The following is a 114,305-nucleotide window of genomic DNA, read 5'->3' on the forward strand; positions in this document are numbered from 1 at the left end:
CAGCCATACATTTGGCCACATCCCAATTCTGCAATGTGGGCGGGGCTCACAGGGCTGGTGTATCATCTCTGTTCCATGTGGCATATGCTGTGGTCATCATAAGCTGGGAGCTTAGATGGACTGTGAATCCTCTCTCCTTCTCCAGGGTCTCTCTCCCTGTGGCTTCTCATCACCCAGCGGTGTAATCTGAGCTTCTAACATGAGAGTTGTGGGACTTCCCTGGTGGTCCAATAGCTAAGACTTTGAGCTCCCAGTTCAGGCAGCCTTGGTTTAATCCCTGGTCAGGGAACTAGATCCCACATGCTGCAGCTAAGAGTTTGCTCATGCTACAGCTAAAGACCCCACATGCCACAACAAAGATCGAAGATCCTGTGTGTGCAACAACTAAAACCCAGTGCAGCCAAATAAATTAAAACACAAAACGAGCAAAAAACAGATGGCCGTTAGACGCAAAAATGTAAAGGAAGGAGCTACCTAGACCTGGAATGGACACACTCCCATCAATTCCACCACCCATTCTACTGGTCAGAGCAGGGTGCAAGGCCAGCCCAGATTTAAGGAGAGGGCAATAAATACCACTTTTAACTGGAGGAGCTGCAGGAGCCTATAAAGAAGGGAAGAGTTGCTGACAGTTACATTTAGAGATTATCTTCCACACAAGGTTGTAAAAACTGTGGTGCATTTTAAATGCCTACATTTAACACATCAACACTTTTCACATAACCATATACAGTTGACTATATAATTAACCTCCTTTGAGTATAATAACAATATTTTAAATTTAAGGTGGGGGCCCAAAGAGTCCTTCTTGTTTCCTGACTCAGAGTCTGTTGTTCTGGAGCCTGTCTTACACTCTTTGCAGGAAGTTCTTTTTCCTTCTGAGTCCTGAGTGATTGTGTAATTTGCAGCAGGCACTAATAATCATTCATCCACAAGGGCACTTGTTTTCAAGTTCTTGTTCTTCTGATTTTAGGTATATAGGGGTCTCTGGGAAAATTTCTATCTCCCTAACAGAGCATCAGTCTCCCTAGTCAACCAGTTGCAGCAGTAACCCTCCTCCGCCGTCTGACCCTCCAGAGCGTGGAAGCAGCTTAATAGTCTGTGTACCTGCCATGCAGCACCCACTCCTTGTAAGCAGAGATGGAGGCTCATCTGGAGGGGAAGATGATTTAACAGCTCAAAAAAAAATAATGAGATCAGTGAACAGAGAAGGTGACCCATCCTACAGATCAGAAATGAAGAGGATCTCCCAAGGGGTTTTGGAAGCTTGTATGAGAATTTGGGAGGCTGTGGGCAAAGTCTCCATCAGTAGTTACCATGCGATGGAGAAGAGGAAACAGAACAGAAAGACAGTTGGGCTAGGAGCTCAGAAGTCCTCAGCTGTTTATGATAGGAAAGAAATTGCTGTGGGATCACAGATGGCTATTCTGGGAATATGAGTTCTTTTTTTTTTTAAGCTGTTTATGTTTTCTGTAATTTAGGTCCTTTTTGTTCTCTCTTAGTGTTTAGTACATTTTTAAAATGCTAGTCTGGTCAGCTGTGCTAAGAGGAATCAAGAAAGAGGTTTTTGTCCAGTTTGGACCAGAGTTTTAAAGGGGAAGCGGCTTACCAGCCACCTGACAAGGTGGAATGCTTGTCCAGTAAGAGCACCTCAAAGGGAAGGTGAACTGAGAGTAACTGAGTTGGAAACCCTGGTTCAGACACTTCCCTCATCCCAAGATGTGTTTATCAAATGGAGCCATCTCTCCATCCCCACTGTCTGTTACTCCCCTAGTGGCCCAGACAAGGGGCAAGAAGGGACCTCAGTGAACAATGAGAAGGATTTGTGCCCTGAGGTTGGTGGCTCAGGGATGAGTAGGTGGGTAACTATGGCATTTGCCTAGTTAACGGAACCTGCAAACAGAAAACTGGTCTTAGTCTGACCAGAGGAAGGGGATTTAACGTGAACTTGGACCACTCGGTGCCGAATACTCAAGCAAGCAGGTTATTGAAACTTTTTTCTAGTTAATACAGGAGAGGACACACACAGGCTGCTGAGGAAGGGATAAGTGAGGGCTACTAGGCTGGCACAGCCCCCGAAGCAAACTGGGGCACAGGACAGAGCCCAGGTATATAGCTAGAATCCAAAGCAGAGAAGAGGAAAGAACAGGCTGTTAGCATGGCAGGACTGGAGGTAGGGAAAGGCTGCTGGTGGTGTCAGGATGACTGGGGACCACCCAGACATCCTGGCTGTGAGGTTTGGAGGAGCTGAATCATTCCAGACCCCACCCAGGCCTGGTTCTCTAGGCCAGCTGCTGCTGACCTTTGGTAGCTATAGATGGGTAGACCTGGGAACGGGGGCGGCCACTGTCATTGCCCTAGTCCAGGCTCAGACCTGCCCTCACAATCTGCTCCAGTTATCTAAAACCCAGTAACATGCCAAAACCTAGTGGCTTCAAACAGTGGTTTATTTTGCATTTCAGGCAGGGCATCACCCCATGGTCTTTCCCCTGTTCACTCCAGCTTGGAGGCCTCAGGGTAGCTGGGCTTAGTGGCGGCTCAAGGCACCAAGAGCTATTTCCAGAGGCCCAAGAAGAAACTGCAAGTGTTTATGATCTTTCTTCAGAAGTTCTAGGACATGGTGATTTAGTGCTTCCCATCCCTAAATCCAGCCCAAGTTCAAGGCAAACCGTATAGACCCCTCCTCTCAATAGTGCTGTGTGTGCTGCCCTAAGTTGCTTCAGTCATGTGCAACTCTTTGCAACCCCACGGATTGTAGCCTGCTAGGCTCCTCTGTCCATGGGATTCTCCAGGAAAGAATACTCAATAGAAGGAGTATCAAAGTTTTTGCCACCATTTTTAATGCATCATAGCATCTCACCAAGTGGTCAGCAAAGTCTCCTAACTGAACCTCCAGGTCCCGGATTCTCATTGATGGCAGCTGGGAGGCAGCAATGCACAGGGTAGAAAAGGGAACGGCTTTGGAAGTCACCAGGCCTGCATTCTGGTTGAGGCAGGATCTACCACCCAGCAACCGGTTGAGCTTGTTAGGTTACTCGCCCCTAAGAGCCTTGTGGTTTCCTTGTGTGTAAAAGAGGGCTAATACTACCATAGCGGCCAAGAAAATGTACTTCTCAGATCATGCACAAATGACCAATGGCCCCAGCTGCCGAGCCCTAAAATCTGTCATCTGGTTCTCATCCCCAGCTTGGTGCAGAGGCCAGTTTCCTAGTGCTGCTCCCAGCTCACAACTGAATACAAGAAGCCTATTCCTGGGAGGCGCTGGGCTCATGGGACAGGGCAGCTTGGCTTGAAGACTCCCCCAAGGCCTTCCTGAGCTTTCTTAGAGCTTCACTGCAGCATAAAATGCTTCCTTCAACTCAACCTTCCTTCCTTGCCTCTCTCCTTCACCAAGGCCACACCTGCACCCCAGGTCTAGCTCCCCAACCCTGTTCCCTCATAAATCTCTACAGTAGTGCTCCCCTCCAGATGCTTTGGGGGGGAGCGGGACAAAGAGCTACCAGGTTGCTGCGGGTATTAAATAGGTATGTGAGCACCTAGTCAAGGCCTGGGTATAGTTGATGTTCATTCAACTGATATTTATTGAGTCTCTGCTGAGTGAGGACTTTAGCCGGAGTGACTGGAACACATTGGTGAGCAAAGCAGATGAGAACACGAGGGCCCCCTGCTTGAAGCTTCTTGCTGACCCCAATGCAGAGGGATCAAGTCCCAACTCTCCTATGGGACACAAGAGTCCTTCAAAGTCTGACCCCAAGGGCCTCCATACCTCCACCCCACACTGCACACCAGAGCCTAGACTCAAAAAAGACTTTCCTCCGGCAATCTCGGATTTTTCACCCCCAATATCTTTTTTTTTAGTTTTTAAAAGCTTATTCTTAATTATAAAAGCTTAATTATTCTATAGAATAATTATGTCTATACATTTTTTTTCTATAGAAATAATGGAGAGACCTCTAGCATGGTTGATCAATACAATTCTTTTTTTCCACCCCTCAATAACTTAACACAGCTTTTTCTTCTCCTAAAGCTTCCCCCCTCCTTTGTACATATCGTTCACATGACAAACCCTTACCCATCCCCCACGACCAGTTCAGTCGTGGTGTGCTAGATCACCCGGGCAGAGGTGCTTGCTGGCACAGATCTCCTCATGCACCTCGTAAAAGCAGTAGTTACATTGTGCTTTAATTGCTGTAACAGTGTCCCGGTAACTTGTGAGCTCGTGTAGATAGCAGGGGCAGCGTGTATCCATCCTGAATCCCCGGTGCTCGGCGCTTGATAGCCCGCAGCTCGTGTCTACGGAGAGGGTAGAGAAGGGGAGAGCAGGCGATTTTCCCGCGGTAACCGCGGGGCCTGCGGTGAGAGGGTGGGGGCGTCGCCGGGCGAGGGTCAGGGAGCCGCTGAAGCTGGGCGGCCCCCGGGACCGGCCGCGGGGCGCTCGGGCCGAATCGCGGCCGCCGCCGCGGGGCACATGACTGCGGGCTCAGCATCCGCCCCGCCCGCTTCCCCGCGCAGCTGCCGCCTGTCGCCTCCCGGGGCTGCGGCGAGCCGGGCCGGCGAGCGTCTCCGCGCTGCGCGCTCCCTCTGCTTCGCGAGCTGCGCCAGGCGGGCGCCGCGGCGGCCCCGGCCGGAGAAAGCGAAACCAAAACGGGACTCCCACCCGGCTTCGGCCGGCCGGGTGCAAGCGGGGCCGCGCTCTCCCAGAGGCGGAGCCGGGAGCCGGGCCCCTCGGCTGGGCCGCGGGCGCCCGAGGGTCCCGGGTCTTCCGGCCGCCCCGGCGGCGCCCCTCAGTCTCTCCCTCCTTCCTTCTCATCCGGTCGCCGGCCGCCCGGCCCCCGAGCGGTGCGCGGAATGGGCAGGTGCTGCTTCTACGTGGTGGGGACGCTGTCCCTGCTGTTGCTGGTGACCAGTATCACGCTGCTGGTGGCCCGAGTCTTCCAGAAGGCCGTGGACCAGACGATCGAGAAGGTGAGGCGTGGCGGGCTGTGTGTGTGTGTGTGTACGGGCGCGCGTCGAGCAGGGTTGGGGGGACACTTCCAGCCCACCTTCCCACTGCTGAACCTTGTGCGGGGTGGATCTGCACCCCCTTATAACCCCAGTCCAGAGGCTAGGGCCCTCCTTTCTTCCTTGTCTTCCTGGGCTGGGTGGGTAAGAATTCAAGAAGGCTGGAGAGGAATCATTCTGTTCCTTTTAGAGCAATAAACAAGACTGTGGGTCTAGACTTTGAAAGAAGGCTTTCACTTACATTCTGTAATTTGTTTTCTGGGCCCTCCCGGCGCCCCAGTCTCTGTTGGGCCCAAACTCATTTCCCTCCCACTTCATGATGAAACAAACTAAATGAAAGACACCGCAACCCCGCAGGTGTGTTGGCTGCTTGCCCTGGCCTTTGAAGTGGTGTGAGGTGGGGATGAGAGGCTGGTGTTGTGTTCCTGCCTTCCTGGGCTGAGCCCCGCACTTGGTAGCCAGGCCAGGCCTCTGGGCTGGGTGACATTTCAGTTCATCAGAGCCTGTGCTGACTAGCTGACTTAGCAGCTTGCTGTCTTGTACCAGCAGTCTGTGTTGCTTTGTCTCACCATGGATTCTTGCTCTTCTCAAACAACCCTAAGCTTAGGCAAAGCTGCATTTAAATTCTTAATCTGAGCCCATCTCTTCCTCTCAGTTGAGTGGACTGGAAAGCTGGTCACTTCAGACCTCTCCATCCTATGATTTCACCAGTGGACATTTCTCCTGCCCTTTCACCCACATTCACCAATCTGTGCAGAAAGAGGAACCAGAGAGAGTTACTGGGGTCACTTTTTTCCTTTTAAGAAAGTTATCGGAGAAGCCTTTCTTGTTAGCACCCATCACTGCCTGATTTCTCCCACTTGTTTACACTCGCTGTTGGCAAGATAATAAAAGCTGGGGCCTCCTCCAAAATTGGTCACTGCGCTCCCAATTAGCAAAATTGTTTCATTCCAGGTGGCAACAGACCTATTTTTTAAATAGAGATTTCTAAAAGCCATCCATTACTTGAAATCTGAAGCAACTTAAAAAAAAAATGCCATGGCAAAGCATAGTTTAATTTTTTAAAAGTTCACATTGCCAAGGGGTGACAGGACCCACTGTCTGAGCTTCTCAAAGGCCACTGTCCAAAGCATGTTCAAAGGAAAAACGAAATTGAATCTCTCCACTCTTGTCCACCTGCAAATCCATGGCAAGGCAGTTTAAGGATGTAACCACTTTAAGGATGTAACCTCTTGCTTGAGTGTCTCGAGTTAAGCAATCCAATGATAGTCAATTGGATTTTCTTGTGTGGCTTTGAAAGGCTGTTTCAGGAGAGGTCTGTGAGACGGATGATCTCCCCACCCTGTGGCTCAGGTATTGTCAGCCTTTGGATGCTCTGTGGGTCTACATTCATGGGCAGTGGGTAGGGAGGTGGGGGTGGAGGGCAGTTGTAAGGCAGCTGGGCTGGGGCTTAAGTTTGCACTGATATTTGGTGATTGGCTTTTAAAGGTGGTTTTCTCCATGAAGAATGGACTCTGATCTGACTGTTAAATGAAAGTACAGGAGAAGTGAACTTTCAGAGCTGCCTCACCCTGTTAAGGAACACTGCACCGTATGGTGTGTGAAACTAAACGACAGGGCTAGGTGTGGACAGGTGTGGAAATATAGTAAGGCAACCACAGGTCACACATTACCATCATTAGCACTCTGCTTTCCTGGGTCACCTGTAGGGGGGCAGCATGAGATGGAAAGAGTAAGGATTTTGCAGGTCAATTCGCAGGCGTGAATCCGGCTCCACCGTGTACTAGCGGGGTAACCTTAGGCTAGTACTTAACCTTTCTTAATTCTAGGTTTTTCCATCTGTAAATGAGGATAACAACTATTTATGTAAATAGAAGAATTATAAGAATTACTAGAGAAAATGGGTGTACTTTTCATGGGATACAGTAGTATGTATTATTTGTAGGGCTGCCCTGGTGACTCAGCAGTAAAGAATCCACCTGCAATGCAGGAGAGATGGGTTCAATCCCTGGGTGGGCAAGATCCCCTGGAGAAAGAAATGGCAACCTACTCCAGTATTCTTGCCTAGGAAATCCCATGGACACAGGAGCCTGGAGGGCTCCAGTTCACAGGGTTGCAAGAGTCAGACATGGCTTAGCGACTAAACCACCACCACCACCATAGTTATTTGTAAATGATAGCAGTTTTATTTTTGTTAGAAGCAAATAAAAAATATATGAGATTGGAGGTTAGACACCCAGTGTTCAAATCCTAGTCCTGACATTTCTAGGCTCTTTGCCTTTGGGCAAGTTACATAACTTCTCTGAACCTCAGTTTCATTCCTGAGAGAAATGAGGATGTTAGCCATCTTGGGGGTGCATTTACCATGAAACTCACAAAGCTTACACTTTGGGTCCCTCACCTGCACTTGCTCTTCCAAGGCCCTCTACCTAATTCTGTATCCAACGTTTTCTTTTCTTACAGCCTCCATACCTTGTATAAGCTTCACACAGACCTAGGATCTGCCTGTGTGTATGCTGTTGTGAAACTGAGTGAGGTCACCTGTGTAAAGCACTAAGCATAGTGTCAGGCTTGGAATAGGTGGCCAATTATAGGTGCCATCATTATTTCCATTAATGTTGTTATGGAAAATTCATTCATAACTTACTTTAATATACTTGTAATACAACCTGATAGTCCTAGTTCTTAATTTTTTTCCTTTGAAGATTGTCCATGTCCTGCTTTGTCTACATCAAAAAGCGGGAAGAGAAAAAGGATGAAAGTCAAATGAGTAGGTTGGGCTAATTGTGAGAAGCTTAGTAACATAATTCCTATTAGAAGACTCTGTCTCATTTGATAATTCTCTTTGAGCCCCACAACAGCCGGAGATGACTGAAGGGAGATTTTGATCTCGGCTGTTGAGTAGAGTGGAAGGAACCAAGACAGTTTGGTTCCATTCTTGGCTTGTTATAGTATGCCTTACATTGAGAAAGCCCTGTTGTTGTTTAGTCACTCACTCATGTCTGACTCTTTTGTGGCCCCATGGACTTAACCCACCAGGCTCCTCTGTCCATGGGATTTTCCAGGCAAGAATACTGGAGTGGGTTGCCATTTCCTTCTCCAGGGGATCTTCCCAACCCAGGGATCACACCTGCATGTACCGCATTTGCAGGTGGATTGTTTACCACTGAGCCTCCAGGGAAGCCCAGCTGTTTCTCTTTACTTTTCTCAATTGCAGAAGAGGCAGAGAAATTTTTCCCTTCGTGGCTGCTCACACCCACATCCTGGAGGATACCCTGAGCATGGGCCAGGCCCTCATTGTTGAGCATTTTGACCTCCCTGAAGACAGAGCTTTGCAGGGACCCAGCAATCTCTTTTTCTGTCTAAAACCTGGAAGGGCAGGGTTTTATGTTACATTTCATCTCGTAACCCCACTAATTGTCCTGGCAAATAGGGCAGTGCCTGGTACATGGTGGGTAAGCTAACTGCCTGCTGCCTCACTTCTAATTGTTTTAGTTGGAAGAACAGTGTCCTAAGAATCAGCAGAGCTTGGTGAAAACTCCTTTTTCGGTTACTAACAAATACCTGGATTAAATTGGACAAGCCAAGTAGGAAATTATTGAACCCCTCAAAACCTCAGGTTCCTCATCTTGAAAATGAGGGTCATAAGAATACCTACCTTTGAGCTGTTGCAAGGATGAAATAAAAGGATTGATGTAAAGCATATAGTACAGTCCTTTCCTGGTGCCTGAATTTGTTATCGTTATTTGTATAGGCAACATATTTGCGCAGCCGACAATAAACATTTGTTGTTGTTTCCAGCTGTTCTTTTCACAGACAGGAACTAAAGAGTAGATAAAGTTCCTTCTAACTCCAAAATTCTGAGATTTATGACACAGGTACGTGACCTGTGCTTGAGAGCAACTCTGCAGCGCAGGATATTAAATTTGCCTTTCGGCTTGCTGACAGTTTGAATATCCCCCAGAAATGAGGGCGCAAGCTGGCCAAGGGCAAAGTTGGCTAATAAGAGATGGGCTGGCAGGGGAAGCAGCGAGAGGGCAAGAAACTGTTGACACTTTGCTTCCTATTCATAGACCAAGGAAGGACGACAGCATTAGGGCTCAGGGATGAGACAAACATGACAGAGTCACATACCCTTCACTGGAAACCTGAGGTCCTGGGCAAATACCAGCTGGCCTGCTCAGGGAGTGAGAGCAACCTTGGAGCTTAAAGAGAGAAAATATAATCCCTGACAGTTTAACCAAATAACACTGATTGGTGAAGCTATGTGATATTTTTAAAGAGTCAAATGAGTAAAACATCTTCATTTTTGTTTATATAAAGACAATCAACTATAAATAATCTTCAAGGGCTCCTTTTTGCCTAGCAACCCCATCTCCTGATTTACCTCTCTTCAGGGTTATAAAGACATAGAATCTTAGAGTAGGCATCACTTAATCTGTTATTTTCTAGTCAAGGAAACTGAGACTGTAAATTCGAATATGGATAGTGGTGGGTATCAAATTAGGAGCTTCCAGGAGGCGCTAGTGGTAAAGAATCTGCCTGCAATGAGGTAATCTAAGAGGTACAGTTTCGATCCCTGGGTCAGGATGATCCCCTGGAGGAGAGCGTGGCAGCCCATTCCAGTATTCTTGCCTGGAGAATCCCATGGACAGAGGATCCTGGCGGGCTACAGCCTAGAGTTGCAAAGAATTGAACATGACTGAAGCAACTTAGCATGCATGCACATATTAGGGTATTGAATTACCTTTACACCTATATGACCCTGGAAATGTAGAGAAGTGACTTATCAAAGACCACATGATGAAGTTAGGTGCACAAACTGGGTCTTCTAGTTTACTTTTCCTATCCTGAAGGTGATCATACATCCCATTGCCTGTGACAGTTCTGGCTTATTTACACCTGTTACCCTGGAGCAATTACTAGCATCTTCTTCCCTTTCAAAAGATTCCTGGTGACTGTAAATTCTACCCTCACACATCACATTGTCCTCCACTTCTTGGCATTGAAGAGGAGCAGTGCTCTCGGAGGAAATGAGGCACCCTCACGTTAGCTCAAGAAAGAGGGTTTGTTTTTTTTTTTCTCTAAGATTGGAAGAGGAAGCTGGTAGAAATCAAAGGGTGAGAACCACAGCACAGTAAGGCCTCCTGCGAATCCAGTAGAAACTGGACAATCAGCAGGATCCAGGCCCAGTGTGTCTCTCACCTCTTCCTTCCCCACCAGCTTCCTCTGTGTCCTTGGGCCCAGGCTGGTTCCTCATTTGGTGCTTCCCCAGCCCTGACCTTCTGTGATGCTCCAGCTGCTGAGCCTCCCATGAGCATGCTTCATCTCTCAGTTTCTTCCTTCCAAATTCGTGACGGAGTCATGTGATTGGCTCAGCACCAGCAGAAACCGTAGCTCTATAAACAGAGGCCATACCCTTGCCGGAGTCTTTAACTCCTCAACAAAATCATCCAACTTCTCCCTGGCTTTTGGAAATGTGATCTGGTGATATCAAAATCTTATGATGTTTCTTTCAGCATCCTACTAATTCATGGTGACTGTGTGTGTATGCAGTACTAAAGGTTAAGGCAAGGGAGTAAGTCAGTAGTTCTCAGTGTTTTTCCTGGACTCTAGGGAACCACATCAGAATCACTTATGGAAAAAACCCAGACACCACTAGCCATCGTGAATCAGAGTCCTTGGGACTAGCACCCAGGTCAAAACCGAGACTGATTCTGTTAACCCATGTCTTCACTCCTTGAGATGGCAATTCTTTTTTTCTTCGTGTTTTATTGTTTTAAAAAAATTATTTCTTTATTTTTGGCTGCACTGGGTCTTCGTTGCTACGTGTGGGCTTTCTCTAGTTGTGGTGTGTGGGAGGCCACTCTTCATTGTGGTGTGAGGGCTTCTCATTACAGCGTCGTCTTTTATTGTGGAGCATGGGCTCTAGGGCACGCGGGCTTGATAGTTGTGGCACATGGGTTTAGTCGGTCCACGGCGTGTGGAATCCTCCTGGACCAGAGATAGAATCCGTGTCTCCTGCATTGCAAGGCAGGTTCTTAACCACTGGACCACCAAGGACGTCCCTGTATTTTATTCTTTATTTTTGCCTGTTTTTCTGGTAAAGAGAAATATATGCCATTGTAAAAAGTCAGAGACAACAAAGAAAAAAAAGTCAGAGAAACAAAGAAACCACTGTTAAATATATTGTTGCTTAATCCACATTTTAGTAGCACATATACTTTACAGAAATGGGGTGCTTCTGTCCCCACTCTGTACTTAATTTTAATTTCAACTGGTATAACTAGCATACAAAAGAGCTGATAATTCTAGTTTGGGCTATTATTCATAGTAATTACTACTATTCTGCAGGTTTACATCAAAGAAAATATCTTTTGGGAGGGAGGGGAAGGTCTTTGCTTATGAGAACTGTTTTTTGCTTTCACTGTCAAGCCACAGTGAAGGGGCCATCTGTTCTGCCAGACACTTGCTTGTTTCCCAGGGAAGAATCAGCAGGTGGGATTATAAAATCATTAATGAAAACACAGGATATTGGCCAAGTGACTAGGCATTTATGGCCTATATCATCAAGATACGTAGTCTATATCCATAATATATTACATGAAGCAACCATTTTTTTTATCAAAGCTGATAACTAGTCAAAAGCAACTGAGAAAAATAAAGGCTACTTGCAGTGTTTGCTCTCTATATCCAAAAGCACTTTTAGGTATATTCTTTGGCAGTCATCCATTTATTTAGGAAATATTTACTGAGTATGAATCATTTGTGAGGCAGTGTGCTGAGACCTGTGGGTACAATAGTAAATGAGACATAGTCCCTACCCTTATGGAATTTATAATCTAATTCAGAATTCTGGGACCCAGATGCCTTTATTCTCTTAAGGATTATTGAAGACACCAAAGAACTTATGTTTCTATTGGTTACATCTATCAATATGTATAATATTAGACATTAGAACTGATACATTTTTAAAACACAAGTATGTGCATGCTAAGTCCTTTGGTTGTATCCAACTCTGTGATCCCATGGACTGTAGCCCACCAGGCTCCTCTGTCCATGGGATTCTCCAGGCAAGAACACTGGAGTGGGATGCCATGCCCTCCTCTAGGGGATCTTCCTGACCCAGGGCTTGAACCCCCATCTCTTTCGTCTCCTGCATTCACAGGCAGGTTCTTTACCACTAGCCCCACCTGGGAAGCCAAAATACAAGTATACATGAGCACATATTTCATTAGCTGTGAGAGCAATGACATCGTTACAACCTGTGTAACCTCTAGAAAGTTCCACTACAAGCTCATGAAAAAAATGAGACTGAAAAGGGCAGATAATGTCTTAGTGTTATTACAGAAATAGTTTTGACCATGAGGAATCCCCTGAGAGGGTCTTGGAGCCCCTCAGGGGTCCTCAGACCACTCTTTGAGAACTACTGGTCTGGTTTTCATTTAATTAATTCTGTTGACTTTTAGAATTTTTAAAATAACATAATATACCTGCTTTATTTCTGTAAGGCCACTTTGGGAACTATGTTATTAATGTTTTCAAACCACCAGGGTCTTGTTTACTTTGTTATATATTTATATGTCTGTTTGGTGTCCTCAGGAGTTCAGCGTGAAGGACAGTGGGTTTGGGCCATCAGTGATGCAGGTTCAAGGAATCTCCTGTCTTTTCCTGTGTGTTAATCAAACCAGACCAGAACATTAGCAGCTCCATAATTGAATTCTTCAATAATTCCCCCCTAGCCTCAGCCCTGCCAGAGATTCTCTATCCACAGGACATAATTCAGTATTTAAAGCTAGCCCCAAAGCTCTCTTTGAAGGTAGGGGTCTGGCCATATGTAGCTTTGTATCATCTTCTCAACCTGTTAAATGAATGTCATACAGAGTAGATAGTTATTAAACATCACGTGGATGAATGGAGAGATGAGAACTTAACATCTTCAGGATGATTTTGGTTATATATTGTTATTCTGCTACACATTTTTGTTCCAGTGGTCACGTTTGCCTCACTAATAGTTTATACCTTTAAAATCTGGAAATTTCACTGAATAATCCAGCTTTCCAGCTTCTCTGGGAACATGTGACTATTCGGTTTTTTTTGTTGTTCATTTTGATTAATTTTTATTGGACTGTAGTTGCTTTTGTGGGATTCCCCAGTGGCTCAGTGATAAAGAATCTGCCTGCAATGCAGGAGAAATGGGTTTGGTACCTGAGTCAGGAAGATCCCCTGGAGAAGGAAATGGCAACCACTCCAGTATTCTTGCCTGGAAAATCCCATGGACAGAAGAGCCTGGAGGGCTATAGTCCATGGGATCACAGACAGTCGGACACGACTTAGTGACTAAACAACAGGAAACATAGTTGCTTTACAGTGTTGAGTTAGTTTCTACTGTAAGCAAAGTGAATCCGCTGTATGTACACATCTATCCCCTCTTTTTTGGATTTCCCGAATGTGGCTCTTTTGCAGTGCTGGCCCCGTCACAGTCTGTGTGACAGCAGCTGGGGCATAATGGAGGCTGCCCTTCAGACGGGACCTCCCTCCCTGTCCCACCGCCATCACACTCCTGTTGTTCCCGACCCCAGGGTCCAGGGAAGGTGCTCTTTGTCATGGGGTTTGCTCTGCTGTCTTTCACAGAGTGGAGAAATATCTGTTTGTATCTGATGCTCTTTACCACAAGAAGGAAAAGGAAAAGATAGCCTGAAGAGGTCATTCATTGTTCAGCTACTCGATTGTGTCTGACTCTTTGTGACCCCACGGACTGCAGCACACCAGACTTCCCTGTCCTTCACCATCTCCTGGAGTTTGCTCAAACTCATGTCCATTTAGTCAGTGATGCTATCCAACCAGCTCATTTCTCTGGCACCCCCTTCTCCTCCTGCCTTCAATCTTTCCCAGCATCGCGTCTTTACTAATGAGTCAGCTTTTTGCAGCAAGTGGCCAAAGTATTGGAGCTTCAGCTTCAGCATCAGTCCTTCCAATGAATATTCAGGGTTGATTCTTTCAGTATTGAAGAATTTAACATGCATTTAACAAAAATGGGAGAGGGCATATTTCTGTGTAGAAGTGAATATTAATGCTAGGGTTTGGCATGCAAACATGCACAGACTTGTACCTGCTTCATTCCTTGACCTTCCCCACGTGGCTCCTTTAGCTTCAGAATTTTACATTCTTTCTAAAGAAAGCAAGACAGAATGCCTTGCTTCCTTGTTACTGAAATGTCATCATTACTCTTGCAAGTCCCATTTTAAGGATATTGCTTCTAATACGATTCTTCTGATAATCCACAGTAATGGAAGGAATAGGAGATGTAGATATAAACAGGTGAGGGAAACATCCCTTATTTCATCTTTGAGAGATATAGTCACAACCAAACAGGTTGTAAAATAATATGGCTGGCTCCACAAGTTATACAGAGAACCTGGCATTATTGCCATGGCCATACTTCTTAGTTATTCACATCTTAAAACCCTGTGTTTCATCTACTCATTCAAATGTTCCTACATCCCCCCACCCCCTTCCCCTGCCAGCATCCACATATATCTCCCCATTCTTCACCTGGTCCTTTTGATTGTTTCTATCTGGTGGCTGATTTTTCTCTCTTTAGGCTGGCAGTTCTCAACCTTGGGTTCACATTTGAAATTACCTGGAAGTATTTAGAAAGTATTCTACTGGGTGTTTTGTAGCAGGAGCTTTTTCAGAATAACTGTTCTACCTTCTTGTCTATATGTGACTTATAGACAGAGCAGCAGCTGACACATAAACTAACATTGGAGCCTCAACTGTCAGATCTCATTAGCTGAAATTATTGGAGTTGCAATTAAAGCAAAATGAGTTCAATAACAGTGACATTAAAAAAAAAAAGAAAGAAAACCAATGCTTTTGTTCCTAAGTTAAAATAAGGTCAGAGAATAAGGGTAAAATGTTAATGGCAGCATATTTCTTATATCTCAATAGAGTATTTAGAAAGGTAAATAGTACAAACTACTCACATTACTCCAAGAATCTGCTCTGGGTTTGCTTGATTTCAGGGAGAAATTTTTAAAATAATGCAGACCAACGGATGTTTTGATATTTGGTGAGTTTTATTAACGTGGAATCCAATGAGAATCCTCCATACACTATTAGATCAGGTTTTCTCAAAGTTGGTCTGCATTATCTCTGGGTAAATATAGACTCTGTAGATGGCAATGTGGATGCTGAGTTTGTGTTTAATTATTAAGTAGCACTTTGTTGAACTAAAGTACAAGCAGCAGTGCTCTTGAGGCCTGAAAGTTTCAGAAAATATTAACTTACTTGCATTAAAGCCCAGTGCAGTTCCCTGAGGGCTTATTCTTATCATCTGCATGTAGCTTTTATCAGGACAGCTGGTTCCTCGGCCATCCTTGTGCTGCTTTCCTGAAAGATCTCCATCAGGCTGGTGTGGATGTGTTGTATCTTGTGGCTGTACCAAGTCATGGGCTTCCCTGGTGGCTCAGACAGTAAAGAATCTGTCTGCAATGCAGGGGACCCAGGTTCAATCCCTGGGTTGGGAAGATCCCCTAGAGAAGGAAATGGCAACCCACTCCAGTATTCTTGCCTGGAGAATTCCAGGGACAGAGAAGCCTGGCGGGCTACAGTCCATGGGGTCGCAAAGAGTCAGACATGACTGAACAACTAACACCTCTCAGCAGAAGAAGCTAATGCAGTCATAGCTGGGAGAAGGTGGAACACTCCATGTTGCTGGTTCTTAAAGGGCCTGTTGGGATGGCAGGTGATGGGCTGAGTCAGGTCCCATGGACTGACGTCTTGGGCTGCGTCAGGACCTCAGAGTTTATCCTGTTAGCAGTGGGGAGAGTGTCTGCCCTGATAGGCACTGTTGATGGAACTCTCTGGAAGCTGATGTAGATAATACCTTTGAAAGGGGCAAAGCTGGAGAAGAGGACACCAGTTGGGAGACTGCCTAGCACTGAACCATATTGCCACAGTCCTTGCCAGTAATGGGATGAAAGTGAAAGTGTTAGTCACTCCATCATGTCCAACTCTTTGCAACCCAGTGGGCTGTAGCCCGCCAGGCTCCCGTGTCCATGAAATTCTCCAGGCCAGAATACTGGAGTGGGTTGCCATTTCCTTCTCCAGGCAAGCTGCCTGACCCAGGGATCGAACCCAGGTCTCCTGCATTACAGGCAGATTCTTTACTGGCTGAGCCACCAGGGAAGCCCAGTGATGAGATAGGCACAGGAAAAGAAATGGAGAATAGGAGGAGGTAGGACTGCTCTCATCAGTAGGACTGAGTGATTAGGGGAGAAATCATGAGCCCCTTTTTTGTTCACGTTGATGTTGAGCAGCCTGCAAGGTATCCAGATGGGAATTTTAGGATGAAAGTGTAGGTCCCTCAGTCATGTCCAACACTTTGTGACCCCATGGACTGTAGCCCGCCAGGTTCCTCTGTCCATGGAATTTTCTAGGCTAGAATACTGGAGTGGGTTGCCATGCCCTCCTCCAGGGGATCTTCCTAACCCAGGAATCAAATCCGGGTCTCCTGCATTACAGGCAGATTCTTGACTGAGCCATCAGGGAAACCCATGGATCCATACAATTGATATTATCCCAGTAATTTCAGGCATTGCCCTTCTTTGGGCCTTGCACATGAACATTCACTGTTACGTGCATATCAATGTTACATCCTTAGCTAAATATCTTCTTGAAACAGGGCCTATGCTTGTTGGGCACAGAGAAAGCTCTCAGTATATACATCTTGGCAAATTAACTGAAAGGTAGGTTTTTCAGTCCAGGTGATTAACCTGGCTTTGACATTGCAGATTGACCACATAACTCAATCATCTTTACAATGTTTCTCTTTTTAAAAATATTTATTTATGTATTTTATTTTTGGCTGCTTTGGGTTTTTGTTGCTGCATGCTGGCATTCTGTAGGTGCAGTGAGTGGGGGCTACTCTCTAGTTGCGGTGTGTAGGCTTCTCATTGCAGTGGCTTCTCTTGTTGCAGAACACAGGCTCTAGGGCACGTGGGCTCAGTAATTGTTGTGCACAGGCTTAGTTGCTCTGAGGCATGTGGGATCTTAATTCCAGACCAGGGATCAAACCCGTGTCCCCTGCATTGGCAAGTGGATTCTTAACCACTGGACCACCAGGGAAGTGCCTCCAATATTTCTTTTGATGATAGTATTACCGCATTACGCCTGGAAAAATTCGTCGTGTTCTGTGCTAGCCAAAGTCACATGGTAAAACTGATTTGGGACCTTATGCTGATTTTTAATTTAGCATAAGTGGAAGACTCTGTTGGTTGCAGGGTTATCTAGTGGCCCAGGGAGGTCTTGGAGCCCAAGTGATGGTTTCTCCACAGTTTCACGGTCTTTCTGGGGTAGGTTTCCAGATAAAATTCAGGATGCCTAGTTAAATTTGAATTTCAGATAAACTTCAAGTAATATTTTAGTGAGTATGTCTATGCAATATTTTGATTCTCTTCAGTTTATCAGTTGTTAGTATCCTGCTGTACTAACTTCATCTTTTTCGAATTTTTTGAATGCAAGTTGCAGATACTACAACACTTTGCCCCTGAATCCTTCAGCATTGCATCCTAAGAATTAAAGCATTTTTTATATAGCCTATGCAATGTTTTGGGCTTCCCAGGTGGCACTAGTGGTAAAGAACCCCCCTGCCAATGTAGGAACCATAAGAGATGTGGATTCTATCCCTGGATCAGGAAGATGCCCTGGAGGAGGGCATGGCAACCCACTCCAGTATTCTTGCCTGGGAAATCCCATGGACAGAGGAGCCTGGCAGGTTACAGTCCATAGTGTCGCACAGAGTTGGACACAACTGAAGCTTAGCACACATGCATGCGATATTTGGGATATTCTTGGGCATCCTGTGTTTTTATTCACTAAATCTGGCAGCTGTACTCTGGGAGTGTGGTGGGGTAGCAGCTCTTAGAGTGGTCAAGCATGGACTTTGCAAACCCACAGACCTATTCTTGGTGGGATTTGACTTGACTCACTGGCTCTGTGAGTCTTGGAGAGCTGGTGCCCCCATCTCCTTACCCGCAACATGGGAATTCTTACTTTGTGGGGCCAATGGAGGGCTTAAAGATCCTGTCCATAATACCCAGCAGAGCACCTGACTCCTGGAGACTTTGAGTCAGTAGCAGCCTGGTAGTAATGGTAATTGTCCTTCTCTGAATTGAACATCAGGGAAGGAGATAAAAATAAAGAAGCAACTGTTTTAGAAACGTTGGCAGCTGTATTTATAAACTCCCTTCTGTTCTCTCAATCCTCTTCTCTACTTAGTGTGTACCCACCCCCCACCCCGCACACACACACACACATCATCACCATCTACTCTGGGATTTACAGTGTACACTAGGTTCCATGAGGGCCATTGTGAGTGGGGAGGTCAGGCGCCAGGGGACACATTAAAGGTGCAGGAGGGAATTCCCTGGAGGTCCAGTGGTTAGGACTCTCCACTTTCACTGCTGAGGGCATGGCCAAAAAAAAGAAAAAATGGTACATGAAAAACCCATACTCTTGAGAGCAAAATTTGAGTGGATTCAAAGTCAAAGATGGTGTGAGGCTTGTAAGGACGTTGACTCAGCTAAGGGTGACTGGCGAGAGACGGAGGGTGGGGGTGGAGGCCTACAATGAGAAGTCCCGGTTGTAACAGCACCTGCTGTCAGTGTGGCTCTGGCAAGCTGTCAGGCATTGGTGTTTTTGTTGTTGTTGTTGTTAGGTTTTTATTTGGTTTGCTTAGCGAAGGACTCCAGTCGACCAGATGCTTATTTCCATCCTGAAACTTCGTCATCAACTTGAAACTTGGGAGAAGTAAGTTCAAGTCCGACTGTCATGAGAACAGCCAGTTTTACCCTCCCTTCTAGGAACAATTTTGCCTTCCTTTCTGGGAACTCTTCCTCTTGTCTTCAGACTGTTTTTTTTTTTTTTTTTTTTAACCTAAACTGGATACAAACCAGGCGAGATAAACTTGGGCAGCTAACCATCTGTTCACTCACACTGACTGGCTCTTTGGGGATGGATAATTCTGAGATGATTTTCTTTACTTTAATAAATAAATGAGACTGCAAATCCTTTCTTTTTTTTCTGTTGGAGTGTAGTTGATTTATAGGATTGTGTTAGTTTCAGGTGTACAGCAAAGTGATTCAGTATGTGGGTGTGTATATATATATGTATATATTCTTTTTTCAGTTCTTTTCCATTATAGCTTATTACAAAATATTGAATATAGTTCCTGTGCTACACAGTTAGTCCTTCTTATTTATGTATTTTATATAGACAAGTGTACATCTGTTAATCCCATACTTCCAGTTTATCCCTCTCCATTCCCACCCCGCTCTTTGCTAACCATAAATTTCTATTTCTATGAATCTGCTTCTGTTTTGTAAATAAGTTCATTTGTATTACTTTTTATGTTCCATGTATAAGGGAAATCATATAATATTTATCTTTCTCTGACTTACTTCGCTTCGTGTGATAATCTCTAGGTCTGTCCATGTTGCCACAGCAAGTCCCTTCTCACTCTGAAGTGAGTGAGCATCCACACATTGTGATGCTTGTCAGAAAAAGCTGGCCAGGAATACAGAGTGTTACATCAACTATCCTGACAATAGTAGGAGAAGCAGTACTGCAAAGCCCAGTGTGGGGGATGGGGGCCCTTGGCGCTGGTGAGGGAGAGCTGACCACAGCTGATGAGGCATCAGCCTCGCCTTTGTTTTGCAAGGACAGAGGCAAAGCTAGATGAAATTAGCCCTCTGTATCCACTTCTGCCTTCCCTTGGGGGTCTAATTAATATATTTTATAGAATTGAGTTCCTTAGACTTTCACTTTAAAAAATATGTATAAGGGAACAGTTACTTTTTCTGCTTATGGAAGTCGTTTATTTTTGTTGTAAAAAAAAAAAATCTGAACCGTGCAGAGAAACATCACAGAGAGAATGGAAGACTCCCCTAACCCTGTTCTATAGAGATGAATGCTATTAGACATCTAGTGAAGGCTTGGTGATATTGAGGAGAGCTAAAAGATTGAAATTGTAACATTATCTATACATCATCCCCCTAATGTTTTCATGTTTGCATTTTATCTGCTGGTTTTGTCCACACTTATACATATTTTGCATTGTCTGCTTTTACCAGTTAACATACATCATGGGCATGTTTCTTATTTCTATGTAGTAGTTTTTATAATCCTAATGATTCCTTTCTACTCTAGTCTGTGAATTATTATAATTTACTCAGTCATTCTTGTCCTGTTCAACATTTTAGTTGTTTCCAATTTTATGCTAATTCCTTGTTGTTTCAACCTTAACTGAAAGGATAAGGTAGGATATTGTATGAGGATAGTGACTAAAAACTTTCTCTTTTCTCTTTTGTTTAACATTTGTTGGGTTGTCTGTATTTGAGGAGACTCATGGAAGTGACATGACTCCCTTCTTTCTTCAGACAAAATCCTGGAACCCTCTCATCCCCAATCTGAAGATGGTGATAGTCAACATCACAGACACCACTTATTGAGTATTTCGAGTGTGACTTGAGATAAGCACTCTGCTTAAGCCTCATTAATCCTTATAACAATCTTAGCCAAGCCCTCCCTCCCACGTGGGCCAGTGTCAGTTCAGTTAGTTCAGTCGCTCAGTCATGTCCAACCCTTTGCAACCCCATAGACTGTAGCACGCTAGGCTTCCCTGTCCATCACCAACTCCTGGAGCTTGCTCAAACTCATGTCCATCAAGTCGGTGATGCCATCCAACCATCTCATCCTCTGTCATCCCCTTCTCCTCCTGCCTTCGGTCTTTCCCAGCATCAGGGGCTTTTCAAATGAGTCAGTTCTTTGCATCAGGTGGCCAAAGTATTGGAGTTTCCGCTTCAGCATCAGTCCCAAGGAATATTCAGGACTGATTTCCTTTAGGATTGACAAGTTGTATCTCCTTGCAGTCCAAGGGAATCTCAAGAGTCTTCTCCAACACCACAGTTGAAAAGCACCAGTTCTTCAGCGGTCAGCTTTCTTTATGGTCCAACTCTCACATCCATACATGACCACTGGAAAAACCATAGCTTTGACTAGATGGGCCTTTGTTGGCAAAGCAATGACTCTGCTTTTTATTATGCTGTCTAGGTTGCTCATAGCTTTTCTTCCAAGGAGCAAGCATCTTATACTTTCATGGCTGCAGTTACCATCTGCAGTGATTTTGGAGCCCCCCAAAAATAAAGTCTCACTGTTTCCATTGTTTCCTCATCTATTTGCCATGAAGTGCCAGTATAAGCTTCCAAAATACCTCTCGCCTGTGTCAGTGCAAAATAGGCAGCCTGGCACAATAGTTAGGAGTGTCAGATAAAAAACAAACCTGACTTTGATAAGGAGAGGCTGTTTACAAGGATTATTGTAAAGGAGAAAGGACCTGGTAGTAGGGGGAGGGGATCAGCCTGTCAGCTGCTGTCCTCTTTCTCTCTCTCTCTGGGCCTGACTCTCTCCCTTGCTCCTCTCAGATACCTAAGACTCCCGTTTAGAAGATAAGATAAAACACCACATGGGAATGCAAACTAGTACAGCCACTATGGAGAACAGTATGGAGATTCCTCAAGAAACTAGAAATAGAACTGCCATATGACCCAGCAATCCCACTGCTGGGCATACACACTGAGGAAACCAGACTTGAAAGAGACACGTGTACCCCAATGTTCATCACAGCACTGTTTATAATAGCCAGGACATGGAAGCGACCTAGATGCCCATCAGCAGACGAATGGATAAGGAAGCTGTGGTACATATACACAATGGAATATACTCAGCCATTGAAAACAATACATTCGAATCAGTTCTGATGAGGTGGATGAAACTGGAGCCTATTATACAGAGTGAAGTAAGCCAGAAAGAAAAACACCAATACAGTATACTAACACATATATATGGTATTTAGTCAATCGGTAAAGATAACCCTGTATGCGAGACATCCAAAAAGACACAGATAAATAGAACAGTATTATGGACTCTATGGGAGAGGGCGAGGGCAGGATGATATGGGAGAATGGCATGGAAGCATGTAAATAATCATATGTGAAATGAATCGCCAGTCCAGGTTCAATGCATGATACAGGGTGCTCGGGGCTGGTGCACCGGGATGACCCAGAGGGATGGGATGGGGAGGGAGGTGGGAGGGGGGTTCTGGAAGGGGAAAACGTGTACACCCATGGTGGATTCATGTCAATGTATGGCAAAACAAATACAATATTGTAAAGTTAAAAAATAGATAAATAAACTAATTTAAAAAATAAAATAAAATAAAAAAATAAAAATAAAAGTATCTTATTAATGCAAAAAAAAAGATAAAACACCACAAAGCTCTTAAAAAACTGCCTAAAATGATCAATTAGGCTGCTCTATGGCTGGGGTGGGGAGAGAGTAATGTGTGTGTGGCAGTGGTGGGGGGAAGAGAAGGGAAGTGTTTCCCCAACAAGTGAGTCTGAGCTGGATCCCAAGCTTGGAAGGAAAGGGGTTTTGTGGTTTCTCTTTAAATTTTTCTATCTCACCAATCTGACCTCAAATTGCTAAATCAGTACCGATAGTAAAGGCCAAGAATATTTCACTAATGTGCTGTGTGGATAAAAATCTGATGATTAGATGTTCCGGCTGGTGCCAAACCACAAGGAGCCCCCAGCCCTATGACATGGCCGACTCACGGATAGGAATTGATTTCCAGTCCTCCAGACGACTGTGTTTGCTCTGACAAGCTTGGGTTTTCTGCATGCATTTTATTTCAGCACCACTTTGTTTTTCCCCGCAGAGAGTCTTGAGATATTTTCCACTGAATACTAGAGTTATATCATTGAGTTCCTTTACAACTCCGCTTCTGTTAAATTGGAGGCCTGGACTACTAAAAACTTGGCATCCTGTGGTATGCTGTGTCACAGGGCGTGGTTTCCATCCTGTTTTGAAGCCAGTGCCTCTGTTTATCATGATTCAGATCCTCACCGCTAGAGGGGTTTCAGGTGATGTCATTAGCTGCTTCTTATGCAATCTAGTTATTCTTTCATTAGTGGACTTACACTCTCTTTATCCATAGATCTCCTTGTCCTCTCTTCTTGTTTAAATTTTTCTCAGTGTTGGGAATTCCCTAGCTGTCCAGTGGTTAGGACTCCACGTTTCCACTGCTGTGGGCACAGGTTCAATCCTTGGTTGAGGATGTAAGAGCCCACGTGCTGTGTGGCACACCACCCCCCAATTTTTTTTCTCAATGTTAAGGGTTTTTTTAATTCTTTATAAAAATTTGGAAAATACATAATCTCATCAAGGAGAAAATAACAGTGATCCAGACCCCAACAGCTATCAGATCAAAATAACAGCCATCAGATCCCTGATAGCTCAGTTGGTAAAGAATCTGCCTGCAATGCAGGAGACCCTGATTCAATTCCTGGATCGGAAGATCCGCTGGAAAAGGGATAGGCTACCCACTCCAGTATTCTTGGGCTTCCCTTGTGGCTCAGCTGGTAAAGAATCCTCCTGCAATGGGGGGGCCTGATTTCAATCCCTGGGTTGGGAAGATACCCTGGAGAAAGGAATGGGTACCCACTCCAGTATTCTGGCCTGGAGAATTCCATGGACTGTATAGTCGATGGGGTCTCAAAGAGTCAGACATGATTGAGCAACTTTCACTTTCAGATCCCAACATGCAGAGTTAGTCACTGTTTGCATTCTGGTTTATTTATTCTCAGTCTCTGGTCTTATCTTTGTTAAGCACCTCGATGATCTTAACTTTTTAAAAAATTAATTTATTTTTAATTTAAGGATAGTTGCTTTACAGAATTTTGTTGGTTTCTGCCAAACATCAACATGAATCAGCCATAGGTATACATATGTCCCCTCAATGATCTTAACTTTAAAAAAGCAGTTTTTCCAAAAAATACCAGGACAATACCCAGATCAAGTCCAATCCCAAAGCAGTAATTATTTAATTCACTTCAATTTAACAGTACTTCCTTCTCAACTTTCACTATGCCTTATCTCCTTGTTCACTCGCTAAGCTGTCAGACTCTTTGCGACCCTATGGACTGCAGCACAGGAGGCTTCCCTGTTCTTCACTATCTCCCAGAGTTGGCTAAAACTCATGTCCGTTGATTCGGTGATGCCATTCAACCATCTCTTGTTTTAGCTCAATATTAATTAGCTAAATCTTAAAAAAAAAAAATGCAGTTTTTCTTTAATAACAAGTTAACTACTAGATATTAGGTTTATATGTATTAACCTTGGGTGCAGTATTAATCAGGCTTCTCTTATAATGCTGGATAACAAACAACCCCCAAAACTCAGCGGCTTATACATGTTAGGAAGTAATATGTAACTTCATACTCCTTATGGCTAGATTGGCTGCAACCTGAGCTGAGCTATGTCAGATGACCCAGGCTGGACTCCTGGCACCATGGCTGATCTACACACGACCATTTTGTGGCCTTGGCTGAAGGAGCACCAACTGCCTGGGACAGGGTAGTAGAGGGCGGCTGGTGGAAACTTGCCATGCCTTTAAGGCCTCAGCTCGAAGCTGGGGCATTCCCATTCTATCCACATTCAATTAATCAAGTTAAGTCACTTGACCACACCTGAAGTCTGCAGGGTGGCAAGGTTACTCCTTGCGTAGAAGGGCCAAGGTGTATTAGTTTGGGACTGTGCTCTATTTGTTTGTGAGGGGTGTCCTAACAGTTACCACAGACTGAGTGACTTAAGCAACAGAAATGTATTGTCTCACAGTCTTGGATACTAGAAGCCTAAGATCAAGGTGTCAGCAAGCTTGATTTCTTCTGCAGCCTCTCTCCTTGGCTTCTATGTGGCTGTCTTCTTCCTGTGTCTTCACATGATCTTTATTTTGTGCGTACTTATATCCTAATCTCTTCTTCTTATAAGGACATACTTTATACTGGATCACAGCCCACCCTAATGACTTCTTTAACCTTTCATTTCTCTTTAAAGACCCTGTGTCCAGGGACTCTCTGGTAGTCCAGAGGTTAAGAACCCACCGTCCAGTGCAGGGGATGTGGGTTCGATCCCTGGTTGGGGAACTAAGATCCCATATACTCTGGGGCAACTGAGCCCCCACACTTCAGAGCCTGGGTGCCACAACTAGAGAGAGGTCTGGGCAACACAACAATGATCCGACACAGCCAAATAAATAGATAAATATTTAAAAAAATAAAAGACCCTATCTCCAAATATAGTCACATTCTGAGGTACCAGGGGTTAGGACTTCAGTATACAAATTTGTGGGGTGGTGGGGGGTACACACACAGGTTAGACCATAATACATAGTAAGGGTGGGAAACAAAGGACGGATTGTAGACAAAGAATACCCTAAGCACTAGTGCAGCTTGGCTTTCTCATCTTTAAATCAGGGATAGGCAAATCTATGCTAGGGGTCTGCTGGGGACTGGATGCATTTAAAGCCCCTAGCGGTGGAAGTGGTAAGAGTGTGTGTGCGTTAGTCACTCAGTCGTCCAACTCTTTGTGACCACATGGACCATAACCCGCCAGGCTCCTCTGTGCATGAAATTTTTCAGGCAAGAATACTGGAGTGGGTTGTCATTTCCTTCTCCAGGGGATCTTCCTGACCCAGGGGATCAAACCTGGGTCTCCTGCATTACAGGCAGATTCTTTAATGTCTGCGCTGCCAGGGAAGCCCCAGGGGTGGGTATGGTTCTACCTCAAATGGAAAGACCAGCTTTCTGGCCCTCTGTTCCTGTTCTCTCACATGGGCGAGCTGGGAATGCATGCGGCTTCTCAGAGCGGCCTGACTTCCATGGAAGCTGTCCAGCCACTAGACTCTTGGTAACAAAGCAAATAAGGCCTTTTGGTACTCAAACCGTGGCCTTGGTTTTGGTGACGCCATGTCTCCATCCATGAGCTATGGCTCTAGCTTGCACCTTTTCTTTGCCACACATATTTATTGAACACCTGTTATGGCTTATAATGGAGAAGGAAATGGCAAACCACTCCAGTATTCTTGCCTGGAGAATCCCATGGACGGAGGAGCCTGGTAGGCTAGAGTCCACGGGGTCGCAAAGAGTTGGACACGACTGAGCGACTTCCCTTCCCTATGGCTTATAAGCGTTGTGGGCTCCATACTGGCACAAGGCATGGCCCTGCTCTCAAAGTACTGCAGCCTGTGAAAGAAATAAGTGAGCTGGGAGGTCAAAGGAGAAGGTGTCCCTCACTCTACCTCTGTGTTCAAAGCCTTATGCTGTATAAATCTCTTTTGTCCTCCCCTAGAATATTGTGTTAAGGAACGGTTCCGAGACCTTTGACTCCTGGAAGAAGCCCCCTCTGCCTGTGTACACCCAGTTCTATTTCTTCAACGTCACCAATCCAGAGGAGATCCTCAATGGGGAGACCCCTCGGTTGGAAGAAGTGGGGCCATACACTTACAGGTGAGTCCTCAGCACCTGCCTGCCCTGCCAACCAGAAAACGGAGTGGCGCCTGCTGTGGCCTGAGCTCCCGTCTCTTCCCACGGGCATCCTCAGTGTGCTGCATGGGAAGCACAGGTTCTGACTGCATCTGTCTGAAGTGCTGCTGGTGGTGGGCACACAGCTGTGAATGAATGGCTTTGTGGATGGGCCAGTCCCAGCCTGTTGTGTTTAGAAATGCAGCTGCTTCTTCCTGAGCTGGAGAATGTGGTTACTGAGCCATGAATAGCTGCTTCCACTCCCTACCCTTTTAAGGTGGCCCCATGATTTTCTATGGGCTTCCCAGGTGGCTCAGTGGGTAAAGAATCCGTCTACAATTCAGGAGATGCGGGCGGACATGAGTTCGATCCCGGGTTGGGAGCCCACTCCAATATTCTTGCCAGGAAAATCCCATGGACAGAGAAGCCTGGCGGGCTACTGTCCATAGGGTAACAAAGAGTTGGACACGACTGAAGGGACTTAAGCACATATGCTATTTTCTATAGTGACCTTTAGGGTCTTTCCCTTGTTCTCTCCCCACATAACTAGTCTTACGCCAGTTCTTAGAATTCATTGTAAGTCTCAAGACAGGCCTTTCTGTCTCTTTTTCTTTTTTAATGAAATATAGTTGATTTATAGCTTCCTTGATGGCTCAGTGGTAAAGAATCCGCCTGCCAATGCAGGAGACCCAGGTTCAATCCCTGGGTAGGGAAGATCCCCTGGAGAAGGAAATGGCAACCCACTCCAGTATTCTTGTCTGGAAAATTCCATGGACAGAGGAGCCTGGTGGGTTACAGTCCATGGGGTTGTGAAAGAGTCAGACACGACTGAGCATGCACAGATGAGATGATAGTTGATTTACCATGTACTAATTTCTGCTGTACGCAAAGCAGTTCAGTTATACTGAATGTATATGTGTACATTCTTTTTTATATTCCTTTCCATTGTGGTTTATCATGGGATATTGAATATAGGTTCCCTGTGTTATATAGTAAGACCTTGTTTTTCTGTCTCTTCTTATTTACTTCTTTCTCCTCCCCTCCTGAGTACAAGAGATAACCAGGTGGCAGGGTGGGTTAGAGTCGTTGGCAATGACCACCGATTCCAAGCATTGTGGAGTTAGAATTTCTTTAATCATTTTTTAGAAAGATTAGTAGAGGGAGGTGCTTGGGGATCTTATGGTCAGAGTATTTTCCCCACTGTTGCAGTATTTCCCGCACCTCCAAGACAGTAACCTCCCCCACAACCTTTGTAAACATCTTTCCAACAAAGTTTCTCTTTACCAAGTTTAAAAAAAATAATATTAGAGGAAGCAGACAGATCTTTCTTTTTCAGAACTGCTGTGTGGTAAAAATGCCTCGAGATTCTGTTGTAACCGATTGTTGAATAAATGCTTGCTGACTGATTCAATCATTGTGAGTCAGGACTGTCTTGGTGCTGGAATTCAGAGATAAAAGTTCCCTATCCCTGCCTCAGGTGCTAAGGGTCTGACTCTGGAGTCGAATAGCCTGTTGTGAATCTCACCTCGGCTACTTACCAGTTCTCTGTGCTTCTGTTTCCTTATCTATAAAACGGGGATAAAAATAGGACTTCCACCATGAGATTGTTATGAAGACTGAGTCAGTGGGTCAGTATTTATAAAGCACTTAAAGACTAGTGTCTGGCATGGAATTAGTGCTAGTTAAGTGTTTCATGTTATTATTAGTCTTAGTGGATTGTCTTAGCCTGTTAAATCAGTATTCAGAATTGTAAAGATGAGCTTTATCATTATGAAGTGAATTGAAGTGTAGGTCGCTCAGTTGTGTCTGACTCTTTGCAGACTCCATGGACTATACAGTCCGTGGAATTCTCCAGGCCAGAATACTGGAGTGGATAGCCTTTCCCTTCTCCAGGGGATCTTCCCAACCCAGGGATCGAACCCAGGTCTCCCGCATTGCAGGCAGATTCTTTACCAGCTGAGCCACAAGGGAAAGCCTGTATTATCATTGCATAGTAAAATTTGAAAAAAAAAAAAAAGACAACACTTGGGTCCTCATTTAAAAAAGCATTTTTGTACATATAATGCCTCAAGAAACTCCATGGGCTAGGTTGAGCCAGGCCTGCATTTGAGGGTGTACAGCCAGGGGACCGAAGTTGAGCCAGAATTAAGATTTTTGAGTGTCCTGTTTGTTTTGCAGTTTTAACCATTTTTTAATGGTGATTTAAAAAAAAAAATAATAGAAAATATACCATGTTTACCATTTTGAAGTGCAATTCAGTAGTTTTAAATATATTCATATTGTTGTAAAAACAGACCTGCAGAACTTTTTCCTCTTGCAGATCTGAAGCTGTTATAGCCATTATATCACACCCCTTCCTCCTCTCCCCTCAGCCCCTAGGAACCACCATTCTGCTTTGTTTCTATGAATTTGACCACTGTAGACACCTCATATAAGTGGAATCCTACAGTATTTGTCTTTTGCTGTGTTTAACTAAATTCCTTTGAGTGGGGAGGATGACTGACTCCCTGCAAGAATGAACTCACCTGAGAACTAAAGGAAAACCCCAGCAGTCTTCCCTCTGGGTCTTCTGGGCCTGTTCCTGTGATCATTATCCTCGTCTGAAAAAAAGACGTAGGTTCTAATCATAACCCAACGAAATCCAATATTTCATGAAGACACCTTGTGGGCCATGGCGTCTGCTGCCTTCATGTGCTGTTGTAGATGTGGTCATGGGGGTAAATAAATCCTAGAAGTGAAATACTGTCCATCTGTCACCTTACTCCCTAATGTTCCTATCTTAGAGGGACCTAAACTGACTCTGGAGGGAAGCCTGAGAACATCTCACAGGAGTCCTTAACCCATGATTCAAAGATTCCCTAGAGGTTAGTGCATAGCACTCAAGGTGGTCTGTGACTTGGGGAAAGAAATTTCCATTCATTTGCATTGGTAGAGGTTTAGTCGTTTGGTCATATCTGGCTCTTGCGACCCCATGGACTGTAGCCCTGCAAGCTGCTCTGTCCATGGGATTTCCTAGGCAAGAATACTGGAGTGGCAATTTCCTTCTCCAGGGGATCTTCCTGACTCAGGGATTGAACCCCAGTCTCCTGCATTGCAGGCAGATTCTTTACCAACTGAGCCACCAGAGAATAACCCCGTTTTCATTAACCACTCACTAAAATTTAGTATTTCCTTTGAGTGTAAATGTAGGCAACAAATCCCAGCAGTGTTACAGTACCATGGCTTCACCACTAAGGAAACACAGATACTGTTATGTCTCATGATAGCTGTTGCTTATAATATCATTCATGTTCATAAATACTTCAAAAGTATAGTACTTATTAGACCTGCTGCTACATCTTGTTTAAAGTGTCAATAAAGAAGCACATGTTGGGACTTTCCTGGCATCCCGTCATTCATTTTATGAATCTTCTTGAAGATTTTATTTTTGTAAAAGCATCAGAGTACAACAGTGGCTGTCTGTAAATGACAAAAGACTTAAACTAACATGATTCAAGATTTGACTACAGTGCAGTTGACAAACTTGGTTATTTCTGTGACAATACAACGTTTTAAGAAATAAGTAGAATCATAACTGAAAACATTATACCAGGACACACAGGACATACTAGATTTTTAAGAATTCCATTGATTTTCTAGACTATGTTGATGACATTTACCCATGTAATATAGCCATTTATTTGACAATGTTTCCCACGTAATTTAACATATCAGATAGACCTAACTAGTTTAATACCTCTTTTGAATAAGTTTTGGGGTTCCTCTTGTTGTAGCCACGCGTTCGGGAAACAAACTCACCAGGAGGACAATGCAGATAGTGGAGTGCAGTTTATTACACTAGTGGGCCCAAGGCAGAGTCTCCTTTCAGCCAAGGACCTGAACCAGTTTTTGTGAAAACCTTATATACCCTGAGTGTATGTGTCCAAACCTACCTCCCCGAATTCCCTGAAACTAGTCTGAACAAAGGAAAAAGAAAGATACAATCAAAGTTAACCCATGATTCATATGCCTTAAGCCTAGGTAGTCAACAGTGGACAATTATCCATAGGCCTGTGGTCATACCCCAGTAAGCATAATAGAATGTATGATTTTATTCGGTTACACAGATAATTAGGGTATTCTTTTAGGCAATGGAGAGTCTAGGTATGAGCCCTGGGGCTCTTCCTTCAGGGGCCTGGTTTTCCAGTTGGTGTGTGGTTTCCATAGATACTGGGCCTATAGCTCAAAGTCCACAGTCCGGCCCAAGATAGAGTCCTGCTTTCAAAATAGAGCCTGTTCTGTCTGTTTCCTCCTTCACTCTAAGGCATTTGAATGTTAGCTAGAGGTCAAAAGAATTTCATTTAGAATTGACTTGGGGAAGTTTGTCAAAGATATCGAAAGTTTTACAACACTTGGTCAAATAGGTCACTGTGAAACAACTCTTATTTACTTAATCAAAATGACAAATTTTAACTGCAAATACAGACTGTTACAACATACCACTTAAAAGGTAGAGAAACTTTTTAAAAACTGTTATCAAAAGCAAATCAATATTACAAGAAAACTTTGTTCTCTTAACACAGAGAAAAAAACAAATTTGATTTTGTACTAACTTACTTTTAATGTTGAAATTTGTTTACTCAGTTAAATTTTATTTTAATCTTAGCCAGTCCCGACCATGTAAGAAACGCCTTCTTTGCAGGGTTTCTTTCCCACAGTGCTTCTAAAACTTTCTTTTTTGTCTTCAGGTTTTATCCTATGCTTTCCTTTTCTTTCTCTCTCTGCAGGACAAAACACCTTCTTTCCCCTTAACAAAATGCATCTCCATTCCTTATATTTTTTTCCCTTTCATACAAAGATGTTTTCCTTATTAATTTGTGTAGTTTTAATTACATATATTAATTAGAATTCTTAACCTTTAAAACCTTAATTTCTTTCTGCAAAGAATATATACAGATGGCCAACAGGCACATGAAAAGATGCTCCACATTGCTAATTATTAGAGAAATGCACATCAAAACTACAGTGAGGTCAGAGTATCTATCATCAAAAAGTCTATAAATAATAAATGCTGGAGAGGGTCTGGAGAAGAGGGTACCTACTTTCACTGTTGGTGAGAATGTAAATTGGTACAGCAACTATGGAGAATCCTATGGAAATTCCTTAAAAAGCTAAAAATAGAACTATTGTATGATCCAGCAATCCCACTCCTGGGCATGTATCCAAAAAAGATGAAAAATCTAATTCAAAAAGATACATGTACCCCAGTGTTCACAGCAGCACTGTTTACAATAGTTAAGTCATGGAAGCAACCTAAACATCCATTGACCGATGAATGGATAAAGATGATGTGTGTGTGTGTGTGTGTGTAGTAGAATACTACTCATCCATAAAAAGGAATGAAATATTACCATTTGCAGCAACATTGATGAACCTAGAGATTATCATACTAATTGAAGTAAGTCCAAGTCAAATATTATATGATACCACATACATGTAGTATCTAAAAAAAATACAAATTAACTTATATGAAATAGAAACTCACAGACATAGAAAAGAAACTGTGATTACCAAAGGGGAATGGGGGTAGGGAGGAATAAATTAGGAGTATGAGATTAACAGATACACACTACTGTATTTAAAATAAACAATAAGGACTTACTGTATAGCATAGGAAATTATATTTAGTATCTTGTAATAACCTATAAAGGATAAGAATCTGAAAAAGGATATTTATATCCACATATATCTACATATATACATGTATATTTATATCTATCTAAATCACTTTGCCATACACCTGAAACTAACACAGTATTGTAAATCAAGTATACCTCAGTAAAAATTTTTAAAACCTTATTTCTAGTGAAAACTAAGAAGTAAGCAATTAGTAACTTTTGCATTAGCATTCTGTAGACTGACAAACATAAAATACCACTTATACTTTTTAAAAACATGTGCCCTTTTTTATGGAAAAATTTTCAGTGTGGCACAAAACATATTTATTAATGCTCCTTAATATCTTTATGGGATTCTCTGGTGGCTCAGCTGGTAAAGCATCCGCCCACAATGCGGGAGACCTGGATTTGATCCCTGGGTTGAGAAGATCCCCTGGAGAAGGGAAAGGCTACCCACTCCAATATTCCGGCCTGGAGAATTCCACAGACGGTACAGTCTATGGGGTTGCAAAGAGTCGGACACAACTGAGCGACTTTCACTTTCTAATATCTTTAATTTCTCTGTGAAAGGAAACCTAGTTTTAGTAAGTAATGTTTTAATATCTTACTTTATTTGGGAATGATCTAGATATTTAGTACATTTCCATCATTTAACTTAACTTAGCAAAACTCTGAAAGTTTCAGGTTACCAAAAATCTGGAGAAACTTATTTAAGTAGATATACCGTAAAACATAATAATTCTTGAAGAGTTCACTAAAGGCTCTTATCCCATTTGCATCTATTGAATTCATTTGTTCTCAACAACCATATTTATTTTACCCGTGAAAACTTCAGGAGACATCAGACCAAATTAGCCATCATTCCAAGCTATTTTTCTTGCTGATAAATTTTATAAGAGAAATAATATGAACATATTTGACTAGGTGCAATAAAAGTAAGTCATGTCTGATTAATTAAACCAACAAACTTAAACTTTAAACCAAGTATTAATGTTGAATATTTCCCAGATCACATGAACCTGAAATTCATTTGGGTTATTTCTAATACAGTTAGAAATACTTAATTTCTAAGTGCTTACTTTTAAGTCAATTAACCAGAGCTTCTTTATAAATTAATATTGATGATACTATCTGGAGTTAGAGACATATCTATAATGTACACACAGACATGTAACAGACATAATCAGAGATCTCATAACTTTTTTTTATAACTTAGTCATAAATCAGGTATTACAATATAAATTTATAAAGAACAGTTGGAATAAGTTAAATTTATTTGCTCAGATGACTTTTTACAGGGACAGTTGCTTTCAGTTCCCCCAGAGAACTGTTCTACTGCCTAAATGGTATCAAATGATTCATTCATCCAACTACATTTTCCTTAATTTGCTTCTTTGTTTAATCAGTGGGAAGATTTCCAACTACTGGAAATCAGGAGTTCTGTGTTCTAGAACTCTAGGGTTCATTTTATCACGCCTACAAAAGTTTGCACAAGGCATTCCACAAAGGTCCTCTTTCCGAGGGCACAAGTCAAACCCAGAGCAATTTTCCATAGGGGAAAAAAGGAAAATCTCCCCTATTCCTTTATTAACCCCTGAATATTAGCCCCAGTTTTTGTCTCATATTGTGTGGACTCAGGTAAACTCTATTGGTTTCCTTTAATATGTTTAACTAGTATTACGTTGCTGCTGCTAAGTCACTTCAGTTGTGTCCGACTCTGTGCAACCCCACAGACCGCAGCCCACCAGGCTCCGCCGTCCCTAGGATTCTCCAGGCAAGCATACTGGAGTGGGTTGCCATTTCCTTCTCCAGTGCATGAAAGGGAAAAGTGAAAGTGAAGTCTCTCAGTCGTGTCCGACTCTTCGCGACCCCGTGGACTGTAGCCTACCAGGCTCCTCCGTCCATGGGATTTTCCAGGCAAGAGTACTGGAGTGGGGTGCTATTGCCTTCTCCGAGTATTACGTTAGGGGCATATATATATGCTCTGTGATATAATGCCAGGCAGGGAACGCTTTCCCTAGTGAGACATAACGTTTATCTCACAATATAATCAGGCAAAAGAGATGTAACCGTCCCTCACATAAAGCCCATTCAAATAGGCCAACTTTTAAACAATAAATTTTTATCTCATTTTTAGCGATTCTTACACCTTTAACTTTAGCCAAGGGATACCCTTTTGTCAATCCTTGCTTGTGCATGCTTGTCCAGTCATGTCCAAGTCTTTTGGCCCCATGGACTGTAGTCTTCCAGGCTCCTCTCTCCATGGGATTCTCCAGGCAAGAATACTGGAGTGGGTTGCCATTTCCTCTTCCAGGGAATCTTCCCAATCCAGGGATCGAACCTGAGTCTACTGTGGCTCCTGCATTGGCAGGCAGATTCTTTACCACTTCGCCACCTGGGAAGCCCCAACTTGATTAATTGTCCCAAATGTTACTCCAAGCAACTGCTAGTCAGGTATCTTGGTGTAATTTTCTTACAACATTTTTTAAAAAAATTTTTAACTAGGGTAAATAAATCAGATTTGTTTAGTTCAGTCGCTCAGTCGTTTCCGACTCTTTGCGACCCCATGAACTGCAGCTCCCTGTCCATCACCAACTACCGGAGTTTACCCAAACCCATGTCCATCGAGTCAGTGATGCCATCCAGCCATCTCATCCTCTGTCGTCCCCTTCTCATCCTGCCCCCAGTACTTCCCAGCATCAGGGTCTTTTCCAATGAGTCAACTCTTCGAATGAGGTGGCCAAAGTATTGGAGTTTCAGCTTCAACATCAGTCCTTCCAGTGAACACCCAGGACTGATTTCCTTTAGGATGGACTGGTTGGATCTCCTTGCAGTCCAAGGGATTCTCAAGAGTCTTCTCCAACACCACATTTCAAAAGCATCAATTTTTCGGCGCTCAGCTTTCTTCACAGTCCAACTCTCACATCCGTACGTGACTACTGGAAAAACCATAGCCTTGACTAGACGGACCTTTGTTGGCAAAGTAATGTCTCTGCTTTTTAATATGCTATCTAGGTTGGTCATAACTTTCCTTCCAAGGAGTAAGCATCTTTTAATTTTATGGCTGCAATCACCATCTGCAGTGATTCGGGAGCCCAAGAAAATAAAGTCTGACACTGTTTCCACTGTTTCCCCATCCATTTCCCATGAAGTGATGGGCCCAGATGCCATGATCTTAGTTTTCTGAATGTTGAGCTTTAAGCCAACTTTTTCACTCTCTTCTTTCCCTTTCATCAAGAGGCTTTTTAGTTCCTCTTCACTTTCTGCCATAAGGGTGGCGTCATCTGCATATCTGAGGTTATTGATATTTCTCCCAGCAATCTTGATTCCAGCTTGTGCTTCTGCCAGCCCAGCGTTTCTCATGATGTACTCTGCATATAAGTTAAATAAGCAGGGTGACAGTATACAGCCTTGACATACTCCTTTTCCTATCTGGAACAAGTCTGTTGTTCCATGTCCAGTTCTAACTTCCTGACCTGCATACAGGTTTCTCAAGAGACAGGTCAGATGGTCTGGTATTTCCATCTCTTTCAGAATTTTCCACAGTTTATTGTGATCCACACAGTCAAAGGCTTTGGCATAGTCAATAAAGCAGAAATAGATGTTTTTCTGGAACTCTGTTGCTTTTTCGATGATCCAGCGAATGTTGGCAATTTGATCTCTGGTTTCTCTGCCTTTTTTAAAACCAGCTTGAACATCTGTTCAAGCTGACTTGTTTGGGGCCCCTTTAATGTTGGGAGGCCAATAGGGGCCTCTTTGGCCCATTTAACTTTAGGTAGTGTTGGTTCAGAGCCTTTGTTTTTTGTTTTTGTTTGTTTGGCTGTGCCATGTGGTTTGTGAGATCTTAGTTCCTTGATCAGAGATTGAATCCAGGACATCGGCAGTGAAAGCCCAGAGTCCTAACCGTTAGACCACCAGGGAATTCCCTAAAGCCTTTGTTTTAATCTCATCAATGTCCATTTTTTTTAATCCCATTTTTAAATCACCATCTAAAGATTTCTCTCCTGTTGGGATGAGTCCCTATAAAATTTCCACCTTGTTGGGAAGCAGTCTCTTAACTTTCTCGTCAGCATTTCCTATTCCCTTGTTAATTAACCTGGTTAATGTTAATTAACCTAATGTTTTTATTAGTACCCTAAAGACCCATCAAGGGAAAGCCATGACCACAAATAAGGCTTTCCAAATAGTTTTGTTTTAAAATAAGGGAATTCTTAAGTTATATTTTTTTATATCTGCCTTTTAATTTGCTCTTTTCATGGGCACCAAGAAGACAGCCATTTATAATATGAACTCCCTAAAAATTTACCAATTTAGAAGTTTCTTCAATTTAAAGGACCATTGTCTGGCACTGATAAGTAGTATCTTAATAGTGTTAACGAGTTAGACACAACGGTGTTCAGTGGCTTCGGTCGTGTCTGATTCTTTGTGACCTCATGGACTGTAGCCCGTCAGGCTTTTCTGACCATGGAATTTCCCAGGCAAGAATACTGGAGTGGGTTGCCATTTCCTATTCCAGGGAATCTTCCTAACCCAGGGATCAAACCTAAGTTGCCTGCATCTACCTGCATTGGCAGGCAGATTCTTTACCACTGCACCACCTGGGAAGTATGTTCATATACATACATGTCTATTCTACTCACTTAATGTTACGTGATAGGTATTTTCCCATGTATGTCTTTGTCTTGTTTATACAAATACATTTTTGTGATAATACTCAAGAGATAGAAGGAGTATATTACTACACTTCCCCACTCACTTCTTCTTAGACATGTTGGTCAGTTCTTGTTCCATCCTTTGATTACCACGTGGATTGAATGTTCTCCTCATGTTTGCCAACCAGTTGTGTTTCCACTTTGTTAGTTCTTGTCCTTTGTGTGTTCATGGCACTTACAAACTTTTTATATAATAATGATATTAATCCTTTGTTATAATTGCGGCAACTGTTTCTCTATTGTTTGCCTTTTTAAAATTTACATGTAACAAAATCTCTTCTTTAATGAACATTTCTATCATTTCTGAGCTTGAAAAGTCATACTTCCTCCAAAGGTTTGAGTCTATTTTCTTGTATTCTTTTTTTCCCCCCACATTTAATTTCTTATGGATTTAATTGTTTCCTTGCAATTTAGCCAAGGTAGAAATTCTATTTAAAGTTTCAAATGCTGTTCTGTTATTCCTTTGGTCCTTACCTCAACTCTGGGCCAAACTATATAAATGCCAAAGAGATGATAGAAAAAATTTAAATGCCATGGTTATTGTTTCCATTATTTTAAGAGAATGCTTATCTCTTTTTTATAAATCCGACTCGCTCTTTTCTGATATCTTTTTTTTCTCAAAATAGAAATAGCTTTAGCTAAATCTGTTTTGTTAAAAAATCAAAAGTAAGAAAAATATCTGCGTTTTTATCCTGTACAAAAAGGAACTGACCAAGTGGGCTTTAAATGCACGTGCAGTCCTGGTGAGCCAGCCGAGTCAGGGTAGCACTTGGAGGATGCGGGAACCATTTCCATCTTCAAGAGTAAAGCTGTTTCTTGTACACCTCCAACAAACATGGGCTACCCCCACCCTGGATCCAGTGCTTTTTCTCTTTGTCCTGCTCTGGGCTCTGGTTTTCAGCCTTTAACCCACCTGACCAAGGCAGCGGGGACAAAAGCTTCGGAACCGCGCGGCTCAGACCCAGACCTGGGCCGGCCTCCCTGCTCCGCCCTGTCCTCCGGGCCCTCCCACTGACGCTGGCTGCACCTCCCTTCCCAGCCACGCCCCAAGCTGCGGGCTGCTCTTTCTAAACCTCCCCCGCAGTGTGTAATCTCCCGCCCCACCGCAGTTTTCTCACCCTCCGCTTAAGAAACACATCCTGTGCGGTTGTGTGGCCTGCCTTGTTCTCGCTCTGCTTCTGATCGGAAGCCCCGTCACCCTGCCACCTTGGAGCTGAGACTCCTTCCAGAACTGAGCTCTGGCCCCACGTTCGCTCGGGGGCGCCTTTTCCAGTCACCGCCCCTCCTCTGACCTGGCACCTTGGGGTCAGCTTCAGAGCTCTTTTACCTGTGAGGTAGCCCTGTAAACAGCAGACTGCTGTGCTCTCCGAGGATCCTCTGAGGACAGGACCCAGGTCTTAACATCTCTGAGAACGTGACACAAGCCCGCCTCCCACTCGATACTACAAGCTAATGTTTCCTAAAGCACTTGGTGTGTGCTCGGTAGTGTTCTAGCTCGATGACAAGCTTCTGTGGATTTAGTTCTCACGGCAGCCCTACAAGGAAAGTGTTTGAAAGTGTTAGTCGCTCAGTCATGTCCAACTCTTAGCTACCCCATGGGCTGTAGCCCCCAGGTTCCTCTGTCTATGGAATTCTCCAGGCAAGAATACTGGAGTGGGTAGCCATTCCCTTCTCCAGAGGCTCATCCCCACCCAGGGATCAATTACGGGTCTCCTGCATTGCAGGCGGATTCTTTACCGTCTGAGCTATCAGGGAAGCCTGCCTTACAAGGAAGGGATGCTGTTTCCATTTTATTGATGAGGAAACCAAGGCATGAAGCTAGTAACAGATGAAGCCAGGATTAAATGCAAAGCCTGGCAAGTCAGATCTCAACCCACACTCTACCCAATGTGCTCAGTCACTTCTTACAGGAATCCTCAACAGAGAGCCTGGGGTGAATGGAGGACAGAAATGACAGATAGGATGATGTGGTGATGCTGAATGTATCTAGTTTATCCAACACCTCTGAGAAATTAGGGCGAGATGTTTTTCAACTGATTAAAATTATTCCTTTTGATTTACTGATCTCACGCATATTGCTTGCCTTCTGTGAGGTGAGGTTTTTGCCTGAACCTTCAGGAGTTTTAAAAAAAAATTGTTTTAAAAAGTTAAAAACTTCTTAAAAAAAGATTTTAAATGAAGTAATCTCAAATCAATCATTTACTTTCCTGCCATATTAAAATAATTCATGGGGCATAACACAGCTTTTTCTGTGTGACCAGGACCATCATTGTGATTCAGTTCAGTTCAGTCGCTCAGTCATGTCCGACTCTTTGCGACCCCATGAATTGCAGCACGCCAGGCCTCCCTGTCCATTACCAACTCCCGGAGTTTACCCAAACTCATGTCCATTGAGTCAGTGATGCCATCTAACCATCTCATCCTCTGTCGTCCCCTTCTCCTCCTGCCTTCAGTCTTTCCAAACATCAGGGTCTTTTCAAATGAGTCAGCTCTTCGCATCAGGTGGCCAAAGTACTGGAGTTTCAGCTTCAACATCAGTCCTTCCAGTGAACACCCAGGACTGATTTCCTTTTGGATGGACTGGTTGGATCTCCTTGCAAGGGACTCTCAAGAGTCTTCTCCAACACCACAGTTCAAAAGCATCAGTTCTTCTGCGTTCAGCTTTCTTTATAGTCCAACTCTCAAAAATAAAGTCAGCCACTGTTTCCACTGTTTCCCCATCTATTTGCCATGAAGTGTTGGGACCGGATGCCATGATCTTAGTTTTCTGAATGTTGAGCTTGAAGCCAACTTCTTCACTCTCCTCTTTCACTTTCATCAAGAGGCTCTTTAGTTCTTCTTCACTTTCTGCCATAAGGGTGGTGTCATCTGCATATCTGAGGTTATTGATATTTCTCCCGGCAGTCTTGATTCCAGCTTATGCTTCATCCAGCCCAGCATTTCTCATGATGTACTCTGCATATGAATTAAATAAGCAGGGTGACAATATACAGCCTTGACGTACTTTGATTAGCAAATAGTAAACTGTATTCTGAGCCTGTGCTGGCTGCAGTAAGCGGGGGCTGCTCTCGAGTTGTGGTACGCTGGCTTCTCATTGCAGTGGCTTCTCTTGTTTCAGAGAAGAGGCTCTAGGGCTGGTAGGTTTCAGTAGTGGCGACTCCTGGCCACTAGAGCACAGATTCAGTAGTTGTGGTGCACAGGCTTAGTTGCTCCAAGGCAGGGAGCAACTTCTGGATGAGATGTCAAAGTTATTCATTTACAATCTAAATGATGTCATTAAGCACTTTATGACTGAGTGCCAGAGACATGGTATAGGGATGAGAAACCCAACTTGTGACTGTGGTCAGGAAAGGCCTCTGGAGGAGGTGGTGAGTAACCCCGTTGCCCAATGCCTGTGTCAGAATTATAAACTCTAAATTAGCTCTGTTCAATGGAAATATTATGTGAATCACATATGCATTTCAGATTTTTCTAGTAGCCACATTCAAAAAAGTAAAAAGAAACAGATGCAATTAATTTTAATAATATATGTTTATTTTACTCATTCTGTCTAAAATAGTGTCATTTCTGAATGGATAAAGATGTGGTATGTATACACACACACAAACACATACATATACAATCGAGTACTATTCAGCTGTAAAAAAAAAAACTCCCAATTTCTGTCATTTGCAATAACTTAGATGTAATTAAAGGGCATTATGTTAAGTGAAATAAGTCAGAGCAAGGTAAACTACTGTATGATATCACTTCTATGCGGAATCTGAAAAGTACAGCAAATTAGTGAATATAACAAAAAAGAAGTAGACTCACAGATAAAGAGAACAAACTAGTGGTTACCCGTGGGGAGGGAGCAAGGGCCAGTCTAAGGGTAGGGGAGTAACAGGTACACACTATTAGGTATAAAATAAGCTACAAGGTTATATTGTACAACACCGGGAATGTAGCCAATACTTTATAATAACTATAAATTAATTTTTAAAATTGTGAATCACTATATTGTAAACCTGTAACTTATATTGCACAGCAACTATACTTCAGTTTTAAAATAAATAGAATACAAAGAAGGACACTACATAAAGATCAAAGGATCAATCCAAGAAGAAGACGTAACAAAACCCTATATGCGAGACAGAATAAGAGACACAGATGCATAGAACAATTTTATGGACTCTGAGGGAGAAGGTGAGGGTGGGACGTTCTGGGAGAATAGCATTGAAACATGTATATTATCATATGTGAAACAGAACACCATTCCATGTTTGATGCATGAGACAAGGGCTCAGGGCCGGGGCAGTGGGATGACCCAGAGGGATGGGATGGGGAGGGAGGTGGGTGGGGGGTCCAGGAAGGGGAACACATGTAAACTCATGGCTGATTCATGTCAATGTATGGCAAAAACTATTACAATATTGTAAAGTAATTAGCCCCCAACTAAAATAAATAAATTTATTAAAAAACAGAATAAAATAGTATCTTTTCAACATGTAATCAATGTTAAAACATTGCATTATTCTACATTCTTTTTTTTTTTTTCTGGTACTGTTTTTGAAATCTGGTGTGTATCTCACCGTTACAACACATTTCAGTTCCAATTAGCCCCAGTTCAAATGTTGGGCAGACACAGGCCTACCAGGTAAGACAGCACAGCCCTAGGTGGAACAGGAAGATTAGTATGCAGCTGTGGGAGAGAAGGGAAAACATGGGAATTTGATGACCATCTGCTGTGGACCAGGCAGGTTCACGATTAGCATGAGGCATTTAATGAACAAAAACATCAGTCCTGTTTTTATGTAAAAATTCTGATATTTTGTTCATCGTGAACTTGTGGCATTAATTTTGATTTTTTAATTGCATTAAAATATTATTTATTTTGATTACAGAGTGTTTGGGCCCCTCTTACATTTTGTACCCAGGTCAGGCATATCACTTCCCTCACCCTAATCCCAGGCCTGGCAATAGGCGCTTCCTACCAACTTTGCCAATACCTCATTTGGGGGCACTCTCCTGAGCCAGGCTGAACTGGATATCAAAACCAGGAATGAACTCCTCTAATTGACTAAGCTTTGGACATTCATTTTGCTAAATTAATTTTCAACTGAATTCAACTTAGAAATAAAAAGACATTGGTAGACATATTGAAATGGAAACTGAATCTATGAACTGAAAAATCTGAAAATGTTTTGGAACCAAACTATAACCTCGGAGAGAGTTATTGCTTTTGATTGCCTCGTCAGAGTAACCCCAGATTGCTTTTCCAAATTACGGGAGGAAAGAAGGAAAGCAACAGGTTTTTTACTCTCTCTGGGGTCTTATTTCCTTCCCACATTATAGCTGGAATCTCCAGTGTTTAGGGGGTCAGTATCTGCAGTTTCTCCCAGTATACTGAGAATATTATATTAAAAATAACTTTGATGATGAAAGAAATGAAAAGTATATTAATTAACAAAGTATTGCCTATTTTCAAACAAGATCATTTTCTTTCTTTTAGGGAACTCAGAAACAAGGACGATATTCAATTTGGAGATAATGGAACAACAATATCTGCTGTGAGCAACAAGGCCTATGTTTTTGAACGAGACAAATCTGTTGGAGACCCGAAAATTGACTTACTTAGAACGTTAAATATTCCTGCATTGGTAAGTAGGCATTGTAAATCTCATTATTGTGGGTTTTAGAAGAAAGGAAAAAGCTAAGCTAAGGCCATTACAGTTTTACCCTTAGAAGCTATTAAGTTATGTATGTGGGTGTATATATATATATATATATTTTAAATATGTATATATTTTAATATTTTATATATATATATATTTCCCCTTCCCTTCTTTAAAGTTCATTTTAGACTTTTTTTGAGGTCTTTCAAATGTGGTCTCTTCAAATGGTAACAAAGTGCAAATTTTAAGATTTTTTTCTCAGTTTCTTCCTGTGTGTTCAGGATCAGACTTGTGCAAATAAACGTGTCTCTATGATTTTGGAGGGTAGCTGATCATATTTAAAGTGTTTATTTTCCCTCTTGTTTTGGTTCAGAAACTCTAGCAATAGAATTTGCATGCTACATTTTTTTTTTTTTTTAGCTTTTTATTTTGTGTTGAGGTATAGCAGGTTAACAGTGTTGTGATAGTTGCAGATGAACAGTGAAGGGACTCAGCCATACATAGACATGTATCCATTCTCCTCCAAACTCCCCTCCCATCCAGGCTGGCACAGTACAACATTGAGTAGAGTTCCATACAGTAGGTCCTTGTTGGTCATCCATTTTAAATATAGTAGTGTGTGCATATTTAGCTTCCTATGATGGGTTTTTTTCAGTCCTCAAAATATGTATTGACTTTCCCCCACCCCCTTTTAAATAATAGAGACAGGGCTATTGATTACAGCCTAGCATGATTTATTTGGCTCTGTTTTGAATGGCAATTATAGCTAATAAAAATACATGAGACCCAAGAAACTTCTATTCATTCCCTCGGAGGCTCCCATCCTAACTCCTAGATGACCACTACATATGTGCCTGGACAATTATGGTGGACCCAGGGCCTGGAAAGTTAGACCCCAGATCAGGCCCAGCCCGGCTGCCTAATGGGGCAGTTTATGGGGGCGCCCCCAGCCTCTAGCCCTGATCAGGAGGAAGATGGTGCCACCTTGTGGCAAAGATGCCAATGCATTGCAAGAGTTGTTCCCTGTCTGAGGTTCCCGGGTTGCAAGTGAGGATCATATTTACAAAATGTAATACTGAGAAAGGACAATAAGTGAAGAGATTTATTCTTCACACTCAGCCAGAGAGGAGCTCACTGGCTGATTTTTCAGCTGTTTGATTTCAATACTTACATTTGGGTCTGCAGCTCCCTTTGCTGAAGGGGCAGTAGGTAGGTGGAGTGCAGATACAGCTGTCTGAATTTGCCTGTGCTCCTCAGACTGCCATGGAATGGACCCAGCTGCCCTTACTCCGGGAGCTCATCGAGGCCCTGCTGAAGGCCTATCGGCAGAAGCTCTTTGTGACCCACACGGTGGATGAACTGCTCTGGGGTTACAAAGATGAAATCTTATCCCTCATCAACGCTTTCAAACACGACGTCTCTCCCTATTTTGGCCTGTTCTATGGGGTAAGTCGATTTTTCTTTTCAGAAACTATGTGTTCAGCTGAAGAGGAGGGCATTCCAAGCCAGATTATATCTTCACTTTGGGTGAATCGCTTGGCATTCTCGATCTCTTGTAGAGTATGTGAAAAATAAGAAAGTGCTTTAGTAAGGGAAGAAAAACTTCTCCCACAATCTCAACATGCTGGCAGCACTGACTTTGAATGAGTGTGAAAAAATGTATGAAGTGGGGCTGTACCATTAATCTCTCAAGGTGTCATAAACATGAGTGATCAGTGTCAAGTCTTGTTTCGATGGCTTAGAGACTAAACCCGTGGATCAGCCTGACAAAGGCAAACGAGAAACTAAACAGAGATGTGCTAGTACGTTAGAGATGGGAAGTACTTATTATATTTTCAGACATCTCATTTGTGAAAGATGTTGGATAATTTGAAACTCCATGTGTGCCTCACCTATGATTTATTTAGCTTATAAGTGGAATTTTGCATCATTTCTTTGCAGATTTTATTTACTTTGATTCGCCACAAAAAAAATGGGCTTCCCTGGTAGCTCAGCTGGTAAAGAATCCACCTCCAATGCAGGAGATCCTGGTTTGATTCCCGGGTCGGGAAGATCCACTGGAGAAGGGATAGGCTGCCAACATCAGTATTCTTGGGCTTCTTTGGTGGCTCAGCTGGTAAAGAATCTGCCTGCAATGGGTTCAGTCCCTGGGTTGGGAAAATCCCCTGGAGAAGGAAAAGGCTACCCACTCCAGTATTCTGGCCTGGACTACACAGTCCATGGGATCGCAAAGAGACAGACACAACTGAGCAAACCAAAAATATCAGCATTCAAGTAATTATTATTTGAATTGAACATTGAAGTATATGTTAACTGCCTAAGCTTGAAATAAACTAAAAGTGAAAGTGAAAGTGTTAGTTGCTCAGTCCTGTCCAGCTCATTGCAACCCCATGGCCTGTAGCCCTCCAGGCTCCTCTGTCCATGGAATTCTCCAGGCAAGAATACTGGAGTGGGTTGCCATTCTCTTCTCCCGGGGATCTTCCCCACCCAGGGATCGAACCCGCATGTCTCACATCTACATTGGCAAGTGGGTTCTTTACTGCTAGTGCCACTTAAAAGCAATTAAAGTCTGTATACCCCTGCCCCCCCCCCACCAAAAAACGAGTAAACTGGATAGTTGAAAGGTTGGTAAATGACAAACTTAAACTCAGGAAGAGAGGGTAGGTTCGGGGCAGGATATGTAATTGTGATTAATTTCCGCATCTTTAAATTTGTGGTTATTCTCTGGCTCTAACTACTCAAGAAGAGCACCTCACCCTGTAATCTCTTAGCATTTCAGTTGGTAAATGATGGTAGCACGGCCCCTGTACCATCAGGGATATATAACACTTAAAAACTATTCAAACAAAATGGTAAACAACTTTTAGATATTACCTTCACAAGAGGAGGAGGGTCCTAGGACTAGGGTCCCACCAACCCTAAATCCTTCACTCTGGGCAAGCAGACCCAATCGATGTTCCCTGGAAAGTTCCATCTGACAGGAGCCCAGCTTCCATGGGACCAGAGGAAGCACTGATTTCTTGTTAAGTTGTGACTAAACTCCTGTCTAAAAATAATTTCAGGGAAACTCCCTACAGAGAGATACAAAGGCTACCACCTTTGTGGTAGCTGCCAAGTAGATTCTATTCCTCATACCTCAGTATTTCTCTGATAATTTTCGTTGTATAGCTTGCTTTTTGTTTTTACACTGACCTCATCAGACTTACGGGGCTTCCCAGGTGGCGCTAGTGGTAAAGAGCCCACCCGCCAACGCAGGAGACATAAGACATGTGGGTTTGATCCCTGGGTTGGGAAGATCCCCTGGAGGAGGACATGGCAACCCACTCCAGTATTCTTGCCAGGAGAATCCTGTAGACAGAGGAGCCTGGTGGGCTACAGTCCATGGGGTCACAAAGAGGCGGACATGATTGAGGCAACTTAGCATGCATGCATGCCTTAGACTTATAACTAATATCCTTAAATACCTGTTAAAAATGTAACTCACATATACAGGCTGATTTAAGAAATTGATACTTTTGCTTTCCCACGGGAAGAATGTGTTGATTTACTTTGTTTTTTCTTTCTCTTCCTCCACTGTAACTCTATAAAACCTCATTAGTGAAAAACCCTAGCATTGCTCAGTTGGATTAGTACCTGGCATGGATTTCCCACATTCAGAAAAAGAGCACGAGACATTGACTCAGAGGGTTTGGATTCACATCCTGACTGTTTAATTTAATAACCAAGGGACTTTTCTGAACCTCAGTTTCATCATTTGTAACTTGAGACTAAAGGTATCCACACTTCAAAACTTGCTTGAAATAGGCAAAATGAGAATCCACAAACTGCTTTGCAAACTATAAATTGCAACATGCATTTCAGAAACCGGTTTTTTCTTTTCTGTGACTCGGAAGAGAAGACCCTGAATTACTAATAATATGAATGATTGGTATATGTTTCCATTTTGGAGCCAAATAAACTCTCTCTGCTGTTGTTTTTGAAAAGGCAAAAGTGGTTTTTGTTCAGTTTTATTCTGCTCTAGCGAAATACTGACTCTATTGCCAGTAGTACAGAGGTCCACACTTGGGCTGCCATTCATTCAAGACTGGGACAAACTGGGCTTGTGCTCTTTGCTGGCACCTACTGCTCTGCACCTGTCTGAGCCTGGCCTCTAGTCTTTCCTTAATCCCAGTGATATCTACCACATTACCCTCTGATCCCCTAGACCATTCCACCTGCTCCACTGCACCTTGTGACTAAAAAAGAAAACCTTAGTTAAGGCAATTGAACATTTTTTCCTTCAGAGACTTTAACGATGAAACAATCAAATGATTTGGTTGTTTCATCTTTAAAGGGCAGGACAGAATGTGAGAGTGAGTAGGAAGAGGTGATACAGGCAGTGTGTTGGCACAGAGCTCCTGAGAGCAAGAGACCTGGCCGGGTGTCTCTTAGTTGCATACTGGAAAGCCAGTCAGGATATCTGTACCTGTTGATTTTGAGGTACCTGTTTTCCTTGGCATAAAAGAGTTCAAGCACCTCCCGGTGAGTGTGGATTCTTGGATGTATTGTATAAAATGATGCTGGGAAGTATCTTTGAGAGGTCAGCCAGTCCTATTGCATGGATGGATTATACATGTATTATGCTAGCAGTATGAATAATGTTTTATTCTCAGAACATTTCTCAACCTCCTGCAGTAATATGTTCCTTGTATCCAACCCACATCCCTACTGCAATAACACAAAACCTATTTATTCCTATTTGTCCTCAAATAACAAAAGTTCTAGTGAGTAACAAGGAAGCATTGATATTCTATGTCTGATTCTTGGGCCACTAACAGTTGGGGAGAACTCTTTGAGTGACTCTGAAATATTTAAATGCTTACCCACTTAGCTCAGCCTACATTCAAGTTAGTTGGGGGACTGCAAGAAGTAACACATATGTCTTTTTAAAATTTGGTGGTTCAGCATTCTTTTGTGTGGATATGCTTCTAAGTTATTGTATGGTCACATTGTTGCTCTCAAAGAGAGGTCCCTTCTCCTATCTTAAAGTCATGTAAAATATCATATGTGGAACACAGTGTGACTATTATGTATGTGGACAGTGTTGACATACTGACATAGTTGCTGAAATAATATTGTGACAAAAAGAACCCAAATAGGCAAAAAAAAAAAAAAATTGAAAAGAGAATTCACAAAGGGTATGAATATTTTTTAAGGCAAATGATTGAATGAAAAAAGAATTCAACCTCACTGAATACAGAAATGCAAAAAGAAATAAGGAACCCTTTTTTTGTTGACCCAATAAGCAAAGTTTAAGAAAAGGCATCTGAGGAATGTAAATTGATGTATCTTACTTTTTCCACTGAGTGATCTTGAGCAGCTTGCTAATATGTTTCAAAAGCTTTAAAAATGTTAATGTTCTCTTATCTAGCAATATCACTTTTAGTGGTCTATTTAGAAAATAAAAGCACAGAGAAGTTTTTAGTCATAAAGATATGCCTACATTATTCATAGTAGCAAAAAATTTTTAAACTAGATATTCAGTAATAAGAGAGTGGTTAAATTATTTCCACCTAATATGAAGTCATTAAGTTGTACCTAGGAAGAACTTTTGATAATACAGGAAATATGGTATATGCATAACTAAAGAAATTGTATATATGTATAAAAAAAGTGTATAGCATATGCTACACATGTGTATATTACATATATATGTATACGTTCTATAAACAAATTTTCTGTAGAAAAAAGACTGAAAAGAAACAGACCAAAATACTAAAAAAAAAAAAAAAAAAGGTGTATGTTGCCTCTTGAAGTCCTCCACTTAACTCAAATGTGGTCTAAGCTAAGTGGTTAAACATTTAAATGTTTCAGAGTAACCCATGCTATTTCCTGGAAACCAAAACTCCATCCCAGCTGAAGAACTTGTAAGAATGTACAGAGTATCTGTGCCATTAAGAAGTGTAACTTGGAAAGAATATACAACTCAAGAAAACTTTGGCTGAAGAATGAAATTATATTAATACCGCTTTTTTCTATTCAAGTAGATTCAGGTCCTGGCCCTGGATTTATGCTTTTTTATTTTTTAATTGAGATATAATTCACTAAACATAAAATTCAGCATTGAAAAGTGTACAATTCAGTGGCTTTTATTATATTAACACAGTTGTGTAACTGCTACCACTGTCTAATTCCAGAACATTTTCATCACCTGCCCCAAAACCCACAAACTGTTAGCAGTCTCTTCCATTCCCCATTTCCACAAGCTCCTGGTAACTTGAATCTACTTTCTGTCTCTATGGATATGCCTATTGTGGACATACATATAAATGGAATGGAATTTATATGAAATCATATAAATGATTTCACACCCATGTTATAGCATATATCAGCACTTCATTCTTTTTTGTGGCTGAGTAATATTCTGTTGTATGGATATACCACACTTTGTTTATCCATTCTTCAGTTGATATATATTTGATTTATTTATACTTTTGGTAATCAAGAATAATGCTGGTATGAACATTTGTGTACAAGTTTTTGTGTGACCATTGGATATAGATTTTGGAGTAGCATTCTCTTGGGTATATTATAGAAGGGGAATTTTGGAGTCTTATGAAACTCCAATACTTTGGCCACCTCATGCGAAAAGTTGACTCATTGGAAAAGACCCTAATGCTAGGAAGGATTGGGGGCAGGAGGAGAAGGGGACGACAGAGGATGAGATGGCTGGATGGCATCACCGACTCGATGGACATGGGTTTGGGTAGACTCCGGGAGCTGGTGATGGACAGGGAGGCCTGACATGCTGCGATTCATGGGGTCGCAAAGAGTCGGACACAGCTGAGTGACTAAACTGAACTGAACTGATGGCAACATTATGTATAACTTTTTGATTAGCTGACAAACTGTTTTCCATAGCAGCTGCCACATTTTACATTCGCACCATCAGTGTAGAAAGGCTCTAGTTTCTCCACATCTTCACCAACACTTGGTCTTTTCCTTTTTTAAAAAATTGCCATCCTCATGGGTATGAAGTTCTATCTCATTGTGGTTTTAATTTGCATTTTTCTAATAACTGATAATATTGAGCATCTTTTCATGTTTTTATTGGTCATTTGGATAATTTCTTTGGAGAAATGTCTCTTCAAATCCTCTCTCCATTATTTAATTGGGCTCATACTTTTTAAAACCATAAAGTAATAATACGGCCAATATGGGATTTAACAAGTAGTCACTCTATTCCCTAGTTCTGGTTCAGTCTTATGAGGCATGTAGGTTCCACTAGGGCAGTTTCATAAAGATTAAATGTGCTAGTTACTGTATCATTTAGGGTTCTCTAGAAAAACAGAATCAGTAGAGATTTGTATATTTATTGAGGGATTTATGTTGGGTTGGCCAGAAAGTTCATTTTGCTTTTCCCCTAAGATGTTATGGAAAAACCCAGATGAACTTCCGGCAAACCCAGGATTAAGGAATTGGCTTATATGATTGTGGGGGCTGCCAAGTGGCAAGTCTGAAATCCGTGGGACAGGCTAGCAGGCTGGAAACTCAGGCAGGATTCCTATGCTGTAGTCTTGAGGAGAGAATTCTTTTTCCTCTGGAAAACCTCCGATTTTGCTTTTAAGCTTTCAGCTGATTAAATGAGCCTACGTACAATTATCAACAGTTAATTATCTCCTTTACTAAAGCTGAACTGATCACATCTACAATATATAGCAACATCTAGAGTATTGTTTGGCCAAACAACTAGGCACCATAGCCTAGCAAAGTTAACACAAAAGGAACCATCACAGTTATCTTAAATAACCATATTCACTTATTTTCAGAAAAATGGGACTAATGATGGAGACTATGTTTTTTTAACTGGAGAAGACAATTACCTTAACTTTTCCAAGATTGTGGAATGGAATGGAAAAACGTAAGTCTAATAGTTTATCAGTATAAGTATTTTTTCAATTTTCATTCAAATTGAATGTCCACTTCTGCTTTATTTGTTAAAAAAATCAGCACAATCATTTTTGGATAAAAAATTTATCAATTAAAAATCTATAATTATTTAAAATATAATATAAATGATATAGTCTAAACATGTAAAATTATTATTGTGTAAATCAGGATTGGGGTAAGGTACTCCACAGATTAAATATTAATAATCTGTAGGTTTCTCACAGTTAAAGCATGAATCACAAGCCAGTGAAAAGTTTCACTCTTCCACTTGTTTGGTCGCTCAGTCATGTCCAACTCTTTTGCAGCCCCATGGACTGTCCTCTGTCCATGGGATTTCCCAGGCTATAGTACTAGAGTGAGTTGCCATTTCCTCCTCCAAGGGATCTTCCTGACCCAGGGATGGAACCCACATTGAGTGATGTGTGGCTGCTGGGCAAATATTTTTCAAATTGCTGCCTGTTTGGGGGGAAGGAAAGAGATTCCTTTTTTTAAATTTAATTTAGTGATTGTGCATTGTTTGTGTATCTTTCTTTTATGATGAAATACATTTCGGCTCAGTGCTATAGAATTTCAAAATTATTTCACATTTACAATTTATAAACAAACTACCTCCAAAACCAAATTTCTCCAAAAAGGAACTGAGGCAGCTTGCAATTAAGTCACACATAAAGCAAAATAATTTTTTTAGGTCATAGAAATTAGAAATCTTCAAGAAAAAGGAGGCTAACTATTCAGGGACTGTGGTAAGAGGAATTTTCTTCTTGAACATTAAATTTACTTTAAAGCTTCCCAGAAATACAGGCAAGAAAACTGGTGTGGAATATTATCTTTACAATTTTCTATAAAGCAAAAGCTGTTTTTAAATAAAAAAAATTTTTTTAATTTGTTATGACACATATATCCAGGTACATACACATATATTTACATACACATACACATACTCATTCCCAAGGACATAAGAACCCTGAAAGAATATAAGAAACTGGCAACAGTGTTGCCTTTGGAGGCATAACTAGATGACTGGGTACTGGGCTGAGAGAGAAATTAACTTGTAAACATAATATTGCTGGATTTTGTTTTAAAGCCAATCTGTTGTTTTCTTTTCAGTCTTTTAATAGAGTTTAATCCTTTTATGTATGTGTTGTAGTTACTGATACAATTACCATATAATGATACATTATTTCATATATTTAGACTTATTTCGACATTCTTTTTCACCCTTAGCTGGTTATGTCTATTCTACCCTTAGATTATACTTAATAGTTTTTTTCCTAACAAAATCCAAAGTTATCTATTATCTTTCTTCTTCCAATGAAGCAGTAACTTTACCCATTCCTTAACACACACACCTTCTGTGTTATTCTTGTCTACAACTTGTTTCACCTTTTTAGGAAGCCAAATATAAGTTAGAAGTTCATTATTTTTATAGTAAATTAAAATACCAATGTATTTTATTAATTTATTAGTATTTTTCTTCTCACATCTTCCCTTGCGGTTTAGTTTTCTTCTAGCTGAACATCATTAGTACAGTGGTTCTCAAACAGGGGCAGTTTTGCTCCCCAGAGGACACTAGGTGATGTCTGGACACGTATCATCACAACTGGAGGTCGCTACTGGCATCTACTGGGTAGAGACGTGGGATGCTGCTAAATATCATGCAGTGTACAGGGTAGTCCCCTAGAGAGAATTCATTCAGTTCAGTTCAGTCGCTCAGTCGTGTCCAACTCTTTGCGACCCCGTGGGCTGCAGCACACCAGGCCTCCCTGTCCGTCACCAACTCCCGGAGTTTACTCAAACTCATGTCCATTGAGTCAGTGATGCCATCCAACCATCTCATCCTCTGTCGTCCCCTTCTCTTCCTGCTTTCAGTCTTTCCCAGCATCAAGGTCTTTTCAAATGAGTCAGCTCTTCGCATCATGTGGCCAAAGTACTGGAGTTTCAGCTTCAACATCAGTCCTTCCAATGAACACCCAGGACTGATCTCCTTTAGGGTGGACTGGTTGGATCTCCTTGCAGTTCAAAGGACTCTCAAGAGTCTTCTCCAACACCACAGTTCAAAAGCATCAGTTCTTTAGCACTCAGCTTTCTCTATAATCCAGCTCTCACATCCATACATCAGGCTCAAAATGTTACTGGGTTGTTTGTTGTTGTTGAGTTGCTAAATTGTGTCCGACTTTTTGCAACCCCATGGACTGCAGCACCCCAGGCTTCCCTGTGCTTCATCATTTCCCAGAGCTTGGTCAAGCTCATGTCCATTGAGTCGGTGATGCCATCCAACCATCTCATCCTCTGTTGTCCCCTTCTCCTGCCTTCAATCTTTCCCAGCATCAGGGTCTTTTCTGATGAGTTGGCTCTTCACATCAGTTGGCCAAAGTGATGGAGCTTCAACTTCAACATCAGTCCTTCCAGTGAATAGTCACGGTAGATTTCCTTTAGGATTGACTGGTTTGATCTCCTTGGGACTCTTAAGAGTCTTCTCCATCACAATTCAAAAGGGTCAATTCTTCCTCATTCAGCCTTCTTTATGGTTCAACTCTCACATCCATACACGACTACTGGAAAAACCGAAGCTTGACTGTACTACATACTAGGTTGGGAAACCCTCTATTAGTAGTTGTTTCAGTAAGGATCTGTGGGGTGTCTGCGTGTGAACAAGGTTCTGTGGGTAGCCAGCTCCCAGTTAGGTCTTGAAAAGTCCAGACCATTAAAAAAAAAAAAAAGCCTGATACTTGGCTTGTAGTCCCGTGGTTAGGAATCCTCCTTCCAATACAGGGGCTGCATGTTCGATCTCTGGTCCGGGAACTAAGACCCCACGTGCTGCGGACCTACTAAGCCCGTGCACCACAACTAGAGAGCCCACGTGCCGCAACAAAGGGTCCTTGTACCACAGCTAAGACCCGACAAAGCCAAAAATACATAAATAGATAAATATATCTTTAAAAATAGCCTAAAATCCAATGTGACCATCTGGACTCTTTCTTGTTTCCCTCTGACAGGTCGCTTGACTGGTGGACCGCAGATGAATGCAATATGATCAACGGAACAGATGGAGACTCTTTTCACCCGTTGATCACCAAAGATGAAGTCCTTTATGTCTTCCCCTCTGATTTTTGCAGGTAAGAGCTTGAAATGTGACTTCTTTGACTATAAGGCCGCCAAAAATGTGAGGAATGTATATAGCTGCACTTATTTGATGAGGATATTTATGCCTAATGAGTGACCAGCGATAATGGCATATTGAGAAACAAGATAAAGTGTAGCCATTCACAGACCAGCTGTGTTGGTTTGAATACCAGCTCCACCACTTACGGCTGTGTGACCTGGGGAACATTATTTAACTACTCTGTGCCTCACTGTCCTCATTTGTAAAGTAAGGACAGAAATAGTTGCCTACCTTGGGAGTTGTTTTGAGGATAAATGAATTACTTTAATAAAATGTTTAGCCCAGGGCCTGTCACACAGTAGATAATATTAGCTCTTCATTATTATGATATTCTCCATCAGGTGTGAAATTTGCTTTGGTCTTCTTCCAGTCGCTGCATAGAAGATAAAGAAATCATACCATGGTCCATACGTCAGAGTTCATAGGTCTTTGCTGCGTGCTAACCTTCCCGTTTAGCATATCCGCTCATACTTGCCCACATCTATCCCTCTCTCCCACCTGCTGTTTCTCTCCAGACACCCATGATGAAGTCCCCTCCGTGGGAGGAAGGCATCCTGCTCCACACCCTGACTCCCATCTCCCCTCGTTACCTCTCCTTCTCCACCCTTCACCATCACAGTGCTCAGATGCGTGGCTGATCACACAGCCCCCCTTTCCTCTCCCATGCACTCCTGCAAGGCTTTTTATGAGACTTCTCCTCAGTTGGAAGTCACCTAGTTACCTCTGACTCTGTGGAGTCTACATTCTCAAGAATGGCTATTCTTCTGGCTTTCATTTATTGTTGTCGTTCAGTCACCAAGGTGTGTCCATGACCCCATGGCCTGCAGCACTCCAGTCTTCCCTGTCCCTCACCATCTCCCAGAGTTTGCCCAAGTTCATGTCTATTGAATAGGAGATGCCATCCAACCATCTCATCCTCTGTCGCCCCCTTCTCCTTCTGCCCTCAATCTTTCCCAGTATCAGGGTCTCTTCTAATGAGTCGGCTCTTCACATCAGGTGGCGAAAGCATTGGAGCTTCAGCTTCAGCATCAGTCTTTCCAAAGAGTATTCAGGGTTGATTTCCTTTAGGATTGACTGGTTTGATCTCCTTGCTGTTCGAGGGACTCTCATATCTCACACAGTTGAGCACCTCCGCAGCCAGCCCTGTCAGAATCACTGTAAATCTCCCTCGTCTCTTGCACTAAGTCAGTGGCAAGTGCTATCCACCCTCCTCAGAAAGAGCTCTTCTTTCACTCCCCTCTCCATCCCCACTCTCTGTGCCACAGTGCAGACCCTTTCCAGCTCTGGAGTGGACTATCGGTCACCTTCCAGTCAGCTGTTCTACTCAGTCAGTATTTGTGGAAGGACTGAAGGAAGAGAACATGTTTGAGTGCAATGAGTGAGACAAGGAAGCCTAGGAGGGCAGGAGGGTCAACCACTTGTGAAGAGCCACTTGGTAGCGCTTAGTAATGCCAAAGACCTCCAACCCTATGGTTTCACACGTCTCTCCAGCGTGGGTTCCCTGGCCTGAAGAACTTGGGTACCTATGTGAAGGAGACTTACACATCGATTGTAGTTAGGAAAACACTGGAAGTATTGACAGAAATAATCAATAAACGATCTATAATTGGAATAGAAAAGTTTTACTTGAGCCAAACTGAGGGCTCTAACCCAGGAGACGCTAATTCAGAGAGCACTTGAATTGTATTTTGTCAGACTACAAAATGTGGGAGGCATACAAGGCAAAAGCCTCAAGGTTACAGTTAGTTACATGAGTTGTTTATCAAGAAATATAACTGGGCCTGTCAAGAAGTAGGGGTGCTTATTAAACAAGGGTTGGCTGCGATCTGAAATGTTTGCCTAGTTGCAAGGGGAGACCTTGACCCTGCAAAGTTGCAGCTGACCACTGCTAGGAGATACTGTTTTGAGAACAGCTACTGGTGTCCTTGAGTTTAATGCAGTTTGGAAAGTTCAAGTTTTCAGTGATGCAGGAATGTGTCTGAAACCACATCCACAGTGCTCACCCAATTCCCTCCTGGATGCCTGAACCACAGCTACTCCATTTTGGTTTTTAAATACATTCTTTTCATTAATGGTTAAAGCAGATGTACCAGGCACGTTCAACAGGCCATAAGACAGGCTGTTGTCATTAGCATAAAGTTTAAGTTAATTCATGTATAAGCCGAAATCACTTCCCCATATCTCAATATGTAAAAATTTTTTCCATCCAAAGCAATCTGAGTGCCTATGAAAAGGAGAACATAAATAAATAAATGGGATCTTTGTATGATAGAATATCATATAAAAAGTAAAATATAGCAACCAGAGCCATGAACTTTAATGCAAGAAATTTTAAAAATGTTGAAGGAAGAAGCAAATTACAGAAAGTATGGTATACTATTATAATAACATTTAGAAATAACAAACAGTGCCACATGTTGTTTATGAGTATGTATGTAGATAAAAGTATAAAGGCCTGGGGACTTCCCTGTGGTCAGTGGCTAAGATGGCTGTGCTCCCAATGCAGGAGGCTCTGGTTTGATCCCTGGTCAGCGAATCAGATCCCACATGCCACAACTAAGTGTTCATGTCACAACTAAAAATGCAAAGATCCTGCATGCCAACTTCGACCTGGCACAGCCAAATTAATTATTTTTTTTAAAAAAAGCATAAAGGTCTGCATGGGAATGATAAACCCCAAATTCAGGATAGTGGTTACCTCTGGGGATGCAGAGAAAGATCAGAATCAGGAGTGTTACGTGGAGAACTTCAGTTGTAGCCGTAAATATACATTTTATTTATCTGAGTGGTGTTTGTTATAAAATGTATTTATTATAATATTTTTCTCTATTTTTCTGTTTGCTTAAAATTTTCATTAAGAAATGCTGCAGGGGTGAGATGTATAGTGGAAGGCAACTCCTACGTTAGTCACAACCCAGCGAGAGATGTGTCCCACCTGTGGTTCAGTGATGAAAAGTGAGGCCCCCCCTCAGCCTTCAGACACCCGCAGATGCAGGGATGAAAGCTCTAAGACAATGCATGTGAAGTGCCTTGGCTGTCACTCAAAGTGAAAGTCGAAGTCTCAGGGACTATACAGTCCATGGAATTCTCCAGACCAGAATACTGGAGTGGATAGCCTTTCCCTTCTCCAGGGGATCTTCCCAACCCAGGGATCAAACCCAGGTCTCCTGCATTGCAGGCGGATTCTTTACCAGCTGTCACTCAGGTGCTATGCAGATAACTGGGTGGTTTGTGTTAGAAGGAACCACTGATTGAAACTCTAATCTCTGAGGGCAGAATTGATGTTCTACTCTGTTGAAATAAATAACCAGGGCAAAATATGGAAACTATTTTACTTGGGGGAAATGGGTATCAAAGTGCATCTAATCAGGTGTCTGTCTAATGGGGCACTTGTCCGGGCCTTTGGGAATCTGCGGGGCCACGCCTTTTGTCACCTCCTCTGCTTCTGCTTTGTCTCTGCTTCTCCCTGGCTTCCTTCCCTTTGCTTCTGCTTCGTCCACACTGGCATGTGCCCGTGCTGGTCTGGACGACTCTTCTTTCTTTTAGCATAAGCATCTGTTCTAACTCATTTTCTTGGTTTTCTACCACACATTTTGTCTTTTTCTCAGTCTCTTTGGGATGTTAGCACAGTTGCTGCCTCTTAAACATCTTTCATTACAGTCCATCTCCTACTTTATTACACACTGAGTGGGTTGAGCTCCTCTCAGTCTTTCTTTGGCCTCTTCATTTCCCGTGTATCCTGTCAGCGTTTAGCCGGATTACACCAGAGAACAGTTGGCTGACTTACTGATGCAGGCAGACCATGCTGATGGGGACCCACGCTGACTTTTTATCCTTACTTCCTAACAGGTCAGTGTATATAACTTTCAGTGACTTTGAGAGTGTCCAGGGACTGCCTGCCTTGAGGTATAAGGTGCCTGCAGAAATATTAGCCAATACCTCAGACAACGCTGGCTTCTGTATACCTAAAGGAAACTGCCTGGGCTCAGGAGTTTTGAATGTCAGCGTCTGCAAGAATGGTAAGAACTCAGAGAGGGGACATGGGTCGGGCAACGGGAGTCTGGATGTACGATTGATGTTCTTCAACAAAGAAGGTTGTCAGCGCAATAGAAAGAACAATTCCGACCTCTCAGGAATAATGTTTGTTAGAGACAGACTCACAGACATAGAAAACAGACTTATGATTACCAAGAGGAAGCAGAGGGTATAAATTAGGAGTTTAAGACCAGCAGATACAAATTACTATATATACAATAGATAAAGAACAAGGTCCTACTGTATAGCACAGGGAACTATATTCAATATCTTGAATATATATATATATATATATATATATATATGTATAACTGAATCACTTTGCTGTACACCAGAAATGAACATAACATTGTAAATTGACTACAATTTTTAAAAAAGTTTTGTAACATGGCTATAGCATAGTTTTTTTTAAAGCATTGGCTTTCCTGTAATGCTTTTATTGCTAGGATACCATGTTGTGTTTTTTCTGGGCAGTAGTTCAGGAGCTGTTTTGGTTTTGTTTTTTTTTTAAACTGGTCCTGGGCTAGGAGTGGCTGGTGGCTGCCTGTGCTCTGTGGGTCTCCTTGGTACAAGGCACTGACCTGGGGAACTGGACTCCACCAAACCCCGGGTCTCCTGCACACGTGCATGGCACAGGTGCAATGCAGCTCCAGAGGGGGCAGGGCCGTAGCTTAGGAGTCCTTTTTTTCCCTTTGGCTCTTCAGTTTAGCACATTTTTCTTTTGTTTTGTTTTTTAGTTTTTTTTGTTGGAGTTGATTTACAGTGTTGTATTAGTTTCTGCTGTATAGCAAAGTGAATCAGTTATACATATACATATATGCACTCTTTCTTAGATTCTTTTCCCGTATACATTTTTACAGAATATTGAGTAGAATTCCCTGTGCTATGCAGTAGGTCCTTATTAGTTATCTATTTTATATATAGTAGTGTGTATATGTTAATCCCAGCCTCCTAATTTATCCCTCCCTCTACCCTTTTCCCCTTTGGTAACCATAAGATCATTTTCTTTATGTTACCCTATTCCTGTTTTGTGAATAAGTTAATTCGTGCCATTTTTTAAGACTCCATATATAAGTGATATCATATGATGGTTGTCTTTCTCTGACTTACTTCACTCGGTATGACAATCTCTAGGCCCATCCATGTGACTGCAGATGGTATTATTTCATTCTTTTTTTTTTAATGCCTGAAGATATTCTATTGTAAATATATACCACATCTTCTTTATCTATTCATCTGCTGGTGGACATTTAGGTTGCTTGCATGTCCTGGTTATTGTGGATAGTGCTGCTATGAACATCGGGGTGCGTGTATCTTTTCCAATTACAGTTTTAATAGAAATAATAGTTCATAATACTAGCAGCTTACTAGTACCAGTCACTGTTGTAAGTGCTTCACATATTTACATATAGTTAATACATGTAAAGTATTAACTGATTTCATGTCCAAAACAAGGCTGAAACAGAAAGTAAAGAATCAGGTAATAGGAAAGTTCATACCTTGGTAATGATTATCATTTCTCTTAAAACTAAGAGTTAATTTTAAGCAGAGTTAGTTTTAAACCCTGACCACAAAGTTCCAGTGTTTCTTAAAAATGTCTAAGCTAACCTGCTCCTTTCTGTGAGTGAGGTGAAATGACCCGCGGTGCAGCTGACAAAAGCATTTTCTGCATCACAAGGATAGTTTTCACAATCATATGTTGCAAAAATAGCCTTGTTAGACAACCAGTGGCCTCTTTTTATAATTGTAGAAACCAAGGCTCAGAGAAGGAATAGGATTTTTATGAAATCTTTATCTCTGAGCAAATTCCTGCTAGAATTTAGGGTCTTTTCACATTTGTACTGTGATGTTTATCAGGCTTCAGTTCTTTAGTTTCTGTTGAGAAACTTGGTAACCCCTTTCTCTTGATTAAAAAAAAATTTTTTTTTTCCTGAGTAATGTGCTGCCTTTCACCCCCTTGTCCATGTGGTTTGAAGTTCCCTTTGGGCTAATCCTCCCTTTCCTTGTCTGTTGAGGTCATGGCTCGCAAGACTGGCCATACATCAAAATGATCTGGAGAATCATTAAAAGCATCTGTCCCAGAGCCCACATACCAGGGCCCCAGAACTGGTATTTTTTAATGAGCTGCATATGATTCTCATGAAGATGGTGCCTGCACAATTGGGAATGACTGTTCTGGGGAGCACACACTCCAACCCAGAGATTAGACCTCTCCTTCAGACTTACTGGGGGGTAGTCCTGAAGCAGTGTGTGCCTGATCAGCCCATGGTTCTGTGGTTCAAGGCACACATTAGTAACCTTCTGCTTCCTCAAGAAGTTGATGTCAGAACTCACAGAAGGATTCTATTTTACAACAGACTTCCTGCTTTAGTCTTTTTCCTCTTGCCTCTTCTGTGTTCCCAGGTGTGGACTAAAATGTTAGCCTCCAGGATGTCCTCAGGGGAACATTTTGGCTAGTGGAATGAGTGAGGGTTCTGGAGTCAGAGGAATCTGGGTTTGAATCCTTTTCTGTTCGTTAGCAAATTGGCCATGTTGCTGAAGGAGGGTTCCAGACAGCAGTTTTCTCATCTGTAAAATGGGAATGATTATAACATCCTTGGAAGGCTGTGTGAAGGTGAGACATAAATGTGTGCATAACACTCAGGATAGTGTCTGGCCCTTATTGCCTTCAACAGATCTTTAAAAATACATTTTAAAGGTCAGCGTCCTTTAAAGAAGGAAATCGTGTCTTTGTGAAACTGTAGCAATAGAGAACAAAACTCTGTATGTGTGACAAGTGAGATGTCTGAGCCATGGACTCAGACTTAAATTACTTGCCATTAGGTAGTTCAGACGGTAAAGAATCTGCCTGCAATGCAAGATGCTCAGGTTTGATCCCTAGGTTGGGAAGATCCCCTGGAAAAGGGAATGGCAACCCACTCCAGAATTCTTGCCTGGGAAATCCCATGGACAGAGGAGCCTGGTGGGCTACAGTCCATGGGGTTGCAAAGAGTCGGATACAACTGAGCAGCTAACACACAGGCTAATTTTTCCCCAAATATATTTTCCTGGCAGGAGTGACTGGGTCCCACTCTTCTTTTCAAGAGCAAAACCTAGAATAGCTTTCCTTTAATAATTTGCCTCTTTATTTATTTCTTAAAATGAATAGAAAATATTTTTTAAAAAAGAAAGAAAAGAAAACCAGTGTCTTCCTGTGGGCAGACCTTGATCTAGTCAGAGAGAAGCTGGGCCGATGGCAGGACCAGGCAAAGTCTTAAAAAAATTTCTGCATAGGGAATTCTCTGGTGGTATAGTGGGTTAGAACTCCATGCTTTCACTGCTGAGGGGGCAGGTTCGACCCCTGGTTGGGGAACTAAGATCCCACAAGACACGAGACACAGCGCCCCCACCTCCCCCCAAAAATTCTGTATCAACACATGCAGGAGAACAAAGCCTATTTTGGGTAAAACAAAAACAGAAAAGCAACCAGGGGAGGAGGGCAGTGGGGAAAATGCCCTTACTGATAGAGAATTATAGTTGAAACAAATGCTTTAAGATGAGCCGACCCTCATCCGATCAGAATTCCGTCTCTATCACCTGATAGCTGAGTGTCCTCAGGAAATTTTGTAACTTCTCTCAATCTCCCTTTCCTCAAATGCAAATGGAAGGTGATAGTTCTAACTTCATAGGGTTTCTGGGAATGTCAACTAAATTAGTGTGAATAAAGCACTTGTACTTTATAAGTACAGCACATATTACTTGAAAAATAAATAATTCAGCTAGTAGTAGTAGTGTTAGTCCCTCAGTCGTATTCGACTCTTTGCCACCCTGTGGACTAAGCCTGTCAGGTTCCTCTGTCCATGGAATTTTCCAGCCAAGAATACTAGAGTGAGTTGCCATTCCCTTCTCTAGGAGATCTTCCTGGCCCAGGGGTCAAACCCGGGTCTCCTGCATTGCAGGCAGATTCTTGGTATAAAATAATATAGGGGTAAATGACATGTCAGAAATTGAAGTATAAATCCCAAGCCTGACCCTCTCCTCCACTCAAGTTTTCTGTATCCAGCTTTCCACCCCTCACTGAGGAACCAGATTTGTGGTCAGGAACCATATATTCAACTTAGACTTGAAAGAACCGCATCATTCATTTCTGTTTTCCTCACATTGCAGGCGCACCTATTATTATGTCTTTCCCACACTTCTACCAGGCAGATGAAAAGTTTGTCTCTGCCATTGAAGGCATGCATCCAAATAAGGAATATCATGAGACGTTTGTGGACATCAATCCTGTGAGTACATACATCTTCCTGGTTAAAAAGCAGACATTTTATTCTGTCTATACGGTGTTCACCAGTTTAGCCCTGAGCACTCTTGAGAAATACATTGTCTTCCTTTCATTTACATATTCAAGTGGAGGGAACTCGGCTCAGTGCAATGTGATGCGTAGTCTCATAACCTGGCCATTAGAAGGCTAAGTTCTGTGAAGCTAATATGCAGAAATATCAGCAAATCCCCTCTAACACAAAAGCAACAGTGAAAGTTCCATCATTGGAAACCACTGGAATCAGACAAGGTAACCTGGATCTTCTTCTGTTGCCAAAAGAGTGGACCTGAACATATATATGCATTTCTCCCACTGGGGCACAGATCAGCTGGGTGAAGATATTCCTCTGCTTACTTGCTGCCAAGAATGTTATAGTTGAAATTTAAATATATATATATAAGCTTTAGTTGCTTTTGGCAAAACACTTTATACAGGTATTTTTTAGAGTTATTATATGACAACATTAATTTAAAGAGCATCAGATATACATACACTCTAATCCCATGTTCACAGAGGAGAAAAACTAAAAACCATGTTAAAAGGATGTGAGTATCATTTCATAGCACGAGAGCCTCTCACTGTAGGGACTGAATGCGATATCGTCCTTCTTGGGATTCTGAACACATGCATGGAACAGTCACCCAAGAGCAAACACATTCTTTGAGCACAGCAATTTATGGGCATTTCACTCATAACTACTCATTGCATTTACATTTGAGAAATCGGTGCCCTTATCTTCTTATGAGGGCTTCCAGGTGGCTCAGTGGTAAAGAATCCACCTGCCAGTGAAGGAGAAGAGGGTTCGATCCCTGGGTTGGGAAGATCCCCTGGAAGAGGAAATGGCAACCCACTCCAGTATTCTTGCCTGGACAATCCCATTGACAGGGGAGACTGGCAGGCTGCAGTCCTTGGGGTCACAAAGAGTCAGACACGACTGAGCTACTGAGCACACACAGCACATCTTGTGAATAAAATCTGGTGTGGTTTTCTCCCTTTTCTCTCTTAGCCATCAGTCAATTCCTTTTCAGCAACCAAACTGTTTGCAGGTGCTTGTCACCAGGGCAAGGCACAGCCCCACACCCTTGGTGCAAAGGTGGAGTGGCCATGGGGGATGATGCTACATCTGCCCTCTGGGGTCTGTGGGGTGGGCCTGGCTGTGCATGGGCACCATTCTCTGGCTGTGACCACATCCTCCTCATGGTGGTCAACCCTCTGCTGGCATACCCAGGCCCGACAGTCCAGTTCAGTCCAGTCGCTCAGTCATGTCCGACTCTTTGCGACCCCATGGACTGCAGCACACCAGGCTTCCCTGTCCATCACCAGCTCCTGGAGCTTGCTCAAACTCATGTCCATCAAGTTGGTGATGCCATCCAACCATCTCTTCCTCTGTCATCCCCTTCTCCTCCTGCCTTCAATCTTTCCCAGCATCAGGGTCTTTTCCAAGGAGTCAGTTCTTCGCAACAGGTGGCCAAAGTATTGGAGTTTCAGCTTCAGCATCAGTCCTTTCAATGAATATTCAGGGCTGATTTCCTTTAGGATGGACTGGATGGATCTCCTTGCTGTCCAAGGGACTCTCAAGAGAATTCTCCAACACAGTTCAAAAGCATTGATTCTTCAGCACTCAACTTTTTTTATAGTCCAACTCTCACATCCATACATGACTACTGGAAAAACCATAGCTCTGACTAGACGGACTTTTGTTGGCAAAGTAATGTCTCTGCTTTTTAATATGCTATCTAGGTTGGTCATAGCTTTTCTTCCAAGGAGCAAGCGTCTTTTAATTTCAGGGCTGCAGTTACCATCTGCAGTGATTTTAGAGCTGAGACCCAACAGGGTATCTGTTAAATCTCCTTCCTGCCCAGGTCCTCTAGCGCTTTGCTATTCAAAGTGACAGCATCCTGGGCTTCCCAGGTGGCTCAGTGGTAAAGAAGCTGCCTGCTAATGTAGGAGACACGGGTTCCATCCCTGGGTCAGGAAGATCCCACATGCTGTGGAGCAACTAGGCCCGTGCACCACAACTACTGAACCTGTGCTCTATAGCCTGAGAGTTACAACTACTGAGCTCATGTGCTGCAGCCCCTGAAGCTTATGCACTCTAGAGCCCGTGCTCAACAGCAAGAGAAGCCACTATAATGAGAAACCCATGCACCACAACTAGAGAGTAGCCCCAGCTTGCTGCAACTAGAGAAAGTCTGTGCAGCAACAAAGGCCCAGCACAGCCAAAAATAAGTAAATTAAAATAAAATTATTTTAAAAAACCCCAAAGTGACAGCATCCTGCCCAATCTCAAGCCCCAACCAAGACCTACCGAATCAGAACCTGCATTTTAACAAGGTCCCCAGGAACTCACATGCATAGTAGAGTGTGAGAAACATTGGTCTCCCAGGCTCCTCACCCAATCCCCAGTTCTCATTCTGTCCTAGGGAATAGTTGTCCCTTGTCCCACTTTGCCTAGCAAACATGGTGGTAGCTGCCCTGTTTATCGGAACCACACAAAAATGGTGCTCTATTGAAAAAAACTGCGTGTGTGATTTTAATAAATCCTAATGTTTTCTTTCTGCTTTTCTGATTTGCAGTTGACTGGAATTATCCTAAGAGCAGCCAAGAGGTTCCAAATCAATGTTTATGTAAGAAAATTAGATGACTTCATGTAAGTTTTGCTTCTTTCTGCAGAGGCAGAGGGTGGTTTTGCTACATTGACTTTCTGGTGGGGTTGCTGTCAGGAGGGGTAATGAATCAGCCATTGTTCTAAGTTCTTTACATACATTAACTTATCTATTCCTCACAATAACCGTGTGGGGCTTCCCTGGTGGCTCAGACGGTTAAGAATCCGCTTGCCAATGCAGAAGACCCAGGTTCGATCCCTGGGTCAGGAAAATCCCCTGGAGAAGGGAATGTCTACCCACTCCAGTATTCTTGCCTGGATAATCCCATGGACAGAGGAGTCTGGCCATGGGGTCACAAAGAGTCGGGCACGACCAAGTGACTAACTTCAGTTCACTTCATTCCCATTTTACGATAAGAAAACAGGCACAGAGAGGTTTAATAACCGGCTAGAACTAGAACTCACAAGCTAGTGAAGCTACAGAGGCTGTTCTTACCCATCCACTAAGCATTTCCCATGGGCTTCCCTGGTAGCTCAGCTGGTAAAAAATCCACCTGCAATGCAGAAGACCCTGGTTTCATTCCTGGGTCAGGAAGATCCTCTGGAGAAGGGATAGGCTACCCACTCCAGTATTCACGGGCTTCCCTGGTGGCTCAGGGAAGGCTAGATAAAGCATCAGTTCAGTTCAGTCGCTCAGTCGTGTCCGACTCTTTGCGACCCCATGAATTGCAGCACGCCAGGCCTCTCTGTCCATCACCAACTCCCGGAGTCTACCCAAACCCATGTCCATCGAGTTGGTGATGTCATCCAACCATCTCATCCTCTGTCGTCCCCTTCTCCTCCTGCCCCCAATCCTACCCAGCATTAGGGTCTTTTCCAATGAGTCAACTCTTCGCATGAGGTGCCCAACGTGTTGGAGTTTCAGCTTCAACATGAGTCCTTCCAATGAACACCCAGGATTGATCTCTTTTAGGATGGATTGATTGGATCTCCTTGCAGTCCAAGGGACTCTCAAGAGTCTTCTCCAACACCACAGTTCAAAAGCATCAATTCTTTGGCGCTCAGCTTTCTTCACCGTCCAACTCTCACATCCATACATGACCACTGGAAAAACCATAGCCTTGACTAGATGGACTTTTGTTGGCAAAGTAATGTCTCTACTTTTAAATATGCTATCTGGGTTGGCCATAACCTTCCTTCCAAGGAGTAAGCGTCTTTTAATTTCATGGCTGCAGTCACCATCAGCAGTGATTCTGGAGCCCAAAAAAATAAAGTCTGACACTGTTTCCACTGTTTCTCCATCTGTTTCCCATGAAGTGATGGGACCAGATGCCATGATCTTAGTTTTCTGAACGTTGAAGTTTAAGCAACTTTTTCACTCTCCTCTTTCACTTTCATCAAGAGGCTCTTTAGTTCTTCTTCACTTTCTGCCATAAGGGCGGTGTCATCCGCATATCTGAGGTTATTGATATTTCTCCTGGCAATCTTGATTCCAGCTTGTGTTTCTTCCAGCCCAGCGTTTCTCATGATGTACTCTGCATATAAGTTAAATAAGCAGGGTGACAATATACAGCCTTGACGTACTCCTTTTCCTATTTGGAACCAGTCTGTTGTTCCATGTCCAGTTCTAACTGTTGCTTCCTGACCTGCATACAGGTTTCTCAAGAGACAGGTCAGGTGGTCTGGTAGTCCCATCTCTTTCAGAATTTTCCACAGTTTATTGTGATCCACACAGTCAAAGGCTTTGGCATAGTCAATAAAGCAGAAATAGATGTTTTTTGGAACTCTCTTGCTTTTTCGATGATCCAGCGGATATTGGCAATTTGATCTCTGGTTCCTCTGCCTTTTCTAAAACCAGCTTGAACATCTGGAAGTTCACGGTTCACGTATTGCTGAAGCCTGGCTTGGAGAATTTTGAGCATTACTTTACTAGCATGTGAGATGAGTGTAATTGTGCGGTAGTTTGAGCATTCTTTGGCATTGCCTTTCTTTGGGATTGGAACGAAAACTGACCTTTTCCAGTCCTGTGGCCACTGCTGAGTTTTCCAAATTTGCTGGCATATCGAGTGCAGCACTTTCACAGCATCACCTTTGAGGATTTGAAATAGCTCAACTGGAATTCCATCACCTCCACTAGCTTTGTTCGTAGTGATGCTTTCTAAGGCCCACTTGACTCCACATTCCAGGATGTCTGGCTCTAGGTGAGTGATCACACCATCGTGATTATCTGGGTCATGAAGATCTTTTTTGTACAGTTCTTCTGTGTATTCTTGCCACCTCTTCTTGATATCTTCTGCTTCTGTTAGGTCCATACCATTTCTGTCCTTTATCGAGCCTATCTTTGCATGAAATGTTCCTTTGGTATCTCTAATTTTCTTGAAGAGCTCTCTAGTCTTTCCCAATCTGTTGTTTTCCTCTATTTCTTTGCACTGATCGCTGAGGAAGGCTTTCTTATCTCTCCTTGCTATTCTTTGGAACTTTGAATTGAGATGGGAATATCTTTCCTTTTCTCCTTTGCTTTTCGCTTCTCTTCTCTTCCCAGCTATCTGTAAGGCCTCCTCAGACAGCCATTTTGCTTTTTTGCATTTCTTTTCCCTGGGGATTGTCTTGATCCCTGTTTGCTGTACAATGTCACGAACCTCTGTCCATAGTTCATCAGGCACTCTATCAGATCTAGTCCCTTAAATCTATTTGTCACTTCTACTGTATTCTCATAAGGGATTTGATCTGAGTCATACCTGAATGGACTAGTGGTTTTCCCTACTTTCTTCAATTTAAGTCTGAATTTGGCAATAAGCAGTTCATGAGCTGAGCCACAGTCTGCTCCTGGTCTTGTTTTTGCTGACTGTATAGAGCTTCTCCATCTTTGGCTGCAAAGAATATAATCAGTCTGATTTCGGTGTTGACCATCTGGTGATGTCCACGTGTAGAGTCTTCTCTTGTGTTGTTGGAATAGGGTGTTTGCTATTACCAGTGCGTTCTCTTAGCAAAACTCTATTAGCCTTTGCCCTGCTTCATTCTGTACTCCAAGGCCAAATTTGCCTGTTACGCCAGGTGTTTCTTGACTTCCTACTTTTGCATTCCAGTCCCCTATAATGAAAAGGACATCTTTTTTGGGTGTTAGTTCTAGAAGGTCTTGTAGGTCTTCATAGAACCGTTCAACTTCAGCTTCTTTGGTGTTACTGGTTGGGGCATAGACTTGGATTACTGTGATATTGAATGGTTTGCCTTGGAAACGAACAGAGATCATTCTGTCATTTTTGAGATCGCATCCAAGTACTGCCTTTCGGACTCTTTTGTTGACCATGATGGCTACTCCATTTCTTCTAAGGGATTCTTGCCCACAGTAGTAGATATAATGGTCATCTGAGTTAAATTCACCCATTCCAGTCCATCTTAGTTCGCTGATTCCTAGAATGTCGACATTCACTCTTGCCATCTCCTGTTTGACCACTTCCAATTTGCCTTGATTCATGGACCTAACATTCCAGGTTCCTATGCAATATTGCTCTTCACAGCATCAGACTTTGCATCTGTCACCAGTCACTTCCACAGCTGGGTATCGTTTTTGCTTTGGCTCCATCCCACCATGCTTTCTGGAGTTATTTCTCCACTGATCTCCATTAGCATATTGGGCACCTACTGACCTGGGGAGTTCATCTTTCAGTGTCCTATCTTTTTGCTTTTTCATACTGTTCATGGGGTTCTCAAGGCAAGAATACTGAAGTGGTTTTCATATCTATCTATTATATAGATATGGTAAAGAATCCACCTGCAATGCAGGAGACCTGGGTTCCATCCCTGGATTGGGAACATCCCCTGAAGGAGGGCATGGCAACCCACTCCAGTATTCTCACCTAGAGAATCCCTGTGGTCAGAGGTCCCTGGAGGGCTATGGTCCATGGGGTCACAAAGAGTCAGATATGACTGATTGACTAAGCACAGCACACAGCAGACATTTCCCACACCATGACTCTGGTTCCCTTCCTCCCTCCCTTTCTTTCCACCGCTCCCACCCGGGGCCAGCCATGAGCTCTCCTGTGGGTGATTTAAAACTCTATGGAGTTCAGTCCCCACACACCATCTAAAAACCACTACTTAGTTAGGATTCCTGAGTACAATCTCCTGCTGAGACTTTTCAGTGGAAACTGAGAAAATGCTAATTATGATTTAATGGCAAATGAAAAAACTGGATCCAAAACTGTAGTATGTATCTATAATATCGTATTTATCAATTTTTTCTGTCTGCCTGTCTGTCAATCAGACTTGGTTAGTTTCCCCCATCGAATGTGCCAGACTTAAGCCCAGGTGTTTTGCATCTTTTTAGGAAGCATGTGTGGTTTGTAAGAATGCATTTTGTGTATTTCTGAGGGAATATAATTTAGTAGTTATGATCTAGAGCCTTAGAATCAAAATGGAACTACAATCCTGGCTTCATCACTTCTTCGTGGTGATTCTGGGCAGCTTACTCTGAGCCATCATTTCCTTGTCTTAAACCTGGGGCTGTAATACCTCTGCATGTGAGAATTAAGATGTATTCCTAAGATGCCTGGTGCTGAGCTGGTGCTTAGTAAGTGCTCACTAGCTGATTGCTCTAGGCTCTTGGAAAGACAATACTTAGTAGCCTAGTTACAAAACATTCTGATGAATGATAGCATTGTTCTGCTGGAGCCTCCCCTCCCATAACTCTTGGGAGTATAGTTATCATTTTGATGAATTTGCTTTCAGCATCTTGTGCTTTGGTAAAGACACTTTCCATAAACATGCAACACTTCAAATTGCTAGACTGTTTGTGATCTAACTGCTGATTGTTATGTGTTTGCAAAGGTAAGAAGGCTGCATAAATTCTGGGCAATTTAATTAATAAGTGTGCTGGAATTTTCATATACACTTATCTCATCAGGCCAGTGTGCCATCATAATGAGGATGTCTATAAAATAATCTTTTTTGTTGTATTTGTAGTGAAACAGGAAACATTCAAACCCTGGTTTTCCCAGTGATGTATATCAATGAGGTAAGTCCTGGGAGGGAGCCACGGGTATATTTCACCTGTGGAAGCTTGGGGACCTTCCATTATGGTGTCTGTGATTGTAGCTATGTGTAATTTTAGATGGGAGAAAGGGCAAAGGTGATTTTTTAAAAACCTATTTGTCCTCAGAAAATTTCTGTTTATATGTTTACATGAATCTGTCTGTGAGATTTGAAAATGACAGAAAGAAATTTCCCTTGTCAAGGACATTATGTGGGTGAAACTCCTTTTTGGAAGCTGGTTGTATAAGAACCAAAATGTAAAGGTAATCAGTTTACCATTCATTACTTGAGAAAAAGAGTGAAAAAGAGTGTGAGCTGGTTGAGAAATGATTGAATAAAATGGGACACTTGCCCATTGATTGCAGTGAAATGTGGTTGCCTTATCCTTCATCGCAGCATAGAAGTCTTTTCTACTTGCTGATAAACAAGCATACATCATGAATTATAGGAAACAGATCCTGTCTTAATTCAAACAAAAGGAGTTTCTCTGAAGGAATTTCTTTGACAGTGTACCCAGAGAAATACTATCCCTAATTGTTAGGCATAAATTGAAGTTTTGTAAATAAAGCGTATTCTGAGGGCTCAGAAAACACCTGTGATAAATTCTTCTCTGACTCACATATCACACTTACTATAGGGATATCTCCTCAATTTCCCTTCTCTCTTTCACCCAGTTTTGAGGGAAAAGTTGCAGGATTTTCCTCCTCAAATTCTTGACTGGACTGGCTTCCAGTGTTAACAGCAATATTTTTTAAAGTTTTGTGATTTTTTTCTTTCTTCCATAAAAATATATTTTCTTTGCAGAAGATTTAGTAAGAGCTTAGCAAGAAAAGACAAATTAAAAATGATTTCTCACAAAGCCTGAGCCAGACTGATAAACTGTTTTTAACTTGCTTTATTTTCCTCAACAATGTGTTATAAAAATTGTTTTCCAAAACAGCTGTGTAAAAATAATTTGATGTTTTGCATTTTGTAAAAATAACATGTGCTCTTTCTGGAACTCTTGGGACATTAAAAATAACATTTAAAAAGTGAACTGCTTAATAATCAAGCCCGTCCCTCAGAGAAAAATGCAGGTGGGTTCTGCTTATGTTGCCTCAGTATTTTTCTGGTTTTGATATTACAAACCTGAGACCATACAGTAGATTGAGCTTGATATCCTTTTTTTCTTTCACTTAGCATTGTATTGGTAGCCACACTGATAAACTTTTGAAGGGTTTGTGATTACAATTCTAAGACAAGGCTTTTATTGTTTCATAGGAAAAAATTCAGGCAATATTTACCATTTACAGGACCTATTTGCTGTTTCTCCTGGGTCATTACTGTTATTATTTTATTTACTTGAAAGTAGGGCTTTGTGAGAGTGTGGAAGGGCCCTGTTCTGCCAAGTTGCAGCATATCTGGAGTCCCCTCCACCTGAACCTTTGCTTTGACTTTTTGCTAAAGACTGGATTGCATCCAGGGAATGATGGAGTGAAACCTTGTGCTTTTGCTCCCTCCCAGAAAGAACTTGACTTTTCTCTAGAAAAGTAAAACGTTAGACCTGGAAGCGAACTTGGAGACTGCTCTCTCACCCCTTTTTTCCAGAGGAGACTCTGATGGGCCTTCACCTACAAATTGAGCCTAAATTAAGCCTAAACTCCTAGTTGTTGCTAATAATTTTTATAGCATTAAGCTCTTCAGATACCTCAGCCATGACAATTTAAGGTGATAATACCTTTGCCTTTCATCCAGAAAGTGTTATTCTAGAATAATTCCTAATTTATCAACACCCTGTGCAATTCTGGTTAGCCTCAAGACTTCCCCGAACACTCTATTGAGACCTCTGGTCCTGGTAAGTAAAGCTAACCAAGAGAGAAATGATACTTTCCACATGTCATTGTTGGAGTATTTCATTCATTCATTCATCTAATTAACTGACATTAATTGAGCACCTACTGTGTATGGGGTGCTATATCCAGCTTTTAGTTGACTGAAATAAAAGTCTTGACTTCAGGAATACTTCACAGTCAAGAGGAGACAAATAGGTAAATAGACAGTTACAATGCAGAATGTGAAGACAGTGATGGAGGATTTTAGAATGTGAGATGGAAGCTCAGAAAAGGGGCCTTGAACAAGGCCTGATGTGGCCAGAGAAGACTTCTGAAAGGAAGTTATGCTGAGCTGGACTTTGAAGGATGAGCTGGAGTCTGATACAAAAGAAAAGCTGGTATCGTCTCAGTATTTTCCCCTCCTTTTTCAGGAGGAAATACCTCCTGGTATTATCTGAATATTTTCTCCCTCCTTTCTCCCACCAATTTGGAGTAAAACATGCCTTCAGGAGAAAAGAGGAGACGTTAATGAGTAAGTGCCCCCTCTGGCTATTCTAACTTACAAATGGATTTTCAGTATCTCTGGTTTGCTGACAGGAGGACACACCCAAATTTTGTTTAATGATTTGGAAGAAAGAGCCAAAAGCTTTACCCGCTGGATATTCATTAGTAATCAAGGGAATACTGTGTTCTTGCTCCTCTCCGCAGAGTGTTCTCATTGATAAAGAGACTGCAAGTCGACTGAAGTCTGTGATTAACACTACCCTGATCGTCACCAACATACCCTACATTATCATGGCGCTGGGTGTGTTCTTTGGTCTGATCTTCACCTGGCTTGCGTGCCGAGGACAGGGATCCACGGATGAGGTGAGCAGTGGCTGGAGGAATGTCTGCCTTACTGGATTATGTTCCCTGAGGACTTCAGCTGTGCTTCATTGAAGGGGTGTCAGTGGGCTCATTAGGGTGGACTCTGAGGTTTGATGCTGGGCACAGTGATTTCATGGTTGTGTTACTGCTGAGCCACATGAGAGGCAAGGGAAGCGTGTCAAAGATGGTGGGGCGATAGAATAATACTGTTCAGTGTTTCAGACTCTCCTGTTGGGGCTAGAACCTCTGGGAGTAAGGATTACATCTTTGAAAAGAAGAATATATAACAGCTGAGCACCTAGACTTTGGTGTCAGGGTGTCCAGGTGTAAATCCCAGTTTTGACTCTTAATAGCTATGTGATTCTAGAAATCATGCCTCAGTTTCTCCATCTGTAAAATGGGATAACTGAGCCTCGCTTAGGAATTTTTTGCGAGGAGTTGATGATATTTTAAACATAAACCACTTGGCCCAATGTAAATTTAGTAAGAGCTCAATAAATATTAGTTATAGGACAAAACAGCTCCATAATTACAGAGCAAGGCAGCTAGCAATCTGCTTGGAAAGAATCCCTGGTGTATCAGGAGATACCTACCACTGAGTCGTTACTGCACAGTAAATGGTGGGCATGGGGGAGTGGTTCCTTTTCTGGAGGGATGGGAACATCTCCAAATGGATGGGATAAGTGGTCAGGTTGGCTTCCCTAAGTGACCAACAGGCCAACCCAGGGGTCTAAACATCTTCAATGAGCCTTTCTTAAATTCTCACCAGCTTTCCAGTTGGCAACAAAGGCTTTTTCCCCATCTCTCTTCACCGCCTCCATTAAGTGTCTGAGGCAGTTATGAAGTAGGAAATGAAATAGGCTGAAACCATCTAAATCATGTTAGCTCAGACTTCCCTGTCTTCCACGTGCTTGCAGTATGCCTCTCGACCCATGCCTATCACATTGGCATGAATTAGGGGTGAGGCAGCAATCTTCCCATTTCTATCTATGGATCTTAAAGTCACTGTAAAATGGATCTTACTGCCACAGACACAGATGAAAGCCCATGTAAACGTCATGACTGCTCCTACAGTTAACCATCTTCACATATTCAACAAGCAAACAATTATTGAGCACCCACCTCCTCCAAGACATTGTTTTCTGATGGATTTCCACTTGAAGGAGGCAAATTAAATAATGTGTGATGAGGATTATGTTTCACGTCGACACAGGGAAGGGTACTGCTCCAGTGTCAGGGTGAGGGTGTTAGAGCAGGTCTCCTGGAGAGGATTAGAGCTGAACGTTAAAGAAGGGATGAGAGGAAGCAGGCCAAGAGAAGAGGAGGTGAGTGGGACGACATCCTTCCTATCGGCTTCTCCTCTTTCCACCTTCCTCCATCCGCTCCCCACACCTTTCGTATCTGGGGAGAAGCCGGTAACGTGACCACCTAACCCCACTGTCCCCTCTCTTCTGGTCTCAGGGAACTGCAGACGAAAGAGCGCCCCTCATACGAACCTAATCAAACCATGAGCCGTGCTTGGGGAAGGAGACATGCGCACTGTTGTGACCTGGGCCATGATAACATGGGGCAACCGTCTGCGTCCTCACGGGCTTGTCGCCTGGTGAGACAGGAGGAGGACACCCCGTGTGATGAGCACCCTCCAGCAGAGGTTCAGCCACAGGCTGACCTGGTTGGCCGTGAGGATCCTGTGGTCCCTGACAGATTGTTTTTGTTTTCCATGTGTCTAGCAAGTATTTAATAAACGCTTGTAATTTTTTGTTATTGTCGGGTGCTGGTAGCTCCAGAATTTTGTGACCACTGTCGTGGTTATAATGTCTTTGCATCCCTTGTTAATGCTACTTGGTCTAACCTTATTCAATACTCTTCATTCACCAGCCTTTGTGCTCAGAATACATAAATATTACTTTATGTTGTATTCCTCCATTCATTTCATCCACCAAACAGAAGTAAATAAGAGTTCGGAATGCAGGGTAAAATGGTAAACATCATTCAGTAGTATTCAAATGCATTTAATTTCCTCTTTTGAAAACGTACATATTGCATTTCTTGCGAATCTTCAGTTCATAATTCCTCCAGGATAATAATTCAGTCTTCTGACCAACTTTCACCCAGATAGGAATCAAGTGGGGAAGGGGTTGGTGGGGTGGTACCCATGAGTTGATAGTGACAAGCACCTGAGGATTTTTGACTTGTACTTCTGTGAATTGAAAGAATGCATAAATAATGTTGGTGAGGACAAGTACAGATATTTCATATAGAATAGAGTGCTAGTTATGACCCTCGTGGGTGGTTTTTTTTTTTTTTTTTTGTCGGAATGATCTTGATGTGGAAAGGTGTTTCTGGGAAAATGTAATCAGTAACTGATTTTTTTCTCCCGAACCACCCTTGCCAAATACGACTGTATTAACTACAATACTATTGAGTGGTTATTTGTAAAATTATTTATCAGTGTAGGAAATCCATCTATCCACAACCTAACTTACACTTAAATTTCAGGAAGTCTTACTGCACTAAATACACATTTCTTCTGGGGCAGGCTTCTTGGTAACTCTGAAATTGTTTTTATGAGTTGTTCTCTCCTCAGATTCAGTTCCTTCTGATGTTTTGTGGCTCACTATCACTCACTGAATAGAGAAAAATGTGCCCTGTGCTTCCTGTGACAATTGTTTTGCTGACAGAGTGATGGTGTTTTAAAATATTGCACAGGAAGTACTTTTAAGAAAGGTCGCTTGGTGTCAAAAGCAGAGCCACCTGTCTGCAGAAGACCTCTTGACTTTCAATGTAACCTGAGTCAGGATTGAGAACCATCCATTGTCACAGAATTCAAGCATATTTAAGGGCAGTTTCTGATTCTTAATGCTCACCATTCATTTTAGATTGAGAAACTTGTACAGTTAATCTGACAGACTGCACAGAGAACAACTGAATCATTCTGCAGGATTTTTTTGTTTAAAATGGGATTTCAGTGTAAGCAAATGGAAAAAAGCCACAGATTTCACAAGTATAGCTTCTAATCCCTATATGGAGGCAATAAATCATTTCCTTGCCCCAATTTTCCTACTCTCTACACGAAAGCAAGATCCATCCAAATCCCCTTTTTTGAAGGAGCAATTCATTAAACTGTTTCTCTATAAATTAAGATAGAACCTATAGATACCCCAAATCACCAAAATGTGAGATGCTAAATTGAAGTTATTTATCTTTAGTAATGCCAAATATCTAGACGTTTTAATTCAATATTTAACTAGATAATTGGTACATTTTATTGTTACACACCCACTTATTCACACAAATAAAACTGATAAGTCAGTGCATACCCATTGATTCATTCTATTATCAAGATATAATCATCTGAGAGGAGGAAATTTTTAAATACTATGATAAACAGTTAAAGATGTACACATTTTGACTGAATCCCACACAGCCAGGGACCCCAAAACATATTATTTTCATATGATTCTTAATAGTTAATTAAAAAAAAATCACATTTGATACTTTCCTCCTAAAAAATCTGTGGCAAACCCATATGCTACAGTCAAGATTATAGATTGGTTAAGAAAGAATGTACCTATTTGGTTTTTGGTTGAAAATAGCAAACGGTTCCTCTTGATCATTTTTCTGGAGCTGTTATCCTAGACAGGCTCCCAAAATCTTTGTGATTGTCACAATCAAAAAATACCATGTCCTGTACTATGATGCTCAATTTACAGAGAAACCCAACAGAGACAGGTTACCTCCCTTCTCTCGGGGAAAACTGGGAGTTGAACACAGGACAGGAAATGGGCTTTGCCACTTTCCACTCCAGACTTCTCCCACTAGACTTTATTCTAGAAAGATCACTAATGATCAAGCAGGGCAGGTACTACACAACTAACTTCTATTGGGGTTTTTACTTAAGAGAGACTAATTCTTTATTTCAATTGCTTGAAATGAGAGTTCTGTAAAAGGTGACCTCCATCCTTGGCCCTCTGGGCACTATCACTGGGATTAATTACTTGTGACTATTAAAGAGAATGCTGCCCAGAATGTTCTTCCTGTAGTTTATACTGCTGGTTCCTTTCATGTGATTCTTGACATGTGTATTTCTACCCTAATGCAATATTTCACTAATAAAAAACTTTCTATGAAATTGCACTGGAAACTGTATGTTATGTCACCAGGTGTTCAGTGGTCTATGGAGTTTCATTTGAAAGGTGCTGTTCACCCTGTGGATGGAATCAGGCCTGAGTCATACCCCTTAGGCCACTTCCAATTTGAGCTCAACTATGGTGGACAGTTATAGGCAGCCTGACAAGCCTCGCTTCAAGCAGGTCCCATGCTGTGCTTTTTTGCCTCAAGTCTTTCTCCAGAGCCCTGGAAGCCCCTCAGGAGCATGGGGGTTAATGCTCCCAATTACTCATGCTCTGGGGCTTCCCGGTTGGCTCAGTGGTAAAGAATCCACCTGCCAATGCAAGAGATGCAAGAGACGCGGGTTTGATCCCTGGGTCAGGAAGATCCCCTGGAGAAGGAAATGGCAACCCACTCCAGTGTTCTTGCCTGGAGAATCCCATTGACAGAGGAGCCTGATGAACTACAGTCCTTGGCGTCGTAAAGAGTTGGACAGGACTTAGTGACTGAACAGCAACAACAACTGATGCTCAACTAGGGCAGGCAGGAGTCAACTGATAAGGGTTCCAGTCCTCAGCGGGCCAGTTCTCAGGCTCACTCTACCTGGTTCTTCAGCTAGGGTTGCCCGGACCAGAAACTGCTCCTGTTATCATTCCTTCACCCCTGGCCTCACTCTTCTTATCCCCACACAGCTGCTTCCAACCAAATAACCTACCTGTTTTAACATCCCTATTCAGGTCTCTTTCCAGGTAAATGCAAATTGAAATGCAGACAAATCCACCCAGAGGGTTCAGCAAGATCAGAGAGCTGTTAGAGAAATACTAGACCTTTGTGTCTGCAGACACTTGGACTAAAGTTATTAGCCCCAAAGTTTAGATTCTCTTTAAAACCTTTCCCACGCCAATACTAGTGCAACTTATTTCTGAAGTCAGAGCCAATCCAGATCAATCATAACATTTAGCTCAGTGTTACAAACATCCTTATATTATTAAGGATACTTGAAAACCTCAGTGTATCTGCTTCCTAGAGACCCCCAAAGCTGATTTCAACTGGCTTAAGTCATAGGAGAAGTTGTGGGATCATAAATGTAAACTTTCAATGAAGTTTCAAGATGTTCTGGGAACCTGACTTGGAGCTGAGGGAAGGCTTGACTAAGGAAGCAACATTTGACTGAGACTGAAGAACAGGCAAAGTGAAGCACTGCAGACAAAGGTAACTGGACGTGCGCAGGAACAGGAAGGAACATGTTACATGTGACTGAGATAATATTTGGCTAGAATTCAGAGAAGGAATGGAGAAGGCAATGGCACCCCACTCCAGTACTCTTGCCTGGAAAATCCCATGGACGGAGGAGCCTGGTAGGCTACAGTCCATGGGGTCGCTAAGAATCGGACACGACTGAGCGACTTCACTTTCACTTTTCCCTTTCATGCACTGGAGAAGGAAATGGCAACCCACTCCAGTGTTCTTGCCTGGAGAATCCTAGGGACGGCGGAGCCTGGTGGGCTGCCGTCTATGGGGACGCACAGAGTCGGACACGACTGAAGCGACTTAGCAGCAGCAGCAGCAGAGAAGGAAGAATAGTGGGAGATTAGGCTGGAAAGAAAGGCAGCCTTATTGTGCCATGTTAAAGATTTTGTTACATATTGTATGATTCTACTTGCAAGTGGTACTTAAAATAGACTCACAGAGACAGAGTAGAAAGAGTGGTTACTAGGGGGCCAAGAGAGTGGGGTTATTGTGTGCCCCAGTTGTATCCAACTCTTTGTGACCCCACTGACTGTAGTCCAGCAGGCTACTCTGTCCTTGAGGTTGTACAGGCAAGAATACTGGAGTGGGTTGCCGTTTTCTCCTCCAAGGGATCTTTCCAACTCAGGGCTCAAACTTGCAACTCTTGCGTCAGCAGGCGGATTCTTTACCTACTAGCACCACTATTTCTAAGGCCAACAGGAAGCCATTAAAGGGTTGTGAACTGGGCTGTTGGCCGGTGCAGGACAGGGAGAAGAATGGGAGATATGACAGGTTTGTTTAGGAAAAAGTCACTCTAGCTGCAGGGTGAATAAACTGGAAGAGTCAACCTGGATACAGGGAGGTCAGTTACGAGGCTGTTGTGTTAGGTGGTTTCTTTGGGGTCCCCACTGACGTTTAAGATGGATTTTGTCTAGGATCATGAACCAGCTGGCAGGGTGAATTCCACAAAGCTGCAGAGCATGGGTTAAATAATGGGTTTAACATGGAAAAAAAATTACAGAAAAAGGAAAGCACAGACCCTCCATCTTCCTGTCATCCCACAGAGAGGCAAGCTGAGGGTCAGAGCTCTGTTTGTCTCAGTGCAGACAGCATATTTACCTTTTTATAGGATGAGTGTGAAAAAGCAGTCTTGTCGATGGAGGAATACACAAGCACATGAAAAACAGGCAGTTTGGCCTGGGGCTGCCTGTGGCATGTTACAATCCCCACTGCTGGGGTGAAGAAGACACCAGTTACATGGGACCCACCATTGGGTACAGCCCTTCCCCTCCCCCAGGAGAAGGGGGAACCCCGTCACAGCTCGCTCATTCACCAGGCAACCTAGAATGAACAGCCAAGGTCACAGTCCAGCTGTCCTGCTCATTGCACAGTACGGGCTGCTGCAGTAGTCTAGGCAGGAGCTGGAAAACATTTTTTTTTTCTGTAAAAAGCCACTTAGAAAATAGTTTAGGCTTTGCAAGCCTCTCTGTCACAACTACTCGCCTCTGTTCTTGGAGCATGAAAGCAGTCATAGACAACATGTAAGTGAATGCATATGTCTGCCACCCAAAGAAACTGTTTTTACAAAAATAGCAGCCCACATTTGGCCCGTGGGCTGTCATTTGCTGATCCCTGATCTGGGCAAGAGGTTACAGAAATTTGAATCAGGGAGATGGCAGTGGAAATGAAGTATTTTTGAAATATTTAAAAGATAAAATATATAGGTTGTTGTTGTTCAGTTGCTAAGACGTGTCCGACTCTTTGCAACCAAAATAATGGGACTTGGCAATAAAAATGGGAAAGGCGAGGGAGAGAAACATGTCAAGAAAATCATTCATTCACGCCACAGTACTAAATAAGAGCCTGTCATCTGGATGGCACTCTGTTAGCATTAGGAACACAACCAGTAAACAAAGCAAAGTTTTCTGTCCTCACAGCACTAAGATTAACAGCAGGCGTGCTAAGTCACTTCAGTCATGTCCAACTCTGCGACCCCATGGACTGTAGCCCGCCAGGCTCCTCTGTCCATGGGATTCTCCAGGCAGGAATACTGGAGTGGGTTGCCAGGCTCTCTTCTAGGGCACCTTCCCAACCCAGGGATGGAACTTGCATCTCTTATGTCTCCTGCATTGGCAAGTGGGTTCTTTGATGGTGGTAACTGCTAAGGTTATTAAAGTAGCCAGTGACAGGAGTGGAATCAGGGGAGGCTTTGAAGAAGTACTCGTCCATTCTTTTCCATCTGAGATGGTTCTCCCTTTCTATTCATAATTTCTGTGATTTGGCTCGGCTGGTTCTTCTGTCTCTTGGGCTCTGCTCTGGTCATATTACTGGTGCTCAGCTGTAACCTCTTCTCACTTGATCCTCTGTCCCTGACAATCCCATCGGCTCCCAGGCTTCAATAACAACCTAAACCTCATGGACCTCTCAGTTTAACCTCAGTCCCACATATCTAAGTACCTGATGGATATCCTCAACCAGATTGTGCTCAAATCCAGTTAAGTAAAGCAAGAAACTCATTTTTTTCCCCCCTATCTTCCTCCCAAGTTCCAATGCCATCACGGTGTAGCTGGCTGTACAAGCCAGGAACCAGGGACTCTTGCTAGACTCCTGCTTGCCTGCCTCTCCACACACATCAATCATTAAGCCCACTTGCTCTTCAGTCTCCATTCCTGTTGTCCTCATCCATATACCAGTGTTCTCAGTGGGACTCCTGGAATGACCACTTTTAGAATTACTTAATTACTCACATTTTCGAAACCTGTAATGGGCTTAATTAATACTGCAAAGTTTTCCTCCACCCTATCTCCTTGCCACCCAATTCATCTTCTCAGAGACAACCAAAGTTCATTTTTAAAAACGTATCTTTCCAGGTATATTTTATACAAATATGTGTAATTCCATATTCTAGCCCTCTTTTTACCCCACCGAAATTGTAGCATACCATATTCAAAGTGTTGTGTTTATGTAATTTATCTTTGAGATCTTTCTTTTCAGTATACAGAGCTTTACTGTTCCTATTGCACCTCTGAATAGTATTCCTTTGTATGAATGCAACTATTTAGGCAAAGCAGTTTCCAATCATTTGTTATTATAAACAGTGTTGTAACAGATAACCTTGTATTCCATCAATTTTGCAAAATTACAAGATAAATTCCTGGAAGTAGCATTGCTAGGTCCAAAGACAATTTTAATAGACATAGGCTTTTTTGTTGGTTTTATTTGTATTAAAGTTAAAAAAGCACATAGATTTAAGAATCACGTAATTCTACAAAGTCTCCACCAAGAATTCTTTTCTCCCTCTATTCTCTTTTTCTAATTTAAATTTATTTTTAATTGGAGGATAACTGCTTTACAATGTTGTGGTTTCTGCCATACATCAACATGAATCAGTCATAAGTACCGCCATGTTCCCTCCCTCTTGAACTTTCCTCCCACCCTATCTACCAAGAATTCTACAAAACAAACCAAAAAACCTAAATTCTCAGAGGCATTTGTTTCTGCCTTTTTCTCCCCCCGCCCCACCCCCACTATTATCCCATAACTTTAAGTGACCTGGTGCTTGGTGAATGTTCCATTGACTCTCCAAGGGCGTCCTGGGTAGCTCAAATGGTATAGAATCTGATGCAATGAGGGAGACCTGGGTTCGATCCCTGGGTCGGGAAGATCCCCTGGAGAAAGGCATGGCAACCCACTCCAGTATTCTTGCCTGGAGAATTCCACGGGCTGAGGAGCGTAGCGGGCTACAGTCCATGGGGTCGCAAAGAGTCGGATGCGACTTCCACATTGACTCTCCACTAGGGAGAAGGAGGGTTTAGCTTTCTTTCCTACCCCGTCTTCATTAGACACTGGCATTCAGCCTGTTTGCACATCTTTCCCAAGGGGGCCTCCCTAAAGCCGTTTTTAAGGGCTCTCGGGCGGCAGGCCGCAGCAAGCTTCCCGACATCTCACCTAGGCTGTGAAGCTCCACGCCACGTGAAACCACAAGGCCCCCGGAAGCTAGCCGGGCCGGGGGCGTTCCCTCTCCACCCTCCACCCCCTACGCCTTTCTAGCGTTCCGGCCTCTACGGCTAGGCCAGAAAAGAGGCGGAACTCCTTGATCTGGAGGCGGTTTCCTCGCCGGATTGAAAAGCGGAGCGCACCGAGTGTCGCGGGAGCAGCACCTTGGTCCCCTGCTCCCGCGACATGGCCTTCAACTTTGGTACTCCGTCTGGCACTTCAGGTACCGCTGCAGCCACCGCGGCTCCCGCGGGTGAGTGACTGCCCCGGACCTTCTCCCGGAGAGGAGGGGAGGTCTTCGGTCCAGTCCTTCCATCCGAGACTCTCCGGCTTGGGGATTCTGGGGTCTCCTGCCCGCGGAGACTTTGGGGGCTTCGGAAAAGGGCGGGCGGCCGCCGAGCGGGCGACGGCGGCTCCTGAGGAGGCTGCGAGAGTAATGGGGACCCAACCCGGAGCTCGCGCGCGCGGGTGGGGCCCCGCAGGCCCCTCTCCTTCTAGGGTCCGTTTCCCGCCATCCGGGAGTCGGGCTCGGAGAGACCCGAGGCGGCTTCTCTCACCCTTTGCTAGAGACCCTCCCTCCCTCCCCTCCCCGCCGCAGCCTCCGGCACCTGCGCGAACTCTTTTCGGGTTTCCCGCTGCTGGGTTCGGCGAGGATCCGGCAGAGGAGCCTGAGGCGCTGCCCTGCGGCTCCCTCGGCCCTGGCCCTTTAGCTTCTCGCTGCGGGACTGCAGGCTCCTGCCCCTTCCTCCTGTCCCCGCCTCCTCGGCTTTCTTAACTCATGTTGGAGCAAAGTCAGGGTTTGTCTTTGTTCACTTCTGTGAAACCTCCTGCAGACTCTTCTAATCCTTATCTTGCTTTCTTTTTCTTCTTTTTTCTTCCCCCTCTCTCCTTTTAAAATTATGTTTCTTTGCCTGCACGCCTATCAGGATTTGGTGGGCTTGAGACTGCCAACTCCACCGCCAGTGGGTTTAATTTTGGGGGTTTCGGATTAACTGCTAATCCTGCAGTGAACTTTAATATTGGGAATTTCGGTGTTTCTACCACCTCGGCGACTCCGTTCAATTTTGGTAACAGTCTGGCAAGTGCAGGTAGATATGCGGGTCGTCTGTGTAACGAATGTTGGGAGCTGGAGTCCAAGAATATTTTGTGGTTCCAGAGTTGGAGAAAGAACAGCGACTTGTCTAATAAGGAAAGGAAAATCATTTCCTAACGTCGAATCAAAAACATTTGTATTAAGTTTTGACTCTTAAAAGATTTGGTTTGGGGAAGTCTTGCAAGTTATTATATAATATTCCTTTGTTAAATTTGCATTTGATTGAGTAGAATATACCTTCCAAGTGATATGAAATTGGAGTGGATTTTTATTTTGAGTGGAATACGTCTTCCAAATTATTAAATATCTCTTTTCAAAATGTAAGTTCGACAGTCAGGCCCATTTTCCTGGAATTCTTGGACTCCTGCAGTCATTTTTTTTTCCCATTTTTCCTGCATCTTTCATTGGAATTTCATTTGATTGTGTTTGTGTTTCCTGAGAGAAACAAATCTTATACGAACAGCAGCAGCCAGTCTTGTTTTTTAATCTGTATAATAGTGTCTTTCTTTAATCAACAGAGCAGATTAGGATACATTTCTGTAAGATAATGTAATTATAGTAAGAATCCCCAGTTCTTCACTGGATTTTTTGAGAAATGACCAGAGCCGTTCATTTTCAGATAGCACTGACTTCTAAAAGGTAGGCTAGACATCTTTGCACTAAAAAAGATAATTATGAAGATTTTGTATCTGTATGGATCATTTGAAGCTCATTGAAAATTCTGCAAAACACAAACTATAATGTGTGTGTCTGTGTGTATCTATATATATATATATGAAAAAATTTAAAATAGACCTCTGTACCTTGCATACAATGACCCTATAGAAAAGTCTTGTTCTTCAGCTGCTCGTATATGAATTTATTATTCATATTCTCTAACATATGCCACTTATGCCCATGCCAATTATATGCATTTGGTAACCATGATTTATTCCCTAAGACCTATTTCAGATGTCTGGCATTTTGTGCAGTCACTTGTTACTGCAGTGTGAAAATGACCTTGGCATTTGATTTGAAAACATTTTGAAGAATACTTGAGTATTCCAAAGATTAAACAATCCGTTATCATTAAGATATATTTAAAGTGATCACATATCACTGTTGTTTGGTATGTTACTTTTCCCTCTTTGCTTAAAATTGGCACTGGGTAAAACAGACATTATTCTGAAATTTGTGTTTCCGAACAAACCCACCCAGCTTGTAACTCAACAACAATAAATAAACTAGTTGGTATTTGCTTGATTTCATGTTCATTTGGAGTTGTCGCTGTAAGTTTTGAGTTGTGATAACTGTTTTAACTACTTTTACGTATGTTCATTAGCTTAGTCTTCAGCAAAGGACTGATTGAAATTCTTGTTTACTTTTTAAATTTTATATCCTAGCAGATCCATTATTATTAATAAACATTTTTCATATTATGGAGCATGTTAAGATACCAATGCTTTTATCGTATAGCCAATTCAGAATATATCTTAGTTTTTCTGTGACACTTAGAAGTAATGAAAAAGATTAGGAACAATATTTAGTACTTTAGGTGATTTTTATCAAAATGTTTACAGTTTGCAGTACCACAGTAGAATCTGCAAGTAAATAGAGTATTTGGTTGTGCCTGGATGCAACATGTGGTCTACTCTTGAATAATTTTCCCAGTCAGAATCATATGATGACTATCAATGGGCTGTGGGTTTTTTTCCTTCTTGTATCTCTTACATTACAATATTAATGAATCTCTGTCTCTTATGCCAGAAATATGTGAGATTGAAAGTTAGAATCCCAGAAAGTCTGCAGTATAACTCAGAGAGGACTAATGGTTCAAACATCTGTCTTAAAAGTCTTTTTCGGCATCACATTGGTAATCAAAGACTAACAGTAAGGGGAGAAAAAGCAATTTTAGATTGGCTAGCATTCCACTCCACTCATATATCAAGTTGCATCGGTAAAGATTAACTTTTTGTCTTTAGATTTATCTGAAAATGAAATTTGTGTATCTGTCAGTTTCCAAACTGTGATGCAGGGTCTGGTGATGGCTCTGCTCTCCTTTGAGGCCACTACTGCCTTTGATTTTTTTTTTTCCTTATCTCTTCAAGAAGTAACATTCTTGTTGTATGAAAGTCATTATATTGGTATGTTTAATTTGAAAAGTTGCTTAGTCTTGATGGAGACTAAGTAGAAATGTAAGTTAGAATATAAATTAATTCACCAAAACCAAGGTTGCAAACTCGCAACACAGTCTGCCGATATGATGTTTATCACATCTTAAAAATATTTGAATTAGTTGCAAAAAACCAATTGAATTGGGGTTTAAAATTATGTAAATTTCACATTAAAAAAATCTAGATTTTTCAATTTCTCTTGGGGAAAATGGGAGCATATAACACTACTCAACTACCATTCTCCTGTAGCAGTCATCTGCTGGAATTTAGGAACTGCTGCCATTAAAAAAACTGTCCACATTGATCAGTCCCACCAGTTAGTAAACATCTAGCCTATTTCATTAATATTAACACCCTATGTCTTGTAGACATTTGAATTTAATTTGCAACCCCTGCTCTAAAAATACATAGTCATTTTAGTTTGTTACACAAACACTAACTAAATAGGCATAACATGTTTTCTCAGCCATAACTTAATCACCTCTTTAGTTGAAAGGTATATATTGCATTGTAGCAAATACTTATATAATTTGGAAAAGAAATTACCTCATATGTATTCAAAAATTCTTCCTTTCTATTTTATTTATGCTTTTTTAATTAGGTGGGTTTGGAGGATTTGGGACAACGTCTACCACAGCGGGTTCTGCATTCAGCTTTTCTACTCCAGCTAACACAGGCACTACTGGTAAGAAGATATCTTATATCATTTATAGAAGAAAATGAGCTACAGATCATATATCTTTTTTAACTTAAAATTGCTAATTTTTCATTCAAAGGATTCTTTGGTAGTACTCAAAACAAAGGTTTTGGATTTGGGACTGGTTTTGGCACAACAACTGGAACTAGTACTGGTTTAGGTACTGGTCTGGGGACCGGACTTGGATTTGGAGGATTTAATACACAGCAGCAGCAACAGCAGCAACAGACTAGTAAGTACAAGAGGTTTTCATTTTCAGATATGAAACCATAACAATGTAGATAATGCACTGTTCAAAACATTTGAGTAGATACCTTTTTTTTGGAGGAGTTATAAATATCATATTCCACAGAATTCCAAAAGCTGCTTCTCATGTTCAAATATAATGATAGCAACTGGGGAAAAGATAGATTGGCATGATTATAAGACCTCTGTGTTTAGTATCATTCTATTAAAGTTTTTGTTGTTGGTAAAAAAATAACACAGATATGTAAAGCTGCACAGAAATAGTTTCATGGCTTGTATATAAGATGAATGCCCTTGTAACCACTGCCCATGTCAGGAGGTGGACCCTAACCAGCCACCTCAGAAACCCTCCACATTCTTCTCCTAGCCATTTCCATCGAAGGAAATAGTTTTGCCTTTTGTGTTGATCACTTCCTTACTTTTCTTTATGGTTTTGTTACTCAAGTGTGTGAACAGTATTGTTCACTTTCATTTGTCTTAAATCTCTGTAAGTCCGCCTTTTTAGTTTTCTTTTTTATTTTTCAATTTGTTGATGAAATCAGATCATTTGTCCTATAGAGGTTGACAGTCAGGACTTTATGATTGCATTCCTTTTGTATAGTTAACATACCTTTGTCCTCTGTATTTCTTATAAATTGCGTTGGATCTAAGGGGTTATTTATATTGATCATTCAGTTTTTTATTTGTTTGCAAGACTACTTTATAAATAGTGTTGTATTTTTTTTTATCAAGAGGCATATAATGTCTGTTTGTCTCTATTTTTTGTGATGTTACCAGTGGCCATTGGTGATGATTACCAAGATCCATTAATTCATTAGGGGTTGCCAAATGGTTTTATTCCAACTATGTGCTTCCTTTTCCATTTATTTGTTGAAATACTTCTGTAAAGAGAAACTTCTCCTCATCTACTATTTGAATAATTCTTTCCCTTTATTCTTAGCTTTCAAAATAAAGATTTGGTTCCCTATCCTTCTCCAAAGGTAACCTTTTTTTTAAATGTCAGGAACTGAAGTATTTAAATGATTTGATATTTTTCAGTCCATTGCTGTTTTCCATATTGATGTTTAAATTGTTCCATCTTTAGCCAGTGTAAGCCTCTTCAGGTTGGTTTCCAAGTCATGTTGGTACACAAGTGTAGCATTAGTCTTTGATAGCTTCCTTACTAGCTTGTGTGGCAGTATGTTCCAGGGTTGTCTTGTATGTATATATGTATGCTTATATGCTTAGTTGCTCAGTCATGTCTGACTCTTTGCGACCCCATGGACTGTAGCCCACCAGGCTCTTCTGTCCATGAAATTCTCCAAGCAAGGATACTGGAGTGGGTAGCCATTCCTTTCTCCAGGAAATCTTCCTGACCCAGGGATTGAACTTGGGTCTCCTGCGTTGTAGGTAGATTCTTTATAACTGAGCCACCAGGGAAGCCCTTTATCTTGTATATATTAGTATGTTTAATTATCACAAGAACTCTATGAAATAGAACTATTACCTCCATTTTATAGATGGAGAGAGGTAACTGAGAGAATTGTGCCTTGTCCATACATCTTCTGAGATGTTGTACAGGAAAACAGATTCAGGTTGCTTGACTTCCTTTGTAATGCTCCTTTTGCTTTTCTGCAATTTGCTACTTCCTAAAATCACTTCTGTTTCATTTTTCTTAGGTGACTCTATTGATTGGATAGAATTCACCCTACTCAGTCATTGAAGCTTAGTAACTTACTAAACATGAATTTCAAGAATTATCTAATCACTAAAATGAAGATAATAGGATTTTTCATGCTTGTGTTACAAGAAAGTAATAATATATCTTTCTTACTCTCCTCCTGCAACAATATGAAGTTAGATGGAAATCCAAATAGTTAAGAAGAAGAGAGGAAAAATGAAGGTTTTTCTTTGTTTCTTGACATGAAGTCTCTTCAACTATGTTATTATAGTTGCACTTACTTTTCTTTGGAAAAATAGGAGTTTGAATCTGGTGCTGTTCATTTTCAGAATGAAAAGGGCTCATTCTCCTCTAAGTGTGTGTTGTTATGTCAAGACTCGGGGTATATAAGGTATATGTACTGGGTTTATAAGGTCGCTCATAGTCTATAAGGAGATGGAATAACAAACTTTCAATTAGATTGACTAACAAACATTCAGTTATAAAAAAATATATCAATATATGTGTGAAAGCACTAAAATACACGATACAAAGTGCTTTGGAATGTATAGGAAAAGTCGAATCTTGAGGGACTTAGATGGTTGGATAAAGTCAGAAAAGGGTATTATAGGCAGAGGGACTAACATTGACAAAGGCATGAATGCCTGGCACAATGTGAATTTGGGACCTGCTGTTGTAAGGAGTTCGAGTTTACTCTGCAAAGATTGTGAAACTTTTTTGCGTCATTTTTTAAAAACTCCTGTTTGTACGAGGCACTTGCTGTCTGATTACACTGTCTCTGATATGCCTGATCTCGGTTATTTGCTGACTTCCTGGACAGTACCTTGTATTCATTGAACACTGGCAGCTGGCTCTGAGTTTTGCTGAGTGGCTCCGTCAGTAAAGCATCTGCCTGCAAGTGCAGGAGACCTGGGTTCAATTCCTGGATCGGGAAGTTCCCCTGGAGAAGGAAATGGCAACCCACTCCAATATTCTTGCCTGGAGAATCCCATGGACAGGAGAGCCTGGCAGGCTATAACTTATGGGATCGCAAGAGTCGAACACGACTTAGCGCTATCTTCTTCTTCTTCTGAGTTTTGCTTTTCAACTTGTGCTGTCAATCTGAGTTATTTTAGCATTCACATACTTATGTACTCAGACAGTCATACCATCTACCTTTTATTCCGAAGACCTCCATTTCACTTTAGCCACAGTTCTTACCTTGGACTTTGGCAACATCTGAAAGTGTTCTAATTACATAATTCACTAATGTAAACATCCCACAACCTTTGCTCTTTAAGCCTGCCTTTTCAACTACTTTCAACATAGCTGTTCTTAGACCTTTTTTTGATTTTTAGACCACTGACACTTTTCTACACTTCAATCAGCTCCTTCACTGTTCTTTCTAACTAGCTTAAGAGTCCTTGTCCTTCCATTTCAGTCACTCGTACCAAGATGCTAAACTTCCTTATCCTTGTATCATATTTCCCTGAAAACACAACCTGAAGCCTGTGTAAGCCCAGTATCTATCTAGGTACTGCTTGAGAAAATCATTCAGTTCAGGAGATTGAATAGTACCTCCAAATTCTTAATCACCAACCCAAGTTGGGCCCTCAACATTGCTTGGTAATCCTGTGAAGTTTCTATTTTCAAATTATTCTCCTGCTGTTTATAAGTTATTTTAAACCTTTATTCTCTTCAAATCTCAAATTTCTCTGTTCTCACTTTTAGCAGATGGCCTTGACCTCTACTTCAAAGAGAAAATAGAAGCCTTCATTGTAATTCCTTCAGCTGCCCATTGCCAAACCTTCTATCTCCCTCTGTATCCATTCTTTTCTCTTTTCACCTGTGCTTTGGATCTCATATCCTCCCACCTTCTGGGGCCCCTTGTGCTATGGATTATTTTTCCCAGCAACCCCTTGCCCCATTCCACCTCTCACTCCCCACCAAAAAAAAGTCTTCAGCTTCTCTATCCAAGGAGTATTCTCATCCACATTTAAACAGTCTGAAATTTCTTTTTTCTTTAAACAATGAAAACAAAACAAGTTTTATTTCACATCTCACTTCAGCTATTGGTGCCTTTCACTCTCTTCTCCCCTTCATAATCTACTTGGAACAGATGTAGAAGAATGTAACCCCCTGCTGCTATCTTCTGTTACCTCTTAGTGTACGTTGTTTGGTTTCTAAATTCTTTCTTTACCCAATCAAGTGTGTGTGTTAGTTGATCAGTTGTGTCCGACTCTTTGCAACCTCCTGGACTGTAACCCACCAGGTTCCTCTGTCCATGGAATTCTTCAGGCAATAATACTGGAGTGGGTATTATATCCCTTTCTCCAGGGGATCTTCCTGACCCAGGGATCGAACCCTGGTCTCCCACGTTACAGGCAGATTCTTTGCCATCTGAGCCATCAGGGAAGCCCAGTCAAGTAATTAAAGTCATTAATCTCTCAAATCCACTGAACATCCACTGTTCTTGAATTGTGGAAAAGTCTAACATACAAAAATAGAATAGTAAAATGACCCCATGGTCTACCCAATAGATTGAACAAAAATCAGAATCTACCACATTTGCTTTCTCTCTCTCCTTCCTCATCTGTTTTTTTTTTTTTAATTGCTGAAGTACTTTAAAGCAAACCCCAAAAATACCATTTCACCCTTATTTTACTGCTTTACTGTACTTTTCTCTTTAAAACCATGGAGTCACTCCAACTCACAGCTCCTTGGTATCATCTGATACCCAGGCCTTAATCAGATTTCCCCTTATGTCTCAGTAAAGTTTTCTTCAGTTGGCTTGTTGAAATCATGATCCAAACAAAGGCACACATTTACTTTCTTGTTATGTCTGTTAGTATAGAGAATTCTTTTTAGTATAGATAGTTTCTTACTTAAGGTTTTTTTTTTTTTTAACCTGGCTCATGAATTGAAGAAATTGAACCAGTTGTGCTGTGAAATATCCCTATTCTAGATTTCTTTGTTTCCTTGTAGAATCATTTAACTTTGTGCCCCATATTTCTGGTGAATGAAGTTAGCTTTTAGGTAATAAAGACTTAAGTTTGACTTTTTAGCATGAATACTCTGCAGGCGGTGCTGTGTGCTTCCTGTTAAGAGGCTGTCTCCTTTAGAGATGCGAAGACTGACCAGTTGGTTCAGGTGGTGAGAGCTAAATCTATAAAGTTCCCCATCATTCTTTAACCTAATGGTTTCGTTAACTGATGGTCATTGCCGCAATCAGTTACTTTATTAGGAGTTGCAGAATGGTGACTTTCTAATTCTGCCCTGTCTTCCACACTGAAATTCTTCTGTAAAAGGAGTTTTTCTTCATCTCTTCCCTCCCCCAAGACTGCTTGGTCACCCTGAAATAGAATTTGTATAGGAAAGGCATAATGAATTCTTTCTTTTTAATTGATAGTATTTGTAAGAAGTTTTTGGTTCTTGATTATTTCCAGTGGTATCCAAGGAGTTGAGAGTTTTCTAAATTTTTGACTTTTACTTTTAAAAATTATCATTTTGAATGCATAAGATTAATAAATTGATTATGTTTGAGTTGGTTACATTCATTATTCTTTTTGATGCTGAGATTGTCACATTTTTGGCCAGTGTGAGCCCTCAGCTTCAGTGATAGTCTGGTCTTTTTTTTTCTCCTACCCTGTTGTTTAGTAGTCCATATTCCTTTTGCCAGCTCATCTTCCCCTCCTCTTTGACACAGAGATTTGCACATGCTGTTATTCTTTGCTGCTACCCCTGGCCTGGCTGACTACTTCTTTTAGACCTTAGCTGGTTCTAATGGAATAGCCTTCTCTTGATCCTCCTGCCCCAGACTTGATTGGCTCCCTCATTTAGGACTCTCAGAGCCTCTACTTCTTTGAGGCACTTATCACAACTGTGAATATTTGTTTGATATGCTCATTTTGTTTAAAGAACCAGTCTTGTTTACAACCACATCCTTAGTTTTTGCCTCTCTGACACTTAGGAAGTATTCAATAAATATTTGTTAAATGAATACATAGTGCAAGAATGAATGAAAGTATGTATTAGCATATATGTACGATATATAAAACCAGGAGAGACTGTATTGTCAGGAAATCTAAGGGAGAATAGTTTTTCAAGGAGGATATGTATTCCATGGAAGTTGAAGATTTTCAATAGCATAAGCCCCTCCCTGAAAAGATAGAATGGTGTGAGAAGTCTAATATGGTAAGGCTTTGAAAGAATCTATTAGATTTTGTTATTTGTGTTTCTCAAATGCCTACTAGCTAGTGCACTCTGAGTAGACTAGTGTGGTTGGAATCCAATGTGAAGTGTAAGTTAGTACAGATGATGGTTTGCTAATCTTACTTAAAAACTGAGGATGATAAAGCCTGGGAATTTTTTGTTGGAGGCTACAGAGTGAACTTATAGTAAATCAATATTCAAGTCTCCTGGCTTCTAGTCCACTTCTTTACCATTTTCATAAATGCCCATTTGGGAATTAATAATACTCATGTGGAGGGTAACAGCAGCCTCTCTTTAGCCCTGTAGAAGCCCCATTGGCCTTGTGGTACTTAAATCTTTAGAGCTGAAAGAAAACTTAAATGTCATCCAATATAGTGGTCCTAAAACTTGGATCATTTTGGTATTCATGATTTTTCTTTTCTCTGCATACTATTTGTATTATTGTTAAATAATTTTCTTTAAATCAATTTACTTTTAGATATTAAATGTGTTTATTTTGAAAGAAAAGTTAATACTACTGCTATAAATGGAAAACCAGTATCACTTGCTATAAAGAAACAATAATTGAACTTAAGTCCACAGAAAATATAATAATGTTAATTCCAGCTTGATAACTTTGCTTAAGCTCTTGAGTCTTAAATTTGTTCTTCCCTTTGTTAGAAAGTGAGATAAGCAGATGACATGAGATGACAATTATATATATATATATTATTAATTAAAAGAGAAGTTTTTGTTATATGATTTACCGTATTTAGTGATTCAACTATTGCTTGACATCTATAGTTTCATGTACCAAAGTTATTTACTTATCTAGCACTTTGGAAATACTGATCTAACAACTCAGCCCTTTAAATTATAACACGAGGTAAGTGACTTGTCCAAAGTTACACAGCCAGCTAAAGCTTTAGCTTAGGATTTGTCCATTTGTTGATTTTTTTTCACTATATATTTCTTTGCACTAAGAAAAGGAAATTGTTTATTAAGCTGATATTACGTAACAATGATATAATTATTCTTTTTGCTTATTTTGTGTCCTCCAGTTAGTATATATAGTATAAATATAACAGTAGTAAATGTCGTTTAAAAAATAGTTCTGCAACTTCACAGACTTTATAACCTTTTTTTGGTGTGGGTCTAATATTATCATCTATCTTGAATCTAATTTGTGTCTAATGGAAATGGTTGCATTAAGATGATATTAGACATGCCAGTTTGACATTATAAAGATTGTCCTAGCATATTAGTTTTCTATTATTGCCGTAGCTAAGTGTCACAAACTTTGTAACTTAAAACATACTACTTTACAGTTCTGGAGATCAGAAAACCAGAAATAAGTTTCACTGAGCAAAAATCAAGGCACTGAGAAGACTGCATTACTTCTGGAGGCTCTAGGGGAGAATCCATTCCCTTGCCCTGTCCAGCTTCTGGAGTCCACATTTCTTGGCTTATAGCTTCTTTCCCCATCTTCAAAGCTAGCAGCATAGGATCTGCAAATCTCACTTTGACTCTGACCTTCTTCTTCCCTTTTAAGGACACTTATAGTACGTTGAACTCACTCTGATAATCCAGGATAGTCTCAGCTTAATTAATTGAATCATATCTGCAAAGTTCCTTTCTCTGTGCAAGGTAACATATTTACAGGTTCTGGGGATTAAGATGTGGCTCTTTTTGGGCGAGGTGGCGGGGTTTATACTGCTAACTGTATCTAGGATCTGAATTGATTGATTTAAAAAAAAACTAATTTGGGGGTAAATTTTTAGCATTAGGTGGTCTCTTCAGTCAGCCTACACAAGCTCCTGCCCAGTCCAACCAGCTGATAAATACTGCAAGTGCCCTTTCTGCTCCAACACTGCTGGGAGATGAGAGAGATGCTATTTTGGCAAAATGGAATCAACTACAAGCCTTTTGGGGAACAGGAAAAGGATATTTCAACAATAACATTCCACCTGTGGAATTCACACTAGAAAATCCCTTTTGCCGGTTTAAGGTATCGATACTGCTTTTGATCATCACTTGAAGAGTATATGAGAGAATGTGATATTTGGATTAAAATAATACTAAGGAAACAATTGCTTGGTTTTTTTTTAGTACTCGTTGAACATGGTACAGTAACACTTTTGTTTTAAAAATGCAGAAATATAAAATTGAGTAATTTCTTATGTATGTGTGATTGAGATGACTAGGATATGACTGAAGAAAAGTGTGACTGGAGTGTCATTTTTAACAGGAAAAAATGTTAAATGGTCTGCTTGGCACCTATAAAGGGGAGACCCAAAACTAGAATTTAGCTGGATGTGAAAGCCGTTACAACAGTATGGTCCATTTTCTTTGTTCTGATTCCATGCCTACCACAACAGCTTTCTTGTTTGAATTTAACTTCTTAGACATTCTGCTCATCAGTCAATGAGAGTAATTAGGTCAGCTTGGTGATGTATTTTTCATAAAAAATTAATGTATTACAATTCAGTTTATGTGGCAATCCAGAGGAAATTTTTATTTCACTCTCTAGGTTTATGTTGTTCCTGGGTAAGAAAGTTTCTCTTTATAATTATGTGACCTTAAGGCACAGATTGGTGGAAAGAATCATTGCATATTCCCATATTCTTCAAGTTTTGTTGGCCTATGTCAGCCTCTTAAACCTAATCATTGTGTCTATAAGCCGGTGTTTGGAATTGCAAGGCTGAAAATTAGACCATTGAACATGGCTAAGCAACAAAAAGGGACCAACCTATCTTGTTAGAGAATATCTGTCTCATCACTCTGCAAAAAGAAAGTATGTCTTTTGAGTGTATATAGTTGAAATTTTAATACTAAGAGATATATAATAGACATAGGTTGAATATAACAATTTACTTTTTTCTTTTATAATTGCTATATTAATATACATATGGTAAAATGCATAATGAAGTAATCTAAAGGGAGTTTAGATTCTTTTTTAAAAATTGCATTATAAATGATGACAAAAGAGAAAAAAGACTTCTGTCTAAAAGAATAATTCTTAGAAAGGTATAGTTTGTAATATTTAATATTATGTAAACAGCTAACCTGTTCTGTATTACATGAAACCATAAAATAATGTAGACATTCTTTGTAGCATTTATAAGTTGATAGTGTTATTATGGTACTTTAAAAAGTATTTATTTAGTAAATAATTTCTTTATATATCTTTAAACTTTGCTTAAGATTCCATGAGTCAGATAGATAGTAAAAAGTAAGTTACATTTTGATCCATGACTTTGGTAGTCATTTTTATGGCATGAAGAGTTGTTTCCACAGTGTTCAGAAACACCCAACAATGGGTATCAGCTTTTCAGAGGAGAAAGCTATTTAGTTACTCTGTAGGAGAGAAAATTTTCACTCTCTCTGTTATTCTTGGGTAAGAAAGTTTCTCTTTGTAATCTTGTGACCTTCTAGGGCACAGAGTGGCAGAAGGAATCACTACATAGTTCCTTCATTACCACACATTAAGCTATTTTTCCCATTTTAGCAGATAGTAAGCTGTTAATATTAAACACTTGATTTGAGATCTGTACATGTTTTTGATATTGTTTTGTCATTCCACAGGCTGTAGGTTATAGTTGCATGCCCAATAATAAAGATGAAGATGGGCTAGTGGTTTTAGTTTTCAACAAAAAAGAAACAGATATTCGAAGCCAGCAACAGCAATTGGTAGAATCATTGCATAAAGTTTTGGGAGGAAACCAGACCCTTACTGTAAACGTAGAGGGTATTAAAACATTGCCAGATGATCAGTAAGTATACATTGAATGTGCCATATGTTTCTGTGTACCTTGGTTCAAAGAGAGTGATCAACACAAAGCACAAATTAAATCTCAAAGCAGAATATTATTTCTCAGCTAGTGATTCTTCAGTATTTATAGAAACATTTATTTAAAAGTCTTTTTCTTAATCTTGGGTTTCTTAACTTATTAGATGCTAATAATTTCTTAGATTTTTCATTTAGAGACAGGAGGAAACATTAATCATGGCTGTGTGCAAATCAGGGGCCACAAAGATGTTATTGCAATGTTTTAACTGATTACTGTTCATGTTCATTCATGGATAAATATTATTAACTTCCCTTGTCCTGTGTATAATTGTCATACTTAGTGGCAAGACATTTGCTTTAGAATATTTTGGGTTAGAAGAATTATTAGTGAGATATAGTAACTGAAAACAGATTTTACTTTTTGTTCTATAAACTGCAATGAAGCAACCCATTAATTTTCAACAGAATCTCCAAAGTACTTCTTGATTCTGGTGGGGAAAAAAAATTAAAATAGAACTTGCAGCTAAGCATACCTTTATAGATAATATCTTATTTGTCTATCTCATTTCTGAATTCAGCTAGCACCCTTCTAAAATCACATAATGCGTTAATATTTGTGGCTGTGAGTTATATGCTCCGTATTTTATAACTTGGTTATCTTTCCCCCAGGACAGAAGTTGTCATTTATGTTGTTGAGCGTTCTCCAAATGGTACTTCAAGAAGAGTTCCAGCTACAACGCTATATGCCCATTTTGAACAAACCAATATTAAAACACAATTGCAGCAACTCGGTGTAACCCTTTCTATGACTAGGACAGAGCTTTCTCCTGCACAGATCAAACAGCTTTTACAGAATCCTCCTGCTGGTATGTCTCCAGAGTCATGGAGTTGAGGGAATGAAAGTTTGGAAGTACATGCTTCCTCTATTGGGGAGCTGTTGCTTGGTTACTAGTGTTAATGAAACCAATGTCAGCCTATCACGTCTGCTTATTTGGGACATAGGTTTGAATGTTCTTATTGTACTTATTCATTTATTTAATTTTTTGTATTGTATAGCTAATTATGTTTGTTAGAAATTTTGTTGGGCGATGATGAATTAAAGAAAAATAGCCCATAATCCATCTACCCAAAGATAATTCACTCTTAATATTTTATTTTTGTCTAGCTTATCTCTTATTTTAACTGAATATTCAAGTAAAACCTGAATGTGTTCTCACCGTAAAAGATTCCAGATGGCATATCTCAATTGACTGAGTGACAGATCTTTACCTCTCTTCCACAGAAGTAACTACTATTAATAATTTATTGAACTTTATCAATTCTTTATCTTTGATTTTAGTGTAAGCATTTCTATCTGTATTTATATATAAAGTCCTTGAAAAAGGAATTCTGAACTACACATTTACTACAACATGCCTTTTTGCTTATAGTATTCCTTAATGCTTTCCATATCAGTACATAAAGATAAATCTTACTCTTTTTAAAAAACTGCATGGAATACTGTGGATGTACCTTACTGTATTTAACCTCTAGATATTTCTACCTTTGCACTATTATAAACTATGTAACAATTAACCTCCTTGTAAACTTGTCTTAAAACGCACAGGAATGTATTTTTTTTTAGAACCCTGATAGTGAAATTTTCAAGTCGAGATTATGTATACACTCAGCCCTCTGTCTCCTGGGTCTCCACATCTGCAGGTTCCACATCTGCACCTTCATCTAACCACAGGTCCAAAGCAGGAAATAAATTTTAGGAAGTTCCAAAAAACAAAACTTGAATTGCTGCACCTTGGCAGCTATTTTCATAACATTTCATTGTATTAGGTATTATAAGTAACCCACAAGTGATTTAAAGTGTATGGTAGGATGGGTGTAATATTATATGCAAATATTATTAATACTATACCCTTTCTTACAAGGGCCTTGAGCATTCCCAGGGAGTGGGGTGGGTCCTGAACCCCACCCTCTGCAGATACCAGAGAGTCGGCAGTACTTTATGTATTGTTGTTCAGTTCAGTTCAGTTCAGTCACTCAGTCGTGTCCGACTCTTTGCGACCCCGTGAATCGCAGCACGCCAGGCCTCCCTGTCCATCACCAACTCCCGGAGTCCACCCAAACCCTTGTCCATCGAGTTGATGATGCCATCCAGCCATCTCATCCTCTGTCATCCCCTTCTCCTCCTGCCCCAGTCCTTCCCAGCATTAGGGTCTTTTCCAATGAGTCAACTCTTCACATGAGGTGGCCAAAGTATTGGAGTTTCAGCTTCAACATCAGTCCTTCCAATGAACACCCAGGACTGATCTCCTTTAGGATGTATTGTTGTTAGGTACTGCCAAATTGCCCTCCAGTGCAAGTTCAGCCATTTACATTCATAATAGGAATGTGTTACTTTTCCTCACATTTTTTATTTTTCTAATGTTTTCTCATTCTGCTCTATTTGCCAACAATGAAGATAATCAGTCTTGAATTTTTCCACTCTTTTGGCAAAAAGTTAATACTTACTTTCATTTACATTTCCCTATTACTAAAGTTGACTAGCTTTTTGTATATTAGCCACGTTTATAATATTTGTGAATTACCTATTCATGTTCTTTGCCCATTTTCTATTAAATTTTTTGTCTTTGTGATTTAGGGGAGCTCTTCCTATATTCTGGAGATTAATCTATTATCTTATTATAGATACTTGCTTTTGAGGTACTTTTTTTTTTTAGCTTTATCCTACAAAACAATTTTTTGTTCTTGTTATGGTCATATTTGAGAATCATTTTTCATTATAGATTTCAGGTTTTGTGTCTCACTTTAGGAGGGCCTTTCCCATACACATATTATAAAAATGGGAAATCGTTCTTTTTAGAAAAAATATTTCTTTTTTATGGTAGGTGTTGATCCTATTATCTGGGAACAAGCCAAGGTGGATAACCCTGATTCTGAAAAGTAAGTGTATCTTCATCTAGTTTTTATATACAAACTAATATTTACTACCAGGGAAGCAGATGGAAGCTGTTAACTATAATTCTTACATTTAAAGAGAGTTTATCTTCCTTTTCATTCCTTTTTAAAGAATGTTGATTATAATCAGGCTGCATCATGTGGTAAAAAGATTAAAATCTGAGTCATAGTGCCCTAATTATATATTTGCATTTAATACTGCAGTTTTTGACCACACTGTATTTCCTTACTCATAAAATTAGATTGGATGAAATCTCTGTGGTGTAACACTTGATTTCATAGTCATAGATCTGCCTTTTAACCCTAGAAATGTGAATTACAGGAATGTTATTATGAAAATCTTATCTTGTATTTTGTAATAATACAGGCTTTGGCCTGAAAATTGACCATTTGTGTTTCTTCAGGTTAATTCCTGTACCAATGGTGGGTTTCAAAGAACTTCTTCGAAGACTGAAGGTTCAAGATCAGATGACTAAGCAGCATCAGACCAGATTAGATGTAAGAATCGAGCTTCATTCTCTGGCCCTAGGAGTAGTAGAGGGGTTACAGACCTTTGTTCTTACCATGTGTTTTAGTTACTGTTTTGTCTTATGAGAAACAATATAGTGTATACTACAAATTAACAATTATACTTTTACCCAACTTATTTATTTATAGAGCCTCCAAAAATCATGTAAATCTAACAATGAGTTTAGAATTGTTGACTTTAGCAAATAAATTAGACTTATGGATTCTCTGGCTGGAATTGAAAAGATTATTAAACACTTTTATTTATGGGGCCTTATGACAATGAGGGCTACAATTATGATTGTGTTGTCATAGTGCATTATAATAGGTTAATGAAGTAAATTTTAAATTACTGAATGCTTAAATCTTAACATTTTATAAAGCAGACTTTTGTAATCAAATGCCTAAAGGTTCTAGAGGTCCCCTCTAGCTCCTTTTATGTGGAACTCCTAATTAAGTATTCATTCAGACTCCATTTGAGTAATGAAACGCTTCTGTTTTATGAAGCAACCCATTTCTTTGTCAGCTCGCTCTGATTGATGCTGGTTCTCTTTCTTACGTTGACTCAAAATCTGTCTTGTTATAATTTATATCCATTTTCTCAAGCATGCTTTGTAGGTAATCACTATGTTCCTATGACATCCCTATAGATATTTGAACATCATGATCATTTTTTCTTCTTAGTATTTTCTCTGGCTAAAAATTCCAACATGAGTTTTGAATGTTACATGATACCCAGGCCTTACCTTAGACTAGGTACAATGAATTTATTGGCATCACTTTTAAAATGAGTTGTGCGTAGTACTATAAATGGGGTGTGACCAAAATTCTTCAAAGTAAGGACAAAGAAACTATTATTTATGCTTATTTTTTGTCAGTTTTGCTAGAAGTTTGTCAATTTTATTGATCTTTTCAAAGAACAAGTTCTTGGTTTTATTGATTTTTTTTTTTTCTAGTTTTCTGTTTATGGTTTCATAAATTTTGGATCTTAACCGTGTCCTTTATTCTACTTGCTTTGGGTTTATTTTTCTCTTCTTTTTCTAGTGTCTTAAGGTAGCAGCTTAGGGTATTGAGACTTTTAATAAAGGCATTTGATGCTATTCAGTTCAGTTCAGTTCAGTCACTCAGTCGTGTCCAACTCTTTGCAACCCCATGGAATCAATCGCAGCACGCTAGGCCTCCCTGTCCATCCCAGTTCCTGGAGTCTACCCAAACCCATGTCCATCGAGTCAGTCATGCCATCCAGCCATCTCATCCTCTGTCGTCCCCTTCTCCTCTGGCCCCCAATCCTTCCCAGCATTAGGGTCTTTTCCAATGAGTCAACTCTTTGCATGAGGTGGCCAAAGTATTGGAGTTTCAGCTTCAACATCAGTCCTTCCAATGAACACCCAGGACTGATCTCCTTTAGGATGGACTGGTTGGATCTCCTTGCAGTCCAAGGGACTCTCAAGAGTCTTCTCCAGTACCACAGTTCAAAAGCATCAATTCTTTGGCACTTAGCTTTCTTCACCGTCCAACTCCCACATCCATACATGACCACTGGAAAAACCATAGCCTTGACTAGACGGACCTTTGTCGGCAAAGTAATGTCTCTGCTTTTAAATATGCTATCTAGGTTGGTCATAACCTTCCTTCCAAGGAGTAAGCGTCTTTTAATTTCATGGCTCCAGTCACCATCAACAGTGATTTTGGAGCCCCAAAAAATAAAGTCTGACACTGTTTCCACTGTTTCCCCATCTATTTCCCATGAAGTGATGGGACCAGATGCCATGATCTTAGTTTTCTGAATGTTGAGCTTTAAGCCAACTTTTTCACTCTCCTCTTTCACTTTCATCAAGAGGCTCTTTAGTTCTTCTTCGCTTTCTGCCATAAGGGTGGTGTCATCTGCATATCTGAGGTTATTGATATTTCTCCCAGCAATCTTGATTCCAGCTTGTGCTTCCTCCAGCCCAGCGTTTCTCATGATGTACTCTGCATATAAGTTAAATAAGCAGGGTGACAATATACAGCCTTGACGTACTCCTTGTCCCATTTGGAACCAGTCTGTTGCTCCATGTCCAGTTCTAACTGTTGCTTCCTAACCTGCATACAGGTTTCTCAGGAGACAGATCAGATGGTCTGGTATTCCCATCTCTTTCAGAATTTTCCACAGTTCATTGTGATCCACACAGTCAAAGGCTTTGGCATAGTCAAAAAGCAGAAATAGATGTTTTTTGGAACTCTCTTGCTTTTTCGATGATCCAGTGGATGTTGACAATTTGATCTCTGGTTCCTCTGCCTTTTCTAAAACCAGCTTGAACATCTGGAAGTTCATGGTTCACGTATTGCTGAAGCCTGGCTTGGAGAAATTTGAGCATTACTTTACTAGTAATGCTTTACTCATCTTTACTAGAGATGAGTGCAGTTGTGCGGTAGTGTGAGCATTGTTTGGCATTGCCTTTCTTTGGGATTGTAATGAAAACTGACCTTTTCCAGTCCTCTGGCCACTGCTGAGTTTTTCAGATTTGCTGGCAAATTGAGTGCAGCACTTTCACAGCATCATCTTTCAGGATATGAAATAGCTCAACTGGAATTCCATCACCTCCACTAGCTTTGTTCGTAGCGATGCTTTCTAAGGCCCACTTGACTCCACATTCCAGGATATCTGGCTCTAGGTGAGTGATCACACCATCGTGATTATCTGGGTCATGATGTACAGTTCTTCTGTGTATTCTTGCCACCTCGTCTTAATATCTTCTGCTTCTGTTAGGTCCATACCATTTCTATCCTTTATCGAGCCCATCTTTGCATGAAATGTTCCCTTGGGTATCTCTAATTTTCTTGAAGAGATCTCTAGTCTTTTCCCTTCTGTTGTTTTCCTCTATTTCTTTGCATTGATCGCTGAGGAAGGCTTTCTTATCTCTCCTTGCTTTCTTTGACACTCTGCATTCAGATGGGAATATCTTTGCTTTTCACCTTTGCTTTTTGCTTCTCTTCTTTTCCCAGCTATTTATAAGGCCTCCTGAGACAGCCATTTTGCTTTTTTGCATTTCTTTTCCATGGGAATGGTCTTGATCCCTGTCTCCTGTACAGTGTCACGAACCTCTGCTCATAGTTCATCAGGCACTCTGTCTATCAGATCTAGTCCCTTAAATCTATTTCTCACTTCCATTGTATAATCATAAGGGATTTGATCTAGGTCATACCTGAATGGTCTAGTGGTTTTCCCTACTTTCTTCAATTTAAATCTGAATTTGGCAATAAGGAGTTCATGATCTGAGCCACAGTCTGCTCCCGGTCGTGTTTTTGCTGACTGTATAGAGCTTCTCCATCTTTGGCTGCAAAGAATAGAATCAATCTGATTTCGGTGTTGACCATCTGGTGATGTCCATGTGTAGAGTCTTCTCTTGTGCTGTTGGAAGAGGGTGTTTGCTATGACCAGTGTGTTCTCTTGGCAAAACTCTATTAGCCTTTGCCCTGCTTCATTCTGTACTCCAAAGCCAAATTTGCCTGTTACACCAGGTGTTTCCTGACTTCCTATTTTTGCATTCTTCTAAGTACTGCTTTACCTGAATCCCCCAAATTTTGATAATTTTGTATTTGTCATTTTTGATTCATTAAAAATATTTGTTTTAATTTAATTTTATTTGTCTGTGTCGGGCCCCAGTTGCGGCACACAGGATCTTCCATCTTCCTTGAGGCATGTGTGACCTTTAGTTGCGGCATGTGAACTCTTAATTGCATCATGTGGGACCTAGTTCCCTGACCAGGGGTTGAACCCAGGCCCCCTACATTGGGAGCTCGGAGTCTTAACTGTTTGTTGGACCACCAGGGAGATGCCATTAAAAATATTATTTCCCTTGATGGTTCTATTTGATTATTGTGGTTTTTGACTAATAGATTATTTAGAAGTATGTTTCATTTTCAGGTGTTTGGAGATTTTCCTTTTATTCTGTTGTTATCTAGTCTAACTCTGTTATGGTCAGAGAACTTTGTATGATTTCAGTTCTTTTAACTTTGTAAAGGTTTTAACCCATAGGCCTATGAAAAGAATGTGTATTCTGCTATTCTTGGAGTCTTCTGTTGGTGTCAGTGAGATCCATTTGATAGATTGCTCAGTTCTTCTAAGTTCTTATTGATTTTTCTACTAACTGTTTGTTTTTTTTTAATTAATTTGTTTATCTTTGGTTGTGCTGAGTCTTCACTGCTACATGGGCTTCTCCAGTTGTAGAGAGCGAGGGCTACTCTCTAGTTTTGCGGTATGTGGACTTCTTACGGCAGTGGCTTCTCTTGTGGTGCACAGACTTCAGTAGTTGCAGCACATGGGCTCAATAGTTGCGGCCCCTGGGCTCTCAAGCACAGGCTTGGTTGCTCCGTGGAATGTGGGATCTTTTCAGATCAGGGATCAAACCCATGTCTCCTGCATTGGCAAGCGGATTCTTAACCACTGAACCACCAGGGAAGCCCTACAAGTTCTGTTTTAAGAGGAGAGTTGAAGTCTGCAGCTGTAGTTATGGATTTGTCTTTTTCTCCTTTCACATATTTTAGAAGGTTTGCTGTTAGGTACATATGTATCTAGGATTGTTACATTTTTTTGGCATATACCATAATGTTCCTCTTTATGCTTAGCAATTATCTTTGCTTGAAAGTCAGCTTTCTCTGATATCAAATAAAGCCACTGTAGCTTTCTTTTGACTAGTGATTTTGTATCTTTTCCATCCTTTTGCTTTTAACTTACCTTTATCATGTTTGAAGTAAGTTTTTTGTAGATAGCATAAAATTTAGATTTAGGCCTACAATCTTACTGTTAACTGCTCTTTTTTCTTTCCTCTCTTTCCTCTTTTTTGTTTTCTTCTGGGTTATTTGGACATTTTTTAGTATTCTGTTTTTAATTTATTGTCATTTCACCTATCATTTGTTTTAGTGATTGATTGAGTGTAGATCTCATTGGGGTGTGTGGTGATGATTTTGTCCCCCAGGACACATTTGGCAGTATTTGGAGACTTGTTCGGTTGTTAGAGCTGGGCGAGGGTAGTGCTTGTGGTCATGGTGGTGGTGTGTGCTACAGTTATCTAGCAGGTAGAAGCCAGGATTCTGATGAACATCCTACAGTGTACAGAACAGTACCACTGCAATGAAGAATTATCTGGCCCAAATTAATAGTGTTAAAAGTGAGAAACTCTTGTCTGTATACCATAATGTATCTCCTTGTACCAGAGGTAATAGGTTTTTCTTGGAGTTATCAGCATGATGCCCACTTCCAGGTTTTGGGCTGTGTTGAAACAAACTGAGGGCAAAATAATGGTAAACTCACTGCTAGTTCAATGGTACTTCACATTCAGAGTCCTCAGATGGTTGCCCATGCATTTTGTTCATTTTACATCTATCTTCAACAGGAAAGAGAGAGCAGCACGTATCTAGTCATTTGGTCTAGAATTAAAATTGTTCATATCATTTGCCAGTTTTTCTGATGGACTGCATATCTTTTCTTTTTGAATTTCAGGAGTTCATCTTTTATTCCAGATTTTAATCCATCGTCTAACATTTTAAAAATCTCCTACTTTTCTTATTTCTCTGCTGATTCTGTATGTAGTGTCCATAGTTGAAGACTTTTATTTTGCTGTTCTTTACAATGCTGTGTTAATTTCTCCTGTACAACAAAGTGATTCAGTTTTTTTAATATATATTTATATATTCTTTTTCATATTCTTTTCCATTTTGGTGTATCACAGGATATTAAATATAGTTCCCTGTGCCATAAATACAGTCTTGTTTATGAAAATCTTAATTTTAATGTAATGTTAGCCATTATTTTGTTGGCCTTGTGTCTTCTTTTTGGGGAATTTTCTTAAGAAATCATTCCTCATCCAAGATCTTTAGAGTCTACAGTTTTTTTTCTACTATTGTAGAGTTTAACCTTTCACAGTTGAGTCTTCTGTCCTCATGGAATTCACTTTATATATACTATATGATATGAACTTCTCTAAATAGTAGCTTATTTTTTCCAGTGTTATCCACAAAAAAGCTACTTTCCTCAATGTTTTATCAAAGCATTTACCAAACCAAGTTCCCATATATAGGTGATATAGTCTGTTCTTAAATCAGTTTCACATTTTTTTACTCTTATAGCTTTGCAGTATATTTTAAAGATATGTGGTGGAGTGAATCTCCAGCCTTTGTTCTTTTCACATTTTTAAAGCTCTTTATGGATCTTCATTCTTCTGTAACAGTTTTAGAATTGACTTTGTCAAAATGCTAGAATTTTAGTTGGAATTGCATTAAATATATAATTGAGTCTTAATATTATTCTATCATGAACATGTTCCTTTTCTCATTGAAGTCTCTTGTGTCTTGTAATAGTTTTAAAATAAATTTTAAAAATCGTAGGCCTTTTTTCTTGGTTAATTGCTAGATTGTTTTAGTGTTTGTCAATACAGACTGTGAATGGTAACATTTCTATTTTTTCTTACTATTGCTACTATAGAATAATAATTACTCTTGTTGTCTAGAAGCCCTGCAAACTTTTCAAAATTGGGATGGAGAGGGTGCCTGGGTTATGTAATATAAAATTTGGTCACCTAATTGTGTCCCTTCAACATGGCCTGGCATTGCAGTTTCCTTAAAAGGTGACATGTGTAGGTAAACATGCTAAAAGATGTCTTGTACAATGTTCTTACCCTCTTACTTATAACATCTCAATATAAGCCAGTGTCACAGAATGATTAATTATGATAGGAACAATCATAATGGGGTAAATTTTGATAGGGAAGCTTTAATGAACTAGGTTTTTAACACATGCTGTACGGTTAAGACTTTCATAAGGTAGGACAGTAGGATTTTAGGCCAAGCAAAGAACAAATTAAATATCTGCAGAGACAGAAAAATGTCTCAGTTGTGTAATTAATATCCTTCCTTTCTCCCTCCACTCTGAGTGTATCTCTCCATAGTATTCTGTTAAACTTACTATTGGACCGTATACTATACAGGGCTTCCTTGGTGGCTCAGACGGTCGAGAATCCACCTGCAATGCAGGAGACTTGGGTTTGATCCCTGGGTTGGGAAGATGCCCTGGAGCAGGGCATGGCAACCCACTCCAGTATTCTTGCCTGGAGAATCCCCATGGACAGAGGTGCCTGGCGGGCTACAGTCCATAGGGTCTCAAACAGTCGGACACGACTTAGCAACTAAGCACAGTGTATACTATACTTTCTTCAAGTAGTTAGATTCAGTTGTCTCTTAAGGCTCCTGCATGTCACTTTATAGATCTTAACTTTTATACTTTCATGGCCTGGTTGTTGGCTCTGTTCCATAATATTCAAATTCCTTAATTACTTCTGAAGAATATGTTTTATTATTCTATACACTTTGCCTCATCACTAAAGTTCCTGGAGCTCTAAAGAAATTTTTGAATGGTACGTTTTAACTTTTAGATGTACAAAAGTGGAAGAAATACAAAAGTAGATTTAAAGGAGTTTGTATTTTGAGAGATGAATCTCAGGCTCATTTTTTGCATGTAGTGAACTTAATAAATAGTTGATACTTTATTTACCTTAAAAAATTGTTTTAAACAGATAATATCTGAAGATATTGGTGAATTACAGAAGAATCAAACTACAACCATGGCCAAAATTGCACAATACAAGAGGAAACTTATGGACCTTTCCCATAGAACTTTACAGGTAGTGATTTGGAATTTTTTTTCAACATTTATAAGACTATATACATGATGGAAGTGCTAAAATAATGGATTTTTGCAATAGGAAAAAAAAAAGACTAAAAAGAAATAATAATAGTCTTGAAAGTACCAAACTTTCTCATTAAAACTTAGAACTCTGAGGTGAGATCTCTGGAGAGGATTGGGTGAAGAAAGTCAAAATATTCTAAAACTTGCATTTTATTGAGAGGGTAGGAGGAAAGCAATGAGAAAATGAATCATCTTTATAATGTAGCAAAAGTATGCCTCAGATCATTAATATCTAGTTTTCATAAAAATAGAAGAAAAATACAGATTTTGAGTGCTAGAAAAGGGAGTATAACCATTAATGAATGAAAAGCAACAAAAGAACTTGCAAATTAACAAGGAAATAAAAGAATACCAACTTGAAATTATTATGAAATTGAAATTAAATTAAATGAAAAAAACTTCATTTTTTAAAGATACAAGATGCAAAAAATAGAGAACTTAGTACTCAAGTTAGGAAAATATTATCAAGATAAGCCACAAGGAGCCAATAAGAGGGAAATAAAGATGATGTGGAATGAGTGAAGCAGAAAAAAATTAATTATAGTAGAAATAAGTTGAAGAGCTGTTTCTTTAAAAAGACCATTAAAATGGCTAAAGACGAATCTGAAGAAGGGAAAAAAGACTCATCTCATGAGCCTAAAGACAGAAAAGAAAAATTAGAAGTAAGAAAGGAGATAATACCACATACATACACAAGAGAATAAGAAAATACCACAGTGGAATTCAGGGCAATAAATTTAGACGTTAGATGATTTTCTAGCAAAATGGAAATTATTAAAATTGACCTACAGAAGAAAAAATCTTAAATAGACAAACACCATAGAAGCAATTGGGAAAGTTATTAAAGATCCAACAGCGGAAAAAGCACAAAGGTCAAATAGATTCATTTGTCTAACCATTAATGAGCTAATTCTAAAGTTACTTTATTTCAAACAAAAAGAAAAATATAGCTTTTTTTTTTTAACAATTTGAGATAGAATTCATATACCATACAATTCATCTATTTAATTAAGAGATTTCTAGTATATTCACAACTTTGTACAACCATCACCACAATCAGTTTTAGAACATTTGCATCACTAAATTTAAAAAAACGCCATACCCATAAGCAGCAACTCCCCATTTCCTCCTAAACCCCCTAGCCATAGGCAACAACTTTGCATTTCTATGGATTTGCCTATTTTTGAACACTTCTTGTGAATGAAATCATAAATATGTGGTATTTTTTGACTGGCTTTATCAGCATATTTTCAGCGTTCATTCATGTTGTAGCATGTAACAGCACTTCCTTTTTATTGCTGAATAATATTTCATAGTATGATTAACAGATTTTATCTCTTTATCAATCGATGAACATTTTGGTTGTTTCCACTTTTTGGCTATTCTGAATAATGTTACTATTAACCCTTGTGTACGAGTGTTTGTGTGGATATATGCTTTTGTTTCTCTTGGGATACATAAACCTGGGATGGCGATTGCTTGGTAATGTGTATCTCTGTGTTCAAACTTTTGAATAACCAAATTATTTTTCCAGAGCAGCTGCAGCATTTTATATCAGTTTTAATACCCCAAAATAAAAATTTATAAACAGATAATTCTAATAGAGGTGCAGATTATGCTAAGTAAAACAAACCAGACTGAAAGGCTATATATAATTCCACTTATATGATATCATGCAAAAGGCACAGCGAGAGGTATGTAGTAGATCAGTAGTTCCTAGGAGCAAGAGGTGAGGGAGAGGAGACTACAAGGAGCAGGAGGGAACTTCTTGGGTGACAGAAATGTTCTATATCTTGATTGTGGTGATGGTGACCTGTGTTCATTCAAATATATAGAACTGTACTCCTAAAAGGGGTGAATTTTGTTGTATGTGGATTATACCTCAGTAAATCTGACCAAAGAAAACAAGTGCAGAAAATCTAAGTGAAATATAAGAGAATCCAGCTATTATCAAATTCTAAAGGAATGTAATTATATTCTTAAAGGAATATACTTTGACAAAGGTTAATTTCAGGAATGGAAAGTTGGTTCTATAACAGGATCTATGAACATAATTTATCCTAGCAACACATGGAAGGAAAATATGTAAGTTTTTGTAAATAAGCAGGGATAATTAAACTAGTATAAAACAGTGAAAAGAGATTATCTCTTTGCTGATGATATGACTGTGTATCTAGAAAACCCAAGGAAATAAACAATAGAATTAATGTGGTAAGATGGCTAAATACGAGGTGTTTCTTTATACTAAATCAGTGTTAGTGTTTTAAAATCAGTGTTTTAAAAATCAGCGTTTCTTTATACTATTAATGGAAATAAGAGTATTCCATTCATTATCATGAAAAAACTATAAAATACTTAGGAATAAATTTGTGAGGAAAGTATACAATCTGAATTAAAGTTTTCACAGATAAACCATATTCTTAGATGAGAAAACAATATCTACTTTATAAATTTTAAGAGTGAATTACAGCTTTAAAAAAATTGATCAAAATCTTTCAGTACATAAGTAAGGATAACTTTTGAGAATCGATTCAGGAAAACAAAAAAGAAATAGTGTAGGGGACTTGCTTTATTGAAATTTAGAAACTATTTTTAAGTTCTTACAATCAAATTAGCATGGGCTTGGTGTAAGATTGGACATGAAGATCCACAGAACAGAATAGAGAATCCAGAAATAGATGCACTTTGTATCTTTGTATGAAAAAAGTGATATTTCAATTCAGTGGGTTTAGTTAATAAATAATGCTAGAGTAATTGTCTATCCATCTGGAAAATTTGACCACCGTATCATACCATATACCAATTAGCTCCAGGTTCTTCTGTCCGCAGGGATTCTCCAGGCAAGAATACTAGAGTGGATTGCTATGCCCTCCTCCAGAGGATCTTCCCAACCCGGGATCAAACCCAGGTCTCCCGCATTGCAGGCAGTTTCTTTACCATCTGAGCCACAGGGAAGCCCATATACAAAAAGAAGGGTATTAAAGACTTAACTCTTATGAAATTTATGAAGCTACATGAACAACCTAGGGATTGAAGAGATGTGTAGCCAGAAAACCAGAAACTGTAAAACAAAATTGACTAACAAAAATTTTGTATAGCATAAGAAAACAGAAGCCATTAGTCAGTAGTCAAGTGATTTTAGAAAAAGAAAATTGTGAATTTGCAAACAGCAGTGATTTTAGTTGTAGTGTTAATATTTGTATCTTACAAAGAAGTGCTACATTTTGACTCCTAAAACCCCAATTGAAATACAGGCAAAGAATGTGTAAAGTTCACAGAAGGGCAAATGCAGAGTAGTTCTTAACTGGTGGAAGATGGTCCTTCAACATTCAAGGTGGGGATGGAATCCACTGGTGGTCCAGTGGTTAAAGCTCCCCACTTCCACTGCAGGGAGTCTGGGTTCAATCCCTGGTCGAGGAACTAAGATCCTAACTGATCCCAGAAGCCAAGTGGCCAAGAAAGAAAAAACAATCAAGGAGATGCAGATTTTAAAAAAGAAAAATCGTGTGATGCTTTAGTACTCATCAGATTGGAAAAAATTTAAACGTTATCACCTACTGCTGACAGAAATGTGTGGAAAAGGGTAGTCTTATGTGTGTCTTATGAATATATAAGTTGCTAGGATATTTGGGAAAGCAATTTAGCAGCTTCTGAAGACTGAACACACCTACCTTTAAACCCAGCAATCTCGAATTCATGGCAGTCTGTACCAGTAAATATATATACATATATATATATACACACACCAAACTGTTTATTATAGCATTGTTCAGAGTGTCAAAACTAGAAATAGTATATCCCTCTTGATATAAGAATACTTAAGTAAATTATTGGCTAATCATGAAAATTATGTAGTCATTAAAAGTAAAATAAATAAATTTATAAAAAAAAAATAAATAAAAGTAAATTCATGTAACTTGCCTAATAAGAATGGGCAAACATAATTCAAATTAACAGTTATGATTCTAACTATTGTCAGTGTATTTAGCTAATTTCTTTCAACAGTTGATGTGTAATAAAATTACCTGCATAACTGAAAAGAGATAATTCTATTGTTCTTGTTGGGCTTTTCTTTGTGTAGGTCCTAATCAAACAGGAAATTCAGAGGAAGAGTGGGTATGCCATCCAAGCTGATGAAGAGCAGTTGCGAGTTCAGCTAGATACAATTCAGGGTGAACTAAATGCCCCTACTCAGTTTAAGGTAAGACTATAAAGCTAGAATTTGTTTCAGGTGGCTCAGCAGAGAAATGTTACTTGGTCTTCAAAAAGACTAAGTACGTGTTCTTTATTAAGTATGTGTTCTTTTTAATTAAAACTTTCTTTCTAAAGTAGACTCTTAATCATGATGTTCTGGGCTTGTATTAATTGTATGATTGTATTAATGTTTCAAATAAGGTACAAAAGGAGAATTAAAACACTTTTAATTAGAGTAGTATCCATCCTTTTAAAACATTCTCTTAGAAATGGTTGCTGTTGTGAGCAGTTATAATTCAACTCAGTATTATTTTTAAGGGCCGACTAAATGAACTGATGTCCCAAATCAGGATGCAGAATCACTTTGGAGCAGTCAAATCTGAAGAAAGATATTACATAGATGCAGATCTGTTACGAGAAATCAAGCAGGTAAGTTTTCCACTAGAGTGCATTTTTTAAAAGGTGATTTCACATCCATAAGGATGGCTGTTATCCGAAACAAAACACCCTCCAGAAAATAACACGTTTAGAGGATGTGAAGAAAATGGAACTGTTGTGCATTGCTAGTGGCAATGTAAAATGATACACACAAGCACTGTGAAAAATGCTTCCTTAAAATAATAAATATAGAATTACGATACAGTCCCTCAATTCTACTTCTGGGTATGTACCTGTAAGAATTGAACGTGGTGACTCAGATATTTGCATGCCCATGTTCATAGAAGCATTATTCACAGTAGCCAAAGTGGAAGCAATCCACGTGTCCACAGATGGATAAGTAGACAAAATATGATTATATGTACACAATAGAATATTAGCCTTAAAAAGGCAGACAGTTTATAAACACACACATACACATCATGGATGAACTTTGAAGACATTATGTGAAATAAGCCAGTTATTTGAAGGACAGAAGTATGATTCCATTTATATGGTGTACCCAAGAGTAGAATGGTAGTTGCTAAGGGGAGGGTTACTGATCCCATCTGCCTTCAGGGGACCTGGGTGGAGGCTGCAGGAGCCAAGACCTCAGATCACTTGTCTAAGGCTCACTTCTATGAAAAAGTTAGGAAGTACTACTCTAGCTTACTTTCATTAGTATAAATACAGATTGGTTTAATGAAAGCTGTCTATCCATCCAGCAACTGTCTAAAAAAAATGTATTAAGATGGCAAACTTTGTGGAAGCTATCAGATAGGACTAATTGGCATGGCCTGAGAATTTTAGGTAGTTATAAATGTCCTTATTTATCTAATTTTATTATGTGCTTTAGAATGAATATTGCTGTTTTATGCAACTAAAAACTAGTTTGGCTCCTGGCTTCTCAAAAAATATCAGTTCAGTTCAGTCGCTCAGATGTGTCCGATTCTTTGCAACCCCACGAACTGCAGTACGCCAGGTCTCCCTGTCCATCACCAACTCCCGGAGTTGACCCAAACTCATGTCCATTGAGTCGGTGATGCCATCCAACTATCTCATCTTCTGTCATCCCCTTCTGCCTTCAATCTTTCCCAACATTACGGTCTTTTCAAATGAGTCAGCTCTTCGCATGAGGTGGCCAAAGTATTGGCGTTTCAGCTTCAACATCAGTCTTTCCAATGAACACTCAGGACTGATCTCCTTTAGGATGGACTGGTTGGATCTTCTTGCAGTCCAAGGGACTCTCAAGAGTCTTCTCCAACACTCCAGTTCAAAAGCATCAGTTCTTCTGCACTCAGCTTTCTTTATAGTCCAACTCCCACATCCATACATGACTACTGGAAAAATCATAGCCTTGACTAGACGGACCTTTGTTGGCAAAGTAATGGCTCTGCTTTTTAATATGCTATCTAGGTTGGTCATAACTTTCCTTCCAAGGAGTAAGTGTCTTTTAATTTATACATATACTTGATTATATTCATAATTGACTGAGAACAATTCCAACATATTAGAATAAATAACTATGAGTTTATGTATGCAATAAAATTGGGAATAATATAAGCACCTGAAATGTTAGCAATAGTAGTTACTACCGTTATCATCAGTTTATACTTTGTACTTTACAATATGGAAATCCTCAGTTTTCAGAATGATTATTTTGTTAATCTATATTTGAGTACCTTCTTGCATTGTTTTAATATAACTGGTTTTTTATCAAAGGTTGATAAAAGGAATCTTTAAAAATCTGTATCTTTTGTAAAATTTGTTATATTTATTACATATTTGATTTTGCTTTTCACAGTATTTAACTGTATTTAAAGTGTTAGCAAAATATACAGTACAAATTTTTAAAATATGCATATGAGAGTGACTGAGTCCTGTGTTGCTAGTAAAATAATGAAAAATAGCCTTTTTCCTATAAGTAGCTTTAATAGAGAAATACATTGATTTTTTTTTTTTTTATTCCTTCTAGCATTTGAAACAACAACAGGAAGGCCTTAGCCATTTGATTAGCATCATAAAAGATGACTTAGAAGATATCAAGTTGGTAGAACATGGATTGAATGAAACCATCCACATCAGAGGTGGTGTCTTCAGTTGACAGCTCACAAACCTGTGTTAAAGGTTTGTGAAATATATCTTCCTGTTATATCAGGCCTTCTTTAAAAATGAAACTGACCACATGGAGGGGGAAAAAAACAATCCTCTCTCCTGACTTGGTTTTTGCGAAGGTTACTGAAAAATTATTATTCATCAAATCTGAAATAACAGTCACTTCACTGCTCTTCAGAAATAGCCTTTGAAAGATTTATATCTAAAAGCTGTAATTACTTTACAAGAGAAATACATAATTACCAAAAATATTTACTATTGTACATTTTTACAACAGCATTGTTCTTAAAATAATCAGTGTTTAATGATTATTCTCCATTGAGCCTGTACTCTGCTTTCCATAGCAAGTAAATATGAAATGTCTACTTTGCACATAACAAAATAAACTGTATAATTACTTGGCTGCTGGAGATTTGTACTTCAGAATGTAAATGTCAGTTTTTATATTTGTGAATTCATCTGTGGGAGGAGTAAAGAAAATCCAAGAGTATTTAATGATTAATGTGGTTTCCTTTTCATTCTATGAAGATTTGAAGATATATTTTTATATTATTTTACTTATTTGGAATTTACAGAACACGTAAACAATTAGGATATAACAGAAGAATTACATTTTATCATTTTTGCACCTTTTTTTGTTTTTTAAACCTTTATTTCTAAAAAATATGAAAACAAATAAATTCTTGATTATAATTACTTTTTATATAATTCTGTCTGGTGCTTTATTTGATTCTGGGAGAAAGATGATTCATGTTCATACAAGTATTAAATCATAATCACAACTCAAGTATTTCAGTTTAACTTGGTTTTAAGTCTGACTTCACCCTCAAGGTGAAGGGCTTCCCTTGTAGCTCAGCTGGTAAAGAATCTGCCTGCAATGCGGGGGACCTGGGTTTGATCCCTGGGTTGGGAAGGTCCCCTGGAGAAGGGAAAGGCTACCCACTCTAGTATTCTGGCCTGGAGAATTCCGGGGACTACAGTCCATGGGGTCGCAAAGAGTCAGATACGACTGAGAGACTTTCACTTCACCCTCAATACTAATGTATTTTGACCAGGGTACAG

The 114,305-nt window shown here is 40.8% G+C and overlaps 2 protein-coding genes and 1 long non-coding RNA gene across 6 annotated transcripts; 2 read left to right on the plus strand and 1 right to left on the minus strand.

Annotated features, from left to right (window-relative positions):
* The first annotated feature begins 4,521 nt into the window (after positions 1-4,521).
* SCARB2 (scavenger receptor class B member 2) lies at positions 4,522-76,322 on the plus strand. 2 transcript variants are annotated; one of them, XM_081585301.1, is made up of 12 exons: positions 4,522-4,965; positions 26,254-26,411; positions 42,287-42,434; positions 43,707-43,895; positions 50,258-50,349; positions 53,375-53,494; positions 57,391-57,560; positions 61,723-61,841; positions 64,453-64,526; positions 69,444-69,495; positions 72,032-72,190; positions 73,652-76,322. In XM_081585301.1, exons 1-12 carry the CDS (start codon positions 4,849-4,851, stop codon positions 73,688-73,690), a joined length of 1,437 nt encoding a protein of 478 aa, XP_081441427.1. In that variant the 5' UTR covers positions 4,522-4,848; the 3' UTR covers positions 73,691-76,322. The 2 variants fall into 2 exon arrangements, with proteins under 2 accessions (XP_081441427.1, XP_081441434.1); XM_081585308.1 differs by lacking the exons at positions 42,287-42,434; positions 43,707-43,895; positions 50,258-50,349.
* On the minus strand, positions 8,703-14,872 carry LOC145543638 (uncharacterized). The gene is made up of 2 exons (XR_014080924.1): positions 13,251-14,872; positions 8,703-11,178 (listed from the first exon to the last, which is right to left on the minus strand). It is a non-coding gene; the product is annotated as an uncharacterized LOC145543638 (long non-coding RNA).
* A 5,338-nt stretch (positions 76,323-81,660) lies between the features above and the next one.
* On the plus strand, positions 81,661-113,948 carry NUP54 (nucleoporin 54). 3 transcript variants are annotated; one of them, XM_081585264.1, is made up of 12 exons: positions 81,661-81,779; positions 85,374-85,457; positions 85,549-85,701; positions 93,327-93,553; positions 95,131-95,318; positions 96,005-96,201; positions 98,218-98,272; positions 98,692-98,785; positions 106,345-106,452; positions 110,599-110,718; positions 111,030-111,140; positions 113,104-113,948. In XM_081585264.1, the coding sequence occupies exons 1-12, from the start codon at positions 81,713-81,715 to the stop codon at positions 113,230-113,232; spliced, it is 1,533 nt and encodes a 510-aa protein (XP_081441390.1). In that variant the 5' UTR covers positions 81,661-81,712; the 3' UTR covers positions 113,233-113,948. The 3 variants fall into 3 exon arrangements, with proteins under 3 accessions (XP_081441390.1, XP_081441401.1, XP_081441412.1); XM_081585275.1 differs by having other exon boundaries at positions 81,661-81,749; XM_081585286.1 differs by lacking the exon at positions 85,549-85,701.
* Positions 113,949-114,305: the final 357 nt, after the last annotated feature.

Source organism: Giraffa tippelskirchi, chromosome 1 (assembly GCF_054371585.1).
Source record: "Giraffa tippelskirchi isolate mGirTip1 chromosome 1, T2T-mGirTip1v1.2.pri, whole genome shotgun sequence".
Lineage (NCBI taxonomy): Eukaryota > Metazoa > Chordata > Mammalia > Artiodactyla > Giraffidae > Giraffa > Giraffa tippelskirchi.

Excerpts from the sequence above, each read along its gene's own strand:
- NUP54 (XM_081585264.1), top strand. The coding sequence starts at position 81,713 with ATGGCCTTCAACTTTGGTACTCCGTCTGGCACTTCAGGTACCGCTGCA. Across the intron at positions 81,780-85,373 it reads AGCCACCGCGGCTCCCGCGG|GTGGGTTTGGAGGATTTGGG; the intron begins GTGAGTGACTGC and ends TTTTTTAATTAG. Across the intron at positions 85,458-85,548 it reads AGCTAACACAGGCACTACTG|GATTCTTTGGTAGTACTCAA; the intron begins GTAAGAAGATAT and ends TTTCATTCAAAG.
- SCARB2 (XM_081585301.1), top strand. The coding sequence starts at position 4,849 with ATGGGCAGGTGCTGCTTCTACGTGGTGGGGACGCTGTCCCTGCTGTTG. Across the intron at positions 43,896-50,257 it reads ATTTTGGCCTGTTCTATGGG|AAAAATGGGACTAATGATGG; the intron begins GTAAGTCGATTT and ends ACTTATTTTCAG. Across the intron at positions 64,527-69,443 it reads AGAAAATTAGATGACTTCAT|TGAAACAGGAAACATTCAAA; the intron begins GTAAGTTTTGCT and ends TTGTATTTGTAG.